Below are 142,247 nucleotides of genomic sequence, written 5' to 3'. Positions count from 1 at the left end.
TATTATACCATAAGCATGAACACAAGTATAGACTACATGAGATGTAGCTGTATAGGGAAATGCATGTGCCTTGAGAATTTCTGGAGCCCAATTTTTCCGGAATACATGGATGGCCGGTGAAACAAACACATGGGATTTGTAGCCTTTTGCAGAATCAGGGTTGATCTGAGAGAATGACTACCAAAAAAAAACTAGCTATATTATACCATAAGCATGAACACAAGTATAGACTACATGAGATGTAGCTGTATGGGGAAATGCATGTGCCTTGAGAATTTCTGGAGCCCAATTTTTCCGGAATACATGGATGGCCGGTGAAACAAACACATGGGATTTGTAGCCTTTTGCAGAATCAGGGTTGATCTGAGAGAATGACTACCAAAAAAAAACTAGCTATATTATACCATAAGCATGAACACAAGTATAGACTACATGAGATGTAGCTGTATGGGGAAATGCATGTGCCTTGAGAATTTCTGGAGCCCAATTTTTCCGGAATACATGGATGGCCGGTGAAACAAACACATGGGATTTGTAGCCTTTTGCAGAATCAGGGTTGATCTGAGAGAATGACTACCAAAAAAAAACTAGCTATATTATATCATAAGCATGAACACAAGTATAGACTACATGAGATGTAGCTGTATGGGGAAATGCATGTGCCTTGAGAATTTCTGGAGCCCAATTTTTCCGGAATACATGGATGGCCGGTGAAACAAACACATGGGATTTGTAGCCTTTTGCAGAATCAGGGTTGATCTGAGAGAATGACTACCAAAAAAAAACTAGCTATATTATACCATAAGCATGAACACAAGTATAGACTACATGAGATGTAGCTGTATGGGGAAATGCATGTGCCTTGAGAATTTCTGGAGCCCAATTTTTCCGGAATACATGGATGGCCGGTGAAACAAACACATGGGATTTGTAGCCTTTTGCAGAATCAGGGTTGATCTGAGAGAATGACTACCAAAAAAAAACTAGCTATATTATACCATAAGCATGAACACAAGTATAGACTACATGAGATGTAGCTGTATGGGGAAATGCATGTGCCTTGAGAATTTCTGGAGCCCAATTTTTCCGGAATACATGGATGGCCGGTGAAACAAACACATGGGATTTGTAGCCTTTTGTAGAATCAGGGTTGATCTGAGAGAATGACTACCAAAAAAAAACTAGCTATATTATACCATAAGCATGAACACAAGTATAGACTACATGAGATGTAGCTGTATGGGGAAATGCATGTGCCTTGAGAATTTCTGGAGCCCAATTTTTTCGGAATACATGGATGGCCGGTGAAACAAACACATGGGATTTGTAGCCTTTTGCAGAATCAGGGTTGATCTGAGAGAATGACTACCAAAAAAAAACTAGCTATATTATACCATAAGCATGAACACAAGTATAGACTACATGAGATGTAGCTGTATGGGGAAATGCATGTGCCTTGAGAATTTCTAGAGCCCAATTTTTTCGGAATACATGGATGGCCGGTGAAACAAACACATGGGATTTGTAGCCTTTTGCAGAATCAGGATTGATCTGAGAGAATGACTACCAAAAAAAACTAGCTATATTATACCATAAGCATGAACACAAGTATAGACTACATGAGATGTAGCTGTATGGGGAAATGCATGTGCCTTGAGAATTTCTGGAGCCCAATTTTTCCGAAATACATGGATGGCCGGTGAAACAAACACATGGGATTTGTAGCCTTTTGCAGAATCAGGGTTGATCTGAGAGAATGACTACCAAAAAAAAACTAGCTATATTATACCATAAGCATGAACACAAGTATAGACTACATGAGATGTAGCTGTATGGAGAAATGCATGTGCCTTGAGAATTTCTGGAGCCCAATTTTTCCGGAATACATGGATGGCCGGTGAAACAAACACAAGGGATTTGTAGCCTTTTGCAGAATCAGGGTTGATCTGAGAGAATGACTACCAAAAAAAAACTAGCTATATTATACCATAAGCATGAACACAAGTATAGACTACATGAGATGTAGCTGTATGGGGAAATGCATGTGCCTTGAGAATTTCTGGAGCCCAATTTTTCCAGAATACATGGATGGCCGGTGAAACAAACACATGGGATTTGTAGACTTTTGCAGAATCAGGGTTGATCTGAGAGAATGACTACCAAAAAAAAACTAGCTATATTATACCATAAGCATGAACACAAGCATAGACTACATGAGATGTAGCTGTATGGGGAAATGCATGTGCCTTGAGAATTTCTGGAGCCCAATTTTTTCGGAATACCTGGATGGCCGGTGAAACAAACACATGGGATTTGTAGCCTTTTGCAGAATCAGGGTTGATCTGAGAGAATGACTACCAAAAAAAAACTAGCTATATTATACCATAAGCATGAACACAAGTATAGACTACATGAGATGTAGCTGTATGGGGAAATGCATGTGCCTTGAGAATTTCTGGAGCCCAATTTTTCCGGAATACATGGATGGCCGGTGAAACAAACACATGGGATTTGTAGCCTTTTGCAGAATCAGGGTTGATCTGAGAGAATGACTACCAAAAAAAAACTAGCTATATTATATCATAAGCATGAACACAAGTATAGACTACATGAGATGTAGCTGTATGGGGAAATGCATGTGCCTTGAGAATTTCTGGAGCCCAATTTTTTCGGAATACATGGATGGCCGGTGAAACAAACACATGGGATTTGTAGCCTTTTGCAGAATCAGGGTTGATCTGAGAGAATGACTACCAAAAAAAAACTAGCTATATTATACCATAAGCATGAACACAAGTATAGACTACATGAGATGTAGCTGTATGGGGAAATGCATGTGCCTTGAGAATTTCTGGAGCCCAATTTTTCCGGAATACATGGATGGCCGGTGAAACAAACACATGGGATTTGTAGCCTTTTGCAGAATCAGGGTTGATCTGAGAGAATGACTACCAAAAAAAACTAGCTATATTATACCATAAGCATGAACACAAGTATAAACTACATGAGATGTAGCTGTATGGGGAAATGCATGTGCCTTGAGAATTTCTGGAGCCCAATTTTTTCGGAATACATGGATGGCCGGTGAAACAAACACATGGGATTCGTAGCCTTTTGCAGAATCAGGGTTGATCTGAGAGAATGACTACCAAAAAAAACTAGCTATATTATACCATAAGCATGAACACAAGTATAAACTACATGAGATGTAGCTGTATGGGGAAATGCATGTGCCTTGAGAATTTCTGGAGCCCAATTTTTTCGGAATACATGGATGGCCGGTGAAACAAACACAGGGAATTTGTAGCCTTTTGTAGAATCAGGGTTGATATGAGAGAATGACTACCAAAAAAAAACTAGCTATATTATACCATAAGCATGAACACAAGTATAGACTACATGAGATGTAGCTGTATGGGGAAATGCATGTGCCTTGAGAATTTCTGGAGCCCAATTTTTCCGAAATACATGGATGGCCGGTGAAACAAACACAAGGGATTTGTAGCCTTTTGCAGAATCAGGGTTGATCTGAGAGAATGACTACCAAAAAAAAACTAGCTATATTATACCATAAGCATGAACACAAGTATAGACTACATGAGATGTAGCTGTATGGGGAAATGCATGTGCCTTGAGAATTTCTGAAGCCCAATTTTTCCGGAATACATGGATGGCCGGTGAAACAAACACATGGGATTTGTAGCCTTTTGCAGAATCAGGGTTGATCTTTGAGAATGACTACCAAAAAAAAAACTAGCTATATTATACCATAAGCATGAACACAAGTATGGACTACATGAGATGTAGCTGTATGGGGAAATGCATGTGCCTTGAGAATTTCTGGAGCCCAATTTTTCCGGAATACATGGATGGCCGGTGAAACAAACACATGGGATTTGTAGCCTTTCGCAGAATCAGGGTTGATCTGAGAGAATGACTACCAAAAAAAAACTAGCTATATTATATCATAAGCATGAACACAAGTATAGACTACATGAGATGTAGCTGTATGGGGAAATGCATGTGCCTTGAGAATTTCTGGAGCCCAATTTTTTCGGAATACATGGATGGCCGGTGAAACAAACACATGGGATTTGTAGCCTTTTGCAGAATCAGGGTTGATCTGAGAGAATGACTACCAAAAAAAAACTAGCTATATTATACCATAAGCATGAACACAAGTATAGACTACATGAGATGTAGCTGTATGGGGAAATGCATGTGCCTTGAGAATTTCTGGAGCCCAATTTTTTCGGAATACATGGATGGCCGGTGAAACAAACACATGGGATTTGTAGCCTTTTGCAGAATCAGGGTTGATCTGAGAGAATGACTACCAAAAAAAAACTAGCTATATTATACCATAAGCATGAACACAAGTATAGACTACATGAGATATAGCTGTATGGGGAAATGCATGTGCCTTAAGAATTTCTGGAGCCCAATTTTTTCGGAATACATGGATGGCCGGTGAAACAAACACATGGGATTTGTAGCCTTTTGCAGAATCAGGGTTGATCTGAGAGAATGACTACCAAAAAAAACTAGCTATATTATACCATAAGCATGAACACAAGTATAGACTACATGAGATGTAGCTGTATGGGAAAATGCATGTGCCTTGAGAATTTCTGGAGCCCAATTTTTCCGGAATACATGGATGGCCGGTGAAACAAACACATGGGATTTGTAGCCTTTTGCAGAATCAGGGTTGATCTGAGAGAATGACTACCAAAAAAAAACTAGCTATATTATACCATAAGCATGAACACAAGTATAGACTACATGAGATGTAGCTGTATGGGGAAATGCATGTGCCTTGAGAATTTCTGGAGCCCAATTTTTTCGGAATACATGGATGGCCGGTGAAACAAACACATGGGATTTGTAGCCTTTTGCAGAATCAGGGTTGATCTGAGAGAATGACTACCAAAAAAAAACTAGCTATATTATACCATAAGCATGAACACAAGTGTAGACTACATGAGATGTAGCTGTATGGGGAAATGCATGTGCCTTGAGAATTTCTAGAGCCCAATTTTTCCGGAATACATGGATGGCCGGTGAAACAAACACATGGGATTTGTAGCCTTTTGCAGAATCAGGGTTGATATGAGAGAATGACTACCAAAAAAAAACTAGCTATATTATACCATAAGCATGAACACAGGTATAGACTACATGAGATGTAGCTGTATGGGGAAATGCATGTGCCTTGAGAATTTCTGGAGCCCAATTTTTTCGGAATACATGGATGGCCGGTGAAACAAACACATGGGATTTGTAGCCTTTTGCAGAATCAGGGTTGATCTGAGAGAATGACTACCAAAAAAAAACTAGCTATATTATACCATAAGCATGAACACAAGTATAGACTACATGAGATGTAGCTATATGGGGAAATGCATGTGCCTTGAGAATTTCTGGAGCCCAATTTTTCCGGAATACATGGATGACCGGTGGAACAAACACATGGGATTTCTAGCCTTTTGCAGAATCAGGGTTGATCTGAGAGAATGACTACCAAAAAAAAAACTAGCTATATTATACCATAAGCATGAACACAAGTATAGACTACATGAGATGTAGCTGTATGGGGAAATGCATGTGCCTTGAGAATTTCTGGAGCCCAATTTTTCCGGAATACATGGATGGCCGGTGAAACAAACACATGGAATTTGTGGCCTTTTGCAGAATCAGGGTTGATCTGAGAGAATGACTACCAAAAAAAAACTAGCTATATTATACCATAAGCAAGAACATAAGTATAGACTACATGAGATGTAGCTGTATGGGGAAATGCATGTGCCTTGAGAATTTCTGGAGCCCAATTTTTCCGGAATACATGGATGGCCGGTGAAAAAAACACATGGGATTTGTAGCCCTTTGCAGAATCAGGGTTGATCTGAGAGAATGACTACCAAAAAAAAACTAGCTATATTATACCATAAGCATGAACACAAGTATAGACTACATGAGATGTAGCTGTATGGAGAAATGCATGTGCCTTGAGAATTTCTGGAGCCCAATTTTTCCGGAATACATGGATGGCCGGTGAAACAAACACATGGGATTTGTAGCCTTTTGCAGAATCAGGGTTGATCTGAGAGAATGACTACCAAAAAAAAACTAGCTATATTATACCATAAGCATGAACACAAGTATAGACTGCATGAGATGTAGCTGTATGGGGAAATGCATGTGCCTTGAGAATTTCTGGAGCCCAATTTTTTCGGAATACATGGATGGCCGGTGAAACAAACACATGGGATTTGTAGCTTTTTGCAGAATCAGGGTTGATCTGAGAGAATGACTACCAAAAAAAACTAGCTATATTATACCATAAGCATGAACACAAGTATAGACTACATGAGATGTAGCTGTATGGGGAAATGCATGTGCCTTGAGAATTTCTGGAGCCCAATTTTTCCGGAATACATGGATGGCCGGTGAAACAAATACATGGGATTTGTAGCCTTTTGCAGAATCAGGGTTGATCTGAGAGAATGACTACCAAAAAAAAACTAGCTATATTATACCATAAGCATGAACACAAGTATAGACTACATGAGATGTAGCTGTATGGGGAAATGCAGGTGCCTTGAGAATTTCTGGAGCCCAATTTTTCCGGAATACATGGATGGCCGGTGAAACAAACACATAGGATTTGTAGCCTTTTGCAGAATCAGGGTTGATCTGAGAGAATGACTACCAAAAAAAAACTTGCTATATTATACCATAAGCATGAACACAAGTATAGACTACATGAGATGTAGCTGTATGGGGAAATGTGTAATAACCCCAAAATTTTTTTTTATTCTTTTTATATAAAAAAAAGGGATAGAATAGTCCTTTAAAATTGATATAAGGGGTAAAATTGGAAGGAATCAAAAGTTAATGGCATAATAGTAGATGCGTTGAAGTGTTAGGGGCAAAATGGGAAGGAATCAAAAGATAATGGCATAATTGCAGATATATCGAAGTGGCAAGGGCAAAATGGGAATTTAATAATATTAAACAAAGGGTGAATAGTGTTTTGATGTGATTTAATTAGAGGGTTGTGCTGTCGGTGGAATGAAACCGAGAGAGAGGGAGTCTCAAGCGTGAAACAGAGAGGAAAGAAAGAAAGAAAAAGAGAAGAAGAAGAAGAAGAAAGAAGAAGAGGAAGGGGATTCGAGAGGGAAAGGGATCCCGGTTGCACTTCCAGCTGAAGGAAAAAGTGTAGATCTCCTTCCCCTCTACGCAAAGACCTCGATTTCCAAAAAGAAAAAGGTAAATATCCGTCCCTATCTAGTCTTTTGATGACATTAGGCTATACAAAGGGTGGATATAGTCTAGAGGGGTCGGATAAGGGTTGTAGAGGCGGTTAAAAAAGGAAGAATCAGATTTTGACAAATTTTTCCGACACTACGGAAAAATTGTGTCGAAGTCCCAACTTCGGCGAATTATTTAGGGGGTCAAACGACCTCCGATAGCAATGCATTTTACCTCTTTGGAATTCCCTATGAGCGTAGAATGTTAGGTAAAAATTTCATCAAATTTGGAGTCCTGAAAGTGGATCAAAACCGGGATGAAGTAACCCACTGTCAGTTCGGGTTACTGTTCATCCGGGTGGAAAATAGGGGATTTCATGCTATAATAGAGTATTAAGCCTAGATCAAGCTAAAAGGGACCTTGTACTCATGCAAAGGAGTCCCTAATACACATAAATGGTGAGTTAATTAATTAAAAAGGAAAAGAAGAAAGAAAAGAAAAGATTTAGGGAACAGGGAAGTTGAATCAATTAAAGTTTCCTATGTTATAATTGGCACGTAGATTATAGCCCTTGATACAAGACTAAATGTATTGTAAATGCATGTCACAGTTGGGCAAGAAGCTAGGGAACAAGAGGAAGAAGTTCCCCACTGCCTGCTGTAGATTTTTGGAGGCGTATCAGGGCTGTGCCAGATTGACAGGTGAGTGGGAGTCATGTATTTTGCACTATGAGCATTCTTAATTCATTTTCATGAATGTCGCCAAGTGTGAATTGATTCCACTTGAGCATATTGATTGATATTGTAGTAGATTCCTCTAAAATCTTGATTCTCTATGCTTGATTATTCTGTACATGCATTTGAGGGAACAATGAGAGGAATTACGAGGGGTTGATGAGTAATCAAATTGATTCCGAATTGTGAAATGATTTCTTTTGTAAATTGATTTCATTTCCTCCATTTCAAAGACTTGTGAGTGGTAGCCTTGATTATACTCTTTATGAGTAATTAAATTGGATCTGAATTGTGAAATGACTTCTTTTGTAAATTGATTTCAATTTCTCTATTTCAAAGATTTGTAGAGCCCATTTCAGTGGTATATTGAGTTGCATTGCACACCCTTGACCCCTCACTCCCAACCCTGATGTTAGTTTATGATTGGGTCGGAGTCGAGTGAGTGGTAGTCTTAATTATGCTCCTTTTAGTAGAGTATTGGGAGGGTACATTATGGCATTCATGCATGGCTTGGCAGTATCTGCAGGACACCTATAGTCGATGGGGTTGAACATCGGCCTTTGTGCACATAGTAGCCTTCTGGGTGGGCGGAGCCCAGTCCCTTCCTAGGGGGGGACACGGCCCTAGGCGTAGGATCGGCCGGTCCTACGACTTATATTCTGCTTGCCGCCGGGCATAGTAAGACCCCGCGAGGTGCAGTATGGCTTTCCGCGGATGTAGAATTCCCGCGAGGTGCCGTTTAGTATGTAGATGTGAGATGGATTTCTGTTCTGGATACTGGCCAGCATTTATATGATCAGTGTGGTGTCTTATCCTGCATATGCATGTGATAGTAGGGAGTTGTTGCTGGTTCGCCTGGGGCGTAAAACCCACCTCCTGATAGCTGTCTAGCATTTATGTTATCGGTATGGTGTCTTATCCTGCATATGCATGTGACAGTAGGGAGTTGTTGCTGGTTCGCCTGGGGCGTAAAACCCACCTTCCGACAGCTGTCTAGCATTTACATTATCGATATGGTGTCTTATCCTGCATATGCATGTGACAGTAGGGAGTTGTTGCTGGTTCGCCTGGGGCGTAAAACCCACCTCCCGACAGCTGTCTAGTGATGATTTCAGCATATTGACACCTGATTTGTATGTTCCAGCATTATGATCTGTTGAGCATATTCATGAGTAGCATATATGTTTACTTGATTATTCCATATATGCTTCAGATGAGTTGATATTGATTGTGGTGATATTGATGATTTACTCTATATTCTCTATGTTGAGTTCATGTTCATGTTGTTATTGATCTTGAGATTTCATCTCGAGCCATGATTATATTCTGTCTCATGTGCATAGTACTCTCTACTCCACTCACTGAGTATTTATATACTCACTCCCCAGTTTGGTGTTTTTGATTGCAGGGCAGGTATTGTATAGAGAGGAGCAGGATTAGTGGTTGCATGCTAGCTGTGCCGCTCCATAGTATAGTATAATGTAGATAGAGGTTTATACCTTTTGGTGTATTATAAACCTTCTATTGTATATAGTGCATAGTTACAGTCATAGATCCTGTTGTGGATATGGGTTTGACCATGGATGGAATGGGAACCAGATTTTTATACATATGAGTTATATGCCTGAGATAATGTATTGATATATATTGTCCAGGTTCATTATGTGACGGATTATGTGATTGCTGCTCTAACAGATAGTGTGTTGTATGTATTGAGATAATCCTGACAGGTCACTATAGGAAAAGTGATCATTTTGTGCATGCATCATGCCAATTTTTTCAAGATTTATTGATGATTGATAGGTAGTAGGGTTCTACGCGGTGGCTGGTGGCCTTATGCCTACCCGCACCCTAGGACCGTCGCGGCGGCCCGCCGGGAACGGGGCGGGGGTCGTGACAAAGCTTGGTATCAGAGCAAAGGTTAAACAAGAGTCCTGTCAGAGCAATAGGATGAGTCAGGATTAAGTATAGGATTATACTATGGAGCATAGGATTTTTCTGTATGTTATTTTATGAGTCATTTACAACTCAGTAAAATATATCATGACTCAGTGTGTAACGACCATCCTCTCTTTTTGACTTTTTTAGAGAGATATAAAGAATACTTCCAAGGAGAATGGAGCCAGATATAGCATTGGATGCGGGTTCCGCACATGTCGAGCCCCAAAGAGAAAAATCTCCTCCTGCTGATAGACGGAGGGTTGATGATCAAGGAGATGTAGGAAGTAGAGATGCATTGATGGAACAGTTACTGGCGGAGAATCAGGCTCTGAGGGAGCAGATTGCTCGGGAGAAATCTCCTGCCCCGTCAGTAGTATCCATCCCACCTCCTGTACCTGTGCCAAGAAGTTTGGCCAGGCGGGCTCTAGATGATGAGGGGATTACTGTACAGGAATTTCTGAGGCTCAGAACCTCGGAGTTTAAGGGAGAAGAAGGTGAAGATCCTCAGAGATTCTTGGAGGAGACTGAAAAGATGATACGGAGACTGCCCTGTTCTGATGCAAGAGCTATAGAACTTGTAGGGCTTACAATGAAGGAAGATGCCTGGGACTGGTACCAGAGGCACGTGGAGGACAGATTGTACAGTAGGAATCCTCCAACCTGGGAAGAGTTCAGGCAAGCAGTGATGGATGAGTTTTTGTCTCCGGCTGAGAGGCAGAATCGGGCTCTTCAGTTTGAGAGGATGAAGCAGATGCCCGGAATGAGCGTATCTGAGTACGCTCGTGAGTTCACTAGATTGGGGAAGTATGCTCCTTACATCATCCCCACTGAAGCTGCCAGGATAGAAAGATTCAGGCGGGGTCTGATTTCCCCGCTTTATAATGCAGTATTGGCAATAGAGGTCCCCACCTTGTCTAGGCTGATAGATAAAGCAAAACAGTGGGAGACCAGAAACAAAGAGGAAAGAGCTGAAAGAGAACAGAGGAAAATGAGTATGGGGAAAGGGCAAAGCAGTAGAGATAGATCTGAGGGAGTAGATCTCTCGGAGGGCCCGATGGAGCAGTCTGTACGCTCAGCTCCACCTGCCCCACGTAAGAGGAAATGGAGGGAAAGAGGTCAATCACAAGATACTTTTCTACCATCAGTACCTCGTCCTCCAGTCACTATGGCCAGAACTGAATCTAGGTTCCAATCATGGCCAGTATGTGGCATATGTGGGAAGCAGCACCCTGGCAGATGCAGAATGGGTCAGGGAGTGTGCTACAGATGTGGACAGCCGGGTCATTTTGTCAGAGAATGCCCGCAGGGTGCCACCCAGCAGTTTGTGCCTTTGGCATCTTATCCTTCTGTGCAGATGGACAGGCCTAGTAGTAGGGAGCCTGTAGGCAGAGATAGAGGTCAAGCACAAACATCACAGCAGAGTGCTGGACCATCTCAACTGTCAGCTCCAGTAGGCAGAGGGCAAGGAAGGGTGTTCACGGTAAATCCACAGGAGACACAGGCATCAAATGCAGCTGTGACAGGTATGCTCCTCATTGATAAGATTAAAGCTAGAGTGTTATTTGATTCTGGAGCTACCCATTCAGTCCCCTTATTTTGCTAAAAAGTTAGCTAAGGATAAGATATTAATGCATATTCCCTTAGCTATTAGTACACATGTAGGGGATAGTATAAAAGCGAAGTATGTGTATCCTACCTGTGTGGTAGAGATAGAAGGTAAAACACTCCCAATTCATTTGATTTCCAATGCCACACCGAGCAGAATATGAAGAGTAGATATACTCATCCCTTTGAGTAATCAGATAATTTACTCTTTTAAATTCGAGGACGAATTTTATATAAGGGGGGGAGGATGTAATAACCCCAAAGTTTTTTTTTATTTTTTTTATATAAAAAAAAGGGATAGAATAGTCCTTTAAAATTGATATAAGGGGTAAAATTGGAAGGAATCAAAAGTTAATGGCATAATAGTAGATGCGTTGAAGTGTTAGGGGCAAAATGGGAAGGAATCAAAAGATAATGGCATAATTGCAGATATATCGAAGTGGCAAGGGCAAAATGGAAATTTAATAATATTAAACAAAGGGTGAATAGTGTTTTGATGTGATTTAATTAGAGGGTTGTGCTGTCGGTGGAATGAAACCGAGAGAGAGGGAGTCTCAAGCGTGAAACAGAGAGGAAAGAAAGAAAGAAAAAGAGAAGAAGAAGAAGAAGAAGAAGAAGAAAGAAGAAGAGGAAGGGGATTCGAGAGGGAAAGGAATCCCGGTTGCACTTCCAGCTGAAGGAAAAAGTGTAGAACTCCTTCCCCTCTACGCAAAGACCTCGATTTCCAAAAAGAAAAAGGTAAATATCCGTCCCTATCTAGTCTTTTGATGACATTAGGCTATACAAAGGGTGGATATAGTCTAGAGGGGTCGGATAAGGGTTGTAGAGGCGGTTAAAAAAGGAAGAATCAGATTTTGACAAATTTTTCCGACACTACGGAAAAATTGTGTCGAAGTCCCAACTTCGGCGAATTATTTAGGGGGTCAAACGACCTCCGATAGCAATGCATTTTACCTCTTTGGAATTCCCTATGAGCGTAGAATGTTAGGTAAAAATTTCATCAAATTTGGAGTCCTGAAAGTGGATCAAAACCGGGATGAAGTAACCCACTGTCAGTTCGGGTTACTGTTCATCCGGGTGGAAAATAGGGGATTTCATGCTATAATAGAGTATTAAGCCTAGATCAAGCTAAAAGGGACCTTGTACTCATGCAAAGGAGTCCCTAATACACATAAATGGTGAGTTAATTAATTAAAAAGGAAAAGAAGAAAGAAAAGAAAAGATTTAGGGAACAGGAAAGTTGAATCAATTAAAGTTTCCTATGTTATAATTGGCACGTAGATTATAGCCCTTGATACAAGACTAAATGTATTGTAAATGCATGTCACAGTTGGGCAAGAAGCTAGGGAACAAGAGGAAGAAGTTCCCCACTGCCTGCTGTAGATTTTTGGAGGCGTATCAGGGCTGTGCCAGATTGACAGGTGAGTGGGAGTCATGTACTTTGCACTATGAGCATTCTTAATTCATTTTCATGAATGTCGCCAAGTGTGAATTGATTCCACTTGAGCATATTGATTGATATTGTAGTAGATTCCTCTAAAATCTTGATTCTCTATGCTTGATTATTCTGTACATGCATTTGAGGGAACAATGAGAGGAATTACGAGGGGTTGATGAGTAATCAAATTGATTCCGAATTGTGAAATGATTTCTTTTGTAAATTGATTTCATTTCCTCCATTTCAAAGACTTGTGAGTGGTAGCCTTGATTATACTCTTTATGAGTAATTAAATTGGATCTGAATTGTGAAATGACTTCTTTTGTAAATTGATTTCAATTTCTCTATTTCAAAGATTTGTAGAGCCCATTTCAGTGGTATATTGAGTTGCATTGCACACCCTTGACCCCTCACTCCCAACCCTGATGTTAGTTTATGATTGGGTCGGAGTCGAGTGAGTGGTAGTCTTAATTATGCTCCTTTTAGTAGAGTATTGGGAGGGTACATTATGGCATTCATGCATGGCTTGGCAGTATCTGCAGGACACCTATAGTCGATGGGGTTGAACATCGGCCTTTGTGCACATAGTAGCCTTCTGGGTGGGCGGAGCCCAGTCCCTTCCTAGGGGGGGACACGGCCCTAGGCGTAGGATCGGCCGGTCCTACGACTTATATTCTGCTTGCCGCCGGGCATAGTAAGACCCCGCGAGGTGCAGTATGGCTTTCCGCGGATGTAGAATTCCCGCGAGGTGCCGTTTAGTATGTAGATGTGAGATGGATTTCTGTTCTGGATACTGGCCAGCATTTATATGATCAGTGTGGTGTCTTATCCTGCATATGCATGTGATAGTAGGGAGTTGTTGCTGGTTCGCCTGGGGCGTAAAACCCACCTCCTGATAGCTGTCTAGCATTTATGTTATCGGTATGGTGTCTTATCCTGCATATGCATGTGACAGTAGGGAGTTGTTGCTGGTTCGCCTGGGGCGTAAAACCCACCTTCCGACAGCTGTCTAGCATTTACATTATCGATATGGTGTCTTATCCTGCATATGCATGTGACAGTAGGGAGTTGTTGCTGGTTCGCCTGGGGCGTAAAACCCACCTCCCGACAGCTGTCTAGTGATGATTTCAGCATATTGACACCTGATTTGTATGTTCCAGCATTATGATCTGTTGAGCATATTCATGAGTAGCATATATGTTTACTTGATTATTCCATATATGCTTCAGATGAGTTGATATTGATTGTGGTGATATTGATGATTTACTCTATATTCTCTATGTTGAGTTCATGTTCATGTTGTTATTGATCTTGAGATTTCATCTCGAGCCATGATTATATTCTGTCTCATGTGCATAGTACTCTCTACTCCACTCACTGAGTATTTATATACTCACTCCCCAGTTTGGTGTTTTTGATTGCAGGGCAGGTATTGTATAGAGAGGAGCAGGATTAGTGGTTGCATGCTAGCTGTGCCGCTCCATAGTATAGTATAATGTAGATAGAGGTTTATACCTTTTGGTGTATTATAAACCTTCTATTGTATATAGTGCATAGTTACAGTCATAGATCCTGTTGTGGATATGGGTTTGACCATGGATGGAATGGGAACCAGATTTTTATACATATGAGTTATATGCCTGAGATAATGTATTGATATATATTGTCCAGGTTCATTATGTGACGGATTATGTGATTGCTGCTCTAACAGGTAGTGTGTTGTATGTATTGAGATAATCCTGACAGGTCACTATAGGAAAAGTGATCATTTTGTGCATGCATCATGCCAATTTTTTCAAGATTTATTGATGATTGATAGGTAGTAGGGTTCTACGCGGTGGCTGGTGGCCTTATGCCTACCCGCACCCTAGGACCGTCGCGGCGGCCCGCCGGGAACGGGGCGGGGGTCGTGACAAAATGCATGTGCCTTGAGAATTTCTGGAGCCCAATTTTTTCGGAATACATGGATGGCCGGTGAAACAAACACATGGGATTTGTAGCCTTTTGCAGAATCAGGGTTGATCTGAGAGAATGACTACCAAAAAAAAACTAGCTATATTATACCATAAGCATGAACACAAGTATAGACTACATGAGATGTAGCTGTATGGGGAAATGCATGTGCCTTGAGAATTTCTGGAGCCCAATTTTTCCGGAATACATGGATGGCCGGTGAAACAAACACATGGGATTTGTAGCCTTTTGCAGAATCAGGGTTGATCTGAGAGAATGACTACCAAAAAAAAACTAGCTATATTATACCATAAGCATGAACACAAGTATAGACTACATGAGATGTAGCTGTATGGGGAAATGCATGTGCCTTGAGAATTTCTGGAGCCCAATTTTTCCGGAATACATGGATGGCCGGTGAAACAAACACATGGGATTTGTAGCCTTTTGCAGAATCAGAGTTGATCTGAGAGAATGACTACCAAAAAAAAAACTAGCTATATTATACCATAAGCATGAACACAAGTATAGACTACATGAGATGTAGTTGTATGGGGAAATGCATGTGCCTTGAGAATTTCTGGAGCTCAATTTTTCCGGAATACATGGATGGCCGGTGAAACAAACACATGGGATTTGTAGCCTTTTGCAGAATCAGGGTTGATCTGAGAGAATGACTACCAAAAAAAAACTAGCTATATTATACCATAAGCATGAACACAAGTATAGACTACATGAGATGTAGCTGTATGGGGAAATGCATGTGCCTTGAGAATTTCTGGAGCCCAATTTTTTCGGAATACATGGATGGCCGGTGAAACAAACACATGGGATTTGTAGCCTTTTGCGGAATCAGGGTTGATCTGAGAGAATGACTACGAAAAAAAAACTAGCTATATTATACCATAAGCATGAACACAAGTATAGACTACATGAGATGTTGCTGTATGGGGAAATGCATGTGCCTTGAGAATTTCTGGAGCCCAATTTTTCCGGAATACATGGATGGCCGGTGAAACAAACACATGGGATTTGTAGCCTTTTGCAGAATCAGGGTTGATCTGAGAGAATGACTACCAAAAAAAAACTAGCTATATTATACCATAAGCAAGAACACAAGTATAGACTACATGAGATGTAGCTGTATGGGGAAATGCATGTGCCTTGAGAATTTCTGGAGCCCAATTTTTCCGGAATACATGGATGGCCGGTGAAACAAACACATGGGATTTGTAGCCCTTTGCAGAATCAGGGTTGATCTGAGAGAATGACTACCAAAAAAAAACTAGCTATATTATACCATAAGCATGAACACAAGTATAGACTACATGAGATGTAGCTGTATGGAGAAATGCATGTGCCTTGAGAATTTCTGGAGCCCAATTTTTCCGGAATACATGGATGGCCGGTGAAACAAACACATGGGATTTGTAGCCTTTTGCAGAATCAGGGTTGATCTGAGAGAATGACTACCAAAAAAAAACTAGCTATATTATACCATAAGCATGAACACAAGTATAGACTACATGAGATGTAGCTGTATGGGGAAATGCATGTGCCTTGAGAATTTCTGGAGCCCAATTTTTCCGGAATACATGGATGGCCGGTGAAACAAACACATGGGATTTGTAGCTTTTTGCAGAATCAGGGTTGATCTGAGAGAATGACTACCAAAAAAAACTAGCTATATTATACCATAAGCATGAACACAAGTATAGACTACATGAGATGTAGCTGTATGGGGAAATGCATGTGCCTTGAGAATTTCTGGAGCCCAATTTTTCCGGAATACATGGATGGCCGGTGAAACAAATACGTGGGATTTGTAGCCTTTTGCAGAATTAGGGTTGATCTGAGAGAATGACTACCAAAAAAAAACTAGCTATATTATACCATAAGCATGAACACAAGTATAGACTACATGAGATGTAGCTGTATGGGGAAATGCATGTGCCTTGAGAATTTCTGGAGCCCAATTTTTCCGGAATACATGGATGGCCGGTGAAACAAACACATAGGATTTGTAGCCTTTTGCAGAATCAGGGTTGATCTGAGAGAATGACTACCAAAAAAAAACTTGCTATATTATACCATAAGCATGAACACAAGTATAGACTACATGAGATGTAGCTGTATGGGGAAATGCATGTGCCTTGAGATTTTCTGGAGCCCAATTTTTCCGGAATACATGGATGGCCGGTGAAACAAACACATGGGATTTGTAGCCTTTTGCAGAATCAGGGTTGATCTGAGAGAATGACTACCAAAAAAAAACTAGCTATATTATACGATAAGCATGAACACAAGTATAGACTACATGAGATGTAGCTGTATGGGGAAATGCATGTGCCTTGAGAATTTCTGGAGCCCAATTTTTCCGGAATACATGGATGGCCGGTGAAACAAACACATGGGATTTGTAGCCTTTTGCAGAATCAGGGTTGATCTGAGAGAATGACTACCAAAAAAAAACTAGCTATATTATACCATAAGCATGAACACAAGTATAGACTACATGAGATGTAGCTGTATGGGGAAATGCATGTGCCTTGAGAATTTCTGGAGCCCAATTTTTTCGGAATACATGGATGGCCGGTGAAACAAACACATGGGATTTGTAGCCTTTTGCAGAATCAGAGTTGATCTGAGAGAATGACTACCAAAAAAAAACTAGCTATATTATACCATAAGCATGAACACAAGTATAGACTACATGAGATGTAGCTGTATGGGGAAATGCATGTGCCTTGAGAATTTCTGGAGCTCAATTTTTCGGAATACATGGATGGCCGGTGAAACAAACACATGGGATTTGTAGCCTTTTGCAGAATCAGGGTTGATCTGAGAGAATGACTACCAAAAAAAAACTAGCTATATTATACCACAAGCATGAACACAAGTATAGACTACATGAGATGTAGCTGTATGGAGAAATGCATGTGCCTTGAGAATTTCTGGAGCCCAATTTTTCCGGAATACATGGATGGCCGGTGAAACAAACACATGGGATTTGTAGCCTTTTGCAGAATCAGGGTTGATCTGAGAGAATGACTACGAAAAAAAAACTAGCTATATTATACCATAAGCATGAACACAAGTATAGACTACATGAGATGTAGCTGTATGGGGAAATGCATGTGCCTTGAGAATTTCTGGAGCCCAATTTTTCCGGAATACATGGATGGCCGGTGAAACAAACACATGGGATTTGTAGCCTTTTGCAGAATCAGGGTTGATCTGAGAGAATGACTACCAAAAAAAAACTAGCTATATTATACCATAAGCATGAACACAAGTATAGACTACATGAGATGTAGCTGTATGGGGAAATGCATGTGCCTTGAGAATTTCTGGAGCCCAATTTTTCTGGAATACATGGATGGCCGGTGAAACAAGCACATGGGATTTGTAGCCTTTTGCAGAATCAGGGTTGATCTGAGAGAATGACTACCAAAAAAAACTAGCTATATTATACCATAAGCAAGAACACAAGTATAGACTACATGAGATGTAGCTGTATGGGGAAATGCATGTGCCTTGAGAATTTCTGTAGCCCAATTTTTCCGGAATACATGGATGGCCGGTGAAACAAACACATGGGATTTGTAGCCTTTTGCAGAATCAGGGTTGATCTGAGAGAATGACTACCAAAAAAAAACTAGCTATATTATACCATAAGCATGAACACAAGAATAGACTATATAAGATGTAGCTGTATGGGGAAATGCATGTGCCTTGAGAATTTCTGGAGCCCAATTTTTCCGGAATACATGGATGGCCGGTGAAACAAACACATGGGATTTGTAGCCTTTTGCAGAATCAGGGTTGATCTGAGAGAATGACTACCAAAAAAAAACTAGCTATATTATACCATAAGCATGAACACAAGTATAGACTACATGAGATATAGCTGTATGGGGAAATGCATGTGCCTTGAGAATTTCTGGAGCCCAATTTTTCCGGAATACATGGATGGCCGGTGAAACAAACACATGGGATTTGTAGCCTTTTGCAGAATCAGGGTTGATCTGAGAGAATGACTACCAAAAAAAAACTAGCTATATTATACCATAAGCATGAACACAAGTATAGACTACATGAGATGTAGCTGTATGGGGAAATGCATGTGCCTTGAGAATTTCTGGAGCCCAATTTTTTCGGAATACATGGATGGCCGGTGAAACAAAGACATAGGATTTGTAACCTTTTGCAGAATCAGGGTTGATCTAAGAGAATGACTACCAAAAAAAAACTAGCTATATTATACCATAAGCATGAACACAAGTATAGACTACATGAGATGTAGCTGTATGGAGAAATGCATGTGCCTTGAGAATTTCTGGAGCCCAATTTTTCCGAAATACATGGATGGCCGGTGAAACAAACACAAAGAATTTGTAGCCTTTTACAGAATCAGGGTTGATCTGAGAGAATGACTACCAAAAAAAAACTAGCTATATTATACCATAAGCATGAACACAAGTATAGACTACATGAGATGTAGCTGTATGGGGAAATGCATGTGCCTTGAGAATTTCTGGAGCCCAATTTTTTCGGAATACATGGATGGCCGGTGAAACAAACACATGGGATTTGTAGCCTTTTGCAGAATCAGGGTTGATTTGAGAGAGTGACTACCAAAAAAAAACTAGCTATATTATACCATAAGCATGAACACAAGTATAGACTACATGAGATGTAGCTGTATGGGGAAATGCATGTGCCTTCAGAATTTCTGGAGCCCAATTTTTCCGGAATACATGGATGGCCGGTGAAACAAACACATGGGATTTGTAGCCTTTTGCAGAATCAGGGTTGATCTGAGAGAATGACTACCAAAAAAAAACTAGCTATATTATACCATAAGCATGAACACAAGTATAGACTACATGAGATGTAGCTGTATGGGGAAATGCATGTGCCTTGAGAATTTCTGGAGCCCAATTTTTTCGGAATACATGGATGGCCGGTGAAACAAACACATGGGATTTGTAGCCTTTTGCAGAATCAGAGTTGATCTGAGAGAATGACTACCAAAAAAAAACTAGCTATATTATACCATAAGCATGAACACAAGTATAGACTACATGAGATGTAGCTGTATGGGGAAATGCATGTGCCTTGAGAATTTCTGGAGCTCAATTTTTCCGGAATACATGGATGGCCGGTGAAACAAACACATGGGATTTGTAGCCTTTTGCAGAATCAGGGTTGTTCTGAGAGAATGACTACCAAAAAAAAACTAGCTATATTATACCATAAGCATGAACACAAGTATAGACTACATGAGATGTAGCTGTATGGGGAAATGCATGTGCCTTGAGAATTTCTGGAGCCCAATTTTTCCGGAATACATGGATGGCCGGTGAAACAAACACATGGGATTTGTAGCCTTTTGCAGAATCAGGGTTGATCTGAGAGAATGACTACCAAAAAAAAACTAGCTATATTATACCATAAGCATGAACACAAGTATAGACTACATGAGATGTAGCTGTATGGGGAAATGCATGTGCCTTGAGAATTTCTGGAGCCCAATTTTTCCGGAATACATGGATGGCCGGTGAAACAAACACATGGGATTTGTAGCCTTTTGCAGAATCAGGGTTTATCTGAGAGAATGACTACCAAAAAAAAACTAGCTATATTATACCATAAGCATGAACACAAGTATAGACTACATGAGATGTAGCTGTATGGGGAAATGCATGTGCCTTGAGAATTTCTGGAGCCCAATTTTTCCGGAATACATGGATGGCCGGTGAAACAAGCACATGGGATTTGTAGCCTTTTGCAGAATCAGGGTTGATCTGAGAGAATGACTACCAAAAAAAAACTAGCTATATTATACCATAAGCAAGAACACAAGTTTAGACTACATGAGATGTAGCTGTATGGGGAAATGCATGTGCCTTGAGAATTTCTGTAGCCCAATTTTTCCGGAATACATGGATGGCCGGTGAAACAAACACATGGGATTTGTAGCCTTTTGCAGAATCAGGGTTGATCTGAGAGAATGACTACCAAAAAAAAACTAGCTATATTATACCATAAGCATGAATACAAGTATAGACTACATGAGATGTAGCTGTATGGGGAAATGCATGTGCCTTGAGAATTTCTGGAGCCCAATTTTTCCGGAATACATGGATGGCCGGTGAAACAAACACATGGGATTTGTAGCCTTTTGCAGAATCAGGGTTGATCTGAGAGAATGACTACCAAAAAAAAACTAGCTATATTATACCATAAGCATGAACACAAGTATAGACTACATGAGATGTAGCTGTATGGGAAAATGCATGTGCCTTGAGAATTTCTGGAGCCCAATTTTTCCGGAATACATGGATGGCCGGTGAAACAAACACATGGGATTTGTAGCCTTTTGCAGAATCAGGGTTGATCTGAGAGAATGACTACCAAAAAAAAACTAGCTATATTATACCATAAGCATGAACACAAGTATAGACTACATGAGATGTAGCTGTATGGGGAAATGCATGTGCCTTGAGAATTTCTGGAGCCCAATTTTTCCGGAATACATGGATGGCCGGTGAAACAAAGACATGGGATTTATAGCCTTTTGCAGAATCAGGGTTGATCTGAGAGAATGACTACCAAAAAAAAACCAGCTATATGATACCATAAGCATGAACACAAGTATAGACTACATGAGATGAAGCTGTATGGGGAAATGCATGTGCCTTGAGAATTTCTGGAGCCCAATTTTTCCGGAATACATGGATGGCCGGTGAAACAAACACAAAGGATTTGTAGCCTTTTACAGAATCAGGGTTGATCTGAGAGAATGACTACCAAAAAAAAACTAGCTATATTATACCATAAGCATGAACACAAGTATAGACTACATGAGATGTAGCTGTATGGGGAAATGCATGTGCCTTGAGAATTTCTGGAGCCCAATTTTTCCGGAATACATGGATGGCCGGTGAAACAAACACATGGGATTTGTAGCCTTTTGCAGAATCAGGGTTGATCTGAGAGAATGACTACCAAAAAAAAACTAGCTATATTATACCATAAGCATGAACACAAGTATAGACTACATGAGATGTAGCTGTACGGGGAAATGCATGTGCCTTGAGAATTTCTGGAGCCCAATTTTTCCGGAATACATGGATGGCCGGTGAAACAAACACATGGGATTTGTAGCCTTTTGCAGAATCAGGGTTGATCTGAGAGAATGACTACCAAAAAAAAACTAGCTATGTTATACCATAAGCATGAACACAAGTATAGACTACATGAGATGTAGCTGTATGGGGAAATGCATGTGCCTTGAGAATTTCTGGAGCCCAATTTTTCCGGAATACATGGATGGCCGGTGAAACAAACACATGGGATTTGTAGCCTTTTGCAGAATCAGGGTTGATCTGAGAGAATGACTACCAAAAAAAAACTAGCTATATTATACCATAAGCATGAACACAAGTATAGACTACATGAGATGTAGCTGTATGGGGAAATGCATGTGCCTTGAGAATTTCTGGAGCCCAATTTTTCCGGAATACATGGATGGCCGGTGAAACAAACACATGGGATTTGTAGCTTTTTGCAGAATCAGGGTTGATATGAGAGAATGACTACCAAAAAAAAACTAGCTATATTATACTATAAGCATCAACACAAGTATAGACTACATGAGATGTAGCTGTATGGGGAAATGCATGTGCCTTGAGAATTTCTGGAGCCCAATTTTTCCGGAATACATGGATGGCCGGTGAAACAAACACATGGGATTTGTAGCCTTTTGCAGAATCAGGGTTGATATGAGAGAATGACTACCAAAAAAAAACAAGCTATATTATACCATAAGCAAGAACACAAGTATAGACTACATGAGATGTAGCTGTATGGGGAAATGCTTGTGCCTTGAGAATTTCTGGAGCCCAATTTTTCCGGAATACATGGATGGCCGGTGAAACAAACACATGGGATTTGTAGCCTTTTGCAGAATCAGGGTTGATCTGAGAGAATGACTACCAAAAAAAAACTAGCTATATTATACCATAAGCATGAACACAAGTATAGACTACATGAGATGTAGCTGTATGGGGAAATGCATGTGCCTTGAGAATTTCTGGAGCCCAATTTTTCCGGAATACATGGATGGCCGGTGAAACAAACACATGGGATTTGTAGCCTTTTGCAGAATCAGGGTTGATCTGAGAGAATGACTACCAAAAAAAAACTAGCTATATTATACCATAAGCATGAACACAAGTATAGACTACATGAGATGTAGCTGTATGGGGAAATGCATGTGCCTTGAGAATTTCTGGAGCCCAATTTTTCCGGAATACATGGATGGCCGGTGAAACAAACACATGGGATTTGTAGCCTTTTGCAGAATCAGGGTTGATCTGAGAGAATGACTACCAAAAAAAAACTAGCTATATTATACCATAAGCATGAACACAAGTATAGACTACATGAGATGTAGCTGTATGGGGAAATGCATGTGCCTTGAGAATTTCTGGAGCCCAATTTTTCCGGAATACATGGATGGCCGGTGAAACAAACACATGGGATTTGTAGCCTTTTGCAGAATCAGGGTTGATCTGAGAGAATGACTACCAAAAAAGAACTAGCTATGTTATACCATAAGCATGAACACAAGTATAGACTACATGAGATGTAGCTGTATGGGGAAATGCATGTGCCTTGAGAATTTCTGGAGCCCAATTTTTCCGGAATACATGGATGGCCGGTGAAACAAACACATGGGATTTGTAGCCTTTTGCAGAATCAGGGTTGATCTTAGAGAATGACTACCAAAAAAAAACTAGCTATATTATACCATAAGCATGAACACAAGTATAGACTACATGAGATGTAGCTGTATGGGGAAATGCATGTGCCTTGAGAATTTCTGGAGCCCAATTTTTCCGGAATACATGGATGGCCGGTGAAACAAACACATGGGATTTGTAGCCTTTTGCAGAATCAGGGTTGATCTGAGAGAATTGAAAGTGAATCCTAGGTTCTTCGGTGTTAAGCATGCTGATTTTTTTTTTTTTTTTTAAAAAAAAACATGGCTGAACCTGATCGGGTTGCCTACGTACCCCTTCATAAGGGGGATCAAGCCATACGTAGTTCTTTTTAAGTTTTAAAACGCAGCGGAAAAATCGAATCAAACAATTTAATTCATGCATGCTTACAAGATCAAATCTAGAAATCAGCACCTTAAGAACACATAGGATTATGCCGGAATCGTTTAAACAATTATGCTAAAACTTTTATGCATGATTAACTATCAGATCTGAAATTTAAGAACTCTATTCCGATTAATCTCCGAATATCCATTGAATGGATTCTGGAGATATCTCCGTGAGGAGCCCCAAAAGAGGGTAAAACCTCGGGGAATCAGACCTAGATCTTGACACCATAATAAAAGATTAATGTAGGATTAATACCTTTTATGATGGAAGAAACTTGTGGATCTGATCCTCGACTTCGCAGCCACGCACACGAATGGCCTCTACGAGAAGTCCACGCGAAGTTCCTGAAGAGATCCAATCCTGCGGAAGTGCTAGCTTGCGCAGAATTTCTTGAAAGCTGAAATCTGCCCGTCGGGATTCAATCAACTCTTGATCAATCGTCTTGAAGCAGATGGAGATGAGGTTTGTAAGAGAAGTAGAGGACTCAGATCTGATCTTGAATCTTCTAGATATTCACCCTGAAAACCCTATCTAAAATGGAGAAGAAGAGGAAGAGGAGGCGGGTGAGGAAGAAGGCTGCAATGGATGATGTTTTTGGTGCCCATGTTTGACCCCTTTTAATGGCCTCCGAATTTTCATTCAAAATTCGAAATTTATTTTCAGAAAACCTCTTTTAGTTGGCACATGCAAAGGAATAGGAACAACCCAAATCAGATCTCAACCAAATCTGATTTAAATTCAAATTTTAAACACATGTGCAAGAGGGAAGGAATTTGAAATCCATGCGGCAAGGTAAAACACTTCATAATTTCGAAATCACCTCTTGAAATTCGAATTTAATCCATTCAAAAACTCATACGCCACCTTGGCTGATCGTTTGAGTGATTAAAATCATTTAACACATTGCTTAATGTTTGAATTTAAATTCAAATAACAAACAATGTCGCCATGTGTCAAGCAATGGGTCCATGTGCCATGCAATAATTTTGGTTTATTTAAAATTCATGAAATCCAATTCCATGTCACCAATAATTGCCACATCATCTGAGCCTAATCCTCTTGGGTTGCACCTAATCAAATTTGGTCAAACCCAAATTAAAACAAAGCAATTTGGTTGAACCCAATCTAATCAGGTCAGACCCTGATTGAGCTCAAATTGAATCCAATTCAATTTTGGCTCATGCAAACTCAATCAAATTGAATTAATTACTTTGTGTTGGACCTAATCCAATTAGGTCAATCCCCAATTAAGAACAAATTAATTTAAAATTAATTTGATCAGCTTAAGTCCTTTTTGGTTCTAACCTAATCCAATCAGGTCAAAATCCTGATTGAGCCCAAACTTGAATCCAATTCAATTTGGCTCATCCTTAGCACAATTACTCAATCAAATTGAGTTTATTAGTAATTTAATTACTAATTAATCCTTCAATAATTACTTTAATTATTTTATAAGATAATTTGCCAATCAAATTGACCAAATTATCCCTGAATGATTCTTAATCATTCATCAGCTTTCTTGATCAATCAGGAATCTTCTATGCGTGTGACCTCATAGGTTCGAACCTAAGCCGGTAGTATAGGAACAATTTCCTACACTAATTGATGTGACCATCTAGCAATGGTACCCAACGTCCGGATAGGCCGAATATATGCGAAGCAAATATTCTGGAACCCTGAACTATGGTTACTGTATAATTCAATCCCTTTGACTCCTAATGCCAGGATGACTTAGAGCTCACTGTCAACCCTATAATTAGTACATCCATTATATGATTAACTTTAGATATCCCGTGACTCCTCACTGGGATTACCCTGGCCAAGGTTTTGCTAAATTAATCACAAGACATTATCTCCTGTTTTCAGGAGGGGTCAATTCCATCTTGACTCACAACTGACTACGCAAGTACTTGACTGCACCCAGTGACCTTCCGTCACTGAATTAGAAATTCAGATAGTCCGGTACCAAAGTACAGTGAGTTGCTTCTAGTCACAGGTTGCGGTCTCAGGTCAGAGGGCCAAACTTATACCCATATCCACTCGGAACATCTCTCGACAGTAGAGCATTCCGGAATTGGTCACGTTCAGTGAAATGTACTCCTACACTTCACCTGTGTGGCATACCAGTGTCTCCACACTCCTTGGTTAAGAGGACAACCAACGTATATGTCACATAACGACCTAATCTCGATAATGCTGTCGTCCTAGTAACAACATATCATTTGGTCGCGAACAAGTTTAAGGACTCAAAGATAAATCCTCCTTTATCATAACATAAGTCCTAAGGACTTCATCATATAAGAGTTCATTTGAAGATGAAATGATGAATAATGCCAAATAACACTTTATTAATTTGTCAATTCATTTACAAAATTCAATCATCAATATGCTGACGATTGACATTTAGGATACAAATCCCAACAACTCCCACTTAGCCTAATGCCAATCGGCACAGTATCTAATACCCATCTTCGACTTGTGTTCGTCGAACTCTTTGATGCCGAGGACTTTGGTAAATGGGTCAGCCAGATTTTCTTTTGTGTCGATCTTCTGAAGATCAATATCACCTCGTTCGACGATCTCTCGAACCAAGTGGTAGCGACGTAGAATATGTTTGGTCCGCTGATGTGCTTTGGGTTCTCTTGCTTGAGCTATGGCTCCAGTATTGTCACAAAATACAGGTACTGGACCATCAATTGAGGGTGTCACTCCAAGCTCGGTGATGAACTTTCGCAACCATACAGCTTCCTTGGCGGCATCAGATGCTGCGATATATTCTGCTTCACATGTAGAATCTGCCACTGTATGCTGCTTGGAACTCTTCCAGCAGATGGCCCCACCCTTAAGAGTGAAGATATATCCCGACACGCTCTTGCTATCATCTTGATCTGACTGAAAACTTGAATCGGTATATCCTTCAAGTTTTAAGTCAGAATCACCGTAGACAAGCCACTGATCTTTAGTATTTCTCAAATACTTAAGGATGGTTTTGACAACCTTCCAGTGGTTGCTACCTGGATCAGACTGGTATCTACTCACTACTCCTAGTGAGTATGCCACGTCTGGTCTAGTACATGTCATGGCATACATTATAGATCCCACTGCCGAAGCATATGGAATTCTATCCATACTCTCTCTTTCTTGAGAGGTTGTCGGACAATCCCTTTTAGAGAGGTTAATTCCATGGCCCATTGGAAGATAGCCTTTCTTGGAATTAATCATACTGAACCTTTTCAGTATAGTATCAATGTATGTGGATTGGGATAATCCAAGCAATCTTCTAGATCTATCTCTATAGATCTTCATCCCTAGGATGTAAGATGCTTCTCCCAAATCCTTCATGGCAAATTGAGATGATAGCCAAACCTTTATTCCTTGTAATGCAGGAATGTCATTCCCGATTAAAAGAATGTCATCCACATACAAAACAAGAAATATAATAACTGAACCATTTGCCCATTTATAAATGCAAGGTTCCTCTTCATTCTTAATGAAGCCATATGATTTGATCACCTTATCAAATCGTATGTTCCAACTCCGTGAAGCTTGCTTTAATCCATAAATGGATTTTTGAAGCTTGCACACCTTAGACTCATCTGCAGATATAAAACCTTCAGGTTGCATCATATACACCTCTTCTTCTAAATCTCCATTTAGAAAAGCAGTTTTAACATCCATCTGCCAGATCTCATAATCTAAGTGTGCTGCTATCGCAAGCATAATCCGAATGGATTTGAGCATTGCCACAGGAGAAAACGTCTCGTCATAGTCAATACCATAACGTTGACGATATCCCTTGGCAACCAGACGGGCTTTATAGGTCTCTACTTTTCCGTCTGCGCCCCGTTTCCTTTTGAATATCCACTTACACCCTATGGGTTTAATTCCTTCGGGTGGGTCAACTAATGTCCAAACATCATTGACCTTCATGGATTCCATTTCGGATTGCATGGCTCCAAGCCATTTATCAGAGTCATACCTCTGCATTGCATCCATATATGTGATCGGATCCTCATCGTTTTCATCAAGTTCGATAGGATCCCCATCCCGGACCAAGAAACCGTAGTATCTGTCCGGCTGACGTGGTACTCTACCCGATCGCCTTAATGGTACATCTAATATGGGTTCTGGATCTGATCTAATCAAATCCGACTCAACTGGTTCAGTAGATGGTGTCGGATCTTCTACATGTTGAACTTCTCTAAGCTCAACATTAGAGCTATTTGTTCCTTCACCAAGGAATTCCTTTTCTAAGAAAATTGCTCTATTGCTTACGAACAACTTTTGTTCTTCAGCAAAGTAGAAGTAATATCCTTTAGTTTCTTTAGGGTAACCAACAAAGAAACATTTGTCAGACTTGGGTTCAAGTTTGTCTGTCTTCAAACGTTTGACGTACGCCGGACACCCCCAAATCCTAAGGTGAGAGAGCATCGGCTTACGTCCAGTCCACATCTCATGTGGTGTTTTATTTACAGACTTACTTGGAACCTTATTTAGAATATAGCAGGCTGACTCAAGAGCATATCCCCAAAAGGATATGGGCAGATTAGCAAACCCCATCATGGATCGAACCATGTCTAACAGAGTTCGATTTCTCCTTTCTGACACACCATTATATTGTGGTGTACCAGGAGGAGTCCATTGAGAGAGAATCCCATTTTCTCCTAGATATGTCAAAAATTCACTGGAGAGGTATTCACCTCCTCGATCTGATCGAAGAGTTTTAATACACTTTCCAGTTTGTTTTTCTACTTCATTACGATATAATTTGAACATTTCAAATGATTCAGATTTATGTCTCATTAAATAGACATAACCATACCTAGAAAGGTCGTCTGTAAACGTAATAAAATATGAATACCCACCTCTAGCATCTGTGCTCATTGGCCCACATACATCAGAATGTACAAGGGTCAATAAATCACTGGCTCGTTCACCTTTTCCGGTAAAAGGTGATTTGGTCATTTTACCAAGAAGACATGATTCACAGGTTGTCAATGATTCACAATCATTAAAATCAAGGATTCCCTCTTTACTTAACCTGTTCATCCTGTTCTTGTTAATATGACCTAGCCTATGATGCCAAAGGTAGACATCCGTGACATTATCTATTCTAGGGCGCTTATTGGATTTATACATTACATGAACAGGCTGTGACAAAATGTAAATGCCATTACTCAGAATTCCATTCATTACAACAACACCATTCCAAATGACATTGCAATAATCCTTTTTTATTGATATTTCATAACCATTTTTGGCCAAAAGGCCTACAGAAATGATATTCAATAGAAAACTTGGACAATAGTGACAATCACTAAGGACATTTACATGAGAGCTGAATTTAAGTTTAAGAATTCCTAAAGCTAGAACTGGAACTGGTCTTCCATCTCCAACATTCAGGAACCTTTCTCCTTCTTCAAATCTCTTACTGACTTGTAGCCCCTGCAACAAATTGCAAATATTAAAAGGACTACCGGTATCCAATACCCAGGTCGAATTATCACAAATAGAAAAATTGCAAGGTGTTATCATATAAGTACCTTGATTGGCAACTGATTGCCCATTTTTCTTAGGCCGGTTCGGATCGAGGGATGCAATGTAAAGAGCACAGTTCCTCTTCCAATGTCCTTGCTTCTTGCAGAAGAAGCACTCCGCCTTTCTCTGATCAGCCTTTTTATTCTTTTTCTGACTAGGCTGAGCATGGTGCACCTGTTTCTTTTGGATTTTATTTTTCTTTTTTCCTTTCTTAAAGGAGCGACCCTTGGATGAACCTCCCACTAAGTTCACCGTCTTCTTAAGAAGTTGGTGATCATTCTCAAACGTTTGTAGTAACCCCAACAATTGGTGATAATTCACTACAGGTTTCGTCATACGAAAATGAGTGAGAAAAGGACGGTATGATCCAGGCAATGAGTTTAGTATGGCATCCTTCCCCAATTGATCATGAAGGGAAAAGCCAAGAGAGCTTAGACGCTCGATCAACTCAATCATGTACAGTACATGATCAGTTATCGAGGTCCCATCTTTCATTCGGGCGCTGAAGATGGCACAACTAGTTTTGTGCCTCTCAACGTCGTCAGGAACGCCGAATGATTCATTCAACACTTGAATGATATCTTCCGGCTGCGTATTCTCAAAACGCCTACTAAACTCATCACTCATTGCTGCCAACATGATGCATCGAACAGTGATCCGGTCACTGAGCCACTTCTGATAAGTGTCTCTGGCCGATCTTGATGCATTAGCAGCGGGCTGCTCAGGTGCTTGATCCGTTATCACATAAAGGATCCTCTCATGCTCTAGCACTATTTTCAGTTTCCTATGCCAATTATTGAAATTTGGACCAGTCAACTTGTCATTGTCCAACAATGAGCGAAGTGACAAATTAGTGGCCATTTCTGCATAAAAAGAAAATTTGGCTATTAGTATATGAATTGACTAAACTCAATAGACTTGGACTTTAGTCTAAAGGTATTCCCACTATTTTATACAAATTGGTAGCCTCTACCTCTAATTCGAAAAATTACTCCTAATTCTTTAGTGGGCACTAGAACCCAATAGATCACATATAGGCCCGAGTGTGGCTCGGCCAACCCATATGCACCTATTGGTAGGTTCTTAACCAATTGCTTCACCAAGCAACTTCTAGTGATGATTTTGCCCTAGGTTTTCCGGCAGGCGTGTGGCGCCTCCACCGAATACCCTAGTCAGGTCCAACCATTAAATGATAGGGTTAAGTCTAATCAACTAATAGACGACCAAGCCCGAGTGTGGCTCGGCTCACCTGATCGCCTATTGAAGGTACACTTAACTCATCATATATTGAATGACAATTCCAATGCTTGATAAGTACCAGGCGTGTCGCGCCTCCAATAATTATCAAAACATTGGACCCATTATCACCCAACTTAATGGGAGGCTATGACCTAGTTATCTCCATAACCATTTCATTTTAAGGACCTAATAATTTTAGAGGATTTCATAATTAGGATAGATGAGAAGATCCGGTTAGTCTAATTTCTCCCACTGACTTCACCAAATCAGATTAGACTCAAACCGGTTAAGGAGACACCTAAATCAGTCAAACTGATTTTCCTTATAGGCATGGGCTAACTCGAATCATTAAGTGATCCAATCAAAATGTGATTGACCATGTCGGCCAGGTAAGTGAGATCGGTGGAAGGGATATGCCATTAACTCGGCAAAGACGAATCAGTGCGAGTAGCTCCCAATTAAAAACCACCGGTCAAAACTGCCAAACTTACCTTAGACACCGACTGGTTAATCAATTTCGATTTGATTACTCAAATGACTCGGGCTACACCTCTGAGCCTAAATCAAGTTCCATCTTGGTCTAATCAAAGACATGGACTTGATCCATCTACAACTATTGTAAATTGATCTAGAATTTTCTTGACCTAATCTAGTTACTACTTAATTAGATTTGATCAATTAATTCTATTTCTCCATGTATGATTCTAACCTTAGGTCTAACCCAATCCTAAGAATTTGATTCAAGCTAACCCATATGCCCAAAGAATTATGCAATGTCAATTAATTGAGTTACAATTCTATTTCATAACACTTAATTCTCAATTAAGTTTAGACTTATGAAAGTTTTGATCATTGCATATTTCTTTTTAATTACATATTAATTACAATCTTTCAGTTCTTAAAACATATTTTCAGATCTGAGTTTTTGTAATTAATCACATGTAATCAGATTTAATTCATGTTTAAGTCATTATGTTTTATGTTCATGCATCACATATACATAACAACATGAATTAATACAAACAACATACATCTTATGTATTTTTTTTTTTTCACTTTTATTTTCAGATCTGATTTGTTCATTAAAATCAGAGATCATATGAATCATAAACTTTATTTAGATCTAATCTAAACAATATTATGATTTTAGATTTATTCATGTTACTAATCCTAACACAAACATGCATCATATGCATCCAAAATTTCAGATCTACTTAATCATGCATAATCAGCAATTAAATCAATCATAAAAAGCACTTTAGATCTAATCTAAACATGTTAATGATTTCAGATTTAATTGCAAGAATTAAAACATAAAAGTTTAAACATAAACCTTGCTCTGATACCATTGTTAGGGGAGTCTCCACTCCTACATGGGTTCGGTCCTATTAAAAATAGGGTGACACCCATGTATACCTATCAGAGCACGCATCTCTATACGCCTCCAGACGGAGAGCCACGCTTCGTCACACGATCACGCGTGAGAGTTTCCGGAGATCGGTTACAACTCTTGGACCTTTGCTCTGATACCACTGAAAGTGAATCCTAGGTTCTTCGGTGTTAAGCATGCTGATTTTTTTTTTTTTTTTAAAAAAAAACATGGCTGAACCTGATCGGGTTGCCTACGTACCCCTTCATAAGGGGGATCAAGCCATACGTAGTTCTTTTTAAGTTTTAAAACGCAGCGGAAAAATCGAATCAAACAATTTAATTCATGCATGCTTACAAGATCAAATCTAGAAATCAGCACCTTAAGAACACATAGGATTATGCCGGAATCGTTTAAACAATTATGCTAAAACTTTTATGCATGATTAACTATCAGATCTGAAATTTAAGAACTCTATTCCGATTAATCTCCGAATATCCATTGAATGGATTCTGGAGATATCTCCGTGAGGAGCCCCAAAAGAGGGTAAAACCTCGGGGAATCAGACCTAGATCTTGACACCATAATAAAAGATTAATGTAGGATTAATACCTTTTATGATGGAAGAAACTTGTGGATCTGATCCTCGACTTCGCAGCCACGCACACGAATGGCCTCTACGAGAAGTCCACGCGAAGTTCCTGAAGAGATCCAATCCTGCGGAAGTGCTAGCTTGCGCAGAATTTCTTGAAAGCTGAAATCTGCCCGTCGGGATTCAATCAACTCTTGATCAATCGTCTTGAAGCAGATGGAGATGAGGTTTGTAAGAGAAGTAGAGGACTCAGATCTGATCTTGAATCTTCTAGATATTCACCCTGAAAACCCTATCTAAAATGGAGAAGAAGAGGAAGAGGAGGCGGGTGAGGAAGAAGGCTGCAATGGATGATGTTTTTGGTGCCCATGTTTGACCCCTTTTAATGGCCTCCGAATTTTCATTCAAAATTCGAAATTTATTTTCAGAAAACCTCTTTTAGTTGGCACATGCAAAGGAATAGGAACAACCCAAATCAGATCTCAACCAAATCTGATTTAAATTCAAATTTTAAACACATGTGCAAGAGGGAAGGAATTTGAAATCCATGCGGCAAGGTAAAACACTTCATAATTTCGAAATCACCTCTTGAAATTCGAATTTAATCCATTCAAAAACTCATACGCCACCTTGGCTGATCGTTTGAGTGATTAAAATCATTTAACACATTGCTTAATGTTTGAATTTAAATTCAAATAACAAACAATGTCGCCATGTGTCAAGCAATGGGTCCATGTGCCATGCAATAATTTTGGTTTATTTAAAATTCATGAAATCCAATTCCATGTCACCAATAATTGCCACATCATCTGAGCCTAATCCTCTTGGGTTGCACCTAATCAAATTTGGTCAAACCCAAATTAAAACAAAGCAATTTGGTTGAACCCAATCTAATCAGGTCAGACCCTGATTGAGCTCAAATTGAATCCAATTCAATTTTGGCTCATGCAAACTCAATCAAATTGAATTAATTACTTTGTGTTGGACCTAATCCAATTAGGTCAATCCCCAATTAAGAACAAATTAATTTAAAATTAATTTGATCAGCTTAAGTCCTTTTTGGTTCTAACCTAATCCAATCAGGTCAAAATCCTGATTGAGCCCAAACTTGAATCCAATTCAATTTGGCTCATCCTTAGCACAATTACTCAATCAAATTGAGTTTATTAGTAATTTAATTACTAATTAATCCTTCAATAATTACTTTAATTATTTTATAAGATAATTTGCCAATCAAATTGACCAAATTATCCCTGAATGATTCTTAATCATTCATCAGCTTTCTTGATCAATCAGGAATCTTCTATGCGTGTGACCTCATAGGTTCGAACCTAAGCCGGTAGTATAGGAACAATTTCCTACACTAATTGATGTGACCATCTAGCAATGGTACCCAACGTCCGGATAGGCCGAATATATGCGAAGCAAATATTCTGGAACCCTGAACTATGGTTACTGTATAATTCAATCCCTTTGACTCCTAATGCCAGGATGACTTAGAGCTCACTGTCAACCCTATAATTAGTACATCCATTATATGATTAACTTTAGATATCCCGTGACTCCTCACTGGGATTACCCTGGCCAAGGTTTTGCTAAATTAATCACAAGACATTATCTCCTGTTTTCAGGAGGGGTCAATTCCATCTTGACTCACAACTGACTACGCAAGTACTTGACTGCACCCAGTGACCTTCCGTCACTGAATTAGAAATTCAGATAGTCCGGTACCAAAGTACAGTGAGTTGCTTCTAGTCACAGGTTGCGGTCTCAGGTCAGAGGGCCAAACTTATACCCATATCCACTCGGAACATCTCTCGACAGTAGAGCATTCCGGAATTGGTCACGTTCAGTGAAATGTACTCCTACACTTCACCTGTGTGGCATACCAGTGTCTCCACACTCCTTGGTTAAGAGGACAACCAACGTATATGTCACATAACGACCTAATCTCGATAATGCTGTCGTCCTAGTAACAACATATCATTTGGTCGCGAACAAGTTTAAGGACTCAAAGATAAATCCTCCTTTATCATAACATAAGTCCTAAGGACTTCATCATATAAGAGTTCATTTGAAGATGAAATGATGAATAATGCCAAATAACACTTTATTAATTTGTCAATTCATTTACAAAATTCAATCATCAATATGCTGACGATTGACATTTAGGATACAAATCCCAACAACTCCCACTTAGCCTAATGCCAATCGGCACAGTATCTAATACCCATCTTCGACTTGTGTTCGTCGAACTCTTTGATGCCGAGGACTTTGGTAAATGGGTCAGCCAGATTTTCTTTTGTGTCGATCTTCTGAAGATCAATATCACCTCGTTCGACGATCTCTCGAACCAAGTGGTAGCGACGTAGAATATGTTTGGTCCGCTGATGTGCTTTGGGTTCTCTTGCTTGAGCTATGGCTCCAGTATTGTCACAAAATACAGGTACTGGACCATCAATTGAGGGTGTCACTCCAAGCTCGGTGATGAACTTTCGCAACCATACAGCTTCCTTGGCGGCATCAGATGCTGCGATATATTCTGCTTCACATGTAGAATCTGCCACTGTATGCTGCTTGGAACTCTTCCAGCAGATGGCCCCACCCTTAAGAGTGAAGATATATCCCGACACGCTCTTGCTATCATCTTGATCTGACTGAAAACTTGAATCGGTATATCCTTCAAGTTTTAAGTCAGAATCACCGTAGACAAGCCACTGATCTTTAGTATTTCTCAAATACTTAAGGATGGTTTTGACAACCTTCCAGTGGTTGCTACCTGGATCAGACTGGTATCTACTCACTACTCCTAGTGAGTATGCCACGTCTGGTCTAGTACATGTCATGGCATACATTATAGATCCCACTGCCGAAGCATATGGAATTCTATCCATACTCTCTCTTTCTTGAGAGGTTGTCGGACAATCCCTTTTAGAGAGGTTAATTCCATGGCCCATTGGAAGATAGCCTTTCTTGGAATTAATCATACTGAACCTTTTCAGTATAGTATCAATGTATGTGGATTGGGATAATCCAAGCAATCTTCTAGATCTATCTCTATAGATCTTCATCCCTAGGATGTAAGATGCTTCTCCCAAATCCTTCATGGCAAATTGAGATGATAGCCAAACCTTTATTCCTTGTAATGCAGGAATGTCATTCCCGATTAAAAGAATGTCATCCACATACAAAACAAGAAATATAATAACTGAACCATTTGCCCATTTATAAATGCAAGGTTCCTCTTCATTCTTAATGAAGCCATATGATTTGATCACCTTATCAAATCGTATGTTCCAACTCCGTGAAGCTTGCTTTAATCCATAAATGGATTTTTGAAGCTTGCACACCTTAGACTCATCTGCAGATATAAAACCTTCAGGTTGCATCATATACACCTCTTCTTCTAAATCTCCATTTAGAAAAGCAGTTTTAACATCCATCTGCCAGATCTCATAATCTAAGTGTGCTGCTATCGCAAGCATAATCCGAATGGATTTGAGCATTGCCACAGGAGAAAACGTCTCGTCATAGTCAATACCATAACGTTGACGATATCCCTTGGCAACCAGACGGGCTTTATAGGTCTCTACTTTTCCGTCTGCGCCCCGTTTCCTTTTGAATATCCACTTACACCCTATGGGTTTAATTCCTTCGGGTGGGTCAACTAATGTCCAAACATCATTGACCTTCATGGATTCCATTTCGGATTATACCATAAGCATAAGCATAAGCATGAACACAAGTATAGACTACATGAGATGTAGCTGTATGGGGAAATGCATGTGCCTTGAGAATTTCTGGAGCCCAATTTTTCCGGAATACATGGATGGCCGGTGAAACAAACACATGGGATTTGTAGCCTTTTGCAGAATCAGGGTTGATCTGAGAGAATGACTACCAAAAAAAACTAGCTATATTATACCATAAGCATGAACACAAGTATAGACTACATGAGATGTAGCTGTATGGGGAAATGCATGTGCCTTGAGAATTTCTGGAGCCCAATTTTTCCGGAATACATGGATGGCTGGTGAAACAAACACATGGGATTTGTAGCCTTTTGCAGAATCAGGGTTGATCTGAGAGAATGACTACCAAAAAAAACTAGCTATATTATACCATAAGCATGAACACAAGTATAGACTACATGAGATGTAGCTGTATGGGGAAATGCATGTGCCTTGAGAATTTCTGGAGCCCAATTTTTTCGGAATACATGGATGGCCGGTGAAACAAAAACATGGGATTTGTAGCCTTTTGCAGAATCACTCTTTTTTTGACTCAACTCAACTGCCACTTTAACCAAAAGGTAAACAAGGTCCTTCCTCTTGAAATTCAGGTTCAGCTCCAGGGTTGATCTGAGAGAATGACTACCAAAAAAAAACTAGCTATATTATACCATAAGCATGAACACAAGTATAGACTACATGAGATGTAGCTGTATGGGGAAATGCATGTGCCTTGAGAATTTCTGGAGCCCAATTTTTCCGGAATACATGGATGGCCGGTGAAACAAACACATGGGATTTGTAGCCTTTTGCAGAATCAGGGTTGATCTGAGAGAATGACTACCAAAAAAAAACTAGCTATATTATACCATAAGCATGAACACAAGTATAGACTATATGAGATGTAGCTGTATGGGGAAATGCATGTGCCTTGAGAATTTCTGGAGCCCAATTTTTCCGGAATACATGGATGGCCGGTGAAACAAACACATGGGATTTGTAGCCTTTTGCAGAATCAGGGTTGATCTGAGAGAATGACTACAAAAAAAAAACTAGCTATATTATACCATAAGCATGAACACAAGTATAGACTACATGAGATGTAGCTGTATGGGGAAATGCATGTGCCTTGAGAATTTCTGGAGCCCAATTTTTCCGGAATACATGGATGGCCGGTGAAACAAACACATGGGATTTGTAGCCTTTTGCAGAATCAGGGTTGATCTGAGAGAATGACTACCAAAAAAAAACTAGCTATATTATACCATAAGCATGAACACAAGTATAGACTACATGAGATGTAGCTGTATGGGGAAATACATGTGCCTTGAGAATTTCTGGAGCTCAATTTTTCCGGAATACATGGATGGCCGGTGAAACAAACACATGGGATTTGTAGCCTTTTGCAGAATCAGGGTTGATCTGAGAGATTGACTACCAAAAAAAAACTAGCTATATTATACCATAAGCATGAACACAAGTATAGACTACATGAGATGTAGCTGTATGGGGAAATGCATGTGCCTTGAGAATTTCTGGAGCCCAATTTTTCCGGAATACATGGATGGCCGGTGAAACAAACACATGGGATTTGTAGCCTTTTGCAGGATCAGGGTTGATCTGAGAGAATGACTACTAAAAAAAACTAGCTATATTATACCATAAGCATGAACACAAGTATAGACTACATGAGATGTAGCTGTATGGGGAAATGCATGTGCCTTGAGAATTTCTGGAGCCCAATTTTTTCGGAATACATGGATGGCCGGTGAAACAAACACATGGGATTTGTTGCCTTTTGCCGAATGAGGGTTAATCCTTTGCAGCTGTTTGATTCCTTCTGTCTTATACATCCACATTCTGCCCCAATGTCTACCTCTCACTTAGTTTCAGGAATTTGTAGTTTTATACATTCGCTCACTAATAATTATTGATTATTGAGAATTATTCTTTGGTTTAAACCGAGAATATATTTTTCGTCATATAAATATGTCTACATTAATCTATTTGAAATGTATCATATAAATATACAATCCCTATTTTTTTTATATATATATACTTCGAACCTGACCTGATTTGTTGGTGGGTCAAGATTGTCTGATCCGTACCGGACCCGCGAACCCATGGGTTGAGGAGCCGTACCCAAACCTGGCATGGCTTGTTGGCGGGTCAAGATTGGCTAACCCGTACCTGACCCACGAACCTCATGGGTGCGGTCGAGTCAGGTCGGACAATCGGGTTGGGCTGGACAGTGCCACTCCTGCGCCTGGGCCTCCATTCATGATTTAAAGCCAGCTCGTTCATATGAAGCCTGAAAATAGATATCCAACAGAATTTGTATCTCATAATCCGACCACAATTGAACTGGGCCGGAAAAGCGTCCAGTGCGGGCCGGCCAAACTCACTTCGTCGGTTTCGAGCAAGAGTTGTGGCCGCGATTTTATTCCGACTCCTCTCGAGAAAAGAGGGGCTGCCGTCGCACTCCCCTCTCGCCTCCGAGGCGGGAATAGAAGACGACTCCATGGCGTCTCGTGCCCTAGCGATTCGCCGCGGAGCCGCTCCCTGCTTCTTCTCCTTCTTCTCCCCTTCTCGCCGTCTATCTGTCGGCAGTTGCTTCGAGGCCACGGTCGCCACCGGCGAGGGGGCGACCGAGACCGGGCTCTACGGCTTCCCGGTCCTCAAGACGGCCAAGGGCTTCCGGAGGTTCGTCGACGAGGCCATCGAGAGGTAAATGAATCGAAGAATCTTTGTTTATTTCAATATTTGGTGAGATTCTCACAGGTTCTTGAATCGCTGCTGCCACTGGCCTTCAGATCGGGGGAGATAGTTTCTTACATCTCTCAGTTGCCTCCTTCGATGGAGGTCATCCGGGCCATGGATGAGATCTCTAACACTGTAGGTTTTCTTCCAATCTCTTGTTGAATACTCCTTTCTTCTCCCTCTGTTTCTTGAATTTTCTTGGCATTTTCAAGAATGGAAGATATTTGTTGTTGCTAGGTTTGCTCCGTCATCGATTCCGCTGAATTATGCAGAAACACGAATCCTGACAGGTATTGGCATTTTTTTTCAAACTTAGATTCTCGTTTCTCTTTTTCAAATCTCTTTGTTTATCCTTTCTTTCAAATAGTAATCTTTTGATTAAATTATCTTAGGGAATACGTGGAGGAAGCAAACAAGGCATCGATGAGGATTCATGAATATCTTCACGTGAGTTTAACCTAATTTTTGCATCTCTTTCTTGGCACCTTGGTGAGAATGACCCGTTCTTGCAACGCCATCCTCCAACTATTTGTAACCTTGAAGAGATTTTTAGAGCAGAAAGATGAATGTTTTACAATTGTATATGTTTGAGGATGGGATACTTAGCAAACTTTTCAGGGTCATTTAATTCAGTCATTGGAAGTAACTTGTCTCCTATAAATGTAATTTGATCAACAGACCACACTGCCTTATTGCATTATCTGTAGGTATGCTTATAATCTGATGATTTATTGGATGCAAACTTCATCCAAATTTCTATAGTTGTGGCAATTTGATGACTTCCCTAAACTATAGAACAAATCTTTTATATGGGAGTTATACATTTCATGTTATTCTTCTAGCTGGGGGAACTTGTTCGATGGTAAATCTTCCAAATTCTTCTGTTTAGGCATGAAGTTGGAAATATGAGGTTCTTGTACATTAATAGATAACTCATCGCCAGCCTGCATGATTTGATAGGCAAAGCGTCATGGTAATTTCTCAAAGCAATTGCTTCAAGTCTTCTATTTAGTTATGTAAATATAAGTTCACTCTCAGAAAGAGGAAAGTCATATATTACCTACTTTTGCAATAGGATCAGATGCAGGCATTCTGTCAAATCCATCCTTCATGGCAATTTTAATCTTGTCTAAACGCAACATGCCAGGTTATATAATGTCCCATCTAACTAGGGGAGATGCATTACTCTTCATGAATTTGAACCTTTTTGATCTTTCACATCCTATTTTCTCATTTGATGCCAAACGTCCTCATAAATAGGGATTGATGGTTTTCTGATAGATTAAACTAAAATAAAAAGGCACCAATTTCAAATATTTCCAAGAAATGAAAAAGAAAAGTGATAAAATTTTTAAAATCTTTTTATCCATTATTTGTTTTGTGGTTAAGGTAGTACAACCTTTGAATGAAGCATCTATGGTTGTTTATTTTAATGAATCTCTCTGTCTGTGTGTGTGTCTGTGTATCTCTCTCTTTGAAAAAAAAGGTGATATTGTGTCACCAAAGACTAGGGTTTCAACCATGGACCTTGTCCAAGAGCATGCCTGCAGGAATGGGGGTGCCAACCATGAGAACCAAGAATCTCTTGGCGCATCTTGTTTTAGAGAGGAAGCACATGTAGCACATCTAAGACAAGAGAGATTCTTTTTACTAGTTAAAATCTACATTAATTTGAAAATTATGCGAACTTCTCTTATTTCTTGAAAGGGAGTATGACTTTATATTACACCTTGTAGACTTGCCTATAACATTTTATATTCATTGTTGATTAATCTGTTTTTTGTTGAACATGCGACAATTGGCAGAGACTTTCTTTACTATCTGTTCTACATGTAATATATTTATTCTTCTCACCTGTAGAAGCTTAAGATACTCTTTTGTTTTTTGCTTGCAGTTTTTGAATACCAATTATAGTTTATATAATGCAGTAATTAAAGCTGAGCTTGGAGGTAACCTCATTACCGAAGAAGCTCAGAGGGCAGCCCAAACCTTGCGAATTGATTTTGAAAAAGGAGGCATCCATCTTTGTGCAGGTAGTAGTTCCATGCTTGGTTCACTTTTATACTCACTTCATTTGGTGTTTCTTGTTAATCTAACTTGTGCATTGTCTGCAACAGAAAAGCTAGAACGAGTTAATCAGTTAAATATTGAGATTGCTCTGCTCGGTAGACAGTACGTATCAAGCATTCACCATTTGAACCTACCAGTTCATTTCTCAGTGATATTACTATGCCTTCTCTTTTCTGCTATTGCTTTTGCACACTAACTTCATGAATATCTTACAGATGAAAGATTGAGTGTTCAAACAAATATCCCTTTTTTAATGTGTGGGACTGCTATACCTTGCTTTGATGCTACACACTCTTATTGGTTTGGATGTGACCAATGAACTTGTATCTAGACAAAGTATTGCTGTAAAACATACGAAAATTTCAAACCTGTAGTGGCCTAGTAAAGTTGTTGAATCAAGTTCTTATAGATAAATAAGCATGCTTTTGAAAGCTTGTTTAGGTCACATTGCCTGTAAACATTCTTATATTCGTTTAGCTATGGATCTTAAGAAACTTAGATAGCCTCTATTTGTGGGAACCTTTTGCTTTATGTCTAACAATTCGATCTTGCAGGCAATTATGCTTTCAAAAGCTTTTGAGCTTTCTTTATGCTGTCGTGCACCTTTTAAAAAAGGGAAAGTTCCTAAAATATTTAAAAAAATGCCTATCTTTACAAAATATTTGTTTCAAAATGTCATGGGCAGACTGAAGAGAGTTTGGAACTCTGGTTGGTACTTAGCTCCTCTTTGGAGGAGGGTATCAGATCGAGGCCAAGTATGCATGACTTGTTGTGGCTTAGTTAAGCGGGGTTTGTGAATATGCGAATTGCATTGTATTTGCTGGCACAATTGGTGAGGTTATCTATTGTCTGCTAGCAGTGCATTGGTCCTGGTTGGGAAAAAGCCCACCATTACCCTATAGGTTGATTAAGAAGGGCTAGATAATTTGCATTTCTACATGTTTCTTTTGTTCCTACGCTTGATTGGGCTCGCATGTTCTTGTTGTCTTCACTTGGTCACCAGATTATAGGTTATTTGGACCTGAATGCCTGAAGATGGGTCGTTGTTTGGTCCAGTCAAGTAAAATAAACCAGAAAACAAGTCAAATTTAAAGAAATCACTCTAATTGTCTTGTTTTAACCCTTTTTGTCAGCTTTATGAGTAAAAGACGATTGCCTTCTCTTTTAATTTTTCTATTAAAAAATACTTTTCCAAATTAAAATTTAAACTGAATTTTAAAAATATCTTAAAAATGATCTGCAATCATTTGGAAAAAAAAGACTGGATCAGCAACATCTTTGATTCATTGCTTGGCTCAGTCTGTAAGAGAAGTGTATGAGTTCCTATTAATGCATATTTGCTGAGGGTTATGGTAGAAGTTGGATCTTGTGCTTAATGCAAATATGTATTCTTGGTTAGATGCACTTAATGGGGAAAAAAGTCAGATTATGCATTGGAAAATGAGAAGATTCAATTGATAATGAATGTGGGAATTGGAGTGAGAATGATTGAAGGAATTGAAAATTTGTTTCTTCATTATCTAAAGTGGCATGGAGAATGGAAAGAGATTTGACACCATAATTCATCATTATCTGTTTCTATGGTCCCAATTATGCAGTTTGTATCTTAATATCGAAATTTTATGGATAAATATTGAAATTAGATAATAAGATTCCTACATTTTCTTTTTACTACTTTTAGTGGTGGTGTCTTTATTCACAAACTTGCAGCTAAATATATAAACTCGCCAATTTCTAAAGCAGTTTTTTCAGCCTCGGACTCAGTCATAGATTGTTCCCAGACCTTGATGTGTTGTAACTTGATTCATAAAGCTGAACTGATATTAATGGGATTAGGCTTGTTGGTTACAGTCATAAGCTATGCACTTTAATTTCAAGTAAAAGAAGAATAAACTTTCTCTTAGCTATGCTGATATAATCTCTCTGCTCTTATTACATTTATCCAATTCTGAGACATTACCCAGACCTCGACGTAAATTTTTTTCTTGCATTTTTAACATAAGTTTCAGCTTCAACAGTCATTCAAGTTTTTCTGAGTTTGAGTTTCTGATTTTGTTGATATCACTGCATTGAAAATGTAATTCTGAAATTACATAGCTTCTGTGATATGGATTGCAGCTAGCACACCCTACTTATTAAGGACAAAGTTTTTTTATGATGCTTTCAATATGAAACTGTTGTGGCAATTACCGTAGGGGCTATGATGGTGGAGGTATAGCAATCAAGGTAGTGAAGGCTTGTAACAGTTGCTTTGGTCTTGTGTGGATCGAAGAAGTGTGAGAGGAACTTATGGTAGAAGGAACACAATAGATCACATGGCAAAGAACTTGGGAATTGTAGGTCAAGAAAACAAAGGCAAGTGCTCTTTTTTTTTTTTGTTTAAAAGCCTGTTGGATATCAGGTTGAAAGTTAATGTTGGTTGGTCCTGTGCTTTTGCGCACCTTTCTGCGTAACAAGAAATGCATCGAACAAACTGCCATAACAAATTTGCCCATCAGTAGTGCTATGTAAATGTGGAATTTGTTCGACAGGAAAGGCTATTAGAAGAGTGATAATGCAGCTTAATTGATGTCAGGGGAGTATTAACCAGAGATATAGAGAAAGTGCATGCTTTTACATAAATAATAATTATTTCTACGGAAGATAATGAAATTGGTGAAAACTGAAGAGGTTATTCCAAATCATTAAACAATGGTTTTGTTTTAAACTGATGGAGAAGTGCAGCTCTAGCTTTGCAGTTAGTATTAGAGAATGGAGAAAGTTTGAGTGTGCATAACAGGGTAATTTGATTAATTTTAGTAGAGAAAGCCCTGAGAAAGATGAAGAAGAGAGAGGTAAGTATAAGGTGAATAAAGATTCCGTGCATTATGACAAATAGCCATTTGCGGAGATCTTTGGAAATGTTATTCAGATGAAAGGAAGCATTTGTGTTTATTAATGCACTTAACTTGGGAACCGATGGACTGGATTTGCTCCCCCATTCCCAAGGGCATAAAAAGTTAAATATACATACAGTTTTAAGGACTCAAGTAAGTCAGCAACAGAACACAAGGTTCATTTTGCAAAATCTTTCCTGGTTTCAGTACAGTAAGGTTGGTTTATAGCTGTATCAACTACCAACTATGGGTGGCACAGTTTTGGCCTGTGAACTGGTACATGCTGTTCCTTTGGTTATGTGTAGACACGTTCCAACAATATTATTTTATGCTCAATTGTTTGCTTAAATAAATAATATTGTGTTGTTCATTTACTAGTACCTGGATAGCATATCTCAGCATACGTGTGCCTCATTGGTGCTCAATCTATTCTTGTGGATTCTCAATTTTAAATTAATTATTCATTTATACTTTTTGTGTTGATTATTAGTGTGAGTGCCTGAGGTTAACTCTTTAAGCTTCAGGTTTAGGTTTGGTAGATCAAAGGAGAATATGGCAGGAGGGAAGATCTTCCCATGCTGGTTAGAAATTTGCTGTTGGTCATCACTGAATAGAATTTCACTAAGTTGGGTAGCAAAGCTCAGTATTTAAGATTTTTAGGTTTCTAGAGTTTTGATAGGACAGCAGGCCATTTAAACTTTTTTAGAGTTCGTGTTCTGTTCATTAGTGCTGATGGAGTCTGCATTGAACCAAGTGTCTTTTTGGGCCTTCATGTAGCTGGATGACTGCTACGTGTCTTCTGCATGAATTTATACGTAATGTATTCATGACCCTCTCCAGCAAAAATGACTCTAATCCAGGAGGGAATGTGTCAGCCCCTTAAAAGTCAGTTAAGCTAAAAGTTCATGGCATGACACTTGACTTTTGGACAGTTGTCCCAGTTGAACACCATATATAGTTATGATTTCTTTATATACAAACCTGTGGAGTAAGGTAATATTAATTATTTATGCAAGAAGAATATATTTTGGCCTTTAAAGATGAAAGCCTTCCAAAAAATGTTGTCTGGACAGGGCTATTTGGGCTGCAGAGTACAATTATGGAGTCGATGATCAATATGCTGTGATTGTGAAGAGTTTGGGTGGAGGCTGATTTTTTGACTTAGGAAATCTCCCGTGCATGAATGACTTCTTATATATTCCCATATATATTATATGAGGAAAAAAATCTATGTTTTGTGTAATTAATCTTTTTCTTTAAGGTTTCATACAGTTAGTTAACTATGTATCATCTTTCTATGTAAAGATGGATTTTTTTATTTCTGCCTTTTTCGAGTGCTTTCTAATGGCCATCTTTGTTTCTGTGGGCTTTTAGTAACATTTCATTGTGCTTCATGTTACATAGCTATGGTGTTAAATTTGTTTAGGATGCTCTCTAGGAGTAATATGTCAGTGAGATTGAATTATGCTTTTTGGTGAATATTTTGAGTTGATATTACCTGTCCATAATAGCAACAACACTACCTGACACTGCATAGAAGCTTATTTCATATTGTTCTCATCAGGTTCAATGAGAATATTATAACTGATCCAGGTTTTGTGGATATATTTCCGGCCTCACGCATACCAAAGCATATGCAACCTCATTTCAAGCCCATTTATCAGCCTATCTCTACTGCATCAGAGGAATCTTTGGACAGACGAGATAAGAAAAAAGAGAAGGGTTTTCGAATACCAACAGATTCAAGTACTTTATCTTCAGTATTAAAATGGGTATCCGATGCAGAGGTAGTGTTTCCTTTGGAGTTAAATTTTGGCTATATCTGTTCTCAAAACATAATCTTGAATGCTATTATCTTTTCTCAGAGAATAATCTTTTTCTTTTTTTATCGTTGCCCATTTCATTCATGTGCTAAACATGCAATTTTCTTTAAAAAAATTGTCAATATTTTTTCTTTTTTATCATTGTTTTTCTATATGCATACACTGGTGATTTGTGTGAATAAGTGCGAAAAAGGGGCTTTTTTCCTTTCATAAATTTTAAAATGGGGCTGTTGGTTTTCATGACTTCTAAATAGAGCTTCTTTCGCATTCTTTTAATTTTTCACTCGATCTTATAATCATTACTGTTACCGCGAGACCTAATCCTGTAAGGGTATTATACATACATCATTAATTTTTTTTTGATGCTAAAGTTTTTGAGAGAATTTTTGACACTAAAATTAAGGAACTTTTTTATTCTTTTTCTGTCCAGGTTAGGAAGCAGTCATACATAAAAGGGAACTCCACTCCACAAGCAAATCTTGGTGTTCTAGATAAACTTATAAGTGCTCGTCATGAACTTGCTGAGGTTGTCCTCATTTATGCTTGTAGTTTTTAAATCCACTGGACTTCTAATCCATCACCTAGATCTTTTAGGACTAACATTTGCTCAGAATGTGAATAATTTTCTCATGCTTGATTAGATTACCAAATGCTAACTGTACATTTTTGGAAGAGCAGATTTATATATCACCTTTTTGTTGTTAAGGTTCTTAACTTGTTTATGTCGTGGAAAGAATGGATATGTATTTGTTGATTGAAAGCATTTGTAAGTATCTGGTATATTTGGCTTTGTTGTGTAAATTGATTACCGTAATAATGTATTTTGGTGTTGCATCATTCGTGCATTTGCACTTGTAAAATTCATGGTCACCTTATGTACAAATATTTGGTGTACTTCTAGACGTTAATTTACTGAAAAACTATTTGAGAACACTGACATATGTCCACAGTTAGAGAAATACATATCCTGGTTGAACTATGCATCAATATTTAGCCTTTGTAATGGAAACCAGTTTATAATTAGGCAGAGATCGTAAAATGTTTGCATTGCAATCTTTTTAGCCTAACTGATGGTCCTATTCATCCAAAAGTTACACCTTGATTTACATGGTATCAGAGTCTCTATCACTTTAAAAGGCTCATAATACCTGCTTCAGAAATCATCCAAAAAAGTGAGCATGTATTAAAAATCTTCACCATTGGATTTAACTGTCTAATTGATTTCTATGAAAGCACAGTGTCATCAAAGACTTTTGGTAGATTGTCATCAATGGAGTCTATGGTATTCTATCCACATTTTGCAACTTATATATATATATTTGTATATATTTAATTTGCTTTCTTCTTTTACATTTCTTCTATAGTATATTTGTATCTTTCTTCCTCTCCCTCCCTTCCCCCCCCCTCTCTCTCTCTTTTTCTTTTTTTTTCTTCTCCTTCTCCCCCTCCGGTGACGACAAGAGGTGTCTCGGTTTCAATGGCGGAGCCATCCCAGTCCGCTGTCAGTAAGACCCGAGACGCCGCAAATCGGGCGGTTCAGGACGGTTCCACAGACCTTACTATGATACTTTGGGCTATAACTCAGCCCATTACAAAAGCTTCCAAGACCCCTTTAGGATGCTTAATCATCATTGGGTATTCCCATTGTTGGAGTTATATTTGAATTTAAGAAATTTTTCACATTCTGGATTGTTCATTGCAAGGCTTGCTGAACTAGTACCGGAGGGCATATCGGCCGGTGTCCGGTTTGTCATGGGATGGGTGTGTACCATGCTGTTTCGGGGCATACCAAAATAGGTTGAGTTGGAGAGGGAGGGGGGAGAGAGAAAGGGAGAGAGAGTGAGGGAGGGGGAGGGAGATCGAGAGGGAGGGAGGAAGGGGGAGGGCTGAGGGGAACCCTAACCCTAATCTTAGCCAAGCAAGCGAGAGAGAAAGAGAAGGGGCGACATGACTCTTATCGGTGATGCCAAGGAGCGTGGAGGGAAGGATGAGGAGCATCGAGTGGTCGCGAGTAGGGGGTGGGGGGCTTTTTACCGAGCCAAGGGTTTTAATCAGATGGGAGCTAGTTCAGTTTCTGTACGCCCCAAACTGTGTGGTTTGTGGTGGTACAGCTTGTCAGAATATTTGAGATCTCTTGCTCCTAGGCTCTCTTTTCATTAAATAAAAGATTCAAAACAGCTATACATGGAAAGTAAATCAAGGAGACTTAGCCATCCCTGATTCCTAGCTATCACCTATAATTACATAGCTATATTAGGACAGCTATGCATGGAAAGTAAATCAAGGAGAATTAGCTATCCCTGATTCCTAGCTATCACCTATAATTACAGCTGTTATCTCTAAATAATTATAGAATAATTACAGAGTTAATACTCCTAATTGTGTTGCTCACGTGACACCCCTTCTCAAATTGATGCTGGTTGGTTAACAAGCAACAATTTGTTTACAAGAAACTGGTGTCTATGGCACGGCAAGGCCTTGGTGAGAATATCTGCAACCTGGAGATTCGTGGGAACATAGGGAAGGCTGATGACATTGCGATCAAAGGCCTGTCGAATATAGTGGCAATCCACTTCAATGTGCTTGGCGCGCTCATGATAAATAGGATTATTTACAATTCGGATGGCACTAGTATTATCTGCATGTAAGGGAGTGGGATTGTGCCGTGGGAAACCAAGTTCAGAGAGGAGTCCTCGGAGCCAAATGATCTTGGAGCAGGCAGCAGACATTGCTCGATATTCAGATTCGGTTGAGGATTTGGAAACCATGTCCTGTTTCTTACTTTTCCAAGAGATAAGTGCATCACCAAGAAACATGCACCATCTTATGGTAAAGCGACGGGTATCTGGACATCCTGCATAATCGGCATCATTATAGCCGATCAAATCAAGTGTAGTGCTAGTAGGGAAGAATAGACCACGTGTAGGAGTCCCTCTGATATATTGGATGATTCTGCGGACAGCAGCTAAGTGTAGGTGTCTAGGATTCTGCATGAACTGGCTGACTTGTACGGCGAAGGAGATATCTGGCCTTGTGATGGTCAAGTAGACCAAGCTGTCTACCAGCTTACGATAAATAGTAGGATCATCCAGAAGGTCTCCTTCATCTCAACGATATTTCACATTAAGCTCAAGAGGAGTGTCGATAGAGGAAGTATCTTGGGGACGGGCCAGGTTGATCAAATCGAGGGCATACTTATGCTGATTGAGATACACTTCAGTGGAGCTGCGGTGGACTTCAAGACCAAGAAGATAGGTTGTGTGGCCAAGATCTTTCATATGAAAAGAGGTCTGAAGGTTCTGTTGCAGCTGCTGAATGAGAAGAGAGTCTGTATCCGTGATCACAATATCATCTACGTAGACCAAGAGTAAGACAAGACCAGCTGGAGTTTTATGGAGAAACAAAAAAGAGTCATATTGACTCTGCTGAAATAAAAGACCAAGAAGAGTGGTTCTAAACTTATCAAACCACGCGCGAGGGGCCTGCTTCAGCTCATAAAGAGACCGCTTCAGCCGGCAAACATGATTAGGATGAGCTGCTGAACTGGAGGGGGGCTTCATATATATCTCTTCTTTTAAATCACCATGGAGAAATGCATTTTTGACGTCCATCTGATGAATGAGCCAGCTTTGAGAGGCGGCTATAGCAAGAACAACACGAACAGTGGTCATCTTGGCAACTGGGGTAAAGGTTTCTTCGTAATCCACTCCATATTCTTGTTTGTTGCCTAAAGCAACCAGCCTTGCCTTATATCTGTCCATAAACCCATCAGATCGAAGTTTAACAGAGAAAACCCACTTACATCCGAGAGGCTTGACTGTGGTAGGACAAGGGACAAGCTCCCAAGTGTTGTTGGCTACGAGAGCATCAAGTTCCTCCTGCATAGCAAGTCTCTAGCACTCTTCGTTCGCAGCTTGAGAATAAGTAGGGATTGCAATGTTGGCCAGAGTTGCAGAGAGATAGTTATGAGAGAAGCCATATCTATCTGGAGGCTGAGTAGACCTAGTAGAGCGCCTAACATCAGTAGGTAAGAATGCTGGAGCAGCCTCCTCAGAAATAGTGTGAGTAGAAGATTCTGAGTTGATAACATCCAGCACAGGAACAACAGTGGTAGCAAGGTTACAACTGACAACATTGAGCTCCACCGGAGGTGAAGAAACTGCAGGGGGAGCCGCAACTATGGTGGGTGCAGTACTGCGGCGAGTATAAACCAAACATGGTTTAAAACGTCCAGATGGAGGGGCTGCAATATCAATATGAGGCAAGACAACAACGAAATCAATAGTTAAGAAATCCGAAACTGGATTAGTGGCAAAAAAAGACTGATTTTCAAAGAAAATCACATTCCGAGACACCCACATTCTCTTAAGAGCTGGATCATAACACAAGAAGCCCTTTTGAGAAGGACTATATCCCATGAAGGCACATTTGACTGACTGTGCAGAGAGATTATATCGTTCATGTGCTGGCAAGTGAACAAAGCATACACACTCGAAGATGTGAAGATCCTGGTATTGTGGATTCTTGCCAAAGAGCTGGAAATGAGGAGTGTCCATGCCCAAGACTAGAGAGGGCAGCCTATTAATAACATAGACGGCAGTAGAAAGTGCTTCTGTCCAGAATTTGGAAGGGACGGAGGACTCAAGGAGCAAGGTCCGAGTAATGTCAAGCAGGTGCCTATTCTTTCTCTCGGCAACGCCATTTTGTTGGGGTGTATAAGGACATGTCCATTAGGAAAGAATACCTTTCTGCTGCAAGAAGTCCAAAAAATCAGAGGATACATACTCCCCACCTGAGTCTGTTCGAAGAGCTTTGATGCAAGTGGAAAACTGATTCCCCACATAAGCTAGAAAATTCTTGAAGGTAGACAAAACTTTTGACTTGGAGCGCAGAAAATACAGCCAAATGAACCAGCTGTAATCATCGATGAATGTGATAAAATATTTATATTTTGCACGAGAAGGAACTGGTGTGATACCCTATACATCACTGTGGACAATCTCAAACACTTTTTCTGCTCTACTACTATGTAAAGGAAAAGGGAGAGTTTTGCTTTTGCAGAGTTTGCAAGAAGAATACTCAATAGGAATAGAACAAGATTCTTTATTTCTCAAGTCTCCAGATTTCAACAAATAATTTAGAATGCGAGTGTTTGGATGGCCCAAACGTTGGTGCCAAACCTCACTCTTACTACAAATGGTGTTGCTAGCAAAAGATAGCACATCAGTAGGCTTATTTTGAGTGATCTGTAGAGGAAATAATCTCCCAATCTTAGGCCCCTTCGCTATCACCTTGCTCGACCCCTGCTCCTGCACGATACATCCATCATGAGAGAACCACAGCACAACTATTGTCAACTAACTGTCCAACAGAAAGAAGATTGGCAGATAACCCAGGAGCGATAAACACATCATGAGTGCAGCAGAAATATCTGCAACAGCTGTAATAGGAATTGTGTTTCCACTAGTTGTTTGGATATGTGAATTGCCATGATACTTTCGAATATTTTGAAGCATATCAGGGGTCCTAGTCATGTGATTTGAGGCACTATAATCAAGGAACCAAGACTTAGAAGAGTCATAGAAATTAACTTGAAGACCCAGAGCAGAAAAAGCAGAGATAATCATCTGCTACATCTGCTGCATCATGGCTGGAGTTATGAATGTAGCAGATGTAGAGGATTCTTCACACGATGAAGTAGAAGAGGCAGCAGACTCCACCGAGGTTTGATAAGCCTTTGGCTTGGAAGGACGGATGGGGCATTCTTAGATGATATGACCGTTTTTCTTGCAATAATTGCAGAATTTCTTGCTGCAATTTACAGCGATATTGCCATATTCTTTACAGCTATAGCACTGAACCATACTCATATTTTTTGACCTGGATCTTCCTTGGGCAGTAAAGGCAACTGGAGGAGTGTTGCTGACATCTTTCTCCAAGAGAGCCTGAGTAATTCCCCTCTGTTCTGCACGCAGCAGCTCTCCTAGGCAAACAACTAGAGAGGGAGGGACCTCCCTGTTAAGCAAGGCAGATCTAGTAGCTTCAAATTCAGGACGCAAGTGCATGAGAAATTGATCCCTTTGGCTCGTGGCATGGACTTGGTGCACAGCAGCCAAGCCTTATGCAGGAACTTTAGCTTGAATAAGGCCAGAATCAACAAGGCCAGAATACTTGGTCTATAGATTAAGAAAACCTGAGTAATATTCCTGAATTGACAAATTGTCTTGAGAGAAATTGGCAATCTCCAACTCAAGCTGATAGCGCCTAGCATTGTTGTCATGATTGAACACAAGTTTGAGGTAATCCCACATCTGTTTTGCTGTGGAATATGGACGCAGACTTAGAACTATATGAGAGTCAACAGACCTGAAAATCTAGGAACGAATTCCTGCATCAGTGGCTATCCATTCAGCCCTTTTTTCAACCTCAGTTTTTGCTGGGAGCTTCATGGAGCCATCAATATAGCCCCACAGCTTTTTGCCTTGAAGAAGAGTTTGAAACTGAAACTCCCAAGTCGAATAATTCCTCCCTGTGAACTTGATGCAGACAGCTTCATGCTTCTCCATGATGACAGACAGAAAACCTCGAACAAGAACAAGATGAATAAAAAAAACAGACAAGAACCAAGATGTTAGAACTAGGGGAGCACCAAAAAAAACCACCAGAGATAAGCACCAGAATGCTTCGAACCAGGACTAGGGCAAGAAGCTCCACAAGCTAAGAGATTTTCGAAGAAAACTAGGAAGAAGTAGCTCTGATACCATGTCAGAATATTTGAGATCCCTTGCTCCTAGGCTCTCTTTTCATTAAATAGAAGATTCAAAACAGCTATACATGGAAAGTAAATCAAGGAGAATTAGCCATCCCTGATTCCTAGCTATCACCTATAATTACATAGCTATATTAGGACAGCTATGCATGGAAAGTAAATCAAGGAGAATTTAGCCATCCCTGATTCCTAGCTATCACCTATAATTACAGCTGTTATCTCTAAATAATTACAGAATAATTACAGAGTTAATACTCCTAATTGTGCTGCTCACGTGACACAGCCAACCATGGTTTGTTGAGTTTCTTCTAAAATTTAATAGTCAGGTTGTCGATAACTACAAGAAAATGTGGTTGGTCCTAAACATTTTTTGGGATTTTTAGAGGCTCTTTCTTTGCGATTTCAAAAGTGCTTCCATATCGTCCAAAAGACTAGATGCTAGAGATTTAAACAAATCATGTCCTCGATCTTGACAAGGCCTCTGGTCTCCCAACTCATAAGCTTTTCTTTTATTAATTGCTGTTTTGGGAAGTTTTGGAGTGGAGCTTTAGTTTGATGAAGAGTCCTTTTAGAGTCCAACTTTACTAATTCTAAAGTCATAATACGTATGCTGATAATCCTCTTAGTACATGTTATCTAGTTGTTTTAGTGTCCATGAGATTGACAAATGTTGAAGAACTTCAAATTGATATGGTTAAGGGAAAAGAATGTGAAGGCCTGGCTGCTTGCCCCTCCATTTTTCTTATTTTCTTGTGATTTTTCTTCTCTTTCCTGATTCTATTTTTGTTTTTCTCAGGTCTACTTTACTTTTTCCCTATTATCATTCTTTCTTCTTTATTGCTTCATGTCTTGTGTTAACTATTAATAATTGAGCTTTCTGAATATATTTGCAATAACTCTTAGCATTACTTTGTGTTACTTAGTTTTGAAGATTACTCGCAGCCATTAATTAGCAAATCATTGTTAATTTTGATCAACTAACAAAGTCCATTACACTTGCGCTATATTGTCACATTCTGCAGACTTGACTTCTCCATCAGCCTTGAAAGGCTAAAACCCTTACATTATGTTAAGGGTGCGAATGGAGAGATTTAAGTAGAGAAGGAATACCAATTCATATTCTAATACTTAAGTTAGATAGTTATACAGTAGAATATATGCAATTTAATACTATTTATTTACATTTTTAATTAGTGTTTTAACTTCAATATTATTTTTTAATATTTTTCATTTTTTCCTTATTATTATTTTTTTATTTTTAGATATTATTTTAATTGTTATTTTGGTATTTATTAATATTTTTTTATATTGATATTTTTTATAAGTATCTTCGTCTAACATGAGTTGCACAATGCTCATTATATTACAAAGTAAACCTTTAAACAAAATTGATATCAAGGTCCGCCGTACCGGTGGCATCCCGGATCGGTACGAAACGGGTTCCGTACCGATGGCGTACCGGTCCGTACCGGTCCGAATCGGTGGCGTACCGGTCCGACCGGTCCCGTATCGGTTCTTCAACAATAAATTACCGGTACCGGATTTCACGCTGATCCGGTACCGGTCCCAGGCCGGACCGGTACGGCAGACCATGATTGATATAATATTACAATACATTAAATAGATTTTACTTGATATTTTTATAAATTATAATAAAATAATAGTTTTAGATTAAATATTAATTGTAGTATTATTTTTATTTTATACTAAATTATTGATAATTGAATCATATGAATTACGTTATTTTTTGCTGGTTTATATTATGAATATTATTAATCGGTCCATTTCCAAAAATATCATTCCTACCATTCCTTCCATACAAGAGCAGAATCACCATTCCTTCCATACAGGGGCAGAATCACCATTCCTTCAATTGAAGGAATGGTGATTCTAAATGAAATGTGATTTCTGAGCTTATTGCCTTGCTAAAAATTGGAATGGGCTAAAGCTGGAATCCCCATTCCATTCCAGCATTCATTCCAGTGTACCAAACGTAGCATTAGAATCCCTTTCTTAGAATGATGACCCCCTCCTCGCCCCCACCTTTCTCTTTCCGGCAATCTTAGGAATTCATCACCACTGTCCTGTTCATAAAAGCTGGAAAGCAAGGTCATCAGTTCACTTGAATCTTTGGTTGCCTCTCATGCAAGGTCCATCAACACTCATAAGCATCCTTAACCACTTATATGAGAAGCCTTCATTATCCCATAACAAGCTGCAGATGTTCTTTATGATTGCTGGCAACTTGTACAATACAATAACCAATTTGCAACCTCAGTCAAATAACTTTATTTATTGCTTCCTAATTGCTAGATAATTCTGACTTTGTTCAATAATTCATTACATTCCTATTGTCTTAGTTTTTCATTTCTTTTCTTTTATGCCAAACCATTGTTCCTTTTTTTTTCTTTTTTGATTCTGAGTGGTGGGTGCAGATAATGGGGTGTAAATCTTATGCTGAGTTTGCAATCCGCCCAAACATGGCAGCATCACCAGATGTTGTCATGTCTTTTCTTCTTGATTTGAGCAAAACTGTCAGAAAGAAAGCTGATGAGGTATGAATAAAAGCAATTACTTTAGCTAGATTTAATTTTTTTTTGTTTTCGTAAATATGTAATACCTTCATCCTCTATGTAGGAGTTTAAGAGAATACAGGATTTCAAGAGGCAATTTTGTAATGAAAGATCTGCAGATTTAGAGCCATGGGATGAGGCTTATTTTACAGGAATGATGAAATCCTCTACATACGACTTGGACTCCTCAGTATGTTTCCTCTACTCACAGGGAATGCTGGCTTGTCTCAGAGCTCCTAAAGTTGTCAACACTTTGAAAGCAGATACACTGTAAAACTAATCTGATTTTTCTGCACCAAGTCCTTCTTTATAACCTTGATATCAAGACCAAAAGAATTTTAATGAAATTCTCTTTCTTTTTTAATACCCTTTATTATTTCTCTTCTCTTTTTTTTTCACTAATTTTAATAATAGCTAACTGAAAAGGAATTCTTCCTTTGATAACCTTAAGATAGCATTATTTGCAGAACTCAAATGTAGGTATTTTTTTCTCTGTCATTGTGTAGTCTTTAATCCTTTTGACTGTAAGATGAATGTTGTTGTTTTTATGACCTTGCATTGCTGTTGAATTTCTTACCTTTTGTTGCATTTAAGAAATTATTTTTCTTCTCTTTTTCATTCTTTCTGACAAGTTTCATTGCCAACGTTGTTCCTAACAGGTCATCTTATCATACTTTTCCTTGTCTCAATGCCTTGAGGGCTTGAAGGTGTTGGTTGAGTCATTGTTTGGTGCCACTTTTCATAGAATTCCTTTTGCCCCAGGCGAGTCATGGCATTCAGATGTGATGAAACTGTCTCTTCATCATCCCCAAGAGGTACAGATACACAGTATATGAATGGCTAGTGTCTGTTTTGCTGCTAGCTGTGCAATTGGAACTATTCTTTATTCTACCAAGTGTATCCAAATTATCTTGGAAGTGTATTTAGGGCCTCTTTGGATGCGTGCACAAGTTGTGCAATGAATATTTCTAATTAGAGAAGTTCTATGACCTGCTTGGGAGATGTAAGCATTGGGAAGATAGGATCTTCTCTAATTATAGAAGTTTTAGGGCCATAGGATCCTTAAAATGTGGACAAGGTAAACCAGCTTTCAGATTGAACAAGTAATCCCAATTTTTTGGGATTGAGCTCGAGGGAGCATTTGTGATCTCAACGTTTCTTCCTCTCAAGCATCCATTTCCTTCCTCGGGTGTTTTCTAATATGAGCTTTATCATGAACGTAAATTCTGTGGCCATCCAAACACCTTTTAAGCTAATTCCTTGGTACTCATGATGCTCCATATTGTTTGCAACTCTAGACGTTGCATAATACTATTTTGTTTCTTTATTTCTTTTTGTGGTTATGGTCATCTTTTGATAACCTCCATAGGTTTATAACTTAACATTTAGTTTTCGATGCCATATGGAGTTTCAGCAGCACAGTATAGACCAAAATGCCAGGCTTTTTGCAAAAAAAAAAAAAAAAGGAACTGTAAATTTTTTGTCCCACAAGTATTTCAGGAACTTCCTTGTGTCCCTGTGTCTCACAGGTGCCAATCTTCTTTCGCTTCTACCCTGAGTAAAGGTACATGGATTTATTTTTAGGATATTGTTTTTCAAATATCCAATTGGTCTACTATTGCTAGGATGGATTTAGTTTTGTAATACCAAAGCTTCTCTTTCATGTTGAAAATGAGGTTTTAAGTGCTTGCTGATGCTGGCCCGTGTTGGGCCAGTATGGCACAAGGCATGGGTTGGTGTGGCACCTTGTAATCTTATTTGGGGATTTTGATAAAAACCTTATGAAGTCATTGTTTCATCTTTTTTATTGTGGCATGCAACGACATATGTGCTGGCATGGCATGTATTATTATTTCAGCTGGTGGCTGGCATGCTCGCCAACACTGGTCCTATGCATTCAGTAAGTTGACTCTGGTGCTAGTTAAATTTAGCAAAAAAGAAAAGAAAGTTCACCTCATTTCTGAAGGTATCTAAAGAGTATTTTGCCTGTACTTGAAAGTGTATGGACTTTTTGAATTGAAGAATGCGATGGTTAAAAACAAGTACCTAATACATATCCTAGTTATATCTGACAGTTAATAATATCTGATGTTGCTAGGACACATGGGTTCTTCAAATGGCATGTTGTGTCTATCCAAGGTGCCTGTGTCTAAGAGATTCCAGCTTTTTTTCAAGTAGTGTTCTTCTGCCGTCAGTTATGACTATCATTGTATATCATCACTTTTTGTCTAATACATAAACAAACTATGCTATATTTTGTTGTTGGTGTTTCATCCTCCAAAAATGTTTGTAATTCATTATCTTCAGTGTGTCCTTGTGACAATGACTTTACATGTCTTTGATTTTCTTTATTTTTTAATAAAAGGGGAAAAAAAGATGACATAAACATCTATTACACAACCAGAGTGGCCATTTCTATATTTGCTGCCTGTCGTTTATGAGAGGTCTAGCACAACTACCTATATTTGTTTGCAACTGCTGCTCAAGTTTCAGCAATCCTTGCGCAAACCATTTTAATCAAATTATGAGATTGTAATGTATTTGAATGTATTCATATGTTCTAGTAGAGCCAATATTGACCTTACATGTTCCTTGCTGAAAGTTTTTATCTTTTACTGGTGGTATATGTTGTATTTCTCGACATGAACTAAGGTGTGGTTCTCATATATCCAGGGTGATTTGGGGTTTCTCTATCTTGATCTTTACTCCAGGAAGGGTAAATATCCAGGTTGTGCTCATTTTGCCATTAGAGGAGGGTGCCGAGTATCTGAGACAGAATACCAACTTCCCGTATGATGCTGAACCTGTTGCTTGTTATCCATTCTTACATTTGTTTTGGTATTTGGATTTATTGTTATTACATGCTTATTGATGTCCATGTCAAGCGAACATGATGGTCACTAGCTAAAATGCATGTCAAAAAGTATGAAAGCATCAGATCTCTTTTTTGAAAATCTAAGTTCTGTCAAATATTGTATCTACACAAAAATCTGCTATTCAAAGATGTTTAATATTTATATTTTTGGAACATATTTTGTATAGAATAGTTGTCTTTGATAATATACGAAACAGCCACATTTACTCATGCTTGCGATATTTGTTTTCCAGCTTCTCAACTTTCTGCTTTACTTAATGAAATGCTCAAGATTTTCCATTGTTTTCTTTTGTTAATTAGGAATTCAGTATTCATTAACTCAAAATAAAATTTTACAGATTGTTGCTTTAGTCTGCAATTTCCCAGGTTCTCCTGGATCATCAACATCAAGGCTCAACCACTGGGATGTGGAAACCCTGTTTCATGAGTTTGGTCATGCAGTTCATTCCCTTCTTTCAAGAACGGTAGTTTATATACTGCTTTACACATTCAACATAAAACTGTGATCATGTTTTTCCTTCTACTGATATATCATATTGTGAACATCTCAGGATTATCAGCACTTCTCAGGTACTAGAGTTGTTCTGGATCTAGCTGAAACACCGTCAAACCTTTTTGAGTACGTATTTTGTTCACTCTCCGGATCCAGTAGTTCCGATATTAAAAATATGATAAATTATTTTCATCTGTTGGAAGGAATAGTTGGGAGTTTGAAACCGCTGATACTTAACTGGAAAACTCATTGTCTTGCATCCCTAGAACTATATAAAAAACACATCTCATTTCTTAGAATGCAATAAGAATTGAAAAATAAATGCCAGTGCTGAACAATCTACAATGTGCTTTTCTGCTAAGTGTAGTTGATCACGATGATCTCTCAGGTACTACGCTTGGGATTATCGTGTTTTGAGGACATTTGCTAGACATGATACGACCGGGGAAGTAATACCAGAAAAACTGGTAGAGGCAATGAATGGTGCTCGAAACATGTTTCCTGCAATGGAGTTTCAACGACAGGTATATTTTCCCCTTCAAGCTCATAGCTTGTTTATTCAACATTTTTATGAATCACATTTTCCATGAACTGATGCTTGCCTGCATCTCTTCTCTCTCTCTCTCTCTCTCTTCATGAACTTCTCTACTTGTAGCTAAGCTTATTTATGTATTTATAAATGTTCTCTGTCATTCCTGATTGCTGGATGCTTTTCTGCCTAATCCTAGATATTCTATTCATTGATGGACTTAACACTTTTTGGTGAGCAACTGGCCACACCAAGAGACACAATTTCAGTTGTTGCCGATTTAAAGAAACAACATACCAGTTGGAACCATGTGGAGGGCACACATTGGCATACTCGGTTTAATCACCTTATAAATTATGGTGCTGGTAAGCATAAAGCCATTACCTGATTTAAGATTGTTTTATCTGTGGAACTTCTTTTTGCTCTAGAAGCTAGTACCCTCTGTATTCATCAGCTGAAGAATAGTCCGGACTTCTTGTTACAGGTTATTATAGTTATCTATATGCAAGGTGTTTCGCGGCAACCATTTGGCAAGAGATATGCCGTGAGCATCCTTTGTCCCATTGCACAGGATCCGCCCTTCGGACAAAATTTCTGCAGCATGGTGGAGCAAAGGATCCATCAGATTTGTTAAAGGAACTTGTTGGCAATAGCATTGTTAGGAATTGCAGTCATGGGATCGTCCCTGATACTAGCAGCCTTCTTAAAGAAATTGGCCTTTAGGTTCTGCCCATTTCAAGCACCATATGAAGTTGCAAATGGAAGCCTCGATGTTGGCTTTCTGCTCTGTGGTGTTTCGGTGCTTTAGCTTCAGAACTCAGGCAATGCTTGTGGTGAAGCCACTCCAGTTTCACAAGATGGATTTGACTTGGAGAGTTGGATGGATGTCAGGTGGTCGTGGAGTCAGAAAGAGCAAGAGATATAATAGATAATGTACAATCTTCACAGCCTCGTGAGTTTACGGGACAATGAATTTTTGGGGAAGATGGCAACTGGGGAGTTCATTTACTGCCCCTTGTATTACTGAAATCATGGCAATGCTCCTCATTATTCTTTAGTTCCATGATCTGTTGCCAGAATTGATGTGTTTAGTGCTCCCATCTACCAAAAGGAGTCCTCTTGTGTTAATTATTCTCGCTATTAATGCTCTAAGATTGTATGTGACACCAAAAGTTCTTGTCTGAGAATTCAGGCTAATGATAATGATTCACACCTTGAACCAGGTGGATCAAAGTTCATTGGTTCAAAAAACTTGTAAAACATGAGAAGGTAAATTTATTAAGATTATTCAGCAAGTTTTGATTAAAACAAAGAAAAGACCTCTTCTGTTGCATCTCAATTAATCCAATAATTTGATACTATCTCAAAGTGAAATATCATCATCAACATTTGTGTGCATTTACCTGTATTCTATATTTGTTTGTTGTCAACATGTGGGCAACGATTATAATTTGCATTAGATGTGTGTTTTCATTGGAGCATAAGAAGCATAATGGTTCACTAAAGCACCAAAAATCATTAACCCTAAATGAATGAACCAATGATTACATATACATGCATAGATAAAGGACATAGATATGATGATTACTGTATTTCATGTTCGTTTGTTGTCAACATGTGAGCAGTAACTATGATGTGCATTAAATATGTGCTTTCGTTGAAGATAAGAGGCATAAATAAAGGCTGCAAATGGGTTGGATGGACCCGTGATCCGACCTGACATGCTTAGACCCGATTTGGACCATGATTTAAGAATTCATGGGGCTTGGTCGGGTTTCAAACTTAGATCCATTGCACATTTCAAATTGGGTTTGGGTTTATTGACTTCTGAACCAACCTAACTCGCCCCAATTATTATATAGGTCTAATTTTGATCTTCTAACCTACCATCCTATCTGTCCAACCTAAAATCGATAATATCGTCAACCAGAGGTGGGGGGAGGTTGTTCATGGGGGTGTTGGGGGTGGTATTAAGTTGGCCTACCATCTACATTCTACTCTCCTAAAGTCCCAATTAGAGATTAGTCCCATAAAAAGGTAGCGTCCATCACTTATTAATTGGTTCGAAATAAATGGTATCATCATCCCACCAATCCAAGTTTCTTAATTTTATTCACATGACATAGGAGATATTGTGGCAAACTAGATAGCTACATGATATCCATAGATAAGATGTTTGACTTTTAGATTGTAGATTGATATTGTGACTGACTTGGTATTCCATTCATATTCTGTTGCAGGCTTTTAGATATCTTTAAACATAATAATTCGTATGATCCATAGAGAATGCACAACTTTTGGTAATGTTTTATAAGTCTTGTTAGAAAAAATTATCATGTTAAATGTGTCATATCATGCTTCCAAAGAAATAATCATATCTTACTATAATACTAGGATTTTCTTTTGTCCAAATTTTACTCTTTCATTTTAGAACTCTATATGTGTAATCCGAATTTGATCCAACCCGACCTAAACCTGATCTGAATTTGAATTTTTCATGTTGGGAATGAGTTATATGTGAAACCGATCCAATTTGAATGACTTGTTGGGTCTAAAGGTTTAACTGTAGATCCAACTCGACCTGACCCGATCTTCTATTGGGTTGGGTCTGGGTCCAACATTAGGACCCGAATAAGGAACCAGGTCAAGTTGGAATCACTCATGATCCTAGTCGACCAGACCCATTTGTACCTCTAGGCATAAATGGTTCACAAAAATGCGAAAATTGTCGGTGTTAAATGAACGAAGGAATGAATGAGTAGATGTATACATGCATGCATATATACATAAATAAATAAATAATACATAAATAAAACACTGGCCTATTTCTGCAAAATCAAATATCCAGTAATTTTTTTAAGCCACTTTTTCCCCTGGTTTATTTGCAATAACAAGAAATTAGGCTTTGGATCTTCATATACACTATTATGGTGTAGTATAAGGTGTCCTCCTTTAGTTGCTTGCTCTCTTCTTTCATGTGCTAAAGTACAGAAGTAATCAAGATAATAGTGAACTATAATGCTGTTTGGTAGGATGAAGATTGAGGACTGCTAGCTCACGATCCCAAGATTCTCTCAAGAAGATCTGCATATACCTCTGAAGCCGATTTGTAATGTCTTGCATGTGGCTATTTTACAATTTCATTGTCCATGAGAACTGAAAAATCCAAATAAATTTTCAACATTATGGAACTTAGCAAAAAATTATGGAAATTGGGGTGACAATCCTTCACCTGCCCTGGAAAAACTATGATTTCTCTGGCTTTTCAATTACCAAATATAACCTAAGCTCTTAATTTCCATAATTTTTGCTAGTGTTGATTTTTTTTTCTTTTAGGATATAATAAATATAGGTTGCAGCGCACAAGGAAACTAAATTTGTCAATTTGATCTTGGAGGCTACATTAAAACTTCTTTGCTCTGCCGCAAAAATTCTCTATCTTTTTTGTGGACTTATAACTTGTTCCAGATCAGTAGTTGTCTCCTTAAACCTTCGGGCTAACCATTCAAAGATGAAAGATTTCCCTCGGGTAATTTATGGCAGGACAATACCCTGTGCTTTCCTGTATGTGAGGAATTCCCCCCGGGGGGCTCGAACCGCATTTTCTAAACGAACAAGAGCCAATCCGAATTGATCCTGTAATGAAGAAGACTAAGACGCAACTCTTTACCTCAGCTCACTAATCTTGTTCTGATCAAGGACTTTCAACCGCTTATTCGCTCTGCACTGAACGACTATCGTCAATGCGGCTGGAGCCGCTAAATCCCACAGCAAGTATTCTCAGTCGGCGAAGGCTAGATCCCATGGTTGGAGTTTGACCTCTTTGAAGAAAGAGCGAGTCAATAATGGGATTTTTTCGATAAACAGGAAACTTAAGATTAAGATGCTCCGGAATGGAAATGAGGGAATGTACATTCAGTAAAGACCCCGACGTATAAATATTCACAGCCCGGCTCACACGGGCGGACAATATTCACCCAGAGCCCCGTTGCGACCGCAAAGCGGGGATTTTCGCATCTTTGCTTACTATTCTGGCCTTGTTCGCTTAGTCGCTGCATCTTTCCTCGCTGGGCTCGACTATCCAAAGATCCAGCCCTCGCTCCCCTTCTCAGTGATCCTCTTGGCTTCCTCGGTGAGTGCAACAATCGAACAAGAGAGGAGTTCAGGCCCCCCCTTTTTTTGGCTGTGAAATTGGATCTGGGATTGGGGTTTTAGATCCTCGGGAAATCCCTTTTCTTAATACCCCTATTCTCCCTTCATCCGGACGTACTGCTGCTGTTGTTTCTATACGAAAATTTTGTGAATTTTTTCCGCGGCAGCTATCCTGCATTACTCCAAAGTCCATTTCTTAACTTTCAATGAGCTGCATGATGATGAAGATGGGTGCCATGAAAATTTCAAGCTAGTAAATTAAAGAAATGAAGGTAGTTCAATCTTTCATTCATGTCTCGTATTTACAGAAACAAATAATTTCATAATTGATCTAATATGCAACCTGAAACTTTTCAATCTCATTTTTTTAAAAATATGGACACAATTTTCTTTGAGTTAAAAATTCTCACAAATTCCTGTATCCTTTTCAAGTTGGTTCATGATAAACTGATACGCTTATGATGCTATAGGAAAGGGACCTTTAGATGTTTTTGGAGTCTCTTAATGTCATTAGCCAATTCTCCTTTGACCTCGTTAACAATTTTTTCTAATTGTGTAACTGATGCTTTTTACAATGCTACTATATACACAATCAATTTGCATATAAAATAAAAGAGAATTTTCTTTTGAAGAACCAGAAAAAAATCATCTTATACATCCTTCTATTAGCTGAAAAAGAGAGGAATTTTATATGCAAACCAGCAAGGTCAGCTCCTGGAATTCTTGTCTTATGAAGGAAAATGCTATTGTCACCCTCTCTCTACAGTAAGATTCGTCATTACCGGATTTCATACCAGTGCCATACTAGCACTATATCAGTATAGTATGGTATAAAATTTTTTCGACGTACCGAATATCGGTATACCTTCCATACCATATACCAGTACTGATTAGTATGATACAGTATGCTCGTAGCGCCCGGTTCGGACTGATACAACAAATCATGCTCCATAAATTTCAATATACGGCTAAACTCAGTTGATCCCATGTTAATACACGTATCTATAATCTTAAGCAATCATCAAAAAGTATTGATGGATGCAGTGCCGGCTGTGTGCCTTTACATTGCTGCTACATGAAGTACGTTCCGCATGATGGACCCATTCAGAAATTTTTAGCAGCAGCCAGAGCTAGTTGTTTGAGAATAAGCATCTTCATCAATGCAGACATTGGAAATTTAACCACGGATGGGCAATGAACTTTTCTCCAGGGGCCGTTGATGGAGGGGTGCCCTCGGTCCCCAAGGCCCACACCAAGCCTTTTTTTGCTGCTTGACTTCTAGCCGCATTGCAATGCTACCGTAGACCAATTGGAAGGTAGCGCCAAAGATTTGCCCGTCGGAATTGGAATTGGTAGCCTAAGTTAATTGAAAGACAACTCGGATGGTTGGAAAGTGATTGCACAGTGGCTATTCATTTGAACTAAAATAAAGAATACAAAGTACAAATGCAACAATTAGCGTGCAGAAGCTCATGAGTTGCGTGCTCGGCCGTTGCCTCGCGCGCAAGGGCGCGCCCGGTTGGTTGACGCGCGTGGCTGGCTGGGCGCGCAAGCACTTGTGCGCAGCACGCGCAGCAGTTGCATTGTTTGGCTGGCGCGCTCGGTTGGCTGGGCGCGCAGGCACTGCTGCGTGGCGCGCTTGGCCTTTGTGTTGTTCAGTTGGCGCCCATAGTATTGATGGGGGAATTCTGGTGTGCGGGCTGGTCCTGCGCGCTGCTGTCGGTGTTGTTGCGCACATACACTAGTCTTGCCTGACGCATATGCCTGATTTTTTTTTGCCCCTTTCGGTCGTCTAAGGCATGGTCAGCCTCTAGGCTCATCAGTTGCCCGATTCGGTCCTTGAGTGGTGCTTGGACCTCGCTTGGCTGAGTGCCATGACTGTGTGGTTTTGGGGGGCTTCCATCAGCCGTCCGTTAGCATATGTTTACTGCCAATACCAATATTGCCAATAAGTACTTGCTAATAGCTTTTCTGGTGGTAAAAATGAGACACAAGATTATATTAATAAAAAATAATGAGTCAACCAAAGTCTTTCGACTGATGACATGCGAAGTTAGCGCAAACGTCACAGATCATTGTTTTCCGAGGACTAATTCCAGCGACCCATGTAAGAACTAGAGCTTTGCCGAAAAGAATCTATGAACTGAAGCTTGTCTTCTTTTTTGGGTTTTAGTGACATTTCAACAGTGGCAATTCCAGATTGTGGTGCAACCTTTTTATTCATTCATCAAAAATTAAAAAAAAAGAACAAAAATACAGGTTTGGTGCTCATGCATGAACAAATGATCATGCACTGCTTATAGCATGAGAAAAGTGGTTCTTTGCTTGTAGTGAAGGGTTAATCTGGTTGCAGAATTAGCACTTGAAAAACAACAATTCAAGCAGCATTTCATCCAACAACTCTCCTAATTACTCTGCTCTTGTGATGATCCCTGGATCACTTGTCTTCTCTTCTCTTTTGACTTTTCCGGTCACTGCTTATCTCTGCAGAGATGCTTCTTTGAGCGACAGGAAATCACCTCCCCAACCTTCATATCAGGGACATCGTTAAATGATGCATGAGATTTCATAGAGTGGCTTTCCGAACCAAGAACTAACACACTGTTCCCAGTCTCCTTCCACTCTCGCATTAGGGCTGATGGAGTGCCGTCCAGATGAACAAGGATATGGACATGATTCATCCATCCTTGAGCCTATAAAACCTCCCCTTTTTTCACCATGGCATGACTAGTAGTTTGTAAAATCAAAAAGATTTATGGAAATAAAAAAACATCATGTGAAGCCAATAATTAATAGAGATGACAATGAAAATGTTCATTGTATCATGAGCACAAAGCCTGTCAGATGAAAATTTATGCTTATGGTACAGCAAAAATTAAACTGGCTAAACAAACAGGCTTAGAAAAGTATTCTGCAAGTAAATTGTGCAGCAGATATAATATATAACTTGCAACTTCATCTCTTGATGATTTTATGTAATACTCACTCACTTACTTCACAGGAAAAAAAAATATCATCTCTTCTTTATGTGATCAGATTTCATCATGGAGAATATATTATAAATTAACATTTCAGATCACCATCCTTAGTGGAGCAATAACTCATGTACACATTTTCTCGAAGAAGATAAGGTGGCAGAATTCCTTTTGGATTCCTGAAGGGAATCACTCTGCATATGCTTGTATCTTTTGGTCTGACATTCTTGTACTAGTCCCATTCATACCAATGTATCTAAATTTTGGCTCATATGTATCTAAATACTATGGTATGGTCCTAGGCCAATTTTCTGCGGTATATACCCAACATCCTAGTAGCATGGTGAGATACAGACCGTTACTTGATCCTGTGCTTTCTTTATAATAACTAACATGGAACCTCAATCAGTAGATATGGAAACCTATATGTTGAGCAATCCCACTTATGCTCTTTCTCAGTGACATGCTATGGTCTTAGCCTACACCGTGCATCTGTGAGGGGAAGAATTCTGCAAAAAAAGGTTTCAACATTAGGATTCTATCCATGATGGGGTGAATGGGCGAGCGTATTTCGTCTTTCAAGCTCCTGCTTCTTTTGATTGAACCTATATGGAGCTAACATACTCCGTCTTTGATGCCTTTGTTCTCTTTTGTTGCATACTGAGGCACATTGGCTTTTTTTTTATCCTTTGATGGGACAATCATCTGACTCTTTTTTTATTCTATATGATGCCTAATGACAGTTGATAACTTGCCCCAGCAAACAAAAATTGTGCTTTACTTATCATCCCTTTGGAAGTTCTGGTTTAATGGTCACTAGTTGAGATTAGAACAAGGGCTAGAAGTATAAAATCGATTAATAAGTGGTGCATTTATTAAAAGGTAATAGATGAAAGCTTCATCTAAACATCATAGTAATTGCAACACGTCTCTTGTCTCCATCTTGTCTCCTCATGCTAAGTGGAAAGCTCTGAAAATCCAAACCTCTATCCATTCAATCTCGCATAGCAACATAAAGGTTTATGCCTTCATTTTTCATAACTTTAAGGTCAATATGCAACTGCTGTCCGCAAAACTTCCCCAATACATGGACAAATATCAAGATGAAAAGTGATTGTTTTCATGTTTATATTGTCAAATGAGGGATGAGCTGTAGTGTGAGAACTTGTGTAGATGTGTTTGTTTAGTCCTATATTGGCTATGCATTGAGCAGATCTTGGTTACTTATACACGACCAAAAAATTCAAATAATATCTTCCTACTAGTCTTTTCGGATGAGATTATGAGTTGTTACATAAAGAGCCAAACAAAATAATTAATTGTCAAAGCTATATTTTCATTAAAATTTGACAAAAATGTTAAAATCATCCTTTTTTTCAAAAGAATATGATTATATTACTCTTCATAGTGAGATGAATATTCAACAACAACAACAACTACTACTACTACTACTAATGCACAAAAATAGCGAGCAATGTGAATAAATGCCAATAATAATAATAATAATAATAATAATAATAATAATAATAATAATAATAATAATAATTAATGCACAGAAATAGTTAGCTATGTGAATAAATGCCTTCTCAGACAAAATAGAGTAGGCTGACGTGAGCAAAGTTGCTCGTTTTATCCTCATTTCAGGGTTTGTTTCTTTTAATCTTGTCGTGCTTGGAGTTAATTATTTCCACACTCTTATAACACACAGTTCTTTATAAGCTACAATTGGCTCAACCATGTTTCTCCAAAACAACAAACAAAGGAGAAAAAAAATGTAAGGTGACATGAGGGGGTAATGATGGACAGGAATAGGCAGGAGTAGGGTGATTTAAGATGTGAATATTATGATTTTGTATGGAAAAGAATGACGATTTACAACAGTAAACTTATATGTTGATGTCTGCAGGAGTAGGGATAACAGAGGCACCTAAGCAAGCTGAAAGGGCAAAGAGTGGCCATTCAATATTGGACTAGAATCTAATCTAACCCGACCCGACCCCAAATTCCAATCGACAAACTCAATCAGACATGATGATGTGAGAACAATCTTGGGATTTGATTTGATTGTTGATGAGTGAGAATTGGCTTCACAGGTTATATAGCTATGTGGTGTGGGCAAATCATTATGACTGAACAAAGAAAATAGTCTGTCACTTACACGTGCGCAGATTCATATATCCAATCTAGGCGATGCCTTGATCTGATTCAGACTCATAGGCCTTTGGGTTAAACATGGGCTCAAAGATATCCATATAACTCTTCGGATTGGGACCAATAGCCTACCTGATTATATGATGCACAAGCTATGAGGTTTTTAATTTTATGAACCTAATCCAATCCGAACAATATTTGAGTCAATACTATACCCAACCCGATCCTCATCTGCTACTACCTGACCAAATCCAATCTGATTCTTATATGGATGGTTTTCACTTAAAATCCATACCTCTCGAAGTACCCCCAAAAAATTCACTAGCACAACTCAAGGCTTGGAATGAGATCGCCATATTTAAGCTCACCAAGAATTTACTTGATTTCTCAGAAATGTGGAATGAAGGGCAAAGTCATTCATCCTGATGTGAACCAAGGAGATTGGACACTAAATTAAACAAAAATTCTCTTAAAGTTATCAGGCTTCTACCTCATGTGTGCTCTAAGCGGGGTGCAAAGTGAATCAGAACTCCTCCTTCGCAATGTAATTGGATTCACCCTCTTTGGAAGAGAAGGATTTTGGCATCAAAAAATGGTGCCAAAAATTCGACTGTCTTTCAGTCCAGCTTGAGGAAAGCTAAGGTGCCCAACGTCTATTGGCAAGTCTGGAATACACTGAACCTTACAATGCTTTACACGGAGAGATTTTTTTTAGATCTAGAGATTTGGCCCCAGGGACAAGGAGAAAGTGTGCAGACCACGTTAAGAGACACCCTTCTGGCTAGGTATCGGATCTCTTTCCGGTCCCTCTCTAATGTACACTGCATCTCCTTGGATCTTTTATAGTTCCATGGTGGGTTCTTCCCCCAACTTGTTTGTTCTTCTGCTCGGCTATTTTCCTGTTTCTCGCACATCATGTTGATCTAAAAGCTAAAAGAACCATATACATTTAACTCCTTGTTAAGCTGGTAAGAGTTTACTATTGTGAAAAATTATCCCTAGATGATGAAGAAACTAATGGTTTCATATATGTTACAGTCGATCATACGCCAAAATTGTTACTCCTTAAAGAGGGAGAAAGAAAGGGCTAACAAAAACGCATCTTGCTTGGTACCCAAGAGATTAAGTTCCTTAACGGGAACTACCCTATATTACTATAAAGATCTGCACGGACGTGTGTTTAGTCCAATATTGGCAATGCACTAGATAGATCTTGGGAACGCATATAGGGCTAAAAAATCTAAATAATACCTTTCAGTTAGTTTTTGTAAGTGAGGCTCTGGATTGCATCAAATGATATCAAAGCGAAGCTGGCCAATTGCCTATGTGGACCAGGGACACTGTAGCATAGATTCAAGGAGGCTGATCATAAATTAGTTGTAGTGTTTGTGATTAAATTTGGATAGATTTGAATCTTTAGCCTATCAAGAATATTGGGCTTAAATGGAGGAGTATGTAAATATCCGTACAGGCATGTGTTTAGTTCTACATCAACTAGCATTGAGTAGACTTTAGGCACTTATATTAGACTAAGAAATTATCTAAATAATATCTTTCAATTAATCTTTTTGGATGAGATCATAGGTTGTGACAATCACATTAAGAAAGCAATATCGAACTACTATTTACACATTATACCACTTCTTTGTTCGCTTGATTCACTTGCAAGCTTTGGGCACAACGATCAAAGCTTTCACTATCTAGACAATGCCCGGTTCTAGCTACTATCTCCCGGAACTTTCACCATCTAGAAACAAGATATCACATCTTGTTAGTTTGGAATGATGTCGCTATAAATGAGAAAAGTGGGGTCTACAGGCTAAATTTAATCTTTCAATCCTTTTCCCTTCTAATACAAACGGAAGGAAACAGCTTATGCGACACCAAAATTTATGACCACCAGTTGCAATGTGAAGGAGCACATGAGGTGTCCCTCATGGTTAATGGCAGGATGCAAGCTAGACTATGAGAAGCAAGTGCGAGCATATGGAATGTTTCTCGAAAATAACAAGATCGAAAAAAAAGATAACAGATTTAAACCTTAACTGGTTGCAAACACAAAGATGCCAGATAAGGAATAGATTGAAATCCCCACAAATCATATAGTCATTGGGGAGACCATATCCCAATTTCCAAGCTTTTCGTGCACATAAGGGACTACTTCGCAAATGAATTGAAGTAGTAGCTTCCAAACAATATCAAAGTTTACTTGGATTTTGGAAGTCTAGAGAGATTAGCGAGGTAAAATGAACCTATATATCTCCTGAAGACTTTGTAAATAAATCTTGGCTAGCATAAGATTCCTCAGAAAACTATGTACTCACTGTCACTTAAATCAAAAATACAGAACACAAACTATATGGGCTTTTTTTTGTACACGAGTCCACACGACTCTGTCTCTCATCACACAAGACAATCTCTTCCTGGAATGATCACTTCCCATCCTTCTCCTTTGTCTTCTTCTTCAATCCCAAAACCAACTTAATTCCCCTATTACTATTAGCAGCGATACTTTTGGTGGTACGATTCCAACTGCTCCACTTCCACTTGCCCCACCACCGCTGCTGCTTTCCACGTCCCTCCTTGGCCGCTCTCTTCTGGGCCCCGCCCGCCGGGCTGAACACCACGGGCGGCCGGGCGCACCGGATCAGCGGCCACTGAATCCCCTCGAAGAACGGGTGCCGTTTGATCTCTGCCGCACCCCGCGCGCAACCCATCCTCCGCTGCGGGTCCCGCACTAACAGCCTCGAGATCAGGTCCTTCGCCGCCGCCACGTCGTCGCCGGCAGCGGGCACGACGTTAGGGAACCTCAGCTCCTGGGTCAAGATGTTCCTTAAAGTCGCCTCCTTGCTCCCGCCCTTAAACGGCGTCCGCCCGTAGAGCAGCTCGTAGACGAAGACCCCGAAGGCCCACCAGTCGACGCCGTTGCCGTGGCCGTTACCGTTGACCACCTCTGGAGCTAGGTACTCGTGGGTCCCAACGCACGCCCGCGAGTATGCCGCCTCCGGCTCCGCCACGAACTCCACCTCCTCGTCTTCCTCCTCGTCGCTGTCGCCTGAAGTTTGGGCCCCGCCGAAACAGCAGGTGCGGCGGGAGAGTGTGCTGGGCCGCTTCTGGCGGCGGCGGAGGCTACGTTGCCGGAGGAGGGCGGGGGTGACGTTGGACTGGAAGCAGAGGTCGAAGTCGGAGAGCATGACATGGCCGTCAGCGCGGAGGAGGACGTTCTCGGGCTTGAGATCGCGGTAGACGAAGCCGAGGGCGTGGAGGTACTCGAGGGCAAGGAGGACCTCGGCAGCGTAGAAGCGGACAGCGTTAGGAGGCAGGCGGTGGCCGGGGGAGCGGCGGAGGACGGAATGGAGGTCGCCGCCGGGGCAATAGTCAATAAGGAAGCACGCGTAGTGGGAGGCGTCGAGGCGGGCATAGAGGGTGGGGAGGAACGGGTGGTCCAGCTCCGCCAGCACGCGGGCCTCCGTCCGCACGTGCGAGAGCCTCCCGCCGTCAACGGCGTCCTTGGTGGGCTCGCCGCCGGCGCGGGCGACCGCGTCCAGGTCGACAACCTTGAGGGCGAAGTCCGCGGCTGAGGAGGAGGAGGCGTCGAAGCCGCGGAGGCGGCAGTGGAAGACGCGGGCGAGGTTGCCGGAGCCGAGGTGGCGGAGGAGGCGGAGGTGGCGGAGGTGGAGGGCGCCGTCGGGGGAGAGGTTGGAGGCGGCGCGGACGGCGGACCAGTGGGGGTCGGAGCTGCGGTGGGGGAGGGCGCGGAGGGCGGAGGAGGAGGAGAAGGAGGGTAGGCTGAGGCTGCTCCGGCCACTGACGGTAGTGGCGAAGGAGGTAGAGGAGGCGGAGCTCGTAAAGCTGTGGTCTATGTCGGACGCATCCGAAGGGAAGAAAGTTGGACTATCTTCTTCCACAGATGCCATTTTTAGCTATCCAAGACTCACTGGACTACAGAGAGATGTGGAGATGGCTATGAGCTTTAAAAGAAGGGTGGGAAGGGGGAGGGTTTGCTTCGGGTTCACCCACCTCGCCTTATCTCATGGGGGGTACGTTTAAATGCATTAAAAATAAGAGAGGGAGAAAGAGTGAGGAACGAGGGAGGGTGGGGAGTTAAATTAGTGTCGGGAGATGCGAGGGAAGGGTGAAGAGAAGGTGGTCGCACGAGGCAAGGGCTAGGTGGCGGTGGTTTATCTAACTCCGGATTACGTACGTGGTATTTCCGTAAATTCCTTATGAAATCCCGACATTTCTGTCACCAGCTCAGTGTTGAAAGATCCCCGACGAGGACGCTAGATGCCGAGACTTTGTTTTGCACTTTCTCTCTCTTTTCCTATTCTTTTACCCTTTTCTTTTCTTTTTCCTTTTTTTTTTTTTGAACCATTACTCTTTGTGAAGGCTATCATAAAGATATTCATATAACATGCCTCGGGAGGGTGATCTAATTTCAGGTCTCCATCAGGGTGCTGCATTTCTGGGCAAAGCTATTGAATGACCAATGATATCTTCTTGTTTCTCTCACTCCTTTACCTTCTTTTACTTTAAAGGTAAAAAAATATAATTGTTAAAGCTGAAATTCTTTAATATTAATTTGACTACGATCACGTAGTCCATGCGTGAATGATGCATGTGTGAACTTACTGTTAGGCAGCCGTTGTTCATGAACTTTTTTACATATATATGAAGCTTATTACTGTTTGCAAGATGACAAGGGAGTGTAAATGTTTGTATTGAAGTTATTATAGGAGCTCCCATGGAAAGCTACTGGGCTTTTACCCCCAGGATATCAATATTCTAGAAACTACATTGTCACATGCATTAGGGTGCGGTTACGGTTTCATAAGGCCGTGTCACCCTTGCTAAATCCTACTCAGATCATGTCATCTATAAAATTAGTGCTTGATGAAGCCATGAGCAAATGGGCACCATATAACTTAAAATGATTTTGGTCTTGTACTAGTGTTATTGCCCATCGATGCTCTAGCCCCATGATATCAAACTTCAAGAGTCAGTATGGCAAAAGGAACGAGTGGATTGAGATTTTACAAACCTGTTCTTTTAGATAAATGGTTAACTTTAACAAAATGTTAGTTTCTGGTTTTTTGACCCTATGAGCCAGATGATCACATCCATTAGTGTTGAGTATATCTTGATCTTACAAACCCTAGAGAGCTAAAAAAAAAAACTTTTTTCCGGAGTGGAGGAAAAAGATCCTCCGACTGGCATAATTGTTTTATTTGGACAGCATGAATAGTTGTCTGGGGGTGTAGGGGTGGAAGTTTGATGGGCCGAACTAACTTAAATATTATTGTAGGACACCAGTTCGAATTCAAATAAATTTATTATATTATATATATCTTTTGTAACTTTGAAAGAATATGGCAATTAAGTATTCTAGAGATCGGATGTATTGAGATATAAGATTTGCAAAAAAAAATTATACTATGTAATTTTTAATTTTTTATTGTGAAACTTTTGCATTAACCCAACTAGTGGATATAGGTCAATAGACCGAATTATATAAATATTGCCTGCTCATTTTTTTTTCCTTTTATTTGCCGGCTCATATGCAATGTGGATTTTGTAGGATATTCAAGTAAAAAGCCCACCTAAGGGATCAATGAGTACTTCAATGAATTAACAAACGCAACTAATCAACACAAACGTATATCATCTCCTTACTATCATATCCAAAATTTTGATAACTACAAACACCATTCTACCTGTTGTCCATTATTTCAATAATGAGCAGGAGTTTTATAAACTATGTTAACTTTATGCATATAGATGTGATTTGAATTTGAAATTGACTTCAATAAATAAAATATCTTTTTTTTTTCACGAGAAGTGAAAACTCAATTACTGACCTATAATGAAGTTAATTATGTTAGCAAGCTGTACCTCAATTTTGTAATATTAACATATGAGTAATGCCATGCACATTCTAGATTTTGAGACGATCGTATCGACTACATCATAAGGATAATGGGGCCTTGACTTGACAAGTTTGGTTTTATTTTGCCTTTACAAATAAAAATACATTGCATCTGATAGCAGATGTGACTTTACAAGCCACGAATTCTTCAATACGGATTCTTGACGATCTTGCCCAGTACAAAATCTATTAGCTGATAATCATCGCACTTTTTTGTTGGAGGCTACGAAAACCTTATTTAAATTTGATTATATATTTCACATATAATCACTCAATGTCTTTAAAGCAATAATATAATGAAGTTGCATGAATTCAATTAAATCTAGGAAGCTGAGCACCTTGTTCGCTAATGGGAACCGCATGCCGCACTTGTTAGGCATATAATTAGTTCTTCGTTTCAAGAAAGTTGTTGAAATAAAAAAAAAAAACCTATGATGAGAAATTTTAGTGTAAAATTCTCCCATTTTAAAAACTAGCATCTTGATGTCTCATTGCAAGAGTTTTAGCTGTCCATTCCAAAAAGAAAAACAATTTTGAGAAAATTTTAGGTTAAATATAATCTCTCTAAGATGGATTTAGTAGCTCCATCAAGACATCAATCATGCTTGTTTACGAATGCAAAATGCTAGAGATCACCGTTGATTTTGCTTCTGAATTCATCAGCCTTATGTGAAAGATATAAGGCCAAGCATGGTGCGAAGAAGGAGACCAGAAGGCCTATTTGAAAGAGAAAACGGGGTAGAGCCCCTATTCGAAATCGAGAGGGAGTGGAAGATGTCTCCTTCTTGACCTTAAACACCAGCAAGCCCTAATGCCTATTAAGCACCCCACCACCCTTGTGAGGGGCAACCTATCCCATCTCTCTCTCTCTTGTGGTTGAGCCGTCCACCATTCTGTTCGGAATTCGCCGTGGTCGGTAATTATTGTGTTCATTGGAGAAAGCCATTAGATCATCACCGAAACAAGGTAATGTACCTCTAATCTTCTAATTAATCTTTCTTTTCATTTTATTTGGCCCTACGATCACAATTTTTGGCCGGCAACTCGCTGGATTTTTATTTAAAAAGGGCTACCATGCATGTTTCCTCTATTTTTGAAGCTCTAGCCTTACTTCTTCCTTTTCCAGGCTTCTTTGCCACTCGCGCCTGTCATGAGGCTTTGTCTGGTCTCTCAAGTCGTTATGTGGCCATGGTCGGAGTCCTAAGCACCAGATGTCATAGATATCTTGCCAAAACCCTAGTATGGATGATGGTTCTAGAGTAGTTCTTACCATTGACCACTTGCTATTGTTGACCGCCATTCATGGTGGCCCGACCATTGGTCATCTAGTTGGCAGTCTCAACACACAACTCTTTCCTTCCTCTATTAGATAGAGAGAGGCTTTATTTTTCTTTCTTTCTCTCTCTTCCCACCTTTTCTCTCTTTCCACTATATCTCTCTACTATCCCTAGAATTTGTTGGATCCTAGAAGAGGGCCTCTTCTCAATAACCTTGATCAATCTTGATGGAGGGATCCTGACCTCTGACCAAGGGACGACGTATCGGCCTCCACTTTTGTTCTTGCTAGACACTATTAGATTTGATTATTTTCAATCTCTATTGAGCTATATGTATTTTAGTCTGACTTTGATCAAATAAAATTACTTTGATCAGACCTACCGGAATGTCAGGAACTACTACTTGGCGAACCTTGTAAGAGAGTTGAGACTAAGAATTTTTATTCTCAAATTAATTATAGCTATTTTTTGAAAAATATAATTTTCAAATATTAAGACTTGAGAAAGTTTTTGGGGTTAATCGAATTTGTCAGTGATTCTGTTGGTAGGGTAAGTAAAAAAAAACTCTTTTTTTATATTTATCGATAAATTATAAAATATTTTTTGAATCAAAAGATTCATGATTTATAAACTTGATGCATAGTATTTTATTAGCGAATATACCTTTTTCTAGAATATTGTTATGACTCATGATCGAACTTATTGATTTTGATATAAATTTTGCTCGATTAATTTCTACATTGTATGGTTATATGTATGTTTTATTGTGGAATATGAATTATATTTTTGAATTTTCTTTTTTTGATTTGAGATAGATTTGGATTCGCAGTCCAACTTCGATATCGTGGCAAATTGAATTATACATTGCCATTTTGAGACCTTGTCAATGAAGGTTATATGTTGGCATTTTTATACCCTACTAGCGGAAGTTATATATTGGTATTTCGATACTCTATCAGTGAGAGTTATATATTGGTACTTTGATATTTTGTCAGAGAGGGTTATACATTGGCACTTTGATACATTGCCAGTGGGACTTATATATTGGCACTTCGATACTCTACTAGTAGGAGTTATACGTTAACATTTCGATACCTTACTAGTGAGAGTTATGCAATGGTATTTTGATTATTTCTTAACTTATTATTTGGGCCAATCATAACGTACAAGTGCAGTTATAGTTCATAGCTAACAAGATAAAATTAGATTTATCAATGAAATTGAATTTTAAGAAAGATCAAATTCATATATATAATATTTTAATAATGCTACATATCTAGTTTTGTTTTTTGAACTGATATACTTTTATACACTTATTTTCAGTAAAATTACTATTTATCTAGTTAAAATGCCTTATGCCATTCTCCCTCTGCCTCATGAAGCTTTTCGCCGGTGAATCACTGATCAAAGAGCGAGCAATCTGAGATTTCGCCGACAAGTGAGGCTAAACTAAACTAAACTAGCATATTATTTGATATTTTATCATTTTTAAAGATTCTAAGAACTAAACTAGCATGAGGATATATTTTGGTAGAGTGATTAAAAGCATAGTTTCGATTTTTTATAACAGATTAGAATTTTCTAAAATTTAATGTAATATTTTTAGATATTTTTATATTTTTTGATAAATTTAATTTACGATGTGCATGCTGGTATATTTTTAATTTACGATTTTGAATTTGGGGCATTATAAAAGGTTGCGACTAATTGGTACAAACGGGCTGATAGGTACCACCTATTCTTTTTATGCCGCACTAATCTCTCATCCGTGAAATGAGAGATGAACGGATGAGTCATCGGTAGCTCTGCTTTTCACAAATTTCACTCATGGCACTGGAGACAAATTTTCTAAAAGGGGGAAAAAATAGAGGCTTTGTTTTCTTAAAGGTAAAAATAAAGATCAGCAAGCTATTTCTGTTGTCATTGTCACGCAGCCACGCGACGACCGGTTCTTTCCTTCTTGAGACTCCGGCCGTTCTGACGTTGGCGGGAAACCCCCTCCCCCAGTGGAAAATCCCGCGTGGGGAGCGTGGCCGTCCGTTATAATCCCAATGCAACGAACCTTCCATCCCATCGGACGGTCCACAACAGCGGCCTATGCTTGACGACCGATCCTAATCCAACGGCTAAGCTGCGGCTCCTACTACGAGGATACATCTCGGAACTGGAGTCCCGCCAGATCATGGTGTGCGTTTTCCTAAACCCTACGCTGACCTGAGCAAAAGTTGCCTAGAGCCGACATAGCCGACAGGGACAAGACGCCGACCTCGGCTATTTATTTCAAACCATTTATTATAAACAATTAAGCCAGTGCTGGGTTAAAAAGTATGCGATCTTTTATTATTTTGTTACTGTTTACCAGGGTCCAATCACGGTGCAGAGTATAATGGCAAAATTACCAGGTGGTGCACTGATTCCCACTAAATTTCCTCGCATTCTAATGACAGCGGAGAGTTACGTATCTTTGGGACACTGACACATCGTTGAGGTCCTTCATCGTTGGAGCCACTTGATGTGGGGTCCATGGAAAGATGGAACACATTTATATCCGGTGCATTGATCTTCATTCTGGGCAACGGTCGTGATGAGCATGGGACTAGCCTTCTGATGGTAACATGCGGAGACTTAAACTTATGCCCAACGTAACTTTTTGATGGTTGCATAATTAATGGCATGGGGCTTAGAGTTATTGCATGCATGCCAACTTTTTCATTTGATGCCGACTTTGTGAAGTTATATTGTGCATTTGTAATAGGACTTTAGTTTAAGACGAGCGACGGCTCCCCTATGCTAATAGGCATATTTTGTTTTGTGTTAATAGAATGGACATAATAAACAGTTGTAGCTAAAGAAGAGTAAAAACAATGTGATTAGGCGCGCCTAACCTATTTCCTTCGCATCCAAAAATTGCAAAGTGGAGTAATTTTAGGGGTGCTTCGCGATTGAGATAGGTTAAACATTTTGATTTTCAACTTGATCTGGCAGTAGATGAATCATCACTATAACTTACCAGCCCAAAACAATTTTAAGAAGAATCATAATAATAATATTATGATTAATGAATTAAGTGTATGAAACTAGTAAAAGTTTTAATTGTTGTATTTCTTTAATAATGGTTGACCAGATCATGCAAGTAGCTTTATTACATAAGTTAGCTCCGCTGGGGAATAAACAAATAGTTTCCATTGCTTTTGGATGCTATTTTCAATGTGTCTAGTTGTAGGCATGACTTGAGAAGTATGCTTTCATAACCCCAAAATGCATGAATCACAAGAATCACCTTCTAGGTTACATCAGGGACAAGTGAAAAAAAATCTTATTGGCTAATGAAACGAGATCATCTATGTACCTGAATTTTTTTTTTTTTTTATAATAGTGCTCACACATAACAAGTATGGGTGCAGCCATAAGATCAAAAAAAAAAAAAAAAAAAGAGAATACGTACCTGAATTTTGACTTGCAAAGTTAGGTGGGAAGGAGCGGCTACCTAAAGAAACTAATATTTTCCATTTCATTATTTTCCAGTACCGTTTCTTCGGGCCGTCGCTCATGCTGGGAGCCGATAACCAACGAGAGGCGAGTCAAACGGAGAACATGAAAGCTGAACGCCAAAGGCGGGACCCATGCGGACCAAAGCACGATGCTGTCTGCCACGTGGGCAGCATGGTGGGGTCCAGCGAAATTTAATCGCACCAGATATGTTCCCATCTTCCTTTATTTAACATCTTCATCACCCGTCTTGGGTCTTCAGACCCGGATGGCAATTGGCAAGTGGTCACGAGGATTTGGACCGTAAAACGATGGTGTGGAAGCATCAAATCCTAAGTCTGTGGCGATGGATGCCGTCCTCACGCTGAACCAATCCGTCTCCATCAATCATGTCTGCAATTATAATCTCCCAGCCTTCCAACCCGCTCGCCGGACCAACTACTCCACTGGGGCAAGAAAGCAAAACCATTTCACGCAATAACCTGGACTTTTTATTTAACTGAACATCAAGTGCTTTCCCAAGATTTTTCTCCCATGGTCATTAACCATGAGTTGGTAGGGCTTGACTTGCTAATCGGCTTTTATAACAAGCTCCTTTGACCAGCAAACAAGTTAGGATCTATGTTTATGTTCAGCTAGTGAACAAATCAAATGCGTAGGTTAGAGCCACATGGAAGGACATTATCAATGCAAGACTTATTTTAGGTGCGGACTGCATCCTCCTCGATAGGAACTCGACTATAGCGAGAGTAAATTTAGGATCGGGCTGCATTGCCAGTAGGATGTCTGCATAATATATGCAAATTTTTGAAAGAGTGTGATTTCTTTCAAGCTACTCATGTCTACACCAAGACAAATAGTACAGCTGGTTGGGTTGCCTTCTATGTAATTCATTATTTTGACATTTTTTTTAGAGGACACGTGTCTGTTCTTTTTTTCTTTGTAAATTTTTTTAAAATTTTGTTGGCTGCACCCACATTCCATCGTGTGTGAGATCAGACCAGCTTGAGAATAGGAGCATTTAAGTGGCTGCTGGCTAAAAAATGGTTTGGACTGATTTTGAGACCTTCTTAATTAATATGAGTAGCTGGGCAATGAAAACCTGAAAAGTTTGGACCAGCCGACTGAATCGAATGCGATCCCTGATTGTTTAAACGTGGGAAGGAAAAAAAACTTCAACTTTTCACCTTTCCGGAGTTACATAAATGCAACGAATCCATCACTTGTTCTTTCTTCTCTTTTTTTTTTTGGTCAAAAATAGGAGGGGAGGGGGAGGGACCAGCCCACCCACGTAGCAGCCCCATTACTGGGCCCCCCTTCCACTAGAGAATGTTCGATACAGGTCGCAGGTTTCGCGTGCCTTCCCCGACCCGTGGGCTCACCCCACTGGGTTCACCGCCTCACGTGTGGGTACGTCACCCCAGCGCCACCTTGGTACAAGTGGAAGGAAAGCATAACCGCCAACAAGCCAGCCGAGCGTGGGGCATCCGGTCCCCTAATTTAATCGACGCCCGCGCGTTTCGAACCCGGGCAACTTGGGCGGAATTATCGCCCCCTTACCACCAGGCTACTACCTTGGTTCTTTCTTCTCTTTGCTCGCCATTCATCGCTCCTGCTCTTGCTCTCGAGCGCTAATGGGGACCGTGAACTACCTCTCCGTTGAGTCTTTTTATGCCCCACTAGATTACTCAACAGAAAAGAAATGAAACATTCCCACATTGTCTCACATTCATATCTCTAGTAATTAATTCACAACACTCAATCATCCAAAGGTGACCTTCCAATCATATGAGCTTGCCTATTATATCCCCGTGGTGTGTGTGTAGAGAGAGAGAGAGAGAGAGAGAGAGGATTTATAGATCTCCATTGCAAGCCCAACATATTAATAATTTCTCACCAAAGATGCCTTCCTACGTTTGGGTTTGGGTGCAGGCATGATGCAAATGGGGTGCAGCTTGTCTGCTAACCCACCAAGAGAGCCTCTGAATTGAGTCTAGAAAAAGAGCAAGAGATCGGTGGGTGGAGGAGCCATAACGTGTCCATGTCGGGGGACTCATAAATAACCTACTTCCAAAATGAAACCATGCATGACATTCCCATTGGCTCACATTTTTTACTTGCCATGGACACTGCTTGTAGCAACCTCATGCCATTACCATTGGCTAGAAGAAGAAGAAGAAGAAGAACATATTTAAAATATAAGATCTGCGAAGAAGACATATAGATCTGAGAAGAGATTATCCTTGCAACCAAAAGGAACAATCACATGGAACAAGGCCCAGGTACGTGAATTATTTGACATGGAAAGATTCCTCCAACTGAAACCTTCTAATCATTCCTCATGGGTGTCCGCCAACTTGCGGCTAGTTTTTTCCTCTCTTTTTTGGATGCTATAGAATAAGTCTAAATTGAGACTGCCAAATCGAAAAATTTATATCTTGGTTGGCTTCATGCCTTGTTTCATAGAAATCCGAGTAATTACAAAATGAGACAGTGCTTCTTTGATGTTTATATATGTCCTCTCTGAGGTTGATTGCCTACCAAATTTCAGTTCATTCATTTGCCGCTAGAATATTCTAAGTGCTTGTAGGATATATGTTAATAAAAAGACTATTATCTGGAAGTTAGAGTACTGATTCCATCTAATAATTGGGATGTATTCTGGCATCTAATTTGCTGTGGTTGTCAGCTTGTACCAATGGAATGATATCTGGTGAAGTTACAGTTTGGCAGCACAAGAAAGTTAATCTTTCCATGTATATATTTCCCAAATCTTTGCACTTGGTCTATATGGTAATTCCAAGGAATATTAGATTATGTACCACAAGTGTTGGGTCCAATCTTGTAAGTACTTATCTATCTCATTTTTAATTGCATGGTCGATATAGTATAACTAGGATCTGTTGATGCATGCATGATAATGCTCCATAATTAGTAGTTGATACAATGTACCTAGATTGCTTATAGAGGATAAGTTGACCAAGCTATTTACTTTTAGGTGGTGCTTAGTTGCGAAATAAGTGAGGAATATCCCCCAAAATTCTTGCTTAACACTAGGGAACTGTGGCTCATGTCGCGGTAGGATATATCCCCTCCCATGGCTCTACAAATGATGGAACAGATTTGTACCATGGAATAGGCTTGTCTCTATTCCTTCGATTATCGTTTCGCCTTTATCTACACTATAAATACTCAAAAAGTGAAAGGTCAATTTGACTTTGCGATAAATTCAAAAACTATAGCTTATTCTCTCTATGTATTTCTTGCACAAAGACACATCTATTTTGCAGATTAGACCTATTCGTTTAACAATTCATCGAATATCCTTCATACCACTGATTCTGTAACTAAACACCACCCTAGAAATTCTTGTATACGTACCTTGCAAATATAGGCCCTTGCATAATTACCCTAGAAAATGACTTTTTACATATTACCCATTTAATTATTCCATTTTTACAACAATACTACTCTTAATTTTAGGTGGCAAGAAATAAGGCCGATGGCAAACCCCAATAATAATGGCGAGGGTAGTGAGAAAGAAGGCTGATGTCAAATTTTAGATGGACAAGGCATTTCCTCTCATTTGAGAAGAGAATTTGTTTCATAATTCGTGGACTTCTGGTTGAGAGTAACCTGGTAGAATGTTTATTTACCATTGCTGATTAACTTAATGACGAACCATTGCTCATTGAGATGATGACATAATAGAAGGGATTCTTTGCAAATTAGATTGACATTATCTTGGTTGCTTTGTGAATAGCTAGCTATAAAGAGAGATGTTATGTGTAATCTCGATAGAATCTTGGATGAGATATGTAAAGAGCTCTAGGAATTAAAGCCATCAAATAGGGAGCATTCAATGAAGTCCCTTTATGGCTTTAGTGGGCTATCTACATGTGCGTGGGCCAAGCCTATATATCATATATTTGATCCAAAAATAATTGACTGAGCCTGTTAGGTAAAACAAAGCCGGGGGTGCACCACTCTCCTCTATTATAAATCTTGGCTGTGTTTCTACTTATCACAAACCACAATTTATTGGAACTAGTAGTATAATTCATAACTAGAAATGGTTTTGCCAAGTTTTCAAGCTGTCTTTATCATAATTTGACAAAATTTTTAGGTTAATTAAGTGACCTAAGGAACATATGAGCTTTCCCGTTCATCAATTGAACGGTGAGGTTGGTTTAATGAGCCTAGGGCTGTCAAATCACCAAAATTGGCCATGCCACGTATTTTGACTTGTATGTTTAGTGAACCTAGGCGAGAATGTTAAAATCCTTGAGCAATATTCTGATAATCTAGATTCTAGTTTTATCCTTAGTGTCTCTTTGCATTCCTAAGAGCTTGTTTGAATATTCCTACAGGATTGGGAAGTATTAGTCTATTCATCCCATAATCTTCTACGGGCCTGCCCAGATTACAACCTAATATCCAGCCTCCATGCTTGGTAGCCTGCAGAAAGAAGAAAAAGACTCATAAAAATCGTTTTATTCCCCTCACAAGATTCGGGCTGGGGAGAGTATGGGGTTGACATAGGCCACATTCAAATGGGCTTCCCAATCCACGAATCCAGTGGAAAATCCAATCCAATTTTACTAGATTATCCGAACAAGTTCTACGATAGATTTGACCGAAAATATCTTACAATAATCGCGTCATCTTCCTATTGCTATCCTGAAGAATTTTTTCAGCTGGAAACTCTAATGGACATCAACGGTCGTGGCTCAACGTCCACTGAAAGGGTAGAAATTAGCTGGTAAAATAGAGGCCTGAGAGAGCTGAAGCAAAGAGTTAAAATATTCTCAAAGTATACCTAGGCATTTAAGACTACAAACAAAGTTTGAAGAAGCCCACAATTACTCAATTTTTAATTACACAAGACGAGCTTGCAAGAGGACTGATTTGATGATAATTAGTATACTAATTTTTTCTTGCCACCGCCTTTATATGGTTACATGAGGACTCTTCATAAAATACATCAAGCAATCCAAATTTTACAACTATTAACTCATCTAGAACTCTACAAGATGAGACATCACTTAGAAATATTAAGAGATGTTGTCATAAAAAAAACTTTATTAATTAGCAGTAGTTAATTTTTCATTAAGATTGAGTGTGCTCTTAGCTGATTTGCGGTAGTTGCCTTCAAATGGAGATCAGGATAGGATTTAGATTAACCATTAATTGAATCGAGCGAAGATGCAGGTCTGGTTTCTAGCTACATATAAGCCAGACCAAGTCCAATCTGTCGTTTTATATAGTTGGGCATGGTCGAGACCAGCCGCACCGGATGAAACTTGGTTTGAGTCTTCTTGTTGAGTGTCTGAAGTTGATTTAAATTGGCTGCTTCCCATGATGAGGCAATAACGATAGACCACAGAAAAAAAAATATTACTACTGCATAGATAGCACAACTAAATTGAGTACTAATAATTGTTCATTAGCATGGTTATGTTAATAATCATTTGCCAACTAGGAAACAAAATACAAAGAGTTCTGAATATTAAAGAGATTACTGTTACTATGGTGCCCTATACTATAGGACTAATATAAACCAAATATTTGAAGGCGCTCCATGTCACGCCCCTGCCTCTGCGGGGCACGTGAGGCACCTACGGACTATGTGAGGGCCACATGAGGGAGGAACATGGGGCTCTCGTACATCTGCAAGATTTGGAGATACTCGCCTCATATGCCCAGACTCTGGAACGAGCCTTTCCGATGTGGAACTATTGAGCCTCATACCCTTCTCACCATCGGATAAAAACCGTCCTCGGCTCTGATACCAAATGTCACGCCTCCGCCTCCGTGGGGCATGTGAGGCATCTAGTGCCCACGTGGGGGCTACATAAGAGAAAAATACGAGACTCTCCTGTCAGATATTGTCCAGTTCCGGAGCCCGCACGCGCGCACACGCGCCATTCAGACTCTTTTGTGGTCTATAAAATTTGGAGATACCCGCATCATATGTTCAGACTCTGAAACGAATCTTTTCGATGTGGGGCTATTGGGCCTGATATTCCATACAAAATATTGTATAAACATTAAAAACTCGCTTGGATATTGCCGAGGCAGGTGAAAGGTTTGTATAAACATTAAAAACTCGCTTGGATATTGCCGAGGCAGGTGAAAGGGTCAGAACTCTGACCTATCCACTATATCAAACTAAAAGCAAAAAAGTAAGGAGAACCTCTGGTGATCAGAAAAATCTGCAGTATAATTGGGTTGCTTCTGAAACCACGTAAGCAAGTTGTTTTTTTTTGACTTTTCGCCCCTCAAGTTACGAGGAAAGATTCAAAAAGCTGAGCAACATCAGAAGGCATGTACGAGTAAATGAGGACCAAACATTTGAACGTAGCGCAGGCTTCAGAAGATTCGGTCTTTTCTTAATGAAGCAAGATCAGTTTGTGATTATTTACAGCGAACCTCGAAGGGGTTGCTAGTATTGTATAGAATCCCTGCTGATGTTGTGAGAGACAGGGTGCAGATATGCTGATAGTAAGAAATTAAAGATCATATGCGATGTGGCCTAAAACTAACCTTCCTAGCTATCATGGGCTGATACATAGCCCACTATGAGGGCTAATTTCTATGAGTCTTTTATTCCCGAGCTGATCTAGGTAAGAAAAGTTAAGAAGTAGTCTTCCACTTAACTAGAATTCTAAAAAGTCTCAACTCGGATGGAATAGGAACTCTTCCTCTATAAAAAATGCTCAAAACACTAGGTATGCAAAAGATATATATTATTCTACAGCATGTCGTCGTTGTTCCTAATATTCTACCTGACTTAGATACCGGAAAGCTCAGCCAAAGCTTAATTTAGCCAGCTTTTTTTTTTTTTTTTGGTGTAGATCAATATCTCTCCATGGCATATCGGTATTTCGTCCGGCAGATCAGCACCCTCCTCGTCTCGAGATCACCATACCAAAATTTGGCAGCAACAATATACTCTGCAAATGTTATGGGAAAAAACCTCCCTATTTATCATGTTTTCATTTGAATATTTATTTACGTCCTTGTCATTACCTTGGGAAAGCTTCTTGTTTCCCCCTTTGTTTTCTGTTGATGAGCCTTTTCTCTTCATTTTCTTGATGATTCTCTGAGAAGGGAAGACACAAGGTTCAGGGAAGCACCACGAGACATGGTCTGCCGCTCTCGGAGCTTCAAAAGGATCGTCGTAGAATCAAGTAAATGCAAACTGCCTTTTCTCCGAAAAAGCAAATACCAACTGCCATAAATCATGGTCTGATTTTGGTTCTCTTGTGATATAGAATTTGACTTCATTGCAAGTTGTCTTACCTTGGCTGTTCGAGATTAATGCGACCTCCAAGTTTCGGCTGAGGAAATGCTGTTTTAATAAACTTTCCTTCTATTTATCTAAGATAACTAACAATTTTGGTAAGTTCCAAAACCATCAACCACTTGGAAAAGGAAAGCTAGCTAGAACATTTGTTCTCTGGACTAAAAGGTGGATTATCATTATAGATATGCTACATGACTATAGATGCACGAGAGGAAACTAATCAATTATCAAATTTTATTCGAATCCTTAAGTGCGAGGACCCATGCGGGTTTGTGTTAGTCCCATATTAGCTTAGTCTTTTTAGGTGAGGTCATAGATTGTTACAAATAGTATCAAATTAGATCGGGCTCATGGCCTATATGGACTAGGGGATACTCTAGCATGAGTCCATTAGGATTTACCACGGACAGCTCATGGTGCCTGTGGTTAGATTTGAATGGATTTGGATCCTTATCTTGATAAGAATACCAGGGCTTAAACAGAGGGAGTATGTGAGGACTCGTGAGACGTGCATTTAGTTTTACATCGGCTATACATTGGATAGATCTTGGATGTTTATACAAAGCCGAATGATCTAAATAATAACTTCCGATTAGCTTTTTTTTGTGGTGAGATCTTGATTTACTACATTAAGATCCCTGTATTCTCTCAGAGGAAAATGAAAGGCTATCTTCTTTATCCATATGCTTCCACTTTGTTTGAAGGGCATTGAGCCAGTGGTTACCTATCAAATACAGTCATGGAACTGATTTTAAACGAGAAACAGCAAAGAGAGAAGAGCCCACTGCAACCACCCAACAGGGTTTAAAAAGAGGAATCATCTCATAAGGTTAAAGATGTTGTCTTTCGGTGAACATACAAGATTCCTGATGCAGGAGAGTAGGCCTGGAAGTCAACAATGTCCAGACGACAAAGCCAATATAAAGAGAAAAGATGATGGATAAAGTCAGTGGCCAAAGTGGCAGCTCAACTCAATGTCCATATTATCAGCGTGCCCCCCATTTCACCTTGTATGGTGGAGGTCACTGCTTTCAGAGGTGAGAACATCAGACTGGAGCAACCCCTCTTTACGCTGTAGAGGAAATCCTAGTCTCCATCACACACCGTGCACGCAACGTCATCATATGCTCCACTAATGATGCCAATTCTCAGCTTAGATCTTTCCTTTCCTAAATAAAATCTGGGTGGCACTTTTGCTGGTCTCCCTTGTCATCATATTAGAGAAAAAAAAAACTTGGCTTCAATCTTTCAATGTTAAGAGGTCCCTTCCCTTTGACTTGGCTCTCTCTTTTTACCAGCCTTTCGCTTTGGTGGGGTTCAACCTCTTGATAAACGCAGGCTTTAGTGAAAGCCTTCTTGTGAGTGCAAAAGTTGCCGTTGATTTCAAGTCTTGCTTAGCTGATGCTTTCGAATTAATGGAGGGATCGGAAAAAGGCAGAAAGAAACAGATATCCAATTAAAATCGAGGGGCCTTCCACCATGATGCAGCACTTTCAAAAATGCCAACGGTAAAGCCTGTGACAGATGTCCCACTTAGGCACCATCATGACAGCCGATCCAATACGTATCTAGTTTCCCCACAATGGTTCTCCCATGAAGATTTTCCATAATGGTTCTTTCCCCTAGCTGATCACCCAAGTTCCACCCTCTCACCATGTTTGGTTTACCTACTAAAACCAAAGCTACAAAGATAATAAGTTTAATCATCCTTTTAAGAAGTTGCTTGACCTTCAGAAATTGTAAGACTCACATGCATCCATCAATGTGTGAGAGTTCATATAATGCAGGAGGCTTTGAGCATCCCATGAGTTGCACAATACAAGAACCTGTGGCTGTGGTCCTTGGCTTTTAATTTAGCAGGACAACTGTTCTTTAGAAAAGTGAAAGTGTCGGTCAGACTTTCTGTCTACGAAGAGAGCTACGAGAAACTTTTGCAGCAGTGTATGTATCTCATCCAAGAACTAGTTAATGCTTTCCTCTCATCTTTCCTTATTGCAGAATGTAAAAATTCATGATGCTGGATTAGAAACACCATATGACCGGATAGATGGTTGACACATAAGTCCATTAACTAATCCTCCGCTCTGCTTATCTTGAAGTCTGCCATAATTCACATGAGCCAATCTAGTATGCCATAAATCAGTTGTATTACGCTTAGGAGTCTGATTCATATAAGAATTACCAGCAGAAATAGCATAAAACTTATGCACTTTTCTGCTTGGAGAAATAAACTTTTCATAAGCTTTAACATTAGTATAAATTTGCACGGTATCGGGCCCAAATAAAACAAAACACCTTTTATCCGTGATTTGTGAGATAGAAATCAAAATTTTCTTTATGCAGGCATTTAATAAATATTATTTATAGAAATAGAAAAAAGGTAGATGATGTGAGAGATAAAACATCCATGCTTTTGATAAGGTAATATGAATCGTTAGGAGTAGCAATAGCATCAAAACTAATATAATCATGTATCGAATCAAATAACTCTTTATGACCTTATGATGATTAGAACATACGGGATCAACAATCCCAATCATGAATAAAACCAATGTCTGATATATGAGAGGAAGTAGAAACACGTGCATATTGGTTATTAAGATAGCTGACATCAACAATTGAAGAAGTGAGAGTTCAATTATCAGTTCTCTTCTTTTTCCCATGCTCTGAAATAGAGGGTGCAACATTAGACTATTTGAGCTTTACCTTGCAGTCTTGAATTTTATGGCCAAATTTTCTAAATCAATAATAATTTTTTTAAAATTTATAATTTTTCTCGGATTAGAATTTTTGTCCTCAAATTCTCTAATTGGTCCTTTTTTTAATTTTTAAATTTATTATTCCACTTCTTATTTTAATTTTACTATCTGAAAATAAGATCTTTTCTTTTTAAAGGGATCTAGTCAAATTAAAACATTTGAGAATTAAGTGCTTCTTGATTAACAAATATATTTTCTAATTATGCTAATATATGTTGTTTGGGCCATCTGAAAAATAACAAGCATATAAACACTATACCCTTTATTCAAAGAGGATCAAATCCGTTCGAAGTATTTTCATAAGCAATCTATGCAATTTATTTTCATCACAATGAGATTTGGCTCAACTATGCCTAGCTCATCAAACATTTTTTTTCTTTAAGAAAATATTAGAGATTGTAAGATTACCTTGTTTGAAAGCATCAATCTCATTCTCCAAAAATTGAAGCCAAGCCTCATTAAAATTTGAGTGGAGAGCAATAAGAATATCTCATACTTTCTTCGGCTTCTCTATATTTTGAATATACTGATGGCTATCTTCATCCACATTAGTTTTGAGAATATGCATAATCTTTCAGCTTTGGTCTTCCACTCTTTTCTCATTTTTACATTGTCAGGAGTTTCTAGTGGCATCACTGTATCTATTCCATATACAATCTTCCATAAATTTTGCCCAATCAAATAAAACTTGATATAGGACTTTCAATACGCATAATTAGTGTTGTTCAACTTTTTGATCCAATGAGAGAGATGGTAGCATTAACCATGATAATTTACTTTTTAAAAAACCAAAATAAGAGTCCATATGCTTGCATCTCCACACAGCAAATTACTTAAAGCTCTTCAGCTACGCCGAATTACGAATGCATGAACCACCAATCTCAAAGCTTATATATGGCTCTGTAGAGCAACCCGTTACTTAATGTAAATCGAAAATAAATAAAAAAATAAAAAAAGGAGAGATGAGAAAAATATTTTATTAAAAAAATAAAAATTGTAAGCCGAGATTCAAACTCACTCTCTCATATGCAAGCACACACTCTCTCACATACGTCACACTATAAGGATCGCTAAAGAAAAGAGCCGACCAAGTGTTTTGGTTCCCACCAAAATTTGAAAACCACTAAGAAAAGGATATCAACGACCGGTTTCCAAGCAGACAAAGTCCCACTCTAAAGCTACTCAGCCATCACTGGACACAACCACTAACATAAGTCTATTGAGTCCAAGGCTCAATATAACTACCCTAGACCATGACAATCCTGCCAGTTAAAAAAACTATTTAACCCTTGGAAAGTTTGTAATAACTTCAGCATAGTATTCAACCTTGCCATGCCTTCTTCAAGACTAAGCAGACAGAATTCGATGGCTTCTGCTCTATCCTACTGGACAGACAGAATTCTATGTGTGCTGCTTGTGTGCGTTGCCTTTCTTTTCCTGAACTTCTACCTGACCAGTTTCATATTTCTTGCAGAAGCTAGCAATGTGAGTACTCACTAAGATTTCTCTTTTTTTTCCTTCTAATCAATATATATCAGTTGCTTAGAAGGTGCACGGTTAACCCCAGGTACATATCGTCTATATGGGAGCGAGACATCATGAAGATTCAACCACTGTCGAAAGTTCCCACCATGAAGTGTTGACCACCCTGCTTGGAAGGTTAGATCATGCCATAACCTTGATATTAAACAATAGAATGTTCATTATGGTTTCTCTACATTTTTTACACAAACTGGATTGCTTAAATCCATATTGCAGCAAGGAAGCAGCTCAGGATTCCATCTTATACAGCTACAAGCATGGCTTCTCAGGCTTTGCAGCTAAGCTGACCAAGTCTCAGGCAGATAGAGTTGCAGGTAAATTGTATGAAAGCTTTGGCTCCCTACTGTTTCTTTGACAACGATCAACGCTGCCCCAACTTTTTGTCATAACGTATATGAGACTGCAGAGTTCCCTGGCATTATACAAGTGATCCCCAATCGAGTACGCAAACTCCATACAACCCGAAGCTGGGATTTTATTGGGCTCCATCGTAGTTCCGGTCGTAGCCTTCTATCTGAAAGCAGAATGGGTCGAGAGATGATTATCGGTGTTATAGATTCAGGTAAATATAGCTTAGTTCGATAACCATGTTTCTTCCCTTGAGCTCTTGGAAAGCACTCTCACCAACCTACGAACTGCACAGGGATCTGGCCGGAGTCGGAAAGCTTCAACGACAGAGGCATGGGTCCAGTCCCATCTCGTTGGAAGGGAGCTTGCGAGCATGGAGAGCTCTTCAACTTCACAAACTGCAACAAGAAACTGATCGGAGCCCGCTGGTTCGGGAAAGGATTAATTGCTGAGAAGGAAAGGCCGATTAAAACCGCTGCACCTTCGGAGTACCTGTCTCCGAGAGACGCAACGGGTCATGGAACGCATACCGCTTCCACAGCAGCTGGTCGATTAATAAAGAACGCAAGTTATAGAGGCTTGGCCGCAGGAACTGCTCGAGGTGGAGCACCTTTCGCTCGATTAGCAGTTTATAAGGCATGCTGGGATACACATCCGGGAGAGTGCAGTGATGCTGATATACTGAAGGCGTTCGATGAGGCAATACATGATGGGGTTGATGTCATATCTGTGTCTCTCGGCAACCATGTCCCCCTCTTATCGTATGTTGAAGATGACTCGATTTCCATAGGCTCCTTCCATGCAGCAGCGAGGGGGATCAGTGTCGTGTGCTCTGCGGGAAATGATGGCCCATTCTCTCAGACCGTCACAAACACCGCACCTTGGGTTACAACAGTTGCAGCCGCCTCTATTGACAGGGCTTTCCCGACCGCCATTATACTTGGAAACAATCACACAGTCTTGGTACTTAAAATGAACTCTGCATATAATATTTTAATTAGACAATTAAAAGTATCAGGCCACCGTCGGTCCGAACTGCAACATTTGCTAGCTAAAAGATTGGCCAATCAAAGGGTTTCTACTTTCCAACGAGCCACCAGGAATCGATCTTCCGCTTATCAAATACAGAAGACCTGGAAGAATTGGAAAACTAAGAAGCCTTTGATCTGCACAAACATTCACATAAGACCCTCAACGAGGCATCAAATTAAGACCACTCAATGATGAAGAAAAATCTTAAGCTTGATGGAACATTAGGCATGAGAAGTTTTAGCTTAACATGAATTGCCAAGCGCGCGTATTAGCGCAGCTATATCATAACGATGGCTGTTCGCCGAAGCCAGCATCAGATGACATTAGTTTATCTGTAAAACGTAAGTGATAGCACACATTTTGTTCCATAAATCTGTGCAGGGCCAAACCTTAAATACCCGAGGGTATAAAGGAGGGTTCCATGAGCTGCGGTACTCAGAATTTGTCAAGAAGGAAAAAGCGGATGCCGAATATAGGTATGGTGTTCCTTCTTTTTTACTCCCTTTCTCCTCATACCTTCTTGTTATAATTAATTAGTTTAGATATATTTCTTCCCAATATATATATATATATAATCTGAGGCATCTTTTTTGATAGCCGGAGCTGTTATATCGGAACTCTCAATGCAACACTAGCAAAAGGCAAGGTCATTCTCTGCTTCTCATCATTGGCAGAAGATGCATATATATCTGAAGCAGCTCAGTCTGTCTCAAGAGCAGGAGGCATCGGTCTCATCTTTGCACAAACACAAGATAGTGAGCTTGACCCCTGCGATGGGGTCCCTTGCATTAAAGTAAATTACGAGGTGGGCACCCAAATACTTTCCTACATCAGGCAAGCGAAGTAAGTACATAGCAAGTTTGTGTAAGAAAAGAGAAGCCTGAACAAGTGTGGAGACTAATTTGTGCGAGTCTTTCTTCCGAAAAGGTTTCCAGTTGTGAAGTTGAGCCATCCGAAGACTCTCACTGGGAGGTTAGCATCCCCAAGAATAGCTCATTTCTCATCTAGAGGGCCCAGCTCCCTGTCTCCTGCTTTCTTGAAGGTACATGCCAAGATTACACTGACTTTAAGTTCTTTGATAATTTTGCCTGCACATTACAAGACTTCCAGTTGCTGAGGAAGCATATTTATTGTTCTCTACAGGTTATTCAGAAGTCACTTTTAGTGAAAATTTCAGCAGCGCTTTCTGCTGTCTGTGTTTCCTTTCTCCAAAAACTTATCATTCATCCATTATACCACTGTTACTATGTCGTGCATTGATGAGATTTATTGCCACATATGCAATGCTATTGCTTCCATAAAATGGAATACCTATTTATCCATCTAGCTGCAATGGTGCTACTAGAATTTTGTTTTCTCGTAGCTTAATCTTCCTAAACGGAGCACAGATGTGTAAGAATTTTGGTTTATATATCCGTTTGTCTAAAACTTCGATGAGCATCCAATTATTCAATTGATGCAGCCTGACATCGCAGCACCTGGAGTCAGCATTTTAGCAGCCCACAGGAATCCAGCAGATGCTGATGACGCCTTTGCCTTTATGTCGGGAACCTCAATGGCCTGTCCTCACGTAACTGGAATAGTTGCACTCATCAAATCCATCCACCGGGACTGGTCCCCTGCGGCCATAAGATCTGCTCTCGTAACCACAGGTCACAAGCTTTCCCTTTGCATGCACTGCTACTCTTTATCAAATAATGCACATCATTAAGATTTTTTCACTGGAAGTGTCGAACTTGCAGCCACTCAAACTGGCACGGATGGAGGGCTGATAGTAGCACAAGATGGTAGCCGAAAGCCAGCTGACCCTTTTGACTATGGAGGTGGCCATGTTGATCCAAATAGAGCAGCAGATCCAGGGCTAGTTTACAATATGAGCACGATCGACTACGTTCCATTTCTGTGCTCATTGAGTTACAATGATCCTGCCATTAGTAATCTAATGGATCAGCAAATCACCTGCCCAATTACTACCTCAGAATTGGACCTCAACCTGCCATCGATCGTCATCCCGAATCTTAAAGGGACCGCAACGATCTCACGAACCATGACAAATGTCGGTCCAGCTAATTCAGTGTATGAAGCTCTAGTCCATCCCCCTCGTGGCATTAAAATGCAGGTGATGCCTCTGATTCTTGAGTTCAATTCTACCACCACCAGCATCTCATTCACAGTAACTTTCGCTTCTCCTAGCCGAAAGGTGCACTCGGATTACCGATTTGGAAGCCTGACGTGGACTGATGGTGTGCATGTTGTCAGAAGCCCTGTAGCCGTTCGTGCTATCTTATTTGATTCATATTCAGACATGTAAAAACGTCCAAGAATGTGAATTAACAAATAGATGGCATAAATTGCCATCGAACATATCGTAGCATATCATCAATCTTATGAATTTGTTGTCTGGCTAAAGAATCCGAGGTGCAAGCAACCCAAATGCTATGCTATGTCTCAAGACTTTATATTAATTCCAATGAACTTATAAATTTAATGTACATGGAGTCATTTAATGTACGAAACTATAAGTGGTAACGGATGAATTATAGAGTTGGTTAGCGAGAAGCAATGCACGCTTGTTCATGTATCACCAATCTATGTACAAAACGTAAGTAACTTGTGATACTTGTAACCCATCATTCACTTGTTAATGGAAAGGAAATAAGCAATGCAGTTAGCCATGATGCCAGTGTTACGCATGTTCGTTTTACCATGCAATGGAAAGGGAGCGGGTGTGTCATGACTTCGACACATAATTAGTAAATGTTTTCAAAACAAATATATGCAATAAAATTTTTGATAATTAATTAGACATGCACTTTGATGCAAGAGGATCCCCTGCAATAGCGATTGCAATTATAGTACTATCCGGATACCTAAAACTCTCATTAATCTGTAGCTAGGCTTACATATATGGTGCTGAAATAGTGAAATTAATGGATTTGATTCCGGTATTTGCTTTGCAGGAACTCCAAAATGCAGCAACCTACTTCCTATTATTTGTATAATTGTAGTATATCTGCGATCAGAAACTATAATTGCAGTAATAATAATACGGAACTAATGTAGTGGATGGAGGTCATACGGAGGCCTTATGGTGTCAAACTTAGAGCCACATGTGAGGGCATCACCTATGCGAGGCTTATTCTAGGTACGGACAACATCCTCCTCGAGAAGGACTTGGCTATGGTGATCGAGTAGATTTGAGGTTGACGCAGCGCTGCTGGCGGGCGGGATGACGCTGTTCCACGACATGTACAGACTCTTGAAAGAATGTGACTCCTTCTGGGCTACTCATGTCTACCGGAAGACGAATAATGCTGCTGATTGGGCTACCTCCTATGCGGTTCCTCACTCCAGAGACTTCCTTTGGGAGAACTGTGTGTCTGTTCCTCCTTTTTACCAACTTCTTTTTTCTGATTTTGTTGACTGCACTCACACCCATCATGTGTCAGGCGCCGTTGTACACAAAAAAAAAAAACAAAAAAGCGAGGGCTTCATTTGCTGCAGTTTGCTCTGTGGTCAATTCAGCTATGGGACCAATTAAGGCCCAAATATTGCAAATGGTGGAAGCAAGAGGATCCAGATGGCACGCAGGTCCACTAGTTCTTGGGCCCCAAATGAGGTGGATCCGGGCCGTATCAGATCCCAAGTGGAGCCGCCCCAGCTTATTAGCCCGCGTCAGATATCATACGTCCCCGCCAGGCCACTGCCGGCCCGCTTGCGGATCATTAGATCCGGGCCGCACGAAGCCTGTAGTGGTGGCCGGAGCCGAGCGGGACGCACGCGTCGGTCTTCCCCATGGCGCCCGCCGTCGACCAAAGCAGAAAGAGAAAGGCCAGGGTTTTGAGAGGCAATGGAAGGCGGTGGAGACTGGGGAAGAACAAAGAGGGGAGGGAGGGAGAGAGAGAGAGAGAGGGGGGGGGGGGGGGGGGGGGGGGGGGGGAAATTTCTTTACCTATTTTATATTTGATTATCTTCGATCTCCTTACGTAATAATGAGGTTGGGCCCGAATAGTATCAGATTTGGTTATTTCAGTACTAGCATATGAGATTCGAGGGTTCGTCGCTGTAGTTTGTGCTGGTTTCGTGAATTAGTTTGCAGACTGAAGCTTTCTTCATATTATTGATCAATTTTCAAATATCCACACCTTCGATCCGTTTCATGTTCTGAGTTAGCTTATGTGATACTAAGATCACCCAGATGTAAATAGGATTGTTGGTTTCATTCTAGTGGCCTGTGCACGAAGGTCTTGTTTATGCGCCCTTGGTTAAATGCTGCGATAGTGATAGTAGCTGGTGCACCTTAGAAGAGTGATCAACGTTCCTCCCTCGTTAGATTAAATTGTTTCAACTTTTACTTCTAGATGTACCAATATCGTTGTCATGCCGGCTATTAGAGAAAATTTTTCCACCTCTTCTGCAGAGCTCTTGTACAACGCCAGACATGGAAGCTGAGAGCTTATATGTGCAACATATGCATGAATTTAAGCTGAGAGCCAAATACATATTTGTATTTATATTTATATGATCTTAACCATCCATCCATTATGTAACCGATAAACCTATCTTTTCAAAAATTATTTTTAACTTATTTGCAAGATCTTAATTAACCATCCATTATGTAAACAGCAAACCTATCTTTTTTCGAAGTATATATATAAATTTGTTTTCTGCTATATATATATATATATATATATATATATATAATACACACAGATGGATATATGAATGTGCATGTTTGATGCATGGGTCCATATGCAACAATTTATATGCCTATGTATGTTTATGTGTTCGTGCATTTATATATGATAGGACGAATACTTCTTGAAGTTAAGTTAATTATGATTGGTCCAGAAGTTACTCCTTGTAATGACGTGTGTATGTGATTATAAACAGGTGAAACCCTATGTAGAAGTTATTGATCTGGTTGGCAACAGTGTAATTTTGCAATGAGAAGATTCTGCTTCCTATGATGGTCTTTCTAATGCTTCGGAAATTCTTGCTTATTGGAAGGATGGGAGATGCAAGTCAAATTATATGCTTTTACTGGAATTTCCTTTGACAAATACTTCTACGAGCTCGCACAAGTAAGAACCTATTGAATTAAATATATCAAACTATTCAACTTCTTCAGGTGCTTGACTATGACTACCTCTTTGTATGGTTTCGTTATCATTTTTATTTTTACATAATTAAAAGGAATAGATAGATATCTTAATGCTTTCTACCATATTTTAAATTATACAGGTCCTAAGGTAATAATTAGGTACAGCTCAGTTTACTTGCTCATCTGTTCGACATAATTCTTTTATAAATGTTATTTGGTTTAAGTTTTCTACTAGCATGATTAATACTTTCTACTGAAGCATATAATCCTAGAGTTCAGTGTTTGCTATAACATAGCAGAGTGCATCGTGCCTCATTTTTCATGGGATAGACAGAGCTCACTTATAGTGTGATTACAGGTTGTCAGAAGCTAGATGTTATCCGTAACCTCTTGGACTTATATAACCTATTCAATCACTTTAAAATTTTAAGCCAAGTTAAATTCATTTTATGGCATCTATACCTTGACAAGCTTTTGGAATTAATCTGCCAACATTTGTCTCAGGTAATCTATTATCCATATGTCTCCAATAGTTTGTAGATACTTGTCACTTTGTCCGACTTGCTTCATCCACCTTCTAGTTTTCTTGATCGTCCCTTTTATCCATGGTGTGCCATTTTTACCACTAGCTTCACAATTTCCCTCGTGATTTGCTTGTGAGCGTGGAACATCTTTTTTAAGCATTATCGGTCCAATCCTAACTCCGAGCCATGTATTTTTGAATTCAAGAACTTTTGAATACTAACTCTGAGCTATGTATTTAAGAATTTTGTTGGGTTTCTTCAAGTTTCAGCACTCACATGTCTTAGGTTGGCATTTTATGATCATTACCTACAGAGCATGTGTAGCTTGATTTCTTGTTTTGAACACTTCTTTTTTAGGGTTTGAGTCCCTTAGCCCTCAAGCTATGATCTACATTGCCTTGATCTAATTCGACTTTTTAGTATCATGAACTACTTCTAACTTCTTTTCTTCTTTTCATTCCTCGATATTGTCGCTCTACCCAGCCATCTAGTTTTAATATCAACCTATGACATCATGGCTTAGCACTTTCTCTTTCCATAGCATCAATTGTTTCCATCCTCTCTATCTTTTTATCCACAACTTTTCCCTGCATTCAGACTTGCCTGGATCATTTGTTATGTGCATACTATCTTTATGTGTTCTTTCCTTAGCAGTGCATTATGTAACCCTTTGGCATCAATGATTTTGGTACCAACTTACTAAGAGCTAGCATTATCTATTTCAACTGATAAAAGCAAGATTGGTAGTATGGTACCATAACTCAAGCTGTATAAATAGTGGGATAGAGATGGGAAAGGAGGGAAGAAGGCATGGGGTACTCGTAGGTAGTGACCTGGCAGGGGATGCTGGGGAGGCAATACTAGAGGAGGCGGCAGTGGCAAAGGTGCCGAGGTCGTGAATGGCAGCAAGCGAACTGACAGAGGGTTCGAGGGCCTTGTGGGGTTGAGGAGGGAGGGAGAGTGGTACGGGGAGCATGAGGCACTCGAAATGACAGAGGGTTCGAGGGCCTTGTGGAGTTGAGGAGGGAGGGAGAGTGGTACGGGGAGCATGGTGGTGGTCAAGGGTGACCAGTGGCAGCCATCATGGGAAATTGAAGGGTGAGAGAGGCAAGGAGAGAAATGAGAGAGAGATTTAGACAAGTGGGGCTGTCTGGCCAGGGCAAACTGGGACAATGCCACCCAAAACTGGGCATTGGTTCGGCCCATTTTGGACCCGTATAGCTTGGTTCACCTTATGTCATTTCGAAAATCTAAACCATCCTGCTCTTGTTTAATTCAGTATGCCTGAATTGCCTGGTTCAAGACAATTCTGCTATCACTAGCTAAAAGCATCAATAGTGAGACTTTCTTGGCCTCCTGTCGTGCAATTGAAACATTTTTCCTTGGTTGAAACTCATTGCAATGTGCTTTATAGTTACCATTTGACATTGTTGAACCTCATTGTAAGCTGCTTCATATTTACCATTTGACTTTTTATTCCTTCTCTAAATATGCATCTCAATGTGCCTATGAAACTCTTTCATCACCAATATTGCACCATTTTTACTTATCAACTGCCATGATGCCTTTTCTTATGCTAATCTTCCTTTGTGATCATGCTTCTTTGAGCATCTCCACAGTTTGCCCAGCAAATTCCTCCATCTTATGCTGATATGCTCTGACCTAACAACTAAATTATCTACTTGGTCTTCTTTCTGTCCCATTGACAGGTTTACTTCATGGTCGGTTCATCAGTTTTGTGTCAAGCGCTTGGTTGATTATCTACCTTGGGTTTTAGAAGATAGGTGTTAGAGAAACTATGACATAGACAGAAAATTGAGGAGAAATGTTTTCTCTATTTTTATAAACAGAAGCGTACAACATATATATACACAACTCTAGGGAATAAGGATCCCTTGAATGGTGGCTAAGATATGGAATATACAATAATGATAAATTTATATGGAGAGAGAATTAGGAGAGGTCAACGATTTGATGAGTTGTGAGATTTGTATAGCTATAATTTATCCCTTAAATAGTGGTTGAGATATGGGATATATAGTAATGGTAGATTTATCCATGGTGGCTTAGATATACCGAGCCGTAATGGGATATATTCCGTAAATGGTGGATTTGTATAGCTGTAATACTCCCCCTCAAGTTGGAGCATGGAGGTCCGTAATGCCCAACTTGCATAGAATGTGGTGGAAATAGTCACGACCTAAGGCCTTTGTAAAGATATCTGCGAGCTGTGAATCAGCAGACACATGGATAGTGGAGATCAGCTTGGCACGAAGTTTTTCACGAACAAGGTGGCAATCAATTTCAATGTGTTTCGTTCGATCGTGAAAAACAGGATTGGCAGCAATGTGGAGGGCAACTTGGTTGTCACAGTAAAGCCGCGTGGGTTGCGAATGAGGAATGGCAAGATCGTGGAACAATTGCTTTAACCAAACAAGTTCACAAGTTGTGGTGGCCATGGCACGATATTCAGCTTCGGCAGAGGAGCGAGAGACAGTAGCTTGTTTCTTCGTGTGCCATGAAATGGGACTAAAACCGAGTAGAATAAAATAGCCAGTAGTGGAGCGGCGAGTAATAGGACAGCTGGCCCAATCAGAGTCGGTGTAGCCATAAATCTAAAGATTGGATCGTGAAGGAAAAAATAAGCCTTTGCCTGGCGAAAGACTTGATGTATCTGAGAATGCGAAGAGCGGCTTCATAATGAGGTTGGCGAGGTTGATGCATAAACTGGCTCAAAAGGTTGACAGAGAAGACGATATCTGGTCTGGTAATAGTGAGGTAGATGAGACGGCCGATGAGACGACGGTAAGAGCTTGGATCAGCGATAGAGTCACCATCATGATCAGTAAGCTTCAGATTCTGCTCCATGGGGAAGGTGGCTGGGCGAGCACCAAGGTGGCCACTGTCAGCAAGAATATCCAAGGCATATTTTTGCTGGTTGAGAAAAATGCTAGTAGGAGATCGAGCAATTTCAAGGCCAAGAAAATATTTGAGAGTGCCAAGATCTTTGATTTTGAAATGTGTGGTAGGAAAGTCCTTAGTCTTGGTGATAACCTGAAGGTCATTACCTGCTACAAGAATATCATCCACATAGACAAGAATGACAGTAATAGAATGATGATCAGAAAGAGTAAAAAGAGAGTGATCAGCTTGCGACTGGTGGAAACCAGCAATAAGAAGGGCGGAAGAAAGCTTGGAGAACCAATTGCGGAAAGCTTGCTTGAGACCATATAGAGATTTATGGAGTCGACAAACTCGAGTCTCCCCCTTACGACAATAACCCGGTGACGGAGTCATGTAAATTTTCTCATCAAGATCTCCATGGAGGAATGCATTATGAACATCAAGTTGATGTAAGAACCAATTTTTGGCAGCGGCAACAGCAAGGACACAACGAACAGTAACCAACTTAGCAACGGGACCAAAATTGTCATGATAGTCCAACCCTTCAACTTGAGTGTAACTCTTGGCAACAAGGCGAGCTTTATAGCGTTCAATAGAACCGTCCGCTTTAAGTTTGGTCTTGAAGATCCATTTGCAGCCAATGGGTTTCTTTCCAGGAGGAAGAGATTGGAGGGATCAAGTGTGGTTGTTGTCTAATGCTTGAATCTCGGATGCCATGGCGTCACGCCAATGGGAGTAGCGAGCAGCTTCAGAATATGACCGGGGTTCATCCTGTGTAGACAAGGAGGAGAGAAAATCAAGGTGTTTGGTGGTAAAGCGAGAGTAAGAGAGAAAACAATGAAGAGAATGGGGATTACCTGCGGAGGACTGATTGGATGAGGAAGGTGTCATGGATCTATGGGGCAAGGTGGGGCATACATAATCACGAAGATAAGAAGGACGAGTGATGAAGCGTTTTGGGCGAGGAGGTGGTAGAGACAGGTTAAGAGGAGGATCAAGAAAAAGGGATGGGGAAGAGTTAGGGAGAGGGAACATCGGAGATGGGTGGTCAATCGGAGACACAGGGTTGGGAATGATTGTGGTGAAGGGATTGGGTTGAGTAGATTGAAATGGAAATTGGTCTTCAATGAATGTAACATCACGGGAAATGAAAACTTTCTTGGACTCTAGATCATAAACTCTATAAGCTTTGTGAGCATGAGGGTAACCAAGGAAAAGACATCGTAAGGCTCTAGGTGAAAATTTATCACGAGAAGAATGAAGTGTGTGTGCATAGCAAAGACATCCAAAAACACGCAAGTGATCATATTGAGGGGGGATATTAAAAAGCAACTCATGAGGGGATTTGTTCTCAAGATTGGGAGATGGAATGCGATTTATAAGATGAATGGCAGTTAAAATGCATTCACCCCAAAAAATGAGGGGGAGGTTGGCTTGAAAATATAAAGCTCGAGCAACATTAAGAAGGTGTCAATGTTTATGTTCTGCAACGCCATTTTGTTGGGGGGTCTCAACACAAGTGCGTTCATGAAGAATGCCATGGTCATAGAATAAATTTTGCATAGAATGAGATAAAAACTCTTGACTATTATCGGTGCGGATATGGTGAATGGTGGACTGAAATTGATTTTTTATAAGAGAAAAAAATTATTTGAGACATGTGAATGCTTCAGATTTGAAACACATAAGGTAGACCCATGTATGGCATGAAAAATCATCAACAATTGTTAGAAAATAATGAGCGCTGGTAAAAAATGGAGTGGGATATCCTCCCCAAATATCACCATATATTCTATTAAAAATGGTTGTGCTTTTATTGTGATTCAAAGAAAAGGGTATTCGAGTATGTTTAGCCCGAATACAAACATCACAATGTGAAGATATATTAGCAAAAGAAATATTTTTACATAAATTAGAAGCAGGATGTCCAAGACGCTGGTGCCATAAAGATGGAGCAATGGTGCGGGAAATTGTAGATGCTAAGTGTGAAGAAAAATTGCCAGAGGATTTTAGATAATAGATGCCATCACGAACTTCACCCATTCCAATCAGCTTCCTCGTGCGCAGGTCCTGAAAAACACAAAAGGTAGGAAATAAAAGGGCTACACAATTAAGAGCTTTGGTGATTTTATTTATGGACAAAAGATTGAATTTAAAAGTAGGAACATAGAGGACATTAGATAAAGAGAGAGTGGAGGATAATCGAATGGTACTAAAGCTAGCAATGGGAACAGTCTCATTTGTGGGAAGAACAATAGGATTTTCATGTGTAATAAGATGACAAGTTTCAAATAAGGACTTATTAGTAGACATGTGGTCAGATGCACCACTGTCTAAGACCCAGTCTGATTTATGTGAAGAAGAAACCATATGACAACTAGACAAAGAAGCAATACCAGAAAAATTTGCTGTTGGGTTACAAGAAGGTGAGAGAAGATCCATCAATTGCCTATATTGCTCTGTCGTGAGGCCTGGTATTGCACTTTCAGTTGTTGTGGATGGATTTTGTCCGCTGGCTGCATGATGGGCAGCATGTTGTGTGTTCTGTTTGCTACCATTAGAGCGTAAATTCTCTCTTGAGTGGTCCCAATTTGCAGGATACCCTATGATTTTGTAACATGAATCCTTCCAATGACCAGCTTTTCCACAATGGTCACATTGTGGTCGTCCTCTTCCTCTACCTTTAGAATTAGATTGGCGTGAACTGAAATTTTGGCGACCTGCAGACATAGCAATAGAATCTGTAGAGATTGAAGGTAAGTGTAATAGCCGCTGTTTCTCTTCCCGATGAAGGATAGAGTACACGTTGCCAACAGTGGGTAAAGGTTCCATGGCAAGAATTTGGCTGCAGATAGAAGTGTAAGACTCGTTGAGCCCCATCAAAAACTGGAACACCTTCTCGGTTTCTTGGACCGAATGGAGCTCTTTCAGACCACCACAAGAACAGATCGGATTCGTTTGAAGTGCTGCCAGTTCATCCCAATATCCTTTAATGGTATTATAATAAGCCATAAGTGAGAGGTTACCTTGATTGAGAGTATAGATATCACGTTTAAGCTTGAAAACCCGTGGGTTATTGCTGTGAGAGAATCGTTCTTCCAAATCAAGCCAGACTTCTCTTGGACTGTTGCAGTAGATGATGGTGTTGATGAGAGATTTATCAATCGAGTTTAGCAACCATGAAAGCACCATATCCATGCAACGCTCCCAGACTTGAATTTCTGCAGTGTTAGAAGTTGGTTTGGAAAGAGATCCATCGATAAAACCAAGTTTATTCTTGGCATTGAGGGCCATCCGCATGGCGCGCTTCCACGTCGAATAATTGTCACCTGTAAGCGGCGTGGAAACAAGATTTGTGCCTGGATGGTCGGATGAGTGCAAGAAGAAAGGTGAAGCAATATCACCGAAAGAATTGGGAAGAGAGGTTTCATATGATTGGAAGGAGGCTTCATGGTTGGATGTCGACAAGAAGAGATGAAGGGCAAAAAAACTGGATTGTTTAATGCTCTGATACTATGTTAGAGAAACTATGACATAGACAGAAAATTGAGGAGAAATGTTTTCTTTATTTTTATAAACAGAAGCGTACAACATATATATACACAACTCTAGGGAATAAGGATCCCTTGAATGGTGGCTAAGATATGGAATATACAGTAATGATAAATTTATATGGAGAGAGAATTAGGAGAGGTCAACGATTTGATGAGTTGTGAGATTTGTATAGCTATAATATATCCCTTAAATAGTGGTTGAGATATGGGATATATAGTAATGGTAGATTTATCCATGGTGGCTGAGATATACGGAGCCGCAATGGGATATATTCTGTAAATGGTGGATTTGTATAGCTGTAATAATAGGAAAGGGGGTGTAGAAGATGTTAGTTACTGCATATAATGATGCAATTATGTTATAATGTTTATTTTCTCCGGATGAGTTCCAATACCTCCCGCAAGAAAGTAAAAATCACCAAGTGATTTCAATCATTTTTTATCTCTGATTTACATGAACACTTCCATATTTTTCATCTGTTGCTGGATAACCTTTTTTCTCCTTCTGCAGGTAATAGAACAACAGCAGAGCCAAATTTGCTATCACCATGTGATTTTGTAACTGGACAAAATGTCTTTATCTGTGCCCTTCCTGCAAACCTCAACTCAGACCAAGTGTCAGGAAATGCTATCAGCGTCTCACTACATAATGTAGCAGGACCAAACGTGAATTATGAAGATACCAAGTCCCTACATGTTGCTTTTGTCAGTCTAGATGGCATGATGTTCAACACTTTCCTCTGGGTTCTATGCCATGCTATTGAGGGCAATACTATCGAAATTTATGTGCTGGGTATGCACCACAGTCAACTCATCCATTGTGGAGTCCAGAACAAACCATGTGGCAGGAAGCAAATCACTATCCAAGACTGAAAATCACAAAACCAAGGAAACTCACCATTGCAATGATTGAAGTGTCAAAAAGCCAGCCTACTTTACTGATTAAACACACAAACGAAAAAATGGAGCTGGTGAATAATCAGAGACCTCTTTTACTTGCCATGTGGGACAGTGGAAGTAATATTATACACACTGTCAGTGGGAACCTTCTTAGATGTGGGCGCATTTGCAATGAAAGCAAACAAAATATCATGTCAGATGGCATGCTGAAGGCCATTGAAGTTGCAGATGGTGGAAATAATGGGGGACGGTTAGCTCATGAAGAAATCAAGCCAAATTTTTTGCAGCCAAAGAGAGGTGGCCTTGACCAAATTCCTGTTGAAGACAAAGGACAGATTCTAGGTAAAGAATGTCTACAACTATTCCATACTAATTTATAAAATTAGTTTATGTCGGTCCTGATGCTCAACAGAGCTCCTACAAGAAAACTAGGATGAGGCACGGGCAGAGAAAAACACTTATATCAGGAAGAACACGAGGTGAACTTAACTGTAAAGGAAGCAGCAGGATTAGCTATGATTGTTAAATATCAAGATATTAACTTTCTATTAAGGCATATGTACTTGTCATAGAATTAGATCTCCTCAATAGTTAAATATCAGAGCAGGAAGAGACTTGCAGAACTGCATCCCTGGGTGAAGGCACAATTTGTTCATCAAGTGCAATCCACTCTGTGACTCAAGGCAAGTGGTGTTAATTATTTTCTTCACCATTTAATTTTTAACAGCCAGTTTCTTTTATTTGCTGTAAATTGTATCTGAATGTTGTATTGTCTTGCCCATACTTCTTGGCTCTTCTCTCTCCAAAAAAAAACAAAAAAAAAGCTAAGATATCAATTTCCTATCTTAATGTTCTTCATCCTTTCGCTCTCAAGGTCTGTTGTATATGTCTTTCTTTTAGCTTCACATCCATGTTCATCTGCATTGTCAATGCTTGGACTGAAGTGCCATATGACTGGCAATGGTATGCACCATACCAGTTATGTCCAAGTGCTTAGCACACAACCGTGCTAGTGCACGGTATAACTATCATAGAACATACTGGACTATACTAGAGAGCTCGCTATCTTTTTTTTGTTGGTATATAAATCTCTAAGAGAATATACTAGAGCATACAAGAGTTTACTAGAAAGTTTTTTTATCCTATCTTCCATTGATATATAAATCTTAACAACTCTGTTAGTACCCGTTTCTGTTTCGATGTGTTGTCTATGTCCCTTGTGTCTTCTGGCAAGAAGTCAAGTTGTTTTTCCATTGCAATGTTGCTTGTTGATAATGTTTTTATTATCACTTGGTTTCGTAGCATATGATTCTGCAGATAGAATTGTAGTTTCACTTATTATAATATAAACTTGGAGTAGGGATTGTGGTATGACATTTGGTATATATTGAGGTATCGCCCTTGTGATACTACCATTCGTTGCATTTACACAATGAACTTGCTTCTATGTTTTTGATTTCGAGTCCATGTGTTTTGCTCATTGACTTTTGAAGCTAGGTGCTGAACCAGAAATTCACATTTTCTGTCCTCACAGTTTGATCAATTTCCCAAGTCATCCTTCCTTCCTGTGCTTACCAACTTTTTGAAACCTACTTCTGCCCCTCAGGCAGTCAGGCTCCCATCATGAGGTCACTAGCCTTATGTCATGCCCCCGGCCCGAGATCGCGAGCCGGGGGTCCGCGCCAACCGCCGCACACCTGTAGGGAACTCTCCCTACAAGCATGCAAGGCATCTAAACCAAATATCTCAAATATATAACTAAAATAATTCAGCTGAAATAAATGCAATCTTATTCCATTGACTAACTCAAGTCATAGGGTTTCACAAGTCTAAATACGCAGCGGAACAATAAAGATAAAACATCAATTTAAACAAAGCCTAATCTAGGATAACTTGTGCTTCAGTTCTTCTAGTCGTTCTCCCATTTTAAATCCCCGATAGGTTAGTTCTCAGAATCTGTAAAACAACAAGAAATTGTATAATGAGCTAGACAGCCCAGTAAGTAATAAACACCTTAACTAGTCAATTCATATAATAACATAAAATATAAATACAAATTACGATGAATCAACATAATAACATAATCAATTCCTTTTCAAGCACAAATTCATTAAAATTCGTATTTTTCAAATATCTATATACATAATTATAAATCTGATTCGAAACAAATCATATTCATCTCATCAGCCTTTAGCTACGACCACACTTATACCCTGTGGCTAGGCCAGAAACAGAACCGCACTTATACCCTGCGGAGTGGGCCAGAATACCGCACTTATACCCTGCGGAGTGGGCCAGAATACTACACTTATACCCTGTGGTGGGGCCAGAATTGCCAATGCATAACCCCCTATTGGCAGGGTCCAGAACATAGCCAGGCTGAGAGTTCTAAATCTGATGCACATCAAAATTCTTTTGTAACATAATAGATATATCATAATTCGATCTAAATATGCATATACGATAAAAAAAAAGTAATATAACAATAGTCCGAAAATATTATTCCAATTCACATATCCATTTTTCATTCAAAGCATCATCTCGTAAAATTCATAAATCACATATAATATTTATTAACAATTTATTCGATGCAAAAATAATATTATATAAATGAAGAGTCTAGAGAAGGCAGTTCATTACTTACATTGAACGCGATCCACAGTAAATCCAATTAATCTCACAAATTTCTCGCAGAACCTAATATCCAAAAATCATATTTTCTTTTAAAATTCATCACAATATATATTTATAAAACTTAAATTTTAACATTCTCCCAAGGCCGACCCTGCAGAAGTGTCTAGCGCCCCGGATTCGGGTTCGGGTTCGGGTTCGGTTTCGGGTTCATACCCGTAAACCACCCTCTCCCTTTATTTATTTATTTATTTTTTTTTTCTTTTTCTTGCTTTTCTTTTCTTTTCTTTTCTTTTTTCTTTTCTTTTTCTTTTCTTTTCTTTCCTTCCCTTCCCTTTTCTTTTTCTTTTCTCCTTCTTCTCCCGAAGCTTCCTCTGACTTCTTTTCCTCCTTCCCCCCTTTCTTTCTTCTTTCTTTTTCTTTCTCCTCCTCCTCTTCTCCCGACTTCTTCTCCTTCCCCCCCTTTCTCTCTTCTTCTTTCTTCTCCCACGAAGGGAGGTCGGCGAGCTCGGGAGACATCCGGCTCTCTCCTTCTTCCCATGGAGGAGAAAGAGAGCTCAAGAGAGGAAGAGCCCGCGGCGGGGACCCGCAGCATCGGTGGTGCTCGCGGCCGCACATGGGTAAGTCTCCTCTTCCCTCTCTTCTTTCTTTCTTTCTTTCTTTCTTTTTTTCAAATGGTTTAACAGAGAAATGAAATTAGGAACCTTACCTCTGTCTCGGCAAAGATCCGGCGGCTTCCTCCCTCTTTGGCGGCTCTTTCCTCTCCGGCGGCAATGGAACCACCCGGATCAAAGAAGACCGGCTTCAATGGCTCCCTCCCTCTCTCTCTCTCTCTCTCTCTCTCTCTCTCTCTCTCGGGCGGCTGCACGAGGAAGAAGAGGGGACTCGGGTGGCCTCAAAGAGAAGGAGAAGAAGCCCTAAAAACAGGGCTTCCTCCTTCGGGATGGATCCTTCCATCCCGGTGCCTCACGTGCCATGCACGTGAGGCTGAAACCTGGGACTGGGCCGGTCAAATGGACCGGGCCCAGTTCCGGGGTCTCACATCCTTCCTCCCTTAAAAGAAATTTCGTCCACGAAATTTTCGTACATGTAGTTCAAGAGTAGATTATACTTCTTCCAAACTAAGTCATAACACTCTTCAAATCAAAGTCGTCTTGCCTGACCAATTTCAAATAATTCCATTCACCACATTTTCTCTGCACATTCTGATTTAAACCTCAACATACCCGTGTCAAGTCTAGATTTTTTTTTTTTCCTTTTTTTTTCCTAGAATTACTTGCTTGTTGGTACATTCATTATTATGTCTTATTCCGTGTGAACACTTTCGAAAGTTAAAAGTTTATTTTCTTATTTTGAAAAGCAATAAAAAAAAAATGTTATGTAACTATTGAATCTTTTCTAGTAGCATAATGAGTTATCTAACATAGAGCAGTGGGCATGGCAAAACAATAAATAGAAATAAATATTGGGACTAGATTAATACCTGTCGTCAACACATCAGAAGCCTGTGCATCTTGCTGTGTAAGTGCAAATACTCTTCCTTGAGTCTTTGGCCCCTGGCTTCCTTCCATTGCCTGAGTAGATCTATTCTCGTTTCTTTGTGGGCAGTCTGCAATTTTATGACCTATCTTACCACATCTAAAACAGGCACCGGTGTTCCAATGGCAATCCTTGTCAGCATGAGCCTTACCACATCTGAAACATTTATTGATATTCATCTGCTTAAGGTTGTCACTCGTTGATTTCTTGTTTGAACTTTCGACGTTTTCATTGCTCTGCCCCTGAAATTCATTTGACCCGTTTCTCTTCTTTTGGTTTCTTTCCCTTTCCAACCGTTCATCAATAACTTCCCTTTCAATTATTAAAGCCTTATTTACCACAGCTGCATAGGTAGTCAATTCATAAGGTACCACTTGTTTTCTAATTTCAGTCTTTAGTCCCATCTCAAATTTATGCGTTCGATCTAGTTCATCTTCGACTAACTTTGGAACAAATTTCACTAGCTCGGTAAATTTAGCTTCATATTCTGCAACAGTCATATTTCTTTGCTTTAGGTGAATAAACTCCTGCTCTTTCTGCGTTCTTACACTCCGAGGAAAATACTTATCATAAAATGCTCCTCGAAATCTTTCCCAAGTGAGTGGCTCCCTATCCTGCTCATATTTATGTTCCAACATCCGCCACCAGTTGAATGCCTCACCTTGCATCATGTATGATGCAAACAAAATCTTTTCATCATTCTGGCATCTCAAGACAGCAAATGCTTTTTCCATCTCTATAAGCCAATTATCTGCTTCCAACGGTTCTGTAGTCCCCTTGAAAGCTGGAGGAGCCAGCCTCTTAAATTCAGCTATACTGCTGCGTTGTTCACACTGTTCCCCTCGTCCTTGCTGTGGCTGTGTCTAGGGCAACTGTGCTTGCTGTTGGAGCAACTGCTGTTGCACTTGCTGTTGCATCTGCATAAGGCCCACTATGGTCTGCATAACTTGGCCTAGGCCTGGCTCTTGTTGTCCTGTCTGAGTATCACTAGCAGGATTGACGACTCTCTCCTGCTGAGGGGTGTTACCAACTTGTTGGGGTGTACTGTCTTTTTGCGGGTTGGGTGCCTTATTAGTAGCTCTGCGAGTAGTCTTTCTCGTCCGACGTGGAGGCATCCTGATCTATGTCTATCAGATAGCAGCATACCAATAATAAGCTTACCAGTTCATTACAAGTACATAGAATGGTTGTTACAATCATCATAAACTAACGTTCCAATGTCCCTAGTGTCTACCCACCTACACTCATGTCATGTCTGAGTTTTTTTTTTTTTTTTTAATCTTAGAATTTATCCATTCATGCTCTGATACCTTATCTGACATGGAATCCCTCCTTGAAGATAACTCGATAATCTCTTGCTAAAGTATGTGTTCCATTGGCTACTATAAATTCAAATGTCAAATCTCTCATTGCATTTCCATCACCAGATGATGGCCAAGATGTACCCTCTCATATGTATACATCCTTCCATTCATTATATAACCACTTACAACATCACTTATAAGTATTTGATTTACTGCAGAAATTTCTCGCACTAATCTGTTCATCTACTCTCTTGCTTCTTTTTCTTTCCCCAAGCATGCATGTGCTAAAAAAAATGAATAAAATAAAAACAAAGACTTGTGTTATATTTGTAAAAACTGACACTTTTCGGGAATATTTTACATTAATTTATTAAAATTATCGATCAGTAGACATGAAACAATTGTGAATATTTGACAAAAGAACCTGTTCCTTAACACTATGTTGGGCATATGGGATTGCTAATTAATTTCGTTACGCCAAAAGAGCATTTATCGCATTAATATTAGCTTTTATATTCCTTACTTAGTCAGCCTTTTCCTTTTCGAATGCTCCGCCGGGGAAAAGGTGGGCTTGCATAAACTGGAGTCAATGTGACCGTCCTTTTCAATCCCTTTGGGGTTAAGTAGCTCTTTATTCTCTTTCCTTGGCATCTTCAATAATGATATGATAGGGATGACCTGTAATGAAACCTGGAAATGTGTATAAAAAAATAAATTGTAAAATCAGATACTATTTATGGTAGAATAACTTTTACCATTTCTTCAAATTTACTTGGTTTTGTAATATATATATTTGTTTGCTACAATGGATGACTCATACATTTCTACTGGAAATACATCTAAAAAAGTTAAAGAGTAATAAATCTTGAAGCACTTTAGGCAGCTCCCTTTCACCAGTCCACGGAGCTTCCCCAAAGTGATCGGTCACGTATGAGGCGACCCAATCCACAACTCTATTGGCCTCTCTGTAGACATACTTGGTCTGGAAGGCAATGTCTTCATCTATCATGGCTCAAATATCTCGGAGCAATGGGTGGTAGCCATCCATACCACTAGTGCACATCTGGATCCAGCCGATTACCGTAACTAAATCACCCTCGTAGAACACGTCGGACTTGACACAGACCAACCCAAGCTGTCCTCAGCTTTGCCCTAGGAACATAAATGTCAAAAATCTGGCACCCACCAGCTACAATTACTCTAGAATTTGGGCCTATAATCACGAAGCCCGTATCACCCTTTCTGTTACCATCCAATAGGGATCCGTCAAAGTTGACCTTAAGGAAATTGAGAGGTGAGGGCTCTTAGGTGAAAAACACTGTCCGTGGTGCTACAAGAGCAGATGTAGGGCCTCAAATGCCCCAAGATGTCAAAAGCATGTCCGATGGACCTGCATGGGTAATCTCTGCAGCCTATACATAGGCCTGCTTTATAACGAACCTAGGTGTAGGACTGCTTTCTCCAAAGGTTCAGGCGTCTTGGCCAGCCAAATATGGTAAGCGATGTAAGTCGCCCCAATGGCGCATTCCAGGTCTGAGGAGTGGTAGCCCACTGTCTGAGCGCTTGGGTGAAAGGGCTGACTAGCACCGAGCATCCGACAGGATATCGACGAGCCTCCAAACTCTCATAGCTTGCTCACACTAAAATAGAACGTGGTCCACGGTCTCCCCACCTGGCACCCAAGGCAGTGCGGTTGGATGTCCAGTCCACGCCTGCTCAGCACAAATCTCATCGGTAGCCGATTCCAAACACGTTCTAGAGGAACAGACCAACCCTCGGGTGAAAACCGAACCTCCAATTTAGACGTAATTCTGCCTCGAGTGCTGCTTATACTGAAGAAGGTTGTATATGTCTCTCATTTTGACCCTAAGCCTGCACGACCTACATCAAATCTTCACATCCGGACCAGTACTCTCCAGAATCTCCAGCAATTAGACTCTCTCCGTGAGGTGCTCACCAAACAAATGGCTGATCCGGCTAGTACCCCACCCTATTCAGTCAGGGCAGAGGAGATTGCAAATCCGTAGACCGTCCATGGCCTCAACATGGGCCATGGTCAATCAGAGCCTCACCAGGAGAGTATTCACCCAATAGTTCTCTACAACATCCACATTGCACCTATCACCAATCATCCATCTGGTGTTAGCCACGGTAGTGGGCATGTGCCTACAGATCTCCCACCATAGGAAGGAGCACGATCGGCCACTCTGAGCTACCTTGCTTGCTGTAATTGGTCCATAACGGATAGTCATCACCTGACTCCAGAAGCACTGTAGCTTAAGAACCAGTCTCATCGCATGTCGAACAATCATGGCCTCTCTCCTCGTGAGAAGAGACTAGACACCTAGCCCTCCCTTATGAGTTGGCTAGCAAACCGTCTCCCACGCTAGTAAGTGCACTCTGTGTTTGCTGCCATGTGAGCTCCACAGAAAGCTCCGGAGAAGATGCTTAATTCTCATTAGTAAAGTCTTCAGAATGATTGTGTTGGACATGAGATAGACTAGCATAGAGTTCAGAACCAATCTTACCAGCGTCAGCCTATCCATTATGGATAACGAAGCTGCTCGCCAACCCTCTAGCCGCTCCTAGATGCATTGCACCATGCTAAAGCACTCCGACACCTATAGTCTCCTGGGGATGCCCAGGTAACTCTATAGCTCCTTCTGCTCTCTCATGTCAAAGGAGTCCCCAATGACCTGCTTCATCTATAACTCTGTCTTCAAGCAGATGGTAGACTTGTTGACAAATATCAAAAATAAGAAAACTATCAAAGTGATGCAGAGAAGAGTCTACTACACTCCTTTGTTTCTCCTCATATCATCGCCCTCGCCTCCCTTTTCTCAAAAGAAAAGGCAGCAGGAAAAATAGAGAAGCTACCGCATAAACCTAAACGGAAGCTTCAGTGGGAAAGGAACCTGCCCTATTTACACATCGGAATCCCACTACCACTCCATTCCCCGTCACCTCTCAGCCCCTCCACCATCAGAAATCTTTCCATCCTCTCTCTTTAGCTTCTACCTATAAAGTTCTTAGCAGCTCCGTCCGGCTTAGGGAGCCTCCACCACTCCGCCAGTGAGTATGCCTCAAGGCACCACGAAGCGGAGTACGGCCATGTCTCCTTCGGCTGCCAACCCCGCCCGCCTCCTCTGCTCCGCCATCCTCGTCTTCATCCTCCTCGCTGGCATCACGGCCCTCATCCTCTACCTCGTCTACCGCCCCTCTCGCCCCCACTTCTCTGTTCTCAGCACTGCCATCTACCAGCTTGGCAACGGCACAGCCTCCGCCGCCGTTCCCGCCACTGCCATCACCACCACCATGCAGTTCACCGTCCTCATCCGCAACACAAATGAGCGTGCCTCGATTCGCTACGACCGCCTCTCGGCCTACGTCACCTACCACGATCAGGCCATCACCGCGCCGGCCCCGCTGCCGCCGCTGTACCAGGAGAGGGACAGCGCGGTGGCTGTGTCGCCGGTGCTCGGTGGGGGGCCCGTGCCGGTGTCGGGGGACATCGCGGCAGGGCTGATGACTGATGAGGCCTATGGGGTGGTGGCCTTGCGGCTGGTGATGCTCGGCCGGCTCAGATACAAGTCCGGGCCGTTCCACAGCGCATGGTATGGGATGTATGTAAGGTGCGACATGCTGCTTGGCGCCAAGAAGGGAGTCAGCGGGCAGGTCCCGCTGCTCGGCACGCCGGACTGCGACGTCGACATCTGATCGCCGGACGGGAATAAGGGTTACCTTTATGCATGGATTTGGCCGGTCTCTTCTCTTGTTTTCGATTTTCTTTTCTCCGTTTTGGTGCTAATATTTCATGTCGTTGTAGATGATGTCCTGGTACGTGGTTGTCGAGCCATGCTAAATGTGAAGGTGGGAGATGAGGAAAAGCTGGTCATGATAGTATGGAGGTGTTCTGTAACTTTGAATAAGCTGCGAATTTAAAAAGAACAGGGCTATAAGCAGCAGGAGCAGCCTGTAATTTTCTGGAAAAAGGGAATATAGATCGTTATCATCTCTTTCTGCAATGAAAATTCCCAAGTTGCATTTACTTGAATGCAGATTTTTTTTTATTTGTACACAAGCTGGTTTCGGTAGTCTTTGTCCATTGGCTTGATGGAAATTAAGCCTTATTACAGTTTCTTGCTTGCTTCTCTTGACTTTATCTAGTATTATTTTCTCAGGTATTCTTTTCTTCTCTCTAGCCCCTCAGGACAAAAAGATAGGAGGAGTTTGGTCTCTCGTGTAGCCAAGAATATTTAGTCTTCATTCAATAGAATTCACAAATCATATTCTTCACCAATACGCTTGAGGACACACACACAAAAGAAAAAGAAGAAGAAGAAGAAGGCGGTGGTGGATTAGTGGATTTCTTTCTCTTGTTTCCACTACTATATATAATTTCTTTATATTAAAGCTTTTGCTTTTCTTTCCAAGAGAACCTTGCCTCCCCTTTCATGGTTCCGGCGCATTAAATTATGGGGGATTAATTCTCCTGTATCCCATCAGATAGAGGTTTTCTTCCCTCTTCACAAAAGACGGATGCTCCCTATGAACTCTACGTGGCTGAGGATAATATATTTTGATCAAGTGGCCAAGACTTGGAGAGTGTGCCGCCGCTTCCAGAAGAATCCGGGACGCAGGCGCGGCTTTGGATGAGAACGGCCTGCGTCGCGGCTGGGGAGGCGGTGTCTTCCTTTTTTTTTTTTTTTTTGGCTTAAAAACGGTGTCTTCTTTTCGCCAGACAATCCATTCGTTGCCGATGCTTCACGTGGTGGAAGCTCGGTAAATTTCAGGCTCGTTTGGTTAGCGGAAAAAGAAGAAAAAAAAGTTGGGATCAACCAAAAAATAATGAGATGCCTCTTAGAAAAATTATATTTTCATAAAAATAGATTCACATATTTTATGAAAAAAATTTTCTTTTTATGAAAAAGTTACTTTCCTATAAGACGGAAATTACTCCATTTTTATTTTTTTCTAAAAATATCCTTTAGCATTAAAGAGACATTAAATGCCTAATTTTTATTAAGAGTATAATAGAAATTATACATAAGTTTTTCAAGAAAGTGGATGGTCAACTAAACATAAGCACTCTGAAAATCTGTCATTTTCCATGTTTAACCAAACATGCCAAAAGTACACTCCTAAGCATTTTTTTCCTACGAATCTTCTTCCCGAGAATCATATTTTTAAGAGGAAAAATGCTTCCCGCGAACCAAACGAGCCCTTCAATTTTCTCATCGGGTTTCCACCTTGTCTCTTTGTTACGAACCCAGCTTGGCACGTGTGTGCGTGAGAACATGCGAACCGGAAAAAATTCCATGTGAAAGCGTAAGAATATGAACGAGGGAATGATATCCGAAGTCCCCCGACTGCCATCACCTTTATCTCCATGTACTGCGCCAATTCATGGCTACCATATTGGCAAGGATGAAGACACCCCATAAAATGAAAACTTTCGTTTGCACTTCAGGCCGCCTGCCTTTTTTTGGCATACGAGTATCACATACCTAAGGAACACCTTCCTTTACTAATATCTACAAAACAACATAAATAATTGATAATTCAAATAAAATCTTTCTTTAATGTTGGATCTAAATCATAAGGTAAGATTGAACTTATATGGAGTGTAAAAAGGATAGTTTTAGTCCTGTCCTTGGTGAGGCGGCAATTGGAGTCGGATCATATAAGATATGGGTTGGATCGGACACAAGATGGATAAAAAAAAAAATTGTCTATCCAAATCCAATCTACTGATTAGATCGGTTAAAAATCTTGACCAAATCTGACTATTGTATTAAAAAAGGTAAACTAAGCTCATTTATAATGGTTGAATCAAGCTAAATGGGTTGAATGGTGAAGCATTGCCACTTTTACTATTTACTAGTTTTATATGGAAGAAATGAGAATAAACTTTAATATGATTGCATAGATGGATTAAAATTATAAAAGTACAATCTAACATAATGAAACTATCATTTTGCATCCATAATAAGTGTTTTAACCATTGTTTACAATTAAATTCTTCCGCAATTTAGAAACGAATTTTGTTCAAACTATCAAGATTTTCTGGTGTTGTTTAGGAAATGTAAATAAGAAAGCATATTCTTCAAAACATATAAAGTAAAAGGTGTTGTATGCAACAAGAAAGGGTTCAATTTAAAAGTTTTTTTTTTTATATCAAAAATGGTGGAGCAGTCGGTCCACATTTCATAGACAACGTATCCTGCTATGCTATAAATTCAATCTTATCATAATCGGGCCAGGCCAAAATGACCATTTTGAATAAAACGGCAAGATTTTAACCAGCTCCTGTAACAACCCATAACCTCACCGAAAATGGCTAGCCGAAAGATATTATTTGGGTTTCTTAATCCTATATAACTATGCAAGATCTACCCAATGAATAACCGATGTGAGACTAAACACATGTCCGCATGGGTCCTCACATATTCCTCCCATTTAAGTTCTGACGTCCTAGGCTAAGGATTTAAATCTATTCAAATCTAATCACAAACACCACGATCGGCTCGTGGTCGGTCCCAATGGATATGTGCTGAAGTATTTCCTAGTCTACATGATTATGAGCTGGGTTCGCTCTAATACTATTTGTAACAACCCAGGAGCTTATCCAAAATAGTTAGCCATAAGGTATTATTTGGGTTCCTTAATTCTATATAAGTACCCAAGATCTACCCAACGAATAATTGATGTGGGATTAAACACACGTCCGCATAGGTCTTCATAGATCTAATTAGGGTGCACCTCTTTGCATATCTGCCAACAAAATAAAGAGCACAATTGATGGCAAATTTCTCTATTTCATAAAAAAGCATACGTTGCTTATCATTTGAAAGCATCTCTCGTTGTCTCAGGAACTTTCCTTTTTTCCCTTGCTGTTCTTTGGTCAGCCAATGCACTGGAGAGAACAAATGCTTGCTATATTTTAAAGTGATTAAGCAACTACTGGTCCCAAAAGAATCTTTTAGCTCACTCAGTGCAGGGCTGCCATCGAATCCAATGCTGAGAAGTATTTGGAGGTTCATAAAGCCTGATTAGAGGCATCAGATTCATATGTATTAATGATTAAAGTGTATGAAGTAAAACACTTTCTAATCCTTATGTTCTTTTGGTATAAACAAATTCGAAATAGTTCAGCTTTAGATTAATGCGGCTCTTACTTTAAGAGTTCGGCTTCTCTAGCTTAGGATCACGTGCTCTTCTTTTCAAAGCTTAGCAAGGAGGAATATAGCTTTGACTAGAGACCATGCTGTCCCCCACAGTAACTACTTGCTTTGCCAACCTATTAAGCAAAACCATTTCTCTGAGGGTTTACTTGAACAAGAAACTTTGATGTGAAGCTCCGAGGAAAGCCTTTCTCCCAAAAAAACAACTGCAATTTCTGGTGATCATATTAAAGGCATTGCCATTCTGGATAACTAGTCATTGCATGAGCCTGGCAGTGGCTTCAGCTTGATAAGCTTATGGTGGTGGTCACAAAAAGAACTTTTCATTAAAGCAAGTGAAGTGGGAAGTTAGTTCAAGAGAAAGGAGAGCTGCCATAGTGCTTCTTTCTTCAGGCAAGAGAAAATAGGTTCCAGATGCCGCAGATAAAGTGAGATCAGGAAGGAAAGCAGGGCTTCAATGGCTTCTAAAGGGTGCAACATAGAATAATGCTTCTTCGTTTGTACTGGTGGAAGTCTGGTGGTTCCGAGAGCAGGGCAAGATCGCAGAGGTTTTTGATTATAAGGAGACACGGAGTCGTGTGGAACTTGCTGAATGTTTGAGTGGGACCGGGTTGTACCTTTCTTTGCGCGAAACCACCGTTGGATCACCCGCCGCACAGCTCTCAAAGCATTCCGAACCGGTCAGTCATCCGTCGGAACAGATCTCAAAGCGAGCAGCTGGTGATCCAACGGTGGATTCGCGGGAAGGAACGTGAATCCTTCTTTTCTCGAGAAAGATGCACCCCCGGCGCATGTTTGAGGTGGGGACGTCGTGGCAGGTAGGGATTTCGGTGGGCCTGGTAAGCCCAAGAAGACATAAGGCCGGGCCTGGAAGAATCAGGCTTAGGTGTAGGTAGGAGGCTATGCTGTGAAATCAGTGCAGGAAACGGATCGGGCCCTATATTAGGTTTGCGCCAGGCCTGGCCTCCATTGAGCTTACCGACCCCTTAAATCCGTTTAGCAGAGTTTTGGTGGGTCAGAAAATATTCTCTTACTCTCCAAAAGTACTTAATATTTTAGGTTTAGCTTTGGTAAAATAATCAAATTATTTGGTAGAAAAATCAAAAAATTATTTTAGCTTTGCCAGAAAGTTAAAACAACTTCTTGAGAGAAACTCCAAAATGGAGCTTTCGGAAAAGCATATTTAGCATTCGTCGGAAACTGTTTTGATTTATAAATTTTTTTTCTTTTTAAACCAAATCATCTATGATAAAATAGTATAATTATAAAAAATATTTTTATATATTTATTAATATATAATGAGAATAATTATAATATTTTATATCTTTATTATTATATTATACTATAAAAATTATATTATATTATAATTATATTATATTATAATATATTGATATCTCATGTTATATAATATCAAATTATATTATATTATTATATTGTAGTATACAATATTATATTACTATATTATAATAATATTATATTATATTGCAATAATATTATATTATATTATATATATTTATATTTTAATATATATTATATTTTATTATGCTCATGTTGTATAATACTATGCCATACCAAAAATATTTTTTTATTTATTTTTTAAATATATATCAAAATTTTATAGTATTTTATAAATATGGTGACTGAAGAGTAAATAATTTTTTTATAAAAACTCTAAAAAGCTCTACCGGCTCGGCCAAACATGCCTTTAGTGGGTGGTCTCGTTTGGTACGATGGGCTGGCTTAAACCCATTGCATTCTTGTATTCGCCAACAAGTGCAGTTCTGACGATTGTTCTTCCGAATCTTAATTTTTCCTTTATTTTCTTTTGTTTTGTTGGTAAGTTACCTGAAATCAGCAATAGCCAACCAAATTATTGACCCCTTGAATTGAAAAATATTGAGCATCGACTGGCTCTTAAACGACGAACCCCCTTCCCATGGATTCTGTTTGAATCTCTCCGTGTATATGTGCGTGTATATGCTTGCTCTGGTTTAGTATAGATTCCAGAGGACAAATCCCAGGCGATTCAGTGTGGGCCAGGGTTTTGTAGGTGAGCATTTCCGCCCTCTCTCCGCCTGTCTTTGTCCTGTCTTTTAGTTTTGGAATTTCAATTTACGTTTTAGCCGGATTCCTTTTTTTTTTTCTCTCGCCATTGCTGAAATTTTGGGTTTTGTGTTTCTTCTTATCGCATTGTCCTTGCTCTCGAATCATTTGGTCTTGAAAGGTAGCTAGATTTATGTGATTCTTAGGGAATAAAGATGCTGCCTTTTTTTCCGTCGTAATGTAGAACTCTGTTTGGGAATCATGGATACGGTTGGTCTATTGATACCTTTCCTAATGAACTTGCTGCTTAATTTAGTGTTGATAGATGTAGCCAAGTAATTTGGTTTCCACCTGGTGGCATAAAATTGTGAACTGTTCGGTATATTCGAGTTGCATTTGATGCTCCGCTTGCCAGGGTAGTTGTTTTCAGGGTCCATATTGTATGGTGGGTTCAATAGTTTCTAAAATGATGAAGAATTTTGACTTTCTTGTGATTGATAATTATCCTAAGAGGGGAAGAAGTCGTTCTGAACTGAGTTTATGTTGGCGTTTTTGTGATTGAAGGGCACCGGCGCCTGGTTGTTGAAGTGCTCCTGTGTGCAGTGATATTGTTCCAGCTTACAAGAAAGAGCTACAAGGCCCCCGAGAAACCACTGACTGAGAAGATATGTTATTACTTTGGTAAGTGTAAATTAATCAAATTGATGTATGTTCTTGGTTCCCCTTTAAGTTTCCCTCTTGAATATGTCGCTATCTATTGTTAAAAAGTGGCTTTGGATTGACCCCTTTGGTTGTGAATTTGATATTATAATAAATTTCTTATGTCACAAACTGCAGGAAATAGATGAACTTTGTGAGGAGAATGGGTCCCAATCTCTTCACCCACCTATCACAGAGGAAATGCTAGCTCAACCTCCTACTTTGGAGAGGTGAATAAATTTGCCCCTTTGAGATTTAATACCATGCTTAAACTGCTCCTTTTGAGTTATTGAAATGTCCACTGCAAGATGCCTTTGTATCAATTTGCTTACGGTTGCAAATTTTAGAACATTGGTTGTTGGATGTCGATTTCTTTCTTGAGTCCATATCATGGATCGTATTGCAATCGTCACAGTTCTAGCTTAATATTAGTGGAAAATAATGAAATGTTATCGATCAAAACCATCTCATATTGTTTCCCTCAGTTGTCCTTGGTTGGTGCTGCACTGAATATCCATTTATTACGCTCTTCTCTACGTTGAACATTCATTTGACATTCTCTGCTCCTATTTCACACCCAAACCTTAACAATTTGGACTCACCCAACTGGGAACACCAAGACACTAGTACAAGGGGTTTCATGGATTCAGGTCCATCTCCTAGTTAACAAAAAATTCAGTGGATATAACAGTGAGAAGAACATGCATTCTGAGAGGCATGCTTCCTTTATCTTGGCGATTACAAGCTTTAGGTTGCTTTCTTGCAGGGATAATATTTTATTTTAGACTTAGAAATAACTATGTTTTGTATTTTCCTCCTTCTTGTGATGGTGCTGAAGGAGACAAGTAGGCTGTAATAAAAGTTGAAGAATTAAAAAAGATGCATAATTTTGCCCCTTCTCATGAGTTAGATTGCCCTGACAGTTGCTAGTGTTGTTCAGCACAGCAATATGGGTGAATGCTCTGTTGTTTGTATGGTATGCCTGGGTTTGCTGCAATGTATTTATTGTTTTGGTTCTTTCTAAAATTTTAGGAGAAATGATCTTGTGATTTTTCAGAATTTAAGATTCAAATTTTGAAGTGGTACAGAATTTAAAGTAATACAATATTTTTCATTCAGACGAAATATGATCCTCTTTATTTTTCCGATGTTTAGGACTACACAAATTCTGACATGATGAATCTTTTCCTAGGAATATACTCTGTTATTTTGAAGCATGCTGCACTGCTTATTTTAGCCTGCTTTGTAAAATCTGAATTTCGTTCTAATAGCAGTTCTTTTTTTCCTAGCTAGCCAATATAGTGCCACAAGAAATTATGTATACAATATTAATGTTCAAAGAATGCTTATTTTTACTTAAGCAACATATAAAATGTTATTGTTGATTTTACAGTGATGAGGGTGTTCGCTGGGGAGTGAACATTGGACTTTCTTATCAAGCAGTACTCTTGTTTATTTTAAGCACAATGATATCGCATCACTGGAGAGCACTTTGGATGAAATGACTCGTGGAAATAAGTGAGAAGAAAAGATACAATGCTATATTGTTGTTGACTCTTTATACCAGGTGCATATGGTGATTTCATTATTCTTCTGGTGAATTAATCAAGCCTTCTTATTATTTAGACTGTGCTCCATTCTTGGCCAAAAAGTTGTTAAACATGCACAATTCAATTAGTTTACTTGAAATTTCACCATCTTTAGTTGTGGTAAATATTGGGATATTAAGTATTTGTGTAAACTGAAGAAAGTGCAAATTATAGTTTAATGAAGTTCATCCTTGTTGCCAAGTAAATCAGTAAAAGGTGTTTTTATGTGTAAAAAATTCAAAAAGTTGTAATCAGCATTAAATATTTGTAATGAATAAGAAGTACAGAGTGTGCAGTTAAACAAAGGTTTGAATTAGTTCAGTATTACCAGAAAAATTCTCTCCATCATTTTCATATCCGATGTTGAGATATTGCATTTATTTTATACAGAAGGTGACATGAATGTTGTGAGAGCTGTCTATGTAGATTGTATGCCCTGTAAATGTCTTTGTGTAGGCACTATGTCACAGCCATCCATCAAGGCTGATGTAATGGGCTGGCAAGATTGTTGACACTCCACTTTGGTATCTGGCTAAAGCCTTTTTGCCTTGTCAATGGCAATCAAATTTTCTTCACATGCCATTATATACTCATACTTCATAGCAAGGTTCGTCGTCTCTGTACCGTATCCCATACTGGTGCCACATTAGCACAGTGTCGGTACGGTATAGTACGAAATTTTTTGGCGTGCCGAGTATCGGTATGCCACCTATACCAGGTACAGCACGTCCTGTACCGCCTAGTTCGGGCTAGTACGGCGTACCATGCTTCATAGTATATATTCTTCACCTCTTTTTTTAATGGCAATTATGTAAGAAATAAAGTTGTTTGTTATTTATGTATCAGAATATAATAGTCCTCGAACTTGTCCATGTTTCCTGATTTTCTCAACATCCACCACAACTCAGAATTAATAGTTATTCATCACAAATTTGAGTAACAAAGTGAAAGACATAGTTCTTTCATGCCATCTCGAGGTTTTTTTTGGGCTTAACTGGCGTATCATTGTTTTCTTTACTCATTCTCTTCCTAAAATGTTAATATGGACTTCTCTTTTAAATTAAAACGTTCATTGATGTATACTGATCACAATTTGTACTGTAACATAAGGAATTTATGGTTTGTGGAATTTGATTCACTAATGTCCACCACAATTCACCTTACAAGTGCAAATTCTAGTGCCTGACTAGACTGAATTGTTGCAGTCAAAGGCTGTATATTTACCCCTTCTAACTTATAATTCTGAAATCTGTTTGGCACGGAACTTGATAAAGAGGGTGTAAAGAATTTTTAGTTTGGCATTCTGTCCATTTCCCTGTCATAAGTTGCAAGTCTTGACAATTTATTCATTGATAATAAAATTTTTGCCAGTTAGAGTCCCTTTTCTTGCTTCAAGGATAATGTTGGGCTTTTGAATTACAGCAGAATTCTGATCAAATTGCACCCTTGGATGAGATTGTGAAGGTGAAAGAGAATACCACTTCTGGCTTGTGGTGGATGAAAGCCATTCCTTTGATGTGCTTGGAAGATAAGGGAGAGGTCTTGCTGAATCTTTGTGGGGTTCCAGTAGGTCTTAGGATTCAGTCCTATCTGTCTTGCTTCCTTCATATCCATTTCTTTGCATTCTGAATCTGGTTCATCAATGCAAATTGAGAAAATTGATAAAATAACTGCTGCTCTGGGAATGCCTGGGCAACTAATGGAGGCTTTTGTACTGAAAGTGTCAGAGTTGTTGATCATGAGGTGTGAACAAGTTAAATTGATGGTTTGATCAGTTACCGGAAGCTAATCTGTAGTGATTTTGGAGCATTGAACTTCTGTTATACACTATCATGTAGGCGTAGCTCTAATCCAGAGTTTTGTTCTTGCAGCATCTCAGTAGCTCTGGTTATGTATTTTCTGCATCTTTGCCTCTCTATCTTGCAAGTGCAGAAATTACTACAGTTGATTACTGGGAGGAGAATCCATCTGTCCTTGAAACACTCAGAAACAATATCTCTTTATTACAGAAAGGTGTGTTCTTGTGTAAAAAGCTGTTAGACAAGATACTAAGTTATATAAGTGCTACCTCTGGTTTATTTTTTGGAGAATCATATGAACATACTACTGCAACTGTCCCAAATTGTCTGGTGACTGGTTCTTCTTGAACTAGAATGTACTTTCTTTAATACAGTCTGATATTGACCAGAACCGGTTTTAGTATTTTCATCTTACAAGGTAAGAAATGTACACTGCGCTCATTGATGAAACTACATTATAAGCTTACAAAAAGATATTTGTAGAACATGCTCAAGCATCAAAAAATCTATGTTCTTGATCCATTCAACACTCAATCAAGTGTTCAATGTAGAAGTTGATTTCTTGGATGTAATCCAATGCCCTATTTAAAGATGGACCAACTATTAATTTGTTGGATACCAAACTCGTTCGAAGCTTACTAAGAGCTAAAAGTTTGTAATACAAAAATGTAAGGTAGCAAAGCAATCGCGGCATTCTCTTCTTTAACCAACTCTTCCACCATAATTCCTTCTTTTCATGGATTTGGATATATAGTGTACAGAGAATTCAGCATAGATTTGGATATTGCCCTATATGCTTGGACTCTACTGATTTAGCACCAAGGTTTCAAGTACCAGCCCTTTCCACGCTTGTGCCAGCACCTAGCACAAGTCAGCGGAAGATCCATCAAGTCTAGTTTTAATTAAAAAAAGGGCCATCTTGACCTCCTTTTTTGTCTTTTTCTTGTTTTTTCACCTCTTTTGGCACCGCATTCCCCATGCCACCAACCCTTAAGCAATCAGCTAAGTAGTTTCTTTAAAGAAGGTGCTCAAGAGATTGCTTAACTTTCACCGTGAACTAATTAGTTGAATGAAATTAGGCTTCAACATATACCTTCTCATTATCATATGGCTGACAAACTTGCAACCTGATTCCCTGATTGATGCAAACAAAGTAAATTGAGGGCAGAATGTTGCAATAGAAATAAATCTATTTACAAATTTACTTTATCATCCGTGAAGTAATATCCTGCTAAATGCATGCTTTACTATGGAGAATTATTGCTGTTTCTTATTGTTGCTTGATCACTCATGGAAATGCTACTGGATTTTCCAGTCTGATCAAAATACAAGATTCTGATAGTTATTTGGATCTAAGAATAGTAAACTAAATAATTATAATATGAAGAATCACCTTCTATTTTATGTGATGTATGCTGAACAAAATCTTGCTGGACTTCAAAGTCTAAATCTAACCTTCTGTCCTTTTTGTTTCATCTTGGGGAAGTGCAGGCTTGGCAGATGTACCAGGACTGACAATCACTGGCCATCCTTTATCACTTATTGTGTTTCTAAAATGTAAAAAAAAAATCAGGAGTTTCAGCAAGGAGTGACTTGCAGCTTCTTGACACTATTGCCAATAGGGTAAGCCAATGGATGACACTATTGCCAAGAAGATATTGGATTGTGCAGTATCGTAAAGCATTAGTCCTGATAATCCTTTTCCGTTACAGGTCTTGAAAGAGGATCCAGTTTTCATTGTAACCATGAAAGGTCTACTCTGGATAAATGTGCCTTCCAGTTGGCATCCGCTTGTTTGTTTCAGAGGGTCATTCCGATTCTGAGCATGTGAAAGCATCTGAGTCGATAGAGAGGTTTGCATCATCGGTGCTGGCTGAGCTTCTTTGAGGTTCTGTTTGCCAATGAAGGAATAGGAGCAGGTCATGTTATATCAACTCTTTGTTTCTCCATCTCATCAAACAAAACTAGTCATTGTTGAATAAGTCCTATGCTAGTAAACAATAATTCAATGACTTTTAAAGAATAACTTTGCCCCATCCAACTCAATATCAATACTAGCTATCTTTCATGATTTTTATGCATCTATCATTGCAGTCTATAGTAGGAACTGAAATAACCTGAAGCAGTTAATGTATATATAATATATGATGCTACTGCAAGTGGATAACCAAGCTGAAGCAACTCTCTTTGACAAACCCTACAAGAAGGTAGCCCAGTGCATGAGACTCTCACCATTGAGGGGTCTATTTGAGAAACTCTGTAAAACGGTGACAAGGCTTACCTCTTGAGAAACTCCGAAATCAAGCACTAAATTGCAGAGAAGCAATTCTATTTTCCTTCTGTCCATTACCAATTACAAGTTCAAAAGCTTCTCAGCTGAGGTGGTTGGTAACCAGAGCACCGGTCGTGCTAGGTAAACCTCCTGCCATTACTGTCTCATATTTGATCAATATATGAGCCTTATCCTGAAGGGAGTATTAAGTGTCGTACTGACCTATGGAAATTTTTTTCTAGTTATATTCGATTTTAAGATGACAATAGTAGGGAGTTGAAAACAATGGATATGGTTTAATTTTCTCATTTGTTGTAGGAGTTTTTTTTTTTTTTTTTTTGGTACACCAGCAACTTACACACGTCGGATGTGGGTACAGCCCATAAAGATTTGTTGTAAGAGCTTCATGGACCACCCATTTACCTTGTTTGTGACATGAAGTATAGCTTTTTTGAGTCAATGGCATATGATTCAATCTTTGTTGATATGGATTGCAAGTGTGGGGACTGATTACGTATTGGATTCTTACAATCCTTTGACCACTGAAAGTGGATTTTATTTACCTCAAGATATATTCATCTTGAGGGGGAATTTTAGAAGAATCAACATTGTCACACAGTTGAAGGACACATGGCTGGTTAAGTTGGTTTTCTGTACAGTTGTAATAGGATGCACATTTTCACTTACCTCATATTATTTTTTTTATATATAAAGCATAGTCAGTTCTTCTTTTCAAAAATATAAATACATTGATGTAACAGGGGAAAAGGATGAATAAAATTTTCTTTCCTTTCTTCCAGTCGCTTGCCGTTTTCCTCGGTTCCTTCTCTGTTCTTGTTCACAGCAATGGAGCTGGAGCTATTTTTTGATAGATTGCAAGTGTGGGGACTGATTACGTATTGGATTCTTACAATCCTTGGACCACTGAAAGTGGATTTTATTTACATGCAATGAGCCTTTAAAGAGGATTTTTGTTACTTTATCCTTTTTTTTCTCCAAAAAATGCACTTTGTTGAAGGAAACTAGCTGTTTGATGTGAAAACCCTTAATAGTTTGTTCAATTCTCCCCAACTGTTTACCCAAGTCACCATGCTTGTTTGATACTCCTACGGTGATATGGGTTCTTGCTGCCTCAGGCTTCAAGACACTTGAAACCAAGATTTGATTTTCTGAACGAGAAAATCTCCTCACATTTGAACTATGCTTCGCTGCACAGCAAAAACTCATGACTTAGAAAAGTTTGATAAACCATTCAATTATAGAAGCTGAGTATCAAGCTCAAAATGTAGTACTTGTGCAAGTGAAAAATGCGTCTTCATTACAATCTGCCATTTAGGAACTCCATATTTATTTGGATTAGCTTCAGTGTGTCAACCAAGGATTTTTTTTTTATTTGATCTTCTATTTGCTGTTCCATGACATGATAGCAGTTAGTGATGATGACATGTAGGAATCAATTTTCACAGAAGAAAAAAATAAAAAAGAAAAATGAATCACTTCGGGAAATAAGGATATCATGTGCAAGTCTGCACTATGTGCAAGATGTTGCTTCATTGCAAACTTAACTATGAAAAATTCACACACTAATGATGGTGAATGAAATATATATAACAGAAATCTATGTCACAAGACCATATTATTAGACCAACAATCCATGAAATTTCTGAGGAGTGAGGAGGCTCCTTTCTGATTGTGGACTAATCTGAGAGAGTCATGTGATTTAGTACGAAGGTGGCTGCCAAGATGTAATCTATTATATCATAATTTCACTTATTTTTTGCTTGCACTGTGTTTTATGCTGGTAAAAAAATTGTTGAGATTATCACTATGAAAGAATAGAATTATGCCAATAACTTCTTTCTTTGATTTTTTTTTTTTAATAATTGAACTTTGATAGAAAAGAAGTATATTATATCATATTTGATATTCCTTCTAGATGATTTGATTTTTGGAAAAGATAAAGCTGCCCCAGCAACGACCAGTCTTCTCCTATGTAGTGAACGGCAGTTTCTGCATGCATAATTTCTATGAGCATGCTTGACCTTTGGAAACTATCATTTTTTTTTTATCAGTTTCTATGATCCATAAATTGACTACAGGGAATATCCTCCACAAAGTAACTCACTAGGGATTATTCATATTTGAGTTCCAGTAGCATGTAATGCACATAACAATACTATCATCGTATCACCATAAAGTATGGAGCTTAGACCACATCTTTTGGCTCTTTCATGGAGTACCATAGAATCAATCAAATAAAGGATCTAAAAAAAAGAAAAGAGATGTGGATCTTTTCATTCTTAGATCGAGTAGACAGAGACCCAAAGAAAAGGAAATAAAGGGAAAATAAGGCAATCTTCAGAATGGGGAACAATAGATGGACCGGCTACCAAGGTGGTAGCTTAGTGGTAACGGGGCTTCGACTCTACCTGAGTTGTCCGAATTCAAAACATACGGGTGTCGATTAAATCAAGGGACCGCATGTCCCATGTCCGTATGGCTCTGTGTGGATATGCTTTCGTTCCATCTGTACTGAGGTGGCACTAGGGTGACGTACTCACACGTGGTGGTCTAGTAGAGTTTCCCACAGGTTGAGGAGGGCATGCAGAAATTTGCGACTCGCATCGAACATTCTATGGTAGAATAGGGGCCCAGTGAGGGCTATTATTCGGGTGGGGTTCCGCCCCTCCCCCTCCCCTATCCCCTCCTATTTTTTTACCAAAAAACAATAGATGGACCAAGTTGGGTGAATTCAGAGAGCCTTGAAAGAAAACACCCACCCTTGGGCTTCAAGCTTTTTACTTGGTTTCATATATGGCTGTAAGATTTTCATGACTGCCCCCCACCAAAGGTGGGGCCCGCGGCAAGAGCCCGTGCCCCTTGGGCAAGGAGCACGCGCCTCCAGTTTCTTCATCCGAGCCTCCTACTTTGCACCACCGGGAAGCTCTTTAGGAAAAGCAATTGGCTTTTGAGTCTCCATTGAGCTCCCTAAGCATAGGTTTTGAAGGATTCCAGAACACTCCAAAAAGGCGTTTTTATAGATTCTCTAGCCTTTCACTGTAAGTACAGAAGAACAGGTCATGCCTTAGAACTTTTTATTGTACCAATTGCGTGTTATATGTAGTATATATGGTTGCCAAATGGCTCATGCATGCATGCATGCATGCCGGTTGCCGAGTTCTTCTAATATATTGATTCAATTATCGAATAGATTGTAGAACTTGTTCACTTTTTGGATCATAGTTGCCACCCTAGGAAACAGATTAGGAAATAATACGTATGTTAGATGTTAATCGAAAGTGGTTACAAGGTAACCACTAAGAAAGTGACTTAGGGTAATTTTTTCTATGTTCTAATCATTTTAATCGCATTTCTGAAAGAATTCTCCTACTTTCTGGAGCATGTGTCTCTTGTTTTCTCATTTTGCAGAAGTTAGGTCGAGTCATTTTCCTGTCATTTCCTTATCCAAAAATATCATGTTGCATATGATATAGATTCCCGAGCAATTACAACTTATAATAAAGTAACAATAGTATCTAAAAAATAAAATATTTGCACTCAGGATATTTTTTAGTCATGCATGTATTATATGATTCTATAAAAATTTGTCGTTCCTCATAGCTGATGGAATCAAAATGTATATACCCCACTAGGCACCATCTATGCACCAAGCTTAACTTTCTCGCTTTCCCTAAATCCCCTCCAATCAAAGGACATTGAAAAGCCTAAAGCCACTTGCCGTTCTTTTGCGCTTTGCTTTCTATTATAATGATTCTATAGAGGCCCTATCAAGATATGCTCGAATCTCGTCCTATGTAAGCATGACCATATGTAACTCTGTAATTATGATACCATAAATTCCATGGGTCCAATCGTATCCCTAGCAAGAGCAGGTGATACCGTAGATTCGATGGATCTAACATATCCCCAGCAAGAACCTTCATATGAATCCCCAAGTGATTTGATTCATTGATCCAATGACCTCTTCATCATCTACAATTATTTAAACATTTTTAGATCCTATTGAAACATCTGATTTTCCATTTTGTTGATGATGTCCAAACCAGAGAAATCCATTACCCATGCTCTCAAACCCCTATGATTGTAACAAAAGTAGGATTTGATCCTACGTTTCTAACGAAAAAAACTTCACCAACAAGGAATTAGACAATTTCTATATCTAATTGCATACATTTGGATTGATAACTCTCTTTTTCTGAGAACTATGATGGATGGAAGCCCAACTGAGATCAAGATGAGAGCAGGATCCTAGCTCATACTAATGATATTCAATATCCAATTTGGTCTCTCAACTTTATAACCACCCCAATAGCCAGCTTGATCCCATGATCTAGTGATGGGCCCCAGATTGCAATAGTTCCCAATGGAGTTGGCAAGAGGCACCATGCATGCATGGGAAAGGATACATACCATGGTTCTAGCCAATGTGGCTGGTCACCATTATAGCATCTACCAACCTTCTAATCACCACAACTCCAAGTCTCCAACCGATCCAACTAGCCATAGCTACTAGTCAAAAAGCTGTGGGCGTCTCAAAAATAATTGCTAGCTTTGTGCATGATTACGAAACCCAACCTTTTTGATATTAAAAGCCTTCACCTCCAACTCCCTCCACAATCCGTCCTCCCCACACTACTGCACCCACACTATCCCAGCCTTCCCCGGCAAATGTCTCTCTACCTCACAAGCTCTCCCAAGGACTGCTCGCAGAAAGGCTTCCACATCAAGAAGCTCAACAAGAAGCTCCTCTACACCCTCTCCACCCTCGTCCTCTCCATCCTCTCCGCAGGCTTCCTCATCTGGCTCATCCTCCACCCCTCCAAGCCAGAATTCTCCCTCAAGGACACCTCGGTCTACGAGCTCAGCCTCTCCTCTCCCCACCTCCTCAACTCCACCATCCAAACGACCATAGTATCCAAGAATCCCAACGACCGGGTCGGCGTCTACTACGACCAGCTCCGAGTTTATGCAGCCTACAAGGGCCAGCAGATCACCGCCGACGCCGCGCTCCCGCCCTTCTACCAAGGCCACCAGGACACCAACCTCTTGTCGGCCTCCTTGCATGGGGCCGGCATGCCGGTCGCGCCCTCCTTCGGTTATGAAGTTGGCCGGGACCAGACCGCCGGGAGGTTATACCTCGGCCTCAAGCTCGATGGGCAGCTCCGGTGGAAGGTCGGGACATGGGTCTCTGGGAGGTACCGCTTCGATGTCAACTGCATCGCCGTCGTAGCAATTACGCCTGGGGACACCTCCGGGCTGCTCAGCTCGGTTCAAGGCAGTCAGTGTTCCACCACCGTCTGATGATGGTGAGAGTAGAGTAGTAGTAGTAGTAGTGCATGGCTGGTCTACAGTATTTGTTTTAGTTTTTGTTTGCAGCAAAGTTGCACTTTCTTCAACCTGTTGTGTAGCTAAATGCATGTGTTTGAATGTAGACTGATCCTTTTGTACACCTTTTGCATTAAACTTTGTATGTATTATAATTACCTTATGATTAGTACAGTATATGTTTTAGTTTTTGTTTGTTGCAAACTTGCAGTTGAATCTAGAGGTGATCCTTTTGGACACCTTTTGCATACTTCGTATGTGTTATAACCTTATGATTAGTTGGTGAAGATGGGTGGTGGATTACTGGGTGCATTTCTTTTTATTGGGTTTTGGGAGTGGGAAGTGATGAGGAGGCTCGGATCTTTGCTTTGCTTTTGGCGTATGGTGGTGTGTAAGGAGATAGGAGGTGATGATGAGATTCTTAGTAGATTGGGTAGAAGGAAAAGATTGTGGAGGGAGATGGGGCTGCCCTTTGGCCTAAGGAATCTTCTGAGCTCCCTTGACCTTTAACTATTGGACTAATAATGTCGCATGGTTCCACCACTTGGTACTCATATTTTTGAGTTCCGTCCCATTTTTCCTTTCCCTCTCCTAAGCGAATGATGCATGTCTTCAGGTGATAGTCTTTCTTTTCCCTTCCTGCATTATTTCATTGATGGAAGGCTGCTTGATCTAATTTCGGTACATATGAGTCACTTATATTAACCAAATGGCATAGGTGTGTTAAGACTTTGATTGGTTTGAAATCCTCCAATTTGATCGTGTCACAAACTGTAGGGGGAGTTCAATTACCCCACGCAATTCCTGAATCAATTGACAGAGTTGATGGGTGATTGATCGAGGCAATTATAAATGGTGGCGCCCATCTTCGGTATATGTTGTAGTCCAATGAATCAATCGCACTCGTTTGATTGATGGATGAACAAATAGTGGGTGATTGAATTCTACTTTTTTTTATTTGGTGGGCAATTGACTTCGTGACATTGTAGTGGATCCGAATATAACTCGATCTGCATCACACCGGCCTATTTATGCGTATGAATGTGCAAGCTATGGGACAAAGAGTACTTTGGGATCTTGGGCACTTTTAGGATACTCGTATATTTTTCGTACTTTTATTCACGTAAACTAAAACTTGCACTCAATCGCCTCGTCAATTCGAAAAAGGTTTTGAAGGCATCGTCTAACATTATATATACTAATTACCAATTATATATATATATATATATATATATATATATATATATATATATATATATATATATATATATATATATATATATGTAACGCTTTTTATTTAAGATTTGCACAGTCCATTTAAATAAAATAATTTTTGAATTTGAATTCAGTGACATCTAAAAGTAAATTTTGTTAAATACATAGTGCTTTATCAAATAATGGTGTCTTTTTTATTGGCGTTTGTTATTTCTCTTGTAATGATTAATAAATTCTGAGGTTACTCGCTTCTTTATCTTCTCTTTGGACAGTTCACATAAAAAAAAAAAAATCACAAAGCTTAAAAACTTGCATGGGACAAAAGGTTCTTGTAATTTGCTGGTCCATCTAGAGAGAAAGAAGCAATAGAATACCTTTGCAAAAGAATAGAATACCTTTGCCTCCCGTTCTTCTCCATATATATATATATATGGATGACTGAGGCCCATACTTAATGGTTTAAGATTTTAGGTTGTATGGAGATCGTGGTGCTGTGATTTTCTCAATTGTTGAGGTCCTCATCCTCCTCTCCTCAAGGGAAAGTCATTCAATCTATTTATTAGATGGTGCATCCCAAGTACCTGGACCTGGTTACTTAGAGCTGACTTGTATCATTACAGAAATTCATGACTTGTTAAGAGGTAATTAATCTAACTTTGATGATAGAGGGAGCTTCGTATTAACCATAACCTTCAGGTGCGTGGGGCCGCCATGGGACACGGGAAGGAGGAGAGTGAAGATAGAATTCCAGAACAGGCTCATGAGTAGACTATTCTATAGTATCTCTCCTGAATATTCTTTGGCTTTGGCTCTAATATCATCGGCTTCTGTCTTTTTAACTTTGTTTAGTTCCTTTAGGTGATTGCTTAATCATACTAAATCTTAGTGGAGCCTTTTTGTTATTTATTTTTTTTATGTCAACGTTCCTGTGCATGCTTTGTTTAAGAACCGTAAATCATGTCCTATCAGGGTTCTGGTTATTAATTGATCTTCTCATCCTACTTGTTTTGGCCCGCGAATCTGCTTTTTGATTCTATCATCCATGTTTGTTTCCTGGCTTGTGTTATTGTGTTTGTAATAATATAAGCGTTAGTAAAGCACTCTTTTTGATAGAGGCAGCAATCAGGTTGGATCAGATCGGATACATGGATAGATCAAAAATCAGTCAACTTAATTCAGACTTAACTATTTTATTAGACAGATAAGCTAATCCAACTTATAATATTGGTTGAATGAAATTAAACGAGTTAAATATTTAAGCAAGGCCGCCCTAACTTTTGGTTAGAAGATTAGGGTGGGGTTTGATCCACATCCAATATCTTCCGATCCGACCAAACTAAGAAGCATTGCAATCTGCCGACTTGCAGTGTAGCCATGCATCTAATTCATGCAAGATCCGCACACTATAACTCGGGGAAGGCAATTCATGTAGATGAACTAGCCTGAAAGTGTACGTAGGACAACGGTTATGCTCTTCCACGAATTCCAAATGGTTTCCAGCCCGCTTGAGAGGCATGTGATGTTTCTTTTCTTTGGACACCCGATCGGGCAACGGACCAGGTAACTGATCTCTAGCATCCCAAAAGCGATCCATCGCAATCATAATACCACCACTTCCTTCCATTGCACCCCAACTTCTGAAAGTATGCCACATAAATGTGGACTGCTTTGACATGAAATCCAAATTCCATCATCCTGTAGCAAAATATTAAGAGCTCATTTGGTTCCAAAAAAAAAAGTCAAAAAAAATAAAAAATATATCTTGTATTTAGTTAGAATTTTTTTTAAAAAAGTTTTTTTATTGGAATAAAATTTCTATCATATGCCGCATGAAAAGGTTTAATTTTCACCAACTAAAAATTGAGACAATTTTTTTCTAAAAATATCTTTAAACTTTTAGATAGAATATAATAAAAAAAATTTATTAAAAGCATAAAAAGTATTTTATATATATTTTTTTTAGAAAAGCAAATGTTTAACTAAACATAAATCACTTTGTGCTCTCATCAGTCTAGGAAAACGACTTAGGCCTAATTAACGCCGTTATTGTTGCAGGACCTTTAAGTGGTGAGGCCAGACAAGCGAAAGCGACACGAAGAGATTGAGATGGAAATAGTGATGCGCGGTCATGCTGCCAAAAGGACTAAAAAAGGTGTATGGAATGGGAGACAAGGTCAGGCTTTTATTTAATTTCATATACCAAGATACGGAATAGCTTTTTTCAGGAAGTTGCTGTTGCTCTCGAAACTTTTCTATTGGACAGTTGCAGGCACCCATCTTTTAAGTTGCTAAGAGGCCTGTATCCGATTAAAAACTTCTTGGCTTCTAATAAGTAATGCAGCATTCTGTATCATTAATACCTAATCCGAGATCTTATATCATTTTGAATTGAAACTAGCAAGAAGAAAAGTACGCCAATGGTGGGATCTTAGTTTTCTGACTTCAGGGTGATCTTTGTGTGAAAGGGGACTGGGGCGTTCGAGGCCAAATGGAAGTGCCTGGAGCCGGGCCCCTAAAGTTGTACTTGGAAGAAAGTACAGAGCAAAGAATCATGTGAGAAAAACAACGGAGTGCTGCCAAATGATCATGGATTGGGATCCAATAAAGAGAGATCATGATTCTTGATGAAGGCTGCCTTAGCTAGTAAGTAACTCTTTTAAGTTGGCAGCTGAATAGCGACGATTTTATCATTTCTTGGTTTTGATACCAAGTTCAAGTTTATATGGCAGAATTACTGGCACCCTTATTTTGGAACGTGAGTGAATTAGGAATGGCTGATAACAGATGCTGGCAGTGATGAAGAATATATAATATTATTCAATATTTTTTATGATCATCTTATCATACCAAGACTACTTTTTTAATTTGTTTATCAAATATATGTTAAAGTGGCACAATACTTTATAAATTTAGTTACCAAACAATAAACAGCTTTTTATAAAAATTCTAATTCAGAAAACTCTACTTTCAAAAACTCTACTTCTAACATCTCTCCCAAACGTCGCCTCAATAACTTTAAAACTAGACCTTAGCTCAGTTTGTTGGCACCCCAAGGTTCTAGGTTCAGCCTATATGGTGTGGTGAAACCATATTTCTCAAAAAGGAAATATAGCAAGTTAATAGATCTTTATTTTAAAAGATTGCAATTTGTGTTCATAGAGAACCGAATATGCTGTGGCCTAATCGCATTGGATTAATTTATATCCAAGCCTAGCGGAGTTGAGCAGCGGCCTGAAAAATTGCGCACATCAGTTTAATGGCTTTGAAGCAGGCTTCTTTGTCAGGTGCAACAGTTCCACTTCCCTGCTCGAGGAATCATGAGCATCCTTTTAAGTCGTTAGGCTTCAGCGAATTTCATCAAGAAATTTTTAGGGGCTGCCAGAATCAGAACTAGGGTCTTCAACTTACCATTGATGATGACATATAGGATTAGTAGGGAATGAACAGTTCCAATAAAAGGATGCCTATTAAGTTAAAGATGCCATAGGATACCTGGAAAAGCCCATCAGATTGAACACCAATTGGTGTCTATTTTCTTTGTCAATTTTCTTGGGAGATAAATATTATGGCATTTGAGAAAATATTTAAAACCTGTTTGGATATTTCCACAGAATTAGGCTGAAAATCCTACAGAAATCAGGTCTAGCCCGTTCAGCATATATCTTCTAAACAATGTGTACAGATTGTGCCTAGTTTTATAAAAATATGAGGCCTGTCCAGCCCATATAAATTGGACCTCTTCCATCCATCGATGATGCCATTCTTTTTCTCTTTATGAGATTCGAGCCAGCCCACTTTGAAAAAAAAATTCTATGAATATTGTTAATTGTGAATCCTATTCTTGTTATCCAAACAGTTCCTTAAAATTTTTATTATGGATGGGTTATGAATAAGATTTAATTAGACTATCAAGAATCATAGACATAGTCAAGGTTCCTGCAAGATCATCTTTGAAGTTTTTGCCTTTAGGCTAAAGATTTTACCAAGATTGATACAAGGTCACTACAAGATCATCTCTTCAGGTTAAGTGTCTCAATCCGAACGAGAAAAAGGGGAAATGAAAGAGTTAGCTAGAGCATGTCTTCTAAAATGCCAAATTGCCCCTACATAATAGGTAATTAATTTCTTTCTATTAAAATTCAACCAAAAAGCTTAAGCTAGTTGATGAATAGGCCTATGAACCCATGACTGTATAAACACCACAAAGATGTTTTACCTATCCTTTGTGATGGAAGATTGGTGAGCAAGAGGGACCATATTAAAATTCAGCCCGAAAGCTCACACCAGTAGGTGGATAGGCCTATTAGTATATATGCACCATTAAGGTCTTTTCCCTATCTGATGTAGGATTTTTACCACTCTCTCAATACTTCTCAGGAATGAATCGGTTTCCAATATGATAGATAAGTTTAGGCTTGCTTCTTGAATTGAATTTTCATACATACGATGAACATTTTGACTATTGCTCCATGGAGTGATTTAAGAATATGGTTTACCAGAGAAACAACTTAAAAAAAGGAAAAAAGTATCTCCGGATATTTTTTTTTAAGTGAAAACACCTCCTAGTGTTTTGAACATGGGTGGAGATTTTAGGCCGGATTCCACCCCTCTGCATTTTCATCTTGATGCAAGAGATAACAAAGTATTCTAGAGTCAATTATCCTGGTTTAGTCAGATGAAATAAAAGATTTACGACGTCTATGCGAGATTTCTCGTCTCCAATTTCCAGAAAACAGACTGGCCTTCTATTTTTTTATTTCTTTCTTTTTTGAAATAACAGATTTGTCTTGTTTAAGCAAAGCATGATCAAATATCTGTCTTATTTAGCTTCTTGGCTGTTTTCAGATATCCTAGAGATTTAGATGCTTCAATACTTCCATTAGCTGGTCTTGTTGTTCATGATTCCATGATTCAATGATGCATAAACATATCCTGAATCATGACAGGTATAAATCATGGCATTCTTTACCACATAAAATATTTGGCCTAGAGAAGAGGTATCAAGTTTCATAAAAATTTTGCAAGGAAGCAAGCAAGCTGGAACCCAAATCATTCTCTCTCGAAGAATCATATTTTGAAATATAGTCTGCACTCAACTCAAGTTCCACCACCTTATTATTCTCAAGCATTCTACACTTTCATGTTTGCATTTTGCTCCTCATGTAACTTCAATAACTAGTATATGGTATTGTATGATTACCCCTTGTCCAATGTAACCTTAAAATTTTTCGGTCATCTATTTATTTGTCCATCTTATAAGGAAAATAGATATCAGTCATACAATTTAACCACTCTTAAAATAGTCTAAATGATTGTCTCCTTATGAAAATATGATTTCAGCATAGCTACATTGCCATTCACAGCAAATTCAAAGTATCGAATTATCATTGCATTCTTAAATGGACCTGATGGTTGCTGTTCTTATCAATCAATGCTCCAGCAACAAGAGAAAGCAGTTGTTCCACTGAGACATCTGATTCAGCTCTATCCAAACTGATCTTATTTTGGAGCAGCAGAGCAGCTGCCTGTTTCATTATCTTTTTGCTGATGGCTGTTTCATTATCAGAATTCAAGAATCCATTTAACATCATCAGAATCCAAGAAAACAAGAATAAACATAATTATCAGAATCCAAAAAAACCAAATAAGCATCTTAGCATCAATATCAGAATTCAAGAAGATCAAATAAGCATCATTACTCGAATTCAGGAAAGCCAAATAACCATCATTATCAGAATTCCAGAAAGCCAAATAACCATCATTATTAGGGTTCAAGAAACCGAATAAGCATCATTATTAGGGTTCAAGAAAATCAAGTAAGCATCACATGATCATATTGGGGCCCTGAGCAGATGATTCCAGCCAAAGTTCCAACAAAACTTCAAGAAGCAAGAAAACAGAACGTGAACTACATTTTCGAACAAGAGATTAAAAAATAAATCCTTGGAAAAGAATTGCCTTTTATGGCATCAACAGATGATCATATTCTACCACTACACGAATCATTACTGCCAGAATCCTAATAAAAAGCCCAAGAAAATCATCAAGAGAAAGCAGCAAAACGTTGCCTTTATGATGTCAGATTTCAAGAAAGCCCGATAATCACCATATGACCATATTCTAACTCTAATTACAACATTCCATCCAAGAATCCCGCATAAAACCTAAGAAAGAAGAACAAAGATCGCGAGCCACATAATGAAAAGGTTCATTCCACTGCAATCGAGATAGAACGAGAGGAAAGGGAAATAATCCGTGGAAAAGAGGGCGATCTGAGAGGAAGAATGCTCAGATATGGCTATGAGAGGGCAGGGCCCGTTGCATCTCTGGAGAGCGATTCGGGTCCTAGCTTCCTCGTCGGAGGTTGGGCATCGTTCTCCACAGAGTTCCGGAGGGCGAGGGGAGAGAGAGTTTTTGGAAGGAAGGGAGCCGAGAGGGAACCGAGGGTGGGATTCAAAAGGCCTGGAAGGAATTCAAACCGCTTTTTTCTTCCCTTTTTTGCAATAATAACACTCGTAAAATAAAGGAGCACCGAGCGAGTTATGCGAGGCGTGTTCTGTAGAAGAGGAGGTCCTCTTTTTTGGGGCGTCTCCGCTACGGTTATTGGATATATTTTATAAGTTCCAGAGAGGGTCGGTGGCTACCGCCAACCGAGGGACATTCGGGTCTTTGGTTCGTAATGATATGGCCATTCAAGCAATGTATTTCATGAGATAAATGGAGCTGCAGATTGGGTGATCTTCTTTATTTTTTTTTGGTCAAACATAGGAGGGGAGGGGGAGGGACCAGCCCACCCGCGTAGCAACCCCATTACTGAGCCCCCCTTCCACTAGGGAATGTTCGATACAGGTCGCAGGTTTCGCGTGCCTTCCCCGACCCATGGGCTCACCCCACTGGGTTCACTGCCTCACGTGTGGGTACGTCACCCCAGTGCCACCTTGGTACAAGTGGAAGGAAAGCATAACCGCCAACAAGCCAGCCGGGCGTGGGGCATCCGGTCCCCTAATTTAATCGACGCCCGTGCGTTTCGAACCCGGGCAACTTGGGCGGAATTATCGCCCCCTTACCACCAGGCTACTACCTTGGTGGCGTGATCTTCTTTATTGCTAATCCCTCGGAGGTCTACATATGAGTGAGTGAGGTAGAGTTGCTTAGTGCCCTTGGTGATATTTTGCTTTTTTATTTTCTTAGTTGTATATGTACACATTATGTACGATACCACTGTTTTTAGCCAAAAAAAAAAAAAAAAAAAGCATCGAGCACATAAATAATAACATAGATAGTTTAAACCAAATTTTTATTTTAGGCCACTTATCATATATATATAATAGAGTATGAGATATGGAGTGAATTCGAAGGTAGAGTTTCATACATCTACACGCCATACTACATAATGTTAACCTTTATATTGCGTCCAAGTATGAGCAATTTTCTTCTACCATATAATTGTTAATTACGTAATCAAATATTCACCTCCTTTTTAACATTTATTTATTTATAAATTTTAATTTTTAAAAGCATAGACTAATATATTCAACGTACGTCATTTTGTGCACTAAAAAAATCTTGAAATATTTTTCAAGTAGTGCGGATTCATTCTCTTTCTTTTTCGGAGTTTATATCTTCACATTATAAGCATAGTTTTTCTCTCCGCATGACCACAAAAAAAAAATTTCCAAACCTTACAATGACGAGATTTTGATGCACTGAAATATTTTTTACAATATTTATTTATTTTATAGAGGCCAAGATGTTCATGGTCACATCATTACCGAGTCCAATCAGAAACCTGTATAAAAAGCTGTTGGATTTCCAAAATGGATGAGGCGAGAAGCTGGGCTGGCAGTCGAGCCGCAGGCTTTCACAGCCAAAGAAACATCCAAAGCCACGCGTCTCGAGCAGGGTTCGAGTACGTTAGTTTCGCGCAAGGTCGCTTGCCTGCTACGATCAGACAACGATGGGACTAAGGAGAGGCGCGCGTGCTTCAGAATTTGTGTCCGTCCCACGCGTGTGAAGATCCACTCCAGAGCCCACTCTGGCCTGTCACCTCAAACTGCCAAAAAAATTCAAATATAAAATCGGCGACATCGCTGCTTCCCAGGGATTATGTCGTTGCCGAATCCATGTGCTCCCGTTGGTGGCTGATTCGAACCTAGGCAACGTGTCTAATCAAAACATGGCCCACGGCCCATTCTAAGTTCCTAAAGTTCAGACCATATTTACACCCGTGCACCTCTTGTTGCAAGAAAGCAGCCAATTAATATCTTGTTTGGTGGATTCCAATCTTTAATACCTTTATGGGCGGCTTGAGTTGGCATCATCTATATAAGGCAGATTCTGAAAGCAGATTGCATTAGTGTCCAAGATGACTCGGCGATGATTGTTGGGTGGATTCAAGGGTAGGCAAGGATGACTATTGTCCACCGACTTTTACATGACATCTGAAGGAGCATTAGGAAGTACGGGTCCCTAGTAGGCAGGCATATCTTTAGAAAGAAGCTAATAAGGTGGGAGAATGGGCTGCTTCTAATGTGGCTCGGCACTCAAACTAGATTTTGTGGATTGACGTGCCATCCATTCCGCTTCTAGTTTTATTAGATGTATTCATACTAGATATGTATGATTTGCTCATCCTATCAAAACAAAAAAGAAAAAATACAAGCTGATATTAATCTGGTGGCTAATATTCTTGTAGCTTGTTAAAGTGTTTAACTAATTTAGGTGTTCCTAATGAATTCGTTGAGGGGCCTCATTGAAATTAATGACTTGACGAACAACTAAAGTCTTCATTCAATCACCAAACAACCTATTAATATCAAGTAACAGAATGCCATCCTTCCTTAGAGCATGATGAGCAAATAGATACGACCTTATTTAACCCCCAAGTTGCACAAGAAAGTGGTACAATGGCATGGCCACGGCGCACAACTTCAAACCAGCCACTTGGAAAAAAATCTAGGGAAGCTTGGGGTAAACTAAACTCGCATCCAATAGTCCAAAAACATAGCTCTCCCAACCCTCCTCCAGCGCCATTAATCATAGGGGGAGGGAATTTTAGTTGGGGAGTCACATGATCCCCATTCTCTTCTGCATAAAAGAGTACAGGTTTTTAATTGGGACCCCGAATAAAACCTTCAGAATCCCCTCAGGTACCTCTTTACTGTGCCTAGACAGGAGCTGGGAGGTAGCCGACTTTGTGGTCCCTCGCTTGTTTTTAATCCTCCTATTCCACTTGTCCTCTGCTGCACTGTGGAGAAACAGGGTCATGAAGAACAGTGCAGGTTTTGTTTACTATTCTCTATTGCTAACAGGGAGTCATCGTTTAATGGCACTTAT

At 39.6% G+C, this 142,247-nt stretch overlaps 6 protein-coding genes and 1 pseudogene across 6 annotated transcripts; 5 read left to right on the top strand and 2 right to left on the bottom strand.

Annotated features, from left to right (window-relative positions):
* Nucleotides 1–38,952: 38,952 nt before the first annotated feature.
* LOC103698068 (mitochondrial intermediate peptidase, mitochondrial) lies at nucleotides 38,953–60,652 on the top strand. Its single transcript, XM_008780032.4, has 17 exons — nucleotides 38,953–39,303; nucleotides 39,390–39,471; nucleotides 39,574–39,626; nucleotides 39,729–39,783; nucleotides 41,231–41,369; nucleotides 41,454–41,508; nucleotides 45,847–46,069; nucleotides 46,536–46,631; nucleotides 55,310–55,429; nucleotides 55,512–55,637; nucleotides 56,107–56,262; nucleotides 58,121–58,237; nucleotides 58,661–58,786; nucleotides 58,874–58,941; nucleotides 59,204–59,339; nucleotides 59,544–59,709; nucleotides 59,829–60,652. Exons 1-17 carry the CDS (start codon nucleotides 39,098–39,100, stop codon nucleotides 60,065–60,067), a joined length of 2,163 nt encoding a protein of 720 aa, XP_008778254.1. The 5' UTR covers nucleotides 38,953–39,097; the 3' UTR covers nucleotides 60,068–60,652.
* A 10,229-nt stretch (nucleotides 60,653–70,881) lies between these two features.
* On the bottom strand, nucleotides 70,882–72,784 carry LOC120109727 (serine/threonine-protein kinase WAG1-like). Its single transcript, XM_039123441.1, has one exon. It carries the CDS (start codon nucleotides 72,537–72,539, stop codon nucleotides 71,055–71,057), a length of 1,485 nt encoding a protein of 494 aa, XP_038979369.1. The 5' UTR covers nucleotides 72,540–72,784; the 3' UTR covers nucleotides 70,882–71,054.
* A 17,944-nt stretch (nucleotides 72,785–90,728) lies between these two features.
* On the top strand, nucleotides 90,729–94,972 carry LOC103695963 (subtilisin-like protease SBT3.9). The gene is made up of 10 exons (XM_039123931.1): nucleotides 90,729–90,867; nucleotides 90,950–91,041; nucleotides 91,141–91,238; nucleotides 91,331–91,486; nucleotides 91,568–92,440; nucleotides 92,657–92,780; nucleotides 92,902–93,147; nucleotides 93,232–93,346; nucleotides 93,767–93,956; nucleotides 94,047–94,972. The coding sequence occupies exons 1-10, from the start codon at nucleotides 90,748–90,750 to the stop codon at nucleotides 94,613–94,615; spliced, it is 2,583 nt and encodes an 860-aa protein (XP_038979859.1). The 5' UTR covers nucleotides 90,729–90,747; the 3' UTR covers nucleotides 94,616–94,972.
* An 8,467-nt stretch (nucleotides 94,973–103,439) lies between these two features.
* LOC120109982 lies at nucleotides 103,440–104,136 on the bottom strand. The gene is made up of 2 exons (XM_039123930.1): nucleotides 103,651–104,136; nucleotides 103,440–103,556 (listed from the first exon to the last, which is right to left on the bottom strand). The coding sequence occupies exons 1-2, from the start codon at nucleotides 104,134–104,136 to the stop codon at nucleotides 103,440–103,442; spliced, it is 603 nt and encodes a 200-aa protein (XP_038979858.1).
* Nucleotides 104,137–113,720: 9,584 nt separating this feature from the next.
* On the top strand, nucleotides 113,721–114,909 carry LOC103695960 (NDR1/HIN1-like protein 1). Its single transcript, XM_008777418.4, has one exon. It carries the CDS (start codon nucleotides 113,843–113,845, stop codon nucleotides 114,479–114,481), a length of 639 nt encoding a protein of 212 aa, XP_008775640.1. The 5' UTR covers nucleotides 113,721–113,842; the 3' UTR covers nucleotides 114,482–114,909.
* A 3,815-nt stretch (nucleotides 114,910–118,724) lies between these two features.
* Nucleotides 118,725–126,250, top strand: LOC103695959 (annotated as a pseudogene).
* A 4,704-nt stretch (nucleotides 126,251–130,954) lies between these two features.
* Nucleotides 130,955–131,887, top strand: LOC103695958 (NDR1/HIN1-like protein 26). The gene has a single exon (XM_026800719.2). The coding sequence runs from the start codon at nucleotides 131,040–131,042 to the stop codon at nucleotides 131,670–131,672; it is 633 nt and encodes a 210-aa protein (XP_026656520.1). The 5' UTR covers nucleotides 130,955–131,039; the 3' UTR covers nucleotides 131,673–131,887.
* Nucleotides 131,888–142,247: the final 10,360 nt, after the last annotated feature.

The sequence above is a fragment of the Phoenix dactylifera genome, chromosome 2, assembly GCF_009389715.1.
Source record: "Phoenix dactylifera cultivar Barhee BC4 chromosome 2, palm_55x_up_171113_PBpolish2nd_filt_p, whole genome shotgun sequence".
NCBI lineage: Eukaryota > Viridiplantae > Streptophyta > Magnoliopsida > Arecales > Arecaceae > Phoenix > Phoenix dactylifera.
Note: the sequence above shows the minus strand (reverse complement) of the source record. Positions and strands in the feature narration are given on the sequence as shown.

Excerpts from the sequence above, each read along its gene's own strand:
- LOC103698068 (XM_008780032.4), top strand. The coding sequence starts at position 39,098 with ATGGCGTCTCGTGCCCTAGCGATTCGCCGCGGAGCCGCTCCCTGCTTC. Across the intron at positions 41,509-45,846 it reads ATTGCTCTGCTCGGTAGACA|GTTCAATGAGAATATTATAA; the intron begins GTACGTATCAAG and ends TGTTCTCATCAG. Across the intron at positions 58,942-59,203 it reads ACACCGTCAAACCTTTTTGA|GTACTACGCTTGGGATTATC; the intron begins GTACGTATTTTG and ends ATGATCTCTCAG.
- LOC120109727 (XM_039123441.1), bottom strand. The coding sequence starts at position 72,539 with ATGGCATCTGTGGAAGAAGATAGTCCAACTTTCTTCCCTTCGGATGCG.
- LOC103695963 (XM_039123931.1), top strand. The coding sequence starts at position 90,748 with ATGGCTTCTGCTCTATCCTACTGGACAGACAGAATTCTATGTGTGCTG. Across the intron at positions 91,042-91,140 it reads TTGACCACCCTGCTTGGAAG|CAAGGAAGCAGCTCAGGATT; the intron begins GTTAGATCATGC and ends TCCATATTGCAG. Across the intron at positions 93,347-93,766 it reads TGTCTCCTGCTTTCTTGAAG|CCTGACATCGCAGCACCTGG; the intron begins GTACATGCCAAG and ends CAATTGATGCAG.
- LOC120109982 (XM_039123930.1), bottom strand. The coding sequence starts at position 104,136 with ATGCGGATGGCCCTCAATGCCAAGAATAAACTTGGTTTTATCGATGGA. Across the intron at positions 103,557-103,650 it reads CCATGGAACCTTTACCCACT|GTCGCCAAAATTTCAGTTCA; the intron begins GTTGGCAACGTG and ends CTATGTCTGCAG.
- LOC103695960 (XM_008777418.4), top strand. The coding sequence starts at position 113,843 with ATGCCTCAAGGCACCACGAAGCGGAGTACGGCCATGTCTCCTTCGGCT.
- LOC103695958 (XM_026800719.2), top strand. The coding sequence starts at position 131,040 with ATGTCTCTCTACCTCACAAGCTCTCCCAAGGACTGCTCGCAGAAAGGC.